This window comes from Gigantopelta aegis, chromosome 13 (assembly GCF_016097555.1).
Source record: "Gigantopelta aegis isolate Gae_Host chromosome 13, Gae_host_genome, whole genome shotgun sequence".
NCBI lineage: Eukaryota > Metazoa > Mollusca > Gastropoda > Neomphalida > Peltospiridae > Gigantopelta > Gigantopelta aegis.
The window spans coordinates 37,766,815-37,873,868 of NC_054711.1; the positions used below are offsets into that span (position 1 = coordinate 37,766,815).

Sequence of the window (107,054 nt, forward strand, 5' to 3'; positions counted from 1 at the left end):
TTTTTTTAATTTCTAACAAAATCTTTTTGTTTTTGTTATTGAAAAAAATGGTCATGGCCTTGTTTTTTTCTATCTCACTTTTGAGATATTCCTCAAAGAGATCATTCTCATGATCATCTAGCCCTTTCTCCACCAAGGACTTTCTTTTTATTTTTCTATTTTGGGCCTTTGATTTCGTTATTAATATTTTGTCAAGTGATGGTGAAGCTGATTGTTTTGCTTCAAATGTTTTACTTTCATTTACAATAGCAACTGCTATATTATCATCGTCCTGACATAGTGTTGTGTCTACGTTTAAAAGCGGTGTTAAAGTGAGAGATGAAGGTGTTGGACCAGAGATAGTTTGGACGGATGTCAAATCATCAGGGTATTCCTTTGAGCAATGTGGCGTGGGTTCCGAGGAAACCAGACACGTATTTTCAGTGTTATTCTTGCACTCGACTTCTTGTGTTTGTGGGTTTTCATAAGTGTCTGTTCCTTGCACTGAAAAGAAATAAATTATACCTAATATTATTTATTTTTGTAATAATCATTATTACGTATTGATTGAATAAAATTCATTGCCATAAAATTTAAAAGAAATTATAAAATGAAATGGTGTTTTGTTAAAAATAAAACATTAATGTGAGTTTGGTTTTACTTTTTAAATGTGTTAGAAAATAGTTGTTTTTGTTTTCTTGCACAATACAAGAAAATAATGTAAATTAAACTAGGGTTACCTTCTATTCCAGTGTAGAGGTTTGAATTTTCTCCAATTATGGTCACGATGATGTCCTCGTATGGCAATGGTTTATCTGGTGGTCCACCTCCCGTTTTCGTCCGTCTTTTCTGCTTGTTTAGGACGGCCCCTTTCAACGATCTCCATTTTTCTTTCGCCTCTTGTGGTGTACGTTATGCCACGCCGCATGCACTGATTTTTGCAGTTATTCTTTTCCAAATATCCCCCTTTAACCTGTTTGTGACAGTTTGGTTGTTGGCCATAAACAATGTTTTATGATCAACACTTATTTCTTCTAATAGCACTCTTATGTCAGTGTCTGTAAAATTCGCTTTCCTATGTCTCTTGGCTTGATTTTCCATTATTGAACAGCATACAAGCACTGAATGGTACTACTAGTAAGGGACGACAGTTACACTTAAGCCCATCCCTCATCCCCTCATTGCACGTGCATGAATACCGCATGAGTGTTCCGAGAGTATTGAGACAATGAAAGAAAAAGCTATGTATCGTAAGGTATTTGTTTGTACATTTGTATAAATAGAAAGCCCTACATTTTGTTACAATATAGGCCTAGTAATGAATTAATTTTAAAACTTATGTAAGCTATTGTGTAATTAAAAAAACAATACACGTTTATACATCATTATTTTTATCCAAACATTTGTAAAAATGGGGGTTAGACTAAACTGTTTAATATGGAGTGAGCGGTATGAGTGGGTACAATGTAACTACTTAATGGTGGAAAAAGGTACGTACTGACTATGAATAGCATGATTATAATATGTAAAATCATATAATACCTAACCTGTTTAGCTGTGTAGAGTACCCCCTTAAAATGGCCAAACCATCGTATCACCCCACCCCCCCCCCGTTCCACCCCACCCCGAGTTACACATGGTTCTGAATAAATATTTGATATAATTTAGAAGGCCACCAATTATTTCACCTTTTTTTTAATCGAGAGGCAACACATAAAACCCTTACAGATGACATCGACATAATCATCGAACTCCGACATTTCCAATTTTCCAATTTTATACGCGGTTAGCTATCGGCGACCATAGTCATGACTTGTGCATACTAAAATGCAGGTAAAGTTACACGCAAATAACTATACGCGTTTAGAGAGTTAAACGCGTTTATATTTATACGGTCGTCATGCATATGGCCTGGTCATCACCTAGCAGCAGCCAGTCGTATGTCTTGAAATTGTTAACACAAGTACATTTGTTAACACCCATGTGTAATACAAATTAACGCATGGTGTTCTCACCAACGGGTGTGTAAGAAATATATATATTAAACATCACTTCAGTACCTTAGGGACTACTGTTTGACGTTTACTAGCCTCTGATTAAGCAATAATAATCCTTTTTGTCCCACATTTTTCCGTGTCGTCACTAATAACCAACTTATTCTACGTTCATTTCATGTCATTTATTTTTATGATAATAATAATGTTCAAGCACGTTGCCCTGGGCAAACACCTTACTTATGTCGACTGTTTATGATATCCAAAACAAAAGATGGTGATTAGTGGTTATTAACCGGTGATTTGAACTACCGTACCTATCGTTCAAAATGTTTGTCTCGGCCACTAAGCCGCTGTAAGTATTTTCCTACATCAAAAGAATATATTTTTCTTGATAAGGGAGACAATTCTACAGTTACTAACATTTCAAAAGTTGTTTCCTATTCAAACGATTAGCCTATAGGTTCCAATGGACCAATATAAATTCCTGTTGCCAATAATATAATGTTAATATTTTCTAATAAAACTGATATAAGCAGCTTATCATAGTGGCGTAGCCAGGAGCGGGGGGGGGGGGGGGGAGTATGACCACGGGGGCCATGCACCCCCCCAATCAAAACTTTATTGTTAAAAAACTATAAAATTTTATAAAATAACATACACACACACACACACACACACACACACACACACACACACACACATATACATACATACACACACACACACACACATACATACATACTTACACATACATATATACATACATACATACATACATACACACAAACACACACACACACACATATATATATATATATATATATATATATACAAAGTGTGGGTTGCCACCCACCCCCCTCCTTCAATATAAAATCCTGGCTAAGCAAGTGGCGTATCAACACACTTAGGCAGTACAGCAATAAAAAGTGTGGCACCTCACATTTAATCTACCTGTAAGAAAATGGGGGGGGGGGGGGGGGGGGGTCGCATATTACTACCAATAACAGCCGCAGTTTCCACTCTGTAAATATTTGACGATGCACCTCGACCTTTGACACGGAACTCTCGTCTTTGGTACAATGCACACAGTAGCTATTTACTGAACAATATTACATCATTATCTGATTCTGCACGCGGATCATAACGTAATCGCAGTTATTACCCATATGGTGATAAATATCTTGGTACGTATCAAAGTGATACGTCCCACTAGAATGCCAAGTGGGACGTAACACTGTTGACGTCACACGATGACGTTATCAATTAGCGTACTACAACCTTACAGAAACGTCAACCAAACGAGATGAGTGATATAAATTAAGATCGATTATGGGTAATAAATAGGATATTAAACTCGCTACCATTTCGTATCATGTTTATGTCACTCGTGAAATAATTTTCATTGTCACTCGCTAAAGCTCGTGACAACTGAAAATTATTTCACTCGGGACATAAACATGATACGAAATGGAAGCCCGTTTAATATCCTATAAATATTGCCAACCAATAACGCCGAATGCGATAGTTACGTTATATATAATTGTGTGTGTGTGTGTGTGTGTGTGTGTGAGAGAGAGAGAGAGAGAGAGAGAGAGAGAGAGAGAGAGAGAGAGAGAGAGAGAGAGAGTATGTGTGTGTGTGTGTGTGTGTACGTGTGTGTGCGTGTGTGTGTGTGTGTGTATGTGTGTTTGTATTTGTACTAGTTGTTTCTGTCTGTAGGGGTACCTGTGCCTAACTCCACATCCCTCGTGACCCTAGCATAGCTACGAGTCCATTGCTGTTCATAATGCAGAGTACCAAGCAACTTGGGCAGTATTATTCAGAAACAAATTTAACTCTATTACATTTTTATATTTTACATATTTTATTCTCAAAATGTTTAGAGTATTGTTTTCGTAAACCAAAGATGCTAAGGAGGATAGCATGTGACAACTGGGGTTCATTCCGGCGACATCTAATTGGTCATAGCCGACAACTCGTTGTACGTCTGCGTGATGTAGTCATACTGCACTTCCCTGTTCCCAGCTGAAAATAGTCCGTAGTCCCTGACCAGGTCAAAGGTTAGAGCGTCCCACGGTTTGTGGATAATCGTGACGTCATGAAGACAGTTGTAGTGTTGACAGCCCGAGTGCGATCCGTTCAGCTCAATTAGATCATCGGATCCACGAGACAGTCTCTTCATGGTGTCTAACAATGACGAACAAACAATAGTGAGATTGACGGAACAACGCACGGGCGGACGGAAGGACGGACGGACGGACGGACGGAAGGAAGGATGCAAGGAAATGTTTTATTTAACGACGCACTCGACGCATTTTATTTACGGTTATATGGCGTCGGGCATATGGTTAAACACCACACAGATATTGAGGGAGGAAACCCGCTATCGCCACTTCATGGGCTACTCTTTTCGATTAGCAGCAAGGGATCTTTTGTATACACATTCCATAGACAGGATAACACATACCACGGCCTTTGGTAAACCGGACGAACGGACAAACATGCAAATACTGACCCAGAGTCAAATTCCATTTGACCGTTATCCGTGTAATACGCAAACATTTTGTTGGGCAGATTCCATTATGCGTCTCCATACGCATGTTCGTGCCGTATGCGGCTTTTCGCGATGCATTATGGATTACGAACACCCAAACGGATGATGGACAAATGGAATTTGCGCCTTACACAGAGTGAGTGATTTGGCGTGGATGGATGGATCGGTAAGTGAGTGAGTAACTGAGAAGGCAAGTTGGTGAGTGAGTGGTTGAGCTATCAGTCAAGCCACAAGACGGTCGGTCGGTCGGTCAGTCAGTCAGTCAGTCAGGTGGGCATGCAGGTCATAGATTTATAGATGAATAATGAATTGACAAAATTAAGAGAGAGAGACAGAGACAGAGACAGAGAGACAGAGAGAGACAGACAGAGAGCGAGACGGAGACAGAGGCACACACACAGAGAGAGAGACAGACAGACAGACAGACTGACAGAGACAGAGATGCAGAAATAGGGAAGAGGAAAGAAGACGAGAACTGCTGTTATATAAATTATAATTACTTGCGTTTCTCGAGTAGATGTTTCCAGAACGAACATAAACAAAATACTCTTTGTTTATCCACGGTGTCGCTGTAGACGGCAAACCTCCTGCAAATTACACAACACCAGCGTTATATGTACTGCCCTGTCAAAGGGTCAAAGGGCATAAAACGATTGGGTTTACAGAATTCGAGTCTTCTTTTACTAGCTCTAGCTCTAATGTTCTCACAAAGGATTACATCTAACCAGTACCTTCTGTCCTGTATAGACAGATGAGGGAATATCGTCCAGGGCCCCTTCCACGAAGCGATCTTAGCACTAAGATCACCTTAGTGCATAAGGTAACTATGATCTTAAGGTGATCTTAGCGATACTATCACCTTAAGTGCATAGAGTAGTTATGCACTTAAGGTGATCTTAGTGCTAAGATTGCTTCGTGGAACGGGGCCCAGGAGAGTGGCAGTCGTCTTTCACACAAAGTAGGGAGTATCGTCCTGGGGAGTGGCAGTCTTCTTTCACACAAAGTAGGGAGTATCGTCCTGGGGAGTGGCCAGTCGTCTTTGCACTAAAATCACCTTAAATGCATAAGGTAGTCATGTACTAAATGTGATCGTAGAGTTAAGACCGCTTCGTTGAACAGGGCCCAGGGAAGTGGCAGTCGTCTTTCACACAAAGTAGGGAGTATCGTCTTCTGGAATGGCAGTCTTTGGAACACAAAGTAGGGAATATCGTGCTAGAAGTGGAGTCTTCCGAAGACAAAAAACCTGTTCGTGATTCGTTGTCATAACTGCTGACTCTGTCTTGTGCGGGGCGGGATTTAGCTCAGTTGGTTGAGTGCTCGCTTGAGGTGCTTGCGTCGCAGGATCGAACCACGTGTGTGGATCCATTCAGCTGGTTTGGGTTTTTTCTCGTTCCAACCAGTGCACCACAACTGGACAAAGGCCGTGGTATGTGCTTTCCTGTCTGTGGGAAAGTGCAAATAAAAATCGCTTGCTGCATTAGAAAAACATTTGCGTGTTTTCTCTAATGACTACGAGTCAGAATTACCAAATGTTTGACATCCAATAGCCGATGATTAATAAATCAGTGTGCTCTAGTGGTGTCGTTATATAAAAAAAAAACTGTCTTGTGCAGAGTTACGAGTTTTAATATGTGAAATTAATATGTCACCCAGATTCTCTGCAATGTGCATGAACTGAGAACGACGAAGACTGTGGACTTACCCGCACCGTCGAGATTGTAATAAACAAATCTTCTCGTTAATTGTCCGTAAACATCGTGCTGGGCTAGTTGACCAAAGAACTCGTCTGCCACGAAAGCTCCGCTAGAGTGCGCTGCAACTACGATGAGGCCATTGCTGTGCGCATGCTTCAAGAGATGTCTGTAATTAAAGAAAGAAAGAAAGATTTTATTTTTTTATTTAACGACGCACTCAACACATTTTATTTACGGTTATATGGCGTCAGACATATGGTTAAGGACCACACAGATATTGAGAGAGGAAACCCGCTGTCGCCACTTCATGGGCTACTCTTTTCGATTAGCAGCAAGGGATCTTTTATATGAACCATCCCATAGACAGGATAGCACATACCACGGCTTTTGATGTACCAGTCGTGGAGCACTGGCTGGAGCGAGAAATAGCTCAATGGGCCCACTGACGGGGATCGATCCCAAACCGACCGCCCATCAAGCGAGCGCTTTACCACTGGGCTACGTCTCGCCCCTGTAAGTAAAGAGACAATTTGCTGAAGTTTGTGCAGGAATTCATTTTGGGGGCATCACAATAACAACGGTAAAGCTATAGTGTCACTGTGATGAATCTGACTTTATTACACCGACCGGACTCGGTGGCGTCGTGGCAGGCCATCGGTCTACAGGCTGGTAGGTATTGGGTTCGGATCCCAGTCGAGGCATGGGATTTTTAATCCAGATACCGACTCCAAACCCTGAGTGAGTGCTCCGCAAGGCTCAGTGGGTAGGCGTAAATCACTTGCACCGACCAGTGATCCATAACTGGTTCAACAAAGGCCATGGTTTGTGCTATCCTGCCTGTGGGAAGCGCAAATAAAAGATCCCTTGCTGCTAATCGGAAGAGTAGCCCATGTAGTGGCGACAGCAAGTTTCCTCTCAAAATCTGTGTGGTTCTTAACCATATGTTCGACGCCATATAACCGTAAATAAAATGTGTTGAGTGCGTCGTTAAATAAAACATTTCTTTCTTTCTTATTACACCGAGGGCGGAGTGAAGCCCAGTGGTAAAGCGTTCACTTGATGCGCGGTCGGTCTAGGATCGATCCCCGTCATCCCCGTCGGTAGGCCCATTGGGTTTTTTTTTCGTTCCAGCCAGTGTACCACGACTGGTATATCAAAGGCTGTGGTATGTCCTATCCTGTCTGAGGGATGGTGCATATAAAAGATCCCTTGTTACTAATGGAAAAATGTACTGGGTTTCCTCTATATGACTGTGTCAAAACGACCATATGTTTGACATCCAATAGCCGACGATTAATAAATCAATGTTCTCTAGTGGTGTCGTTAAAAAAAATTAAAACGTTTTTTAAATATTACACCGCAGTGGAAGAGATACTCATGTTATTGTTCATCTCTTCACATTGTGGAATATATCTTTTGAGAGGTCATGACTTCTGACCAGGTGACTGTGTCACACATGTTCGTGCAAAAAGTAAAAAAAAGTAAAGTTTGTTTTATTTAACGACGCCACTAGAGCACATTGATTTTTTATCTTATCATCGGCTATTGGACGTCAAACATATGGTCATTCTGACACTGTTTTTTTAGAGGAAACCCGCTGTCGCCACATAGGCTACTCTTTTTACGACAGGCAGCAAGGGATCTTTTATTTGCGCTTCCCACAGGCAGGATAGCACAAACCATGGCCTTTGTTGAACCAGTTATGGATCACTGGTCGGTGCAAGTGGTTTACACCTACCCATTGAGCCTTGCGGAGCACTCACTCGGGGTTTGGAGTCGGTATCTCGATTAAAAATCCCATGCCTCGACTGGGATCCGAACCCAGTACCTACCAGCCTGTAGACCGATGGCCTGCCACGACGCCACCGAGGCCGCTCGTGCAAAAAGTGTGCGCATGGTTCTTTCGATTCATATTTTTAAATCTGAAAAATACTTGCTGTCAATTCATATAATTAATGTAAGCAGCATAATTTAACAAAATATATAGTTTAATAATTTTGTTTAGCCTTGAATATTTTGATTATATTGTGTGTGTAAACTTCATCAATAGATGTGGGGCGTGGGAATTCAAAGTTTCATTGATAAATAGCTACATGTAGTGACTTCATTTTGTCCCTGTCTTTAATCTGTGCTTTTTCATGTCTCTAGTTATTTTTGGAAATCATTCTGTACGATTTTTGTTCATTGATTTGCAGTGTAATAAATAAAACACTACAGCATACTGGTTACCGTGAGAGATCGTTACGTTACAACTCGTGTTTTTAACCATACATGACTCGCTTTCACTCGTGACGTACGATTGAAAACTACATTCGTAATGCAAACGGCCTCACACGTGTAAGCCTACTCCTTTAAAATATTCCCTATATAACAAATTTTTTTATTTGTGTCTATGCATATTAATGTACTTTCAACAGTGTTATTTTTTATTATTATTATTTAATGAGTTGAATGGACTACTTACGTAATCAATTTTGAGTTTCCAATTTCTCTTGCTTCATACAAATCGTCATCCGGTCCTTTGACAGCATACACGTTGCCGACTTTGAGTTGTTTGAGGGGCGAATGGGTAACGAGCCTGTCCGCCCAATTGCGACTAAGATGGCTGCTGACACTCCAGCCAGCGTAGGCGATTAGCATGTTGTCTACAATGTACACGCAGTAGTTGTATCACCATTGTAGTCATCGACGTCATCAGTTATTAAAGGGACATTCCTGACTTTGCTGCACTTTTCAAGATGTTATCGACTAACAAAGACTTTTTAACGATTGTAATTATATATCAAATATATATATTTTCAGCATAAAATATTAGTGGCTGTATATTAAACGTGTTTCTGATCGTTCTAATATTTGCACTAGGTTAAATTTCATTTTATTTATTTTTTTAAATAATAATTTTAAAAAAACATTCGTACGTACGAAATTATTTGAAGACAAAATCCAGTTTGGGCTTTTTACAAATATTAAGACGACCAGAAACACATTGACTATACAGCCACTGATATTCTAAACCAGAAAATATATTTAATATGTAAGTTTAATCGTAGAACTATTTTATTAGTCGGAAACATCTTACAGTGCAGCAAACTCAGGAATGTCCCTTTAATACAGCACAAATTTACATGTATGATTATTAAAGGTAGATCACTCTCAAATGTGAGGGTTTCCTTCTCCGAAAACAAATCGATGATAATCTCCGTGTAATTTTCAGTAACATACCAAAACTAAATAACACTTTAAAAGTGTGAAACATAAGCCCAGTGATAAAGTGCTCGCCTGATGCGCGGTCAGACTTCAGGGAACGATCCCCGTCGATGGGCCCATTGGGTTATTTCTCATTCCAGCTTATGCAAAACGACAGGTGTACCAAAAGCTGTGGCATGTGCTATCCTGTCTATGAAATAGTGCCCATAAAACATCCCTTTCTACTATTGGAAATGTGTAGTGGATTTCCTCTCTAAGACGAAAGGGGCGGGATGTAGCTTAGTGATAAAGCGTTCGCCTGATGCACGGTCAGCCATGGTTCGATCCTCGTCGATGGGCTCATATGGCTATTTCTCGTTCCAGCTAGTGCACCACAACTGGTGCATCAAAGGCCGTGGTATGCGATGTCCTGTCTGTGGGATGGTCAATATAAAGGATCCCTTGCTACTAATGAAAAAGTTAGAGAATTCTACCAAATGTTCGACAATCAATAGCCGACGATTAATAAAATCAATGTGCTCTAGCGACCAAGTTGTGTCGTTAAATAAAAAGAAACCTCAACTCCAAGACTATATATCAAACTTACAAAATATTTGACATCCAATAGTTCATGATTAATAAATCAATGTACACTAAAACACCCTTTAACTTTCGCAACCATACCACCTTCCAATTAGCATAATATACTAGTATTCAATACCGTATCGCTGCACTAAACTGATTCCTAAAGACGTTTATTAGTCGTGAGGGTATGCAGTATTCACTGGCTGGTGCTTTGTCTACAGAGAAGAGCTGGTTTTGACCACGGTATGTGGTTTTCAACTCCGTCTGGCGGAGGGGGCGGAGGGGGCGGAGGGGGCGGGACGTAGCCCAGTGGTAAAGCGCTCGCTCGATGCGCGGTCGGTCTGGGATCGATCCCCGTCAGTGGGCACATTGGGCTATTTTTCGTTCCAGCCAGTGCACCGAGACTGGCATATCAAAGGCCGTGGTATGTATTACCCTGACCACGGTATATGGTTTTCAACTCCGTCTGTAGGTGGGTGGGGGACATAGCCCAGTGGTAAAGCGCTCGCTCGATGCGCGGTCGGTCTGGGATCGATCCCCGTCGGTGGGCACATTGGGCTATTTTTCGTTCCAGCCAGTGCACCACGACTGGCATATCAAAGGCCGTGGTATGTACTACCCTGTATGTGGGATGGTGCATATAAAAGATCCCTTGTTGCTAATCAAAAATAGTAGCCCATGAAGTGGCGACAGCGGGTTTCCTCTCTCAATATCTGTGTGGTCCTAACCATGTCTGACGCCATATGACCGTAAATAAAAAATGTGTTGAGTGCGTCGTTAAATAAAACATTTCCTTCAGTCTATAGGAGAACTGCCACTTTATAATAGACGCACGCCAGTACAGACGCCAAAAAACTACTTACCTCCATATCCGTAGTCTCTATAACTGACAGCCGTTGCCAAGAGTGACCCAGTCCTATCAATAGTTTAAAAAGGCTTTAACTGTATTAAAGGGATAGTAAATTCAAATATGTGCCTTAAAGGGACATTCCTGAGTTTCCTGCAGTTGTTAAGATGTTATAGACCAACAGAGATTTTTTTTAACGATTGTAATTACATATCAAATATATTTTTTTGCATAAAATACTAGCGGCTGTATATTAAACGTGTTTCTGGTCGTTCTAATATTTGTACTAGGTTATATTTCATTTTATTTCCTAAAATATGTTTTGTCGTACGTACGAAATTATATGAACACAAAATCCAGTTTTGGCTCAAAATTACTCAAAATTTCAATTTGTGTTGTATTGGCCATTCTCAAAGAGAATGTTACACCCCTGCACCACGGAGAGGTTACAGCATGCGCAGGGAAAACATCTTACAATGCAGCAAACTCAGGAATGTCCCTTTAAGAGTTGGAAAGATGCATACCCGGACCACCAACACATACTGACATGAAAAACGCGTAATTTTAGAGTTATTTAAAAAAAAAAACGTGATTATTCCTGCTAACTGGGGGCAGCCATTTTCTTTTATTTTCGTCGCGTCCGGTACTCTAGCTTGGGGCGAAGTGACGTCAGCTCCAACCAACTCCCGTATGCACAGTAGAAACAAACGCAGTCATTTACGACAAGGCGCTTCGCTTTCATCAACCTGACTTGTAAAACAACGTAAATGACTTGATAATATAATAAACTATTTGACTAAATATACTTCAATAGAGGTATTTCACATTCCTATTGCGCATGCGCGCGAAGAGTAACGTCCCTTGACAAAATAGACTGAAACTAGTCTATTTACAAATTGGGGGGCGTGACAGACAGGTTGTTATGGGCGACTTGAGTAGCTTCGTAGGAGACTTTTAAACTTTGGCAACTAACATGTACATATTTCGAATTAGATGGTATAATGGCCGTAGAAAACGGTCTGCTGAAATTTACAGCGGAATGGTTCAAATTAAAAAGCAGTGCAACAACTTGGACAAAGTCTCTGCGACTTGTATCCGAGGGTTTTGATAACGCCAGATTAAAAGACTATCTCGTAAAAAGTATAAACAAAACATTTGACAGATTCCATAGGTTATGGCATCGACAGGTTATGGCATCGATCGATATATATATTTGAGAAAGAGAGAGAGAGAGAGAGAGAGAGAGAGAGAGAGAGAGAGAGAGAGAGAGAGAGAGAGAGAGAGAGAGAGAGAGAGTATATATATATAAACATACACACACACACACACACACACATATATATATATATATATATATATATATATATATATATATATACTAGTCAAACCTGTCTTAAGCGGCCACACAAGGGAGTAGATAAACGTGGCCGCTTAAGACAGGTTGCCGCTGAGTACAGGTTGCCACATATATAGTCTTTAAAACATTTGTTGTTGTTTCTTGTTTTACCGTCTGTACTGCTAATTAACGGATGTGTGCTTCATAGTTGACTATAAATCAACTTTTGACAGGTTGTCTCCTTCAAAAATAATGCAAATAGAATATATTAAATTAACCGTTTTCCACAAGTTTGTTTTCTTTTTCCATTTAATTATTTAATTCCGACTTCATGCGATGTATTGTTATAGTAAGTGAATCTACAAATGTCAAGCATAGCCTGCCCAGAGGCAATTAGATGCATGTCAGATTCATACTTCCTTAATTGATACACAGTGGAGATGTCGGGACTGAATGGGTACTAGTATTCCTGAAGGTGTGAAGATCGGTTATTTGCTGCACCTATCGCTGTTGTTAAAATATCCCTTTTATATAAGAGTAAAACTTTACTGTGGCCGCTTAATGCAGGTATTTTAGCGATTTGGGATCAGATTTAGGTGGCCGCTGGCCGCGTTAGACAGGTGACCGCTTATTACAAGTGACATTTATAAATCGTTTGGGAGGAAAAAAGTGGCCGCTTAAGGCAAGTGACCGCTAAATACAGGTGGCCGCTAGGACAGGTTTGACTGTATATACATATATATATATATATATATATATATATATATATATATATATATATATATATATATATATATATCAGAAGGTGTTTTGTTGCATTTTTCTTAGTGTCTATCTAATTGGGAAAAGTTAAAAAAAAAGAAGAGATTTTTTATGCTGTTACATGTATATCCATAAAGTGGGAATTTAAAAAAGGGGGATTGGGGGGGGGGGGGGGTTTTTGAAGGTAGGTGCCGTTCTGTTTACCCATACACACGTTTTTATACAGTGTCAACATGAACGCATTGAGTATTATACAAAATATATTTATTTTCTTTACTGTTAATGTGTTTTCCACCATATCTAAGTATATAAAATACTAGACGGACCTGTGTAGGAACGTCCTGTACAGAGCCGTCATCACTCTATATATATTTATATATCATTATTATTATTATTATTTAAGGAGTGTCTGTTATTTCTTTTACGTTCATCGGGGTATGAACAAAATAAATCATCCGTAAATTTTGTGAATCGGCGAAGCCGTTCTCACAAGTTTGCGGATGATTTTTTTGTTCATACCTAGATGAACGTAAAGTAATAACAGACAATACTTATAATTAAATTTGAAACATACTGAGTAATAATAACATTAAAAGTTCATATATATATATATATATATATATATATATATATATATATATATATATATATATTCTGTTGAGTATTGTCCGAAATATACATATATTTTCTGTATATACAAAATAGATATTTATTTTATTTTATTTACTGTTTACTACCATATCTAAGTAGAGAATACTAAATCGCCCTGTATAGGAACGTTCTGTACAGAGCTGTTCTGACTACATATATTTTTTATATATTTACACACGCACACGTTATATATTTTATTGAGTATAATCCGAAATATACATATATTTTCTTTATATACAAAATATATATTTATTTTCTTTACTGTTAATGTGTTTTCCACCCATATCTAAGTATACTAGACCGCCCTGTGTAGGAACGTCCTGTACAGAACCGGTAAGGTTTTGGTCCCTTATGCGTTCACTGGCTTCCCTCCTACAAAATGTGCCGAACAAACCCTCGTACTTAGAGTAACATTAAAATCGTTTTCTACGTGAAACGATTACCCACAATCGTTTCCGATATCCATTGGCTGGATATCGATGGAAGGATAACGAATTTCCCGGACATATGCGGTTGGAACAGTTAATAATTGAACAATGGTCGTGGCCTCCCATTGCTTTTGCCCCCCAATTTGCAGATAGGTCTATTTTGGCGAGATCTCGCGAAATCTCGCGGTTTGCGTCCTCGAGTAACTCCTCAACGGGCACATGCGCAGTGGAATGTGAAATACCTCTATTTGCATTAACAGAACGAAATGGGGTTATAGTATTTTTCTCTCTTAAAACATCCAAAGAAAAAATGTATACTATTATGGCCTATTGGTAGACTACATTGGAACAAAAACGACCACTCACAATACCCAAGTGATAAGTTTCTTTAGGACTACGTAATTGGTCAGTTCTGTGATTTTAGATGGGAAAGTCTACTTAATCTGGAGTTTTACAGAATGATTTACAGTAATAAAGTATGACGGCTGATAATGTCCATTACCATGTTAAGGGTGGCAGGTATACCCCAATATCCTGTGATGTAATTTTGCGTCTAGATGGCGGTAATTAATGGCTTGTCTACCTGACTGGTGATTTTAATAGCCGTATTTCAATTGATGATTGTATATTCAATGATAAAGATGGTAAAGATACTGAACCACTTTCCGACGCATACAAATTAGAAATACTTAACATTCCTCTTAAGAGAAAAAGTATGGACAAGAAAAAGAATAATTATGGAAATTTACTTATAGATTTGTGTAAATTTAATAATCTGTACATTCTTAATGGTCGTGTCGGTGAAGATAAACATTTTGGTAAATTTACTTGTAAAAACTCTAGTGTTGTAGATTACTGTATTGGTACTAGTAGTTTATTAGGTCTAATTGACGACTTTTGTATACTAGAATTTTCAAAATTATTTTCTGATGTTCATTGCCCACTATCCATTAAGCTAAAGTCTCATCAGACTTTACAAACTGATAATGATACTGATAATGATGAGATACATGTCTGATAAACCACAGAAGTGGGATAACAGCAAAATAGACGATTTTTGTGGCAATATTAATATTGATACAGTGCATGAACTTTATGATCAGTTATGTAATACTGAGTTTAATACTATTACTGTTACATTGTAGCTTGTAATCCTATGGATTAATCACGACGCCACCGAGGCCGGTATTAAGGTTCAAGCACAGGTGAAGGCCACTGAAAGAACCGGTATAGACCAATTAATTAAGAAAACACTCAGTTTATCATTTCAGTACATAGGTTATCGCATGGACAAAACATGATACGGTTATTTCGACACTTTGACAATGGTGGTTTATTTTGTATTGTAAAATAGTATATACTTATTGCTGGTTTACTGGAATGGATATTACTACAGACCATTGCGCAAAAATCAGGTACGTTTGTTTCTTCAGTTCTAAGACCAATTCCTGACGTGACGCGTTAAATATTACGTAACCACCGGCTCGCCAGAGGGCGCATTCACTGGGATGGTACAAAATGGCTGCACCCGTTATATATAATAGCCGTCACATTTAACCGTTTTATTAATTATATATAATAATTTACTTGTTGATATTAAGCAATAAGGTGCATTATATATCGTTGCCTTGCGAGAGCATTCCTTTAAGTGTATTAACGATGTACATGTACATCTAAAAATTCAGAAATAATTAAATAATGAAGAAATTGCAGTTTGTTTTTCTCTTATTTAATTATTTTTTTGCACACGTAAAATAACTAAAATGCTGAAACTTGGAGACGAGATCATAATGGCGGGGGCTAGAATTTAATCTCTCTCTCTCTCTCTCTCTCTCTCTCTCTCTCTCTCTCTCTCTCTCTCTCTCTCTCTCTCTCTCTCTCTCTCCCTCTTCCTCTCTCCACTCCCTCCCCCCCCCCCCCCCCCGTCCATCATGAACATATCTGAGCATGAGCAATATACAATGAAAATAGGTAGAATCTAAGTCATTTGTATGTTTTAGTAATGTCATACTACAAAAAGCGATGAATAGGACAGAAATTAAAATACTTACGAGGCCAGAAATGCCACAACAATGATTTATACCCAGCACCAATAGCAATATGACCACCATATTTAATTAGGTTTGTTAGGTACACGTGGTATTGTCTGTTCTATTTTCAATATCTTTATCTTGACTTATCTTTGGCGGATCCAGAATTTTTTTTCTTTTTTTCTTTTCATTCATTTTTCAACAGGGGTGGGACGTGGTAAAGCGCTCGCTTGATGCGCGGTCGGTTTGGGATCGATCCCCATTGGACTATTTCTCGTTCCAGCAAGTGCACCACGACTTGTATATTAAAGGCCGTGGTATGTGCTCTCCTGTATGTGGGAAGTACACATAAAAGACCCCTTGCTACATTATAAAAAATGTAGCGGGTTACCTCTGTTGACTACGAGTCAGAATTACTAAATGTTTGACATCTAATAGCCGATGATCAATGTGCTCCAGTGGTGTCGTTAACCAAAACAAACTTTGTTTTCATTTTCAACGTTTTAATACAGGTAAGGAACGTAATACATGTTTATTAACTCCTCACCACGGTTTAAACTACGACTCTGGCCGCTGACATGTTATTTTTGACATGTGGGCGACATAGGGAAACCAAGAAAACCCACTACCGCCACGACACCACTAAAGCACATTGATTTATTAAATAATCACATTTCGTAACTTTGACATAATAGTCTTAGAGAGAAAACCTCACCTACATTTTTCTAAATAGCACGGGATATTTTATATGCATTTTCCCACGGAAAGGATAGCACATATCACGGCCTTTGATATACCAGTCGTGGTAAACTGGCTGCCTAACGATTAACAGCATGGGATAATTTATACACACTTTCCTATAGACAGTATACTACATACCACACTTTTGGGGAACTGATTAGGACGAGTCCATTGAGTGTGATAGATCCCTAAAATACATAGGCGGATCAAAGTGGGTGCCTACGGGATCCGTTCATGCCCGACGAGTTGGCCCTTTTCCCCCCGACCCAGCAAAATATTTCCTGGATCTGCCCATACGGAGAGCGATTTACCGCTACACTACTCCCTGCCCCCTATACACAGCTAAATGCAGAGGCGGAGGGGGGGGGGGCAGGGGACGGACCCCCCTAAATTTTGCGATAGTTATAATTTTATTATATATTAATTTTCATTTTACGATCCCCCTCCAAACCTCCACCAAAGTTCCCTTCGCAATTCACCTCAGTTCACTGCCCCACCCCACCCCACCCCTCTAAATGGACTTTCTGGATCCGCCACTGAAATGTATTGTATGGAATAAGTTCTAGAACAGCCCTGTCGTCTGGGTCAATTGATATAGATCCTCCCTTCGTCAGTCCTGGATCCGTTAACGCTTATCGCAGTCATCGCGTTCCAGACCAAAGTATTTCACTATTTCAGAGAAAGTGGACCGCATTGTGTATGCAACACAGAAGAGTAACAGAACTGAACATAAACCAGGTTTAGTGTTACAACAGTTTTGTATAAAACTAGAATTGAAAGAAAGAAAGAAACGTTTTATTTAACAACGCACTCAACACATTTTATTGACGGTTATATGGCGTCAGACATATGGTTAAAGACCACACATATATTGAGAGAGGAAACCTGCTGTCGCCACTTTATGGGCTACCCTTTTCGATGTACCAGTTATGGTACACTGGCTGGAACGAGTAATAGCCCAGTGGGCCCACCGATGGGAATCGATCCCAGACCCACCGCCCATCAAGCAAGCGCTTTAACACTAGGCTACGTCCCGCCGCCCCCCCCAAAAAACGAGAATTGAAATTATACATTTTATGTGGACATCAATTTAGATCTACGTGGTGGGTTATTTTTTCTTTTAGACGGGGGGGGGGGGGGGGAAGAGTCCGTGCAACTGGAAAAATACCCATAAATAGAAATAGCGCAATAGGCCCACCGACGGGAATTGATCCCAAAACGACCGCGCATCAAGAGAGCGCTTTACCACTGGGCTACGCCTCGCCCCGAACACCCAATAATAACTTTCCCTAAAATAAGACCTTAATATTGTGGGGTGTCGTTAAACATTCATTAATTCAATACTGTGGAAGAATAGCTACCCGCAGCAAACCAATTTTAAATTAACATGTAGCTCACGTGTTTTCTCTTTTGATGAACCGTTCAAAAATGCGCCACAAATTCCTTCAATAAATTGCGCGCTACTTTCCTTTTTTGACTTTAATGGACATTCCCAAGTTTGCTGCAAATTTAAAAATGTTTAACAAACAGACTTTTTAACGATTCTAATTAAAATATATTTTATGCATAAAATATTAGTGGCTGTGTATTAAACGTGTTTCTGGTTGTTCTAATATTTATAATAGGTTAAATTTCATTTTATTTCCTAATTATTTTTATTTTTTTCGTATGTACAAAATTATTTGAAGACAAAATCCAGTTTGAGCTTCTTACAAATATTAAGACGGCCAGAAACATATTGAATATACAGACACTGATATTCTAAACAAAAAAATATATTTAATATGTAAGTTTAATCGAAGAAATATTTTATTAGTCGGAAACATCTTACAGTACAGCAAACTCAGGAATGTCCATTTAATCCTATGGGATATTCAAAATTCAATAGCATCAAAATTGCCCATACCCACTACTGATTCCGTTCAGACTGCTGGCGATCCCTTGCTGTCCCCTCTTCCATCCACCCCATCCCTTTTCCTGTCCTGGATGGAGGTGCTGGCCAAAGCACCCAAGGCAAGCGTGCATTACAACAGCTTGTTCTGAATGTGTATGTAAAACCGTATGACCTGACCTGACCTGACCTGACCTGACCTGCGGAAGCATGATAGTTCTTACCTGATGGAAACTACTATGTTATTTTGCTTTATAATAGTGTAAAAGTCTGTAAATATAAAACAGATTTGTGGGAAACAACCGTTTTCTTACAAACTCTTTTACAAATGTTTATTATACAAATGAAACATGACAAAAAAAGCCAACATGATGATGTAAGGATGATAAAGTTATTTATCCTCGGGCCCTTCCCCACCAGGTACCAGCTGAAAATAGAAGAAAACACAAAATATTACAATACATCAGGGCTCGCAAAGTGGTCAATAGCAACAAAAATTAAAAATTATTAAATTTTGGAAACACAATTTTTGAAAGATTTTATCGCGATGTTTAGTTACCAAACACATTTCCAACCAGTTTTGTTCAATTTGTCACTCACATGTACTAGAAGTGTTTTGTTTTTAACACACAACAAAACATTAAAGGGACATTCCTGAGTTTGCTGCAATTTTTAAGATGTTACCGACTAACAGAGACTTTTTGACAACTGTAATTACATATCAAATATATATTTCCACATAAAATATTAGTGGCTGTATATTAAACGTGTTTCAGATCGTTCTAATATTTGTACTAGGTTAAATTTCATTTTATTTCCTAAAAAATATTTTTTCGTACGTACGAAATTATTTGAAGAGAAAATCCAGTTTGGGCTTCTTACAAATATTCAGACGACCAGAAACACATTGAATATACAGACACTGATATTCTAAATAAGAAAATATATTTAATATGTAAGTTTAATCGTAGAACTATTTTATTAGTCGGAAACATCTTACAATGCAGCACACTCAGGAATGTCCCTTTAACATAATGACTTGATAGAGAAATCACAATCAACAGTTTCCATAAATACAGGGACGTAAGTGATACATTTCTTAGTTTATTTTATACAAAATGGTTCTCACTAGTAAAGACATATTAACCAAACAAAAGAATAATCACATACAGAGTTTAGTAGTATAAACTAATCAAGAAAATGTCATTTCAAACTCCATTGGCAGACATTCTTTGTACGGGCGAGTATTGCCGTTTTATTTATACACTCATGTCACCTTAGTCTGCGTGGCACAAAAGTCTGAACATGTTAATTACATTACATTACATCTTGAAACAAGTGTTGGGGTATGTTTGTAAACAAACAACGTTAATTTAATTCATAAAACAATGGTTAAAACAACATATTTTGATTGTGAATATATGTATAAAACTGATAGATAACAATTTGACTGAAAAAAACGTCGAATTAATGCACAGAAAGTATACTTTTGTCAGCCTCGATCAACATGTTTTTTTATCACCTGTCAACACGTGTCTGTCAATGCTGTAATGATCAACCTTGTATATCAACTTACACAAGTTTACATAGAAGCTTCAATTACATACAGTATTGTAATTTATGAATCCATAAATAAAATAAATGTTTTATTTTTATCTGTTAACGTAAACATCTAAGCATACAGTATTACTTTGAATTTCCATCAGAGTGACACAATGCAAAATGGCTGCACAGGCTTTGAAGTTTGCACTTACAACATGCCCTATTTTAGCTATAGTCCGTTTCAAAATTATCATTGATTGTCCTATATGTCTAACAAACACGATTTGTGCTCATTTACACAGTTAATAACAGACAACTTTTGTTGAATAATGATCAACATTTTTGACATCACCTTTTTTTATATTATCATTTTGTGTTGTCCAAACTAAGAAGCATGGAACACCATTTATATTTATCTCATTTGCATAATCTAAATTTTCTGAAACAGACACCAGGAAGTGTTTGTTGTTTAGAACTCACAAAAAGTCGGATTCATTATTTGTTGCCATTTCTGTAAACATTAGCGACAGAAGTGGTTGTTTTAATGTTTGCTGCGCAGACTTATGTGCCATCATATAGGTCAGTAAATACAGGGGGTTCCACAAACAATGTGCTCATTATTTGACTTTAAAAAACATTAAAATTAAAATAACTTTCAGTAGTAACACGTTTATTGTTCCATTGTACTGTGACGGTGGAACAAATACTTTTGAAGAAAGATTTTAACTTTAAAAGACAACACAAATGCTTAGGTGCACAGACTTTGGTGCCATCTGTGTATTTTCACCAATGTTTCTACCAACTGGACATAAAAAACAGAACATTCTAGTTCTCCTTGTCTTTTTATGCCAAGCCAAACGAAATATTGACCAAAACCACTTACAATATTTGCTGGAACAAGGTATAGACAAACACTTAACAGGCTGATACTTCAGTAAAAATAAATAGTAAAACCGCGTATCATCTAACCATCGTAATGTTGTTTCCATTCAGCAGCAGTTTATCCAGTTTGGTAACCCGCCTTCCCTCCGGTGTGCTTTCACTGAAAATAGACACTGTGTGAACTCATCAATTACATATATAGACAATTCGGCATGACAGCATTTTAATATGGAAAGGATTAAAACCAGCACTGGCATTGGAAGCCCCCCCCCCCCCCCACCCCCCCACCCCCTTCTTGATCCAGTAGCAGCAGCGATGGTTTATATATAAATATGTATGTACGTATTGATGTATAAATATCTATATATTGTAATTATGTGGAGGTTGACTGTTACATACATACAGGTAGATATTAACGCACTGGCGCAGGGGCCTGACAAACTGTCCCAGGCCGTTTCTGGGACTTGAACTTATGGCACCGAGTCACCCACAAGTTGTAAGACTAACCAAGATGCACTCTGAGCTATTGAAGCATCCATAAAAAGGATGTTCTTTAACTCAACTGTATGCATGGGGCCTATAAACTACGCGGTCGATCCCGCTTACGTGCATGAAACAGTGGGCATGTATGTATGTATGTATGTATGTATGTGTATGTACTTACTATTCCGTGACATCTTCCAACACCATATCTATACAGGGTTAAGGAAATATTCCTACATACACTGGGGACAATATTTCAAAATCTTAGGTAACCGGAAGTCAGTTTAAAAAAAAGTAAGATTTTTTTATGAATTACAAAAATTTGATCATATCCAGCACGTGCCTTAAAAATATGACCTTCGTGTTGAAAATGCCCTTCAATAAATTACAGTGCCCTGCCCTGTCAAAATCCTAGCTAGAACACTGCAAAGGTATATGAAGAAATGAAAATTGATAGAGTTTATAGCCAAAACACAGTGTATGGAGATATGGTGAATTGTGTTAAACAATTAAACTATGATTAAACTACATGTTTACCTAAAGGGTATACTATCAAAACAAATCCCAAAGACAACAATAGTAACATGTATACATATACATGAGTTGTTTATATAGAGAATAATACACGAGTGGTCGTTAGATACCATTTATCTTAGGAGTTCGTTTTAAAATGTATCTAGTTGGATACGTTTTTAAATAACAAGTAAGATAAATAGTATCTAACGGACAAAAATTTATTATTCTATTTCCTCAAAAATCAGGTTTTAAGCAAATTTTAACATCTTTTTCGACTAAAACTTATTTACAGCCTTTGCAGCTGTAGCTAACTTACGTATCATAGACAAATGATTGTCAGATAAACTATAGATACGTCACAGTGTAATCGATTTCAATTGTGCTGTTTTTTCCTTGGATGTATGAAATTGATGACCTGGTCATCACCTTGGAGCGGGCAGTGACTGAGTCGTAGATCTTGAAATTGCTAACAAACGTACATGAGTTAACAAAAATAACGAATGTTTTCACCAACGGATGTGAAAGAAAAGTATACGTTACCAAGATTAGGGGCCCCAATTCACTAAACTCTCGCAACTTTACGATATCGCAGTGCAATGCTAAAAGACTTGCAAAGAGGACGCTCTGTTGTCTAGCAGAGCCTAAGAGAGCTTTGTGAATTAGGCCTCTGATCTGTTCTGCAATGCTTTGTAATGAATGTCATGAGTTATTCCCCTTTACATACATGTGGAGATAACCATCATGTAAAGTAAATAAATATTATATAGTCTCTAAACTGATCATATTGTTAAAACATAAATGATGAAAAATCATAGAGTGCTGGTACAACATTAACCAATCACCCAGATAACTGTGTGTCTTATAATTTAATAAAACTCTGTATCAAAATGGTTTTTCTTCAGTTGGAAAGGAAGGAAGAACTTTTATATACATGTATTAATGCACTCGACACTTTTATTTATAATTACGTGGTATTAAACATATGGAAGGAAATGTTTGTTTTAATTCAACAACACACTCAGCACATTTTATTTACGGTTATATGGCCTCAGACATATGGTTAAAGTGCTGTGCCAGATGTATGATGTATTGAGCTATATCAATCAAGATATTATTTAATATGATTAGAAAATGTAAAAAAAATATGTAAAAAAATATGTAAAAAAAAAAAATACCGGTATATTTTCCATTTAAAAATATTCCCCTGAAAAACAGAACCAGCTGAATTCGTTTCGGCAATTTCCGTAAGATTTGATCCGTGACGTCACGAAGGGAACTCCTTTCGATAGTCAGCGCCATTGTTCATTGCTTCTTTTGTGTTTATTATGGTTAAACGGCGTGTTGTTGGCGGCTGTAACAATACAAAAGCCGATAAATTTAGTCTTCATGCATTTCCTAGTAATGTTGCTATGAGAAAGCTGTGTGTGAATTTGATTAAAACAACGTGGAAATACTGGACAGGAAGAAAATGCCGGAGACCGTTGTGACAGCAGACACTTTAGTTTCGATTCGTCTGAACTGGCTTGTCGGCTTATATTAAGCGAGATATGGGAATACCATGTGTTATGGCTTTTAAAAAAAGATGCCGTACCAACAATTTTTCTGCGACACAAAACAAATGACAACAAGCCGACGCCATCCACACCGAAACGACCTTGTGGTGCATATCGTCAATGTCCCAAATTGCGTTATGCTTTCAACTCCGGTCAGTTTGTTTTCTCATGCACGGTTCGTGCAATCATCGAGATCCGATTTGTTGTCGTTTGCATCTCGTTCATTTGTGAGATTTTTCTTTACAGTTCGAGAACATTAAAACAATAAAGTACAGACAAGTAAGTATCTATAGCCTAGTCCGTCCCATCCTACAAAAATGTAGGGGTTTTATTGTAAAAAGAAAAAGAAAAAAAAAGAAGCTAATTCTGTAGGCCTATGCATCTTAGAAAACAATCGGCTCAGAAATAAATGACTTGTAAATTCCATAGTATGAAAAAAGGCGTTCCCTGTAAAACAGACTATAAATACATTAAATTAATTTTACTATACCTCCCACAGAGAAAACCTTTTTTCATACTATGGAATGTGCTATACGTTATTTATTTCTGAGCAGACTGTTTTCACAACTGCACACAAAAAAATAGTATTGTTTTGTTATTTCCAAAACTCTTTTACTCTGGGTTTTTTTACGTCAAACTAAACTGAAATTATTCACACAAAAAAAACATCTTCATAGATGGATGGGATGGACTAAAAGTCGTTTTTGTTTATTTTTTAAAATTAAAATAAGTTATTTATTTCTGAGCAGACTGTTTTCACAACTGCACACAAAAAATAGTATTGTTTTGTTATTTCCAAAACACTTTTACTTTTTTTTTCTTTCTTTTTTTACGTCAAACTAAACTGAAATTATTCACACAAAAAAACATCTTCATAGAGGGATGGGACGGGCTAAAAGTCGTTTTTGTTTATTTCTTAAAATTACCGATATCGGGTCCACTTGACTCGTAGAATTCAAGAGTTATTTATCGTCTTTTCTACTACATCACAAGTATTAGAACATACAGTGTAGCAAAATAATTCGCACGAAAAGCTAAAGAACAAAACAAGAATAAAAGTTGTAAATTAGTGGTAAGCTGTCTCCACGACCATTTTCATCGTCATCTGTCAGGCCGGTGGTTCGTCGGAAGATGTTCCAGGTTCAAACTGATAAGGCATTATTTGTTGTGTTGCACAAATATTAGTCCAGTCATCATTACTACACTATTCATCATCGAAAGAAGAATCGCATGATCAAGCTTGGCAGTCGCTGTCGGTCCCACTTTCGCTTGCGCTGGAAGTCATCTTGTGGTAGGTTTCTGTGAAGCGTGTTCCCTTCGTGACGTCACGGCTATTTACAGGCAAATGTTTTTACCGAGAATTTTACTCGGTCGTTTCCGGCAGTGTTCTACGGGAGTGATGTTTTAATACTTTTATGGGGCATTTTCGTAATTATTGATTTACATATCGGTGTAAAATATTATTGCAATGAATTAAAAAAGCATTTAATTGTGGAATTTGAAATTTTAGTGTATGGTCTGGCACAGCACTTTAAGGACCACACAAATATTGAGAGAGGAAACCTGCTGTTGCCACTTCATGGGCTACTCTTTTTAATTAGCAGCAAGGGATCTCTTATATGCACCATCCCACAAACAGGATAGTACATACCACGGCCTTTGTTACACCAGTTGTGGAGCACTGGCTGGAACAAGAAATAGCCCAATGGGTCCACTGATGGGGATCGATCCTGGACTGACCGCGCATCGAGCAAGCACTGTACCACTAGGCTACATCCTGCCCCTATATATACATGTATCAATGCACTCAACACATTTTTATTTATAATTAGATAGTATTAAACATATGGTTCAGGATCACACAGATAATGAGAGGACATTTACATACACCACTACACCTCCCAGAGACAGGATAGTACATACCATGGACTTTGTTATACCAGTTCATTCAGTCACACTGTCGAGAACGAAGGACCATTCCCAACTTTATTGTCATATCGTATCCACCTGGTAGACTGAACGACTGGTCATGTAATTTTGAATAATGATTTATTCATGCAAATATTTAGCCAAACTTTCATAACTGATGCCATCAGCAAACATAAATTTATAACTAAATAAATATCACTCCAAAATCGGTTGGTCAACATTCTCGACAAAAGGATACTGACATAGTCGTCAAAACCAAGCAGAATTCCAACAATTTCCTTGTCATTTTTCATAATGATGTGTATCCGAGATCCTATACATTTGTCTACCAATTCTGAAATAAAGATAAAATCAGATTTATAATTTATCACCATAATGACATTAAATAATGGCATTAATGACATGACAGTGTTTCTGCCCAAATTTTTTTTTGGGGTATGGTGCTATGGAATTGAAAGCAACCATAGTCAACAAGGGGTGTGGGGTGTGGGGTGGGTGGGGGGGCCTCTGAAGAACAAAAATGGGTTAAGTTTAGGGTTAGGGTTAAGAAAATCATACTTTAATGATAATAGTAAAGAGACTTTGTAAGGATTTTTTTGCCAAACAATAAAACAAACTGTGACGGACTTGACATTTTGGATTTTTTCTATGTCTTTAGACAAAGAAACCTTCATATCCTTGTAACTTGTGCATAAAATTTTTGGTAAAGAATTATGTAATTAATTTGAAATATCACATCCATGACGTTTTTGATAATATAAGTTTATATTTCTCTAAAAGTTATATAAAGTTAAAAACAAAACCTCATTTATTTTTCTACTTCTTTATCCATTTTAAAAGATTGTGAATTTAATTTTGAATCAGGTCTTCTAGAATTTTATAAAAATCCACTAGCCATGGGATCAGTGATTTTAAAAATGTACGAGCTATGAATAAAAATTCACTAGCCCTACTTTAAATAAATACAATGTTACTAATAGCAATAATCAGATATGTTACCTCAAGGGGAAAATTGAGCTTAAAAATCTTTAGATTGGGGTGGAAAGAGGAGGGTGTAAAGAGGGGGCAGGATATCCATATTTACAAAATATGTAAATGTGGCATTTGACAAGGGTTTTTTTTTTTCCACTAGCCGTTGGGCTTGTTATAGTAATTATTTACTAGCCCAACACTGAATATCACTAGCCATGAGTGTGGGGCTAGCATAATCTAGAAGCCTTGTGAATAATGAAAAATTTGAAATTGAAGAAATTTTAAATTAATTTTTTGTGATGGACATGATCATAAGAACATAAATTTACCATACACATAAAAACCTTCATACCCTTGTAACTTGTGCATAACATGAATTAGATTTATTCTTGTAAGCATTAACAGTACATGCATTATGCTGGTGCTCAGTCAACATTCAATTCAATTATTTCTTCTGCTTTTTTTTTTAGTTGCCTTTTAACTATGATAATGAACACTTTGTTTTTAAACTTTGCATCACATTTCTAAAATTACAATTCGACAGTGGTAGAAACTATCAAAATTCCGGGTTACTATCAATAATCATTAGACATAGTCAGGGCTCACGCTGTCGATAGCCAAACTAACCACTGGATAGTTTTTACAAAATGTGGCCAGTTAAATCTGTATAAGGCTAAACATTTCGTCTTTTGTTTCTTCTTTTTTCACTGCAAATGACAACTTCAGAACAAAATTTTCATAATGGTACACTTTAAATTTTATAATGTGGGCTAATATTGCTACAAAGGAAAATGTCATTGTTCATATATGACCAAATTGTAATATCTTTATTTAATGTCTATCTTAAGTACATACTTAAGTAAATCTACCAAATTGTCATGATTATGTATTACATATATACTTTTGGTTTGCAACTGTAACACTGAAAACATTTGGCCTATAACTGCATTTAGTCAAATATGGGGCAAAATCTAGACTTACAATGATTTATTTATTTTATTTTTGGCATCAATCAGTCTTGTTTATAATAGCAATAGGTATGCAAGTTTGAGATTCTGTGTGCACTATGAAAGAAATAATCTTAGAATTAGTAGCGAGAATTTCCCTTGGTATAAAAATCCCCGTCAATCGTAATTACTTCAATAAATTAATTCTCTTATTTACAGTGGTTTACTTTTAAGTTAGTGACATAAATCTGTTCTTTAAAAATATTGCACATAATAATATATATACATATAAATGGTGTTGATGGCTGATAAAGGGTTACAAATTGATTTGCATCTAAGGCGTTAAGAGTCATGTAAACTAATTCATTAATCATCCTTGTTTACGAACACTACAAATATCTGACGATTAATTCAGTCATTAAAGGGACATACCCTAGTTTTTAAACACTAATGTTAATGTTCGTACAGCCAGAATCTACACATACCATTGACGTCCTAAACTGCGTTAATCTTACGACAAAAAAACAAATACAATATTTACGGAAATACTATTTTACTTTTTTTAGCTACTATACGTGAAACAAAATAGATTGCAATCAGATAACATAAAAAAAAAATCAACAATATAGCCATCCAACAAATCCATTCTAGTAAACCAAAGTGAAGCACCCTCCAGTAAACAGGAAAGAGTGCAACGTTTCTAAATGCATTCACGTGTATGCATTTGCAAAGAGTATCATACCTCACATGTGCGGTTCAACATTTTCCATTTTTACGGCCACTATATCAAAAAATATATGTTTCTTAACTATGCACAGTTGACAAACACTTTTTTTACTAATTTTTTTACGGAAAAATTCAGTTTGTCAAACATTATGGTCCGGTCCACGTTTTGCCAAAACCCATCGCTAACACTTGATGTCGAAACTGATAGGCATCATGTTCATACCAGTGAATAGTTTGTAAAAAAAAAAAATTCTATGAATTGATTCTTAATTAACACAATTTATACACTCAAAATTATTTATAATTGTTATGAATGAATTATGTCTACTATTCTCTACAGTAGTCTGGTAGAGGTACAAAAATTTAGCTTACCTTTTGCAGATCAAACATAATAATTGAAAACAAATTCTAACAAAAGGTGGCTTAAAAATCATAAACATTAAATGAAAAAATTAGGCCTTGTTGATGTGGCACGTGTGAGGTCATGTGACGCACACTGAATGTTAATTCATCTTCCTGCATTTTAAGTCAATTTCTATGAGTCAAGTGGACCCAATATATCAGTAACAAACAAAAACAACTTTGTAGGAAAACCTCACAAATGAACGACAAGCAGATGACAACTAATATGATGTTGATTATGCAAACTGTGCACAAAAACCAAACTGAACAGAGTTGGAAGCATAACACAGTTAGGGACGTTGATGATAGGTATTTGGGGTTGCGTTTTTGAAAAATTATAAAGATTTGTTGTACTATTTCGTTTGAGAAACGGTCGAAACATGGTGCCACAAGTTTTGATTGCCAGATATATATACGGTAATGTAACAAATTTCGAACATAGAAAGAGGAAAAATATCCGCCCGGTCCCCCCTTCACCTAACCCACCCAACCCCAACCCCAACCCCAACCCCAACCCCAACCCTAACCCTAACCCTAACCCTCAACCCTCAACCCTAACTAAAAATAATAATGGAGGGGACCGGGCGGATATTATATCTAGAAAGAAACATACTTTCTATGTTCATTCGCACTAAGTCAAACGTCATTTATATGATTTAGTTTAGAAACGATTAATTTAATGCACGAAAACACCATACACAATGACCGGATTTTAATTCGTACGCATATAGGTTAGACTAAAAGTTAGTTCATAAATTATCGATTTTATTATTTTAAAAAAAAGTTACTTCAATCCAAATATAAAAAAGGTCGTCTGATAAAAGTGCATTTTATGTTTCAAACCTAAAGGCAACAACTGCGACGGATTCGTAAAGGGCGCTGCCATTTCAGTTCTTCTTTTGTGGTAATTCTTCCTATATTTCTAGAGCCCCGCGGCAAGAGCCTGTGTCAGGTCATGTCAGGTCATAGGGGTTTACGTGCACATTCAGAACAATCTGTTGTAGCTCACGGCTGTTCTGGGCGCAGGTGCCGGCCTCGACCGGCTCCTCCGTCCAGGATAGAAAAAGAATTGGGATGGGTGGGAGAGGGGACCGCTCGCTCTGGCAAGTGTAAGGGAGCATCAGCAGCCCGACCGGAATCGGTAGCGGGCAGGGACAATGTTGCCATTGACTTTTGAATATTTCGAAGGATTAAAGTAAAGTTTGTTTTTATTTAACGACGCCACTAGAGCACATTGATTTTTTATCTTATCATTGGCTGTTGGACGTCAAACATATGGTCATTCTGAATTTTGTTTAGAGGAAACCCGCTGTCGCCACATAGGCTACTCTTTTACGACAGGCAGCAAGGGATATTTTATTTGCGCTTCCCACAGACAGGATAGCACAAACCATGGCCTTTGTTGAAGCAGTTATGGATCACTGGTCGGTGCAAGTGGTTTACACCTACCCATTGAGCCTTGCGGAGCACTCACTCAGGGTTTAGAGTTGGTATCTGGATTAAAAATCCCATGCCTCGAATGGGATCCGAACCCAGTACCTACCAGCCTGTAGATCGATGACTTAACCACGACGCCACCGAGGCCGGTCTCGAAGGATTAAGTCAAAAAGGAGGCGGGACGTAGCCCAGTGGTACAGCGTTCTAGCCAGTGCACACGACTGGTATATCAAAGGCCGTGGTATGTACTACCATGTCTGGGATGATGCATATAAAATATCCCTTGCTGCTAATCAAACAGAGTAGCCCATGAAGTGGCGACAGCGAGTTTCCTCTCTCGTTATCTGTGTGGTCCTTAACCATATGTCTGACGCCATATAACCGTAAATAAAATGTGCTGAGTGCGTCGTCAAATAAAAAAAAACATTTCCTTCCATCTTTCCCATCTGGTGTCCGTCTGTTCATCCGACAAGAGCCTTACATTTTATAATATAGTATTCACTCTAATCAAGATGCAGTCTTGATTGGAGTGAACAAAAAGAAGAAGATACCAGGGCCGTAGCTAGCGGGATAGGGGTGGGGGTGGGGGGGGGGGGCAGTTGCTCCCCCCTCGGAAAAATATCCTGGAAAAAATTATAGAAACTTAAAGAAACTACTCAGTTGCCCCCCCCCCCCCCCCCCCCAAACAAAAAATCCTAACTACGGCCCTGGGATACTAGAACCATTATTTGGTGCTTGCATCCATTTACATATGACCGGCCTCGATGGCATCGTGTTTAGGCCATCGGTCTACAGGCTGGTAGGTACTCGGTTCGGATCCCAGTCGAGGCATGGGATTTTTAATCCAGATACCGACGCCAACCCCCGAGTGAGTGCTCCGCAAGGCTCAATGGGTAGGTGTAAACCACTTGCACCGACCAGTGATCCATAACTGGTTCAACAAAGGCCATGGTCTATGCTATCCTGCCTGTGGGAAGCGCAAATAAAAGATCCCTTGTTGCCTGTCGTATAAGAGTAGCCTATGTGGCGACAGTGGGTTTCCTCTAAAAAAAAAAACAGTGTCAGAATGACCACATGTTTGACGTCCAATAGCCGATGATAAGATAAAAAATCAATGTGCTCTAGTGGCGTCGTTAAATAAAACAAACTTTACTTTCTTGGGAAGAGGGTTATATTTGTGAGACGAAATACATGTTTCAAATGCAAACCATGTCTGAGGGTGTACACAAGAAGACGCAGAGACAAAGATTATACTTCAATGTCTGTACATTGCTGCCAGTTCACCATCCCAGATACGAAAACTTTTATACACTCATCTTGGCAACAAGAGGCATCATTAAAAATGCAGGGAAGACACGAACTAGCAATTCCAGCTATGATACTAACAGTGCATTTATGCAGAATGGAAAACTGATGGTTTTGAATATTCTCAAGCAACACCAAGACTTCCTTGAAATGTTGTTAGCTCATGGAAGTTCAGCAAAAATTGATGTTCATATATTTAAGAAGTAGATCGTTTCATATACCTTCTCTATGGGAGTGCAGGTGCGAATAACACAAGAAAAAACATTATGAGAAATATCTGGAAATGTTTGTTGCCAAACCAAGGGTGATAATATTGAACTTCAGTAGAGTATAAATCAGCCTTCTCCCCTATACATGTATGCATTCACTGAGAATGCTCTGAGAATGCACATAAAGAGAACAAATTGCCAAGTTGTCATTTGGTATCAGTCCTACTAGGCACTCTAGGCTATTCCCCAAACAAATGGTCATATGGATGGGAAATTTCAGAAGGGGCACTAGAGATGAAATAGTGAATAGTGATATTATACCACGAGAGCTGATGGACATACTGATGGAGGAACCAGAGCAGAGCCTGAAGAAGGAGAATACCAGAAATTGTGAACATGACAGACATATTTTAATCGCATGAAATACAAAGGAATATGAAAGGAAGTCAAAACTTTCCTATATCTCAAAGGCAAAAGTTATTGTGTCATGGATTGTTTGGAGTAATAAATCTGTGAATGGGTTATGGATGTAAACCAGAGAAAATATGCATGAAACAGCTCAAAGTAATGCAACCAAGCAGTTGTTGCAGCGATTGCATGCTTTGTGCAAGAAATATGGAATGTTCGGGAGAAATGCTGTCCAGTGTTCATCATAAAAGGCCAGACATTCAGTCGCAAATCATTGCCACTCTGTGCAGCCTTCAGAAGTCCAGAAGTCAGATAAACACCATTAGTGAACTGTTTGATGCAATTTCGTCATTCCACGCCTCAGTGAAAATGACAGATGGCGAGTCATAGGGATGCTTGAATCTGGGACTTCGCAGCGTGACGTCGCACATCAATTCAACGTCCACAGAAACACCATATGGCAATTATGGCAACGATATCAACAAAACAACCAGGTCACGGATCGTCCCCGTAGCGGCCGACCAACCGTGACAACCCTTCGCTAAGACACATGGATCCTAACCACGCATCTGCGAAACAGGTTCCAGCCAGCAACCCCCCACAGTCCGTACCATCCCTTTCTCCAGCGTTTAGTGGCCTCAATGAGACGACGGTGCCAGGCCTGTATCAATGCTCAAGGTGGACACATTCGCTACTGACTGTGTGAACTTTGCTCTGGACCCCCTCTAGTGATGTGGCTCATTTGTATATGGCAGGTGCGCCCTTTTCATGGACGATTGCTCGTTTCCGTACCTTCGGACATTTCTCTTTCCATGTTATAACGTTTCATACACGGCAGTCAAAACATCATCAATTACCTTTGTCTTTTGTGTGTCACTGTAAAGGGGGGGGGGGGGGGTAGTTTGTAATCGTATGGTACAGAGAAAGCAGATTCTCTACCTTCACCCTCAAATATGAATATAGTAAATATGTATTAATATAAATAAGAAAGACGAGGTTCAGGATCTGAAGGGCTTTAATAATAGGGTTAATTAATTATAAGTAAATTAGAACACTGGGGTTTCCATATAGGATCATTTATCCCCAGGATCTATAAATCAATATACAAGTAGTGTATACCCCACAGGTATAGCCCTAATATTTAACAAAATAGAAAACAGTTATATAAATACATGTTCAACAAAAGTGTAGGCTAATCAGTTAAATAGCATTAGTAACCAAGCTTCATCTATCAAACCAAATACACATAATCATTAATATCAACACTCTTCCACAATATCATTAAACCATGGCTTCAAGAAGAAGTAACATGAATAAGACATTTGTAATCATCCTCAACCCATATAAATTTGGCCGGCACTAATGCAACAAGTTAACAATACAAAATAGATTATTTCTAAACACTTAATAAGAACTGTCACTCTATTATTAGAAAAGCATTTTTATTTTAATATTATCCTGATAAACATGTTTTCCTATTCTAATTATGTAAAGTTGTATACGTTTCTTCTCTAGTGTACATGTATATCCTTCACATAAAAACAAAGTGAGAAAGCCATTCTCAAACAAATACAAACACATTACCAAAGGTTATTCAGCTTAAGTCAATTAATTTCAAGCTGAGACCAATGTTTATGTTGCAGCTGAGGATTTAATAGATATCGGTGTCAAACTGGTCGTCTGCTAAAGGAATGACCCCCGGTCATTCTGACTATTTCCCAAAATTCCAAGTGCTTTGTTCTCTTAGAGTTAGAGCTGTTGGTGCTAATTAGGACACACACCATAATCCCCTACTGAGAGAGAGAGAGGCTAAATACCAACTGTTCCCTTGCAGTAATCGTTTACATGTGTGATCATTTGGTGATAAAATATATTTTACTCACTAACTCAGCTCTTTCCTTTCAATACTAACAATGTCTTTAATATATTTTATCCCAGCATAAACATTTACAATAATCAAACCATTAACCTCGTTAATGAATACATATGTATGCAATATTCTAATATTAATTATTCAAATAAGTACAGAGATGAGCCTTTTACTAAAAAGGGCACCTCTATTTAAAAGCATACTAAATATGTGTCCACTAAATACAGGTTTTGTACTGTCTACTTGGACATTCGTTTATAAAAATGACTGATCACATATGTACCATTTAAGTACAAATTATGAAAATTATAATATACATATCTGTAAAAGTATAATATGAATGAACAAAACTAATATGTAATGATGCCAGTATCACTTACCCCACACGACCAGAGTCCAAACCTGAACAAAAACAAGCAATTATCAGTCGCGTTTTACAGATAAATAAATGAAAGCAATAAGGCATTAATTGGATCTTTTTAAGATTCCCTCTCACCAAGAGTTAATATAAATTGCTAAAGCAGCGGTTTATCTCTTTTGAGCTAACATATTTAATAAAACGGCGCCAACATATTTAATGTCAAATAAAAGCTCCCAAACTATACAGTGCAAGAAAATGTCGATAATTATGATACATCATGATATGGAACCTTATGACATCTTTGTTCTTTCTTTCTTTCTTAAGCATTATGGCAACAGTACTAACAGGAAATAAAATGATCACTTACTAATCGACTTTCGGGAGAGAAACCAACTTTATAAAATACTATAACTATGCATTCAATCTTATAAAAATTATCAATAGCTTGATTCCTAAATAGCAAATATAACTTCCTTGTAACTAAATGTAATACGATGCTTACCTTAAGATGGCTCGAGTAACTCGGTGTTGATTGCTCGGTGACCAGAGTGGAATGCCTTGTGTGAGATTCACACCAAGAACAAGGAACTTTGGCCCTTTTCCACATATGGTCATGTCACATGACCACGAAAGCTGTCCCCTCTGGCACCAGCCTTCCAAACATAATAATGTAAGCCCTTAGAGAGTGGTTGGTTGTGTTCTTTTTATAGACAGGGAGGAACTATGCATGCAGTAAATGAAACAATGATAGTGCATTTCCACCACCATATGAAGCAGGCAAATCCCGACCTTCAAGATATAAGAAATAATACACCATATATATTTCACTATCCTACACACTTCCCACACTTCCCAACTTAAAATGTTGCCATCCTCGGCAACACAAAAACATATAATGATGGTATTCACAAAAACATTGGTCTCCCACACACCACATGCCAACCTAAACTGTTGCCGTCCTCGGCAACTCAGAGCATCAGTCACTGCGGCCCCTGCAACAGTAACTGTGCCAAGAGCACCTGGGTCTGAGCCAAATCTCTTATGGCTTGAGCATGTGGCGAGCTGGCTGATGTAGATATTGCTGCTCTCTCCTGTACAACTGTAGAGACTGGTAGACGATGACGGTTACTATGCTGTCCAGCACCCGACCTTGTAGAATGTCTCTGTGGCTGGGGCTGAGCCAGTGTAGTCACCAAAGATGGAGGTGTTTCCTCTCTTCTGTCGGCTGGTGGTTGGACTATGATAACTACATCCTCCTCAACCTCATTGTCCGTACCGGAACTAAATGAGACAGGAGCTGAGATCATGTCAACAACCTCATCCAATGGAAGGGGAGAAAGCAGGTTCTCATCATTGGCATTCTCAATTTCCAATTCGTGCATTCTGCTTGGATCTGGAGGATTCAGTGCCTGAGCTACTGCATTCAGGATAGGAATGTCCATATCCTGTGGATGGTCGTCACACTGGATATCAGAAGATACTTCGACAGGTATTACTGTTGGCACTGTCTCAAACCACAATGTCTTTGGAATCTAAAATCTCTGATCGGTGGACATTTTTCTGAAAACCATCCCCATCTATGAGCTCCAGAGTATAGACATGGCCATCAGAATTGGGTTTGGCAACCACTCTGTATGGTTTTGGATTCCAAACATCCTGCATTTTATGTCTACCCTGGTGGTGATTTTTTATATGCACACGACCACCAAGTGGGATGTCGCAAGTTGTTGACTTGGCATTCCGGCCTTTCTGTCTTTGTAATGCCTCATGTTCCAGCCTCACCCCTGCCTTCTCGAATGACTCCCGCATCCTCTGATAGTGGAGTGCTATCCACTCATCAATATCTGGTGTGCCTTCTTCTGCCTCATCAAGATCATCGAAAAGTTGATCAAAAAGTAGTTTTGGCTCTCGACCGAAGAAGAGGAAGTATGGTGAATAACCAGTTGAAGAATGTCGAGTGGCATTATAGGCATAGATCAACTCAGGAAGATATTTTGGCCAGTGTTTCTTCTGAGATGGATTTAATGTACGAAGCAAGTCATGCATCGTACGGTTAAATCTCTCTGCCTGAGCATTGCCCTGTGGGTGGTATGGTGTGGTCCGGCTTTTCTTAATACCATACATAGTGCAGAGCTCTTTGATTAGGTCAGACTCAAAGTTTCGGCCTTGATCTATGAATTCGTCGCGGAATCCCATAACGCACAAACCATTCTTTGACCAGAACTTCTGCAACTGTCCTGGCTTTCTGGTCTCTTGTTGGGACAGCTTGAGTGAACTTAGTGAACACATCTGTCATCACCAAGACATTTTCTCGCCCATCAGTTGCAGGTTCCAGGAACGTGAAGTCAATAGCCAAGACTTCTAAAGGTTTCTTGGCTAGAGAACTTCCCATTGTTGGTCTAATCTGGGGTCTAGACTTTGCAAGCAAACATCTGTTGCAATTGTGACAATATTTCTCAATGTCCACAGTCATTCCTGGCCAGAAACATCTTTTCTGTATCAGTGAAAGGGTTCGTTCATACCCTTGATGGCCAACTTCATCATGAAGTGCCTGCTAGGGGGGTGGGGGGGGGGGGGCAGGGGCCCAGGGGCCCAGCCCCCCTAAATTTTGCGATAGTTATAATTTTATTATATATTAATTTTCATTTTTTTTATGACCCTCTCCAAACCTCCCCCAAAGTTCCCTTGGCATTCCATTTCATGTCACTGCCCCCCCCCCCCAATGGATTTTCTGGATCCGCCACTGTTTCCCCGTCAAATAATTATTGTAAACAAATTATGCGATAACCGTTACGTTACGTGCTCTATTAGTATATGAAATTAATTGGTTTTTATTGTGTATGACCACGTTTTTCAATGTGTAATCTTTACATTTGAAAACAAAAGCTAATAAATAATTTTGGTCACTATACAAGTTTGATACTGTTCTTTTAATGTATTTAGTGGTAACTAAATAAAGTACTGAACATCTAATTGTATGTTTAGCGAGAATACATATGCTTAGACTGGGGTCTCCGCGAGTACTCGAGTACTCGGGCATGGGTCTAGTTTAGCAAGACTCAAGTCCGTTCACAGGACTCTAGTACCCGTACATACAAGGTGGAATACAATGATCAATGTAGGACAATAATTTCAGCAATAGATAATCAACGATATAAGTTACATAATAATTATATGATCATGCGCTAGTTTTTCTTTTTAAACTGACCGTTCGTTCGTCACAACACTGCACGTATCAACCGGTTTTTAAATACAGTGGTATGATTTGGCATCCATGTTCAGCGCTGGAATTAATGAATGAATGAATGAATGTTTAACGACACCCCAGCACGAACAATATATCGGCTATTGGGTGTCAAACTATGGTAATGCAAATAAATAAAGTGATGATCAACATCAATATAAAAATTCAAGACTTAAACAAAAACAGTGTAAAGAACTGTGCAAAAACACAAATATCACAGAATTTTACGGGTACTGAATTTTACTCAAAACTTCAATTTTGTGCTGTATTGGCCATTCTCAAAGAGAATGTTACACCCCTGCACCACGGTGAGGTTACAGCAAACGCAGGGGCGCTGGAATTAAGTTAAGTTTGTTTTATTTAATGACGCCACTAGAGCACGTTGATTTTTTATCTTATCATCGGCTATTGGACGTCAAACATATGGTCATTCTGACACTGGTTTGTTTTAGAGGAAACCCGCTGTCGCCACATAGGCTACTCTTTTACGACAGGCAGCAAGGGATCTTTTATTTGCACTTCCCACAGGCAGGATAGCACAAATCATGGCCTTTGTTGAACCAGTTATGGATCACTAGTCGGTGCAAGTGGTTTACATCTACCCATTGAGCCTTGTGGAGCACTCACTCAGGGTTTGGAGTCGGTATCTGGATACAAAATCCCATGCCTCGACTGGGATCCGAACCCAGTACCTACCAGCCTGTAGACCGGTGACCAAACCACGACGCCACCGAGGCCGGTCGCTGTTATTAAGATTCGTAATGCTATTTTACTTTATTCCTTAATCTTATCATCATCTTGTGTCGGGTACTCGGGTCCGGGTCGAGTTTGACCCTCGAATACTCGAGTCCACTATTTTGGATTCGTGGAGGCCTTAGCTTAGACGTGTGTTTAATCACTCGTGATTCCGTCGTGCTGATTTTGTGATTATGTCACAGATTTCAAGGCAAACTAGTTTGAGAAACTTAGTCATCAGTTATAAAAAATAAAAAAAACCTAAATTTTATTAATAACGTTAATACAACCATATAATAAAACAGAAGTTATTCCAATAAGTATCAGAGAGGAGCAGATTATTTTTCTCAATCGTGCCTTGTCGGGAAATTGCCATTTGTGTGTGATTCCGTCATGAAAGTTTGGCTGTTAATAAAAACAAATATAACTACCGACCCTAGATTCTAAATCAGCCCTTATGTTGTAGGACACAATGCAAGCTTTAAAAATGCCCAACATTTATTAATCAAAATAGTCAAAGAAACTTCGACATTTCAGTGGAAAGGTTCGAAAAAGCGTCCGATGTGTGATTCTGTCACGATGGAATTCATGATTATCTGCCAGAATAATGGGACTTGAAACAGGATAAAAATGATGGTGGCAATTTTCGAACTAAATTTTACACCTACTATGGTATGACATTTCCTAAAAAAAAAATACTTGGAATACCAGGGCCGTAGCTAGCATGGGGGCAAGGGGGGCACTTGCCCCCCCCCCCCCCCCCCCCGAAAAAAAATCAGCATTATACTTATAGAAACTTAAAGGCATATTGTCACAGTCCACTGACCTATTTAATGATCTAACAAAGTATTACCTGAACAAAACTAATGTCTCTGTCCCTAAATGTACTTTATTCAACCATCTTCATAACCACCATACTCCATTTATTAATGACATTTTGTAAAAAATAATTGAATTATGGCAATGGTCCATAATTGAAAAAGTAAAATTGGCAAGAGGAATGACATGGATTTCACTCCATCATGGTTCAGTTAAGGTGATGCGATAGCTATATTTGGTTTCCAACAATTAATGTAATTTTTATTTATTATCCATTTTTAGAGAAATAAGGTCCTTAAATTTGTGACAGTATGCCTTTAAAGAAAAGGAGTTTTAGACTATTAACTACTCAGTTGCCCCCCCCCCCCCCCCCCCCCCCCCAAGCAAACAAAAAATCCTAGCTACGGCCCTGAATACAGAGCCATAATTCAGATTTGTTCATGTAGATGACAGGCATACTTGGTATAACTTTAAAGTGAATCTGAAACCGAAGAGCGTGTGTCGGGGCATTTGTTGATTTGAAATGGATTCACCCTGAATGGTTACGATGAATCAAATAAATGTTATTAACGAAGCTATAAACAGCGTGGTTTTAATAATCCTTTGAAAGCAGCAGAAACACTCCAGGATAGCGCTAAAGGGGGAGGGGGTCAATATTCAAAACATTTCTAGGGAAGAATATCCATACCCCCCTCTCCGTGATAGGCATCGAGCATACACCACCGGCAAAATCAAAGGGACCGACACCAAAGCGTGGTACAACTAATAAAACATCCCTTCAACGTTCCCCAGACTGACCAGGGATTTCGAACGCCCCCCTTCCACTTCCACTCTCCCCCCCCCCCCTCCCCGCGTCCGCTCAGGATAAACCAATTTTATTGGTGTCCAGGAAGAATGTTTACTAAAGGGTCTGCTAGGTTCACCATATTCGCTCGACCTCCTCCCCCACCCCTTGTCCAGATCACGCCACTTCCCTGTGCCCAGTTTCAGAAAACATCTCAAGCCTAGTTTTGCACGTAAATGTAAATCTACGACTAAACCACAATTCTTATTACTATTATCGTATAACAAATATAGTTAAAAGTACACATATTTCATTTTCATTTGTTCTTAAAATTCTCAATCTTCCGTAATGATGTAATTTTCGTGGTGAAATAGATGCCAAACACGTGTAAATGTAGGTCTAGCAGTGGCGTAGAAGGTGCCAAAACGTGTGTGTGTGTGTGTGTGTGGGGGGGGGGGGGGGGGGGAAACACACTTTTATACTATTACGGTATAAAACAAAATATCTGAAAAGTGGGGGGCACATGCCCCTTTGCCCCCCCCCCCTCCCCACCCCGCTTCCTACGCCAGTGCCTGGTATAACTGCCAGTCGCAGACGTATACGTACGATGTTTTCTCAAATAGGCCCCTGGCATGCAGATTATGAGACACACAGTTTGCAAGTTTTTATTTCTTGACAGTGTTGAAGGGAAAACAATCCCAGATAGTTTATATTCACTCGGTCGAGGTGTGTGCTGTCAGCTCATTACACATAGCGTAAATGGAATTCGCCAACTTTAAAAACATCCGGAATAACCGAAAGTTTCCGGCGATTATATATTGTAGACCAAAGTTTGGTTAGCTTGGCACCAGTGGTTCGCTCAAAGAGGAAGCGGCCTCGCTTTCGTGTTTTGTGAAACGGACTATACGTCTGAGGAATAAAAATGGCCGCCCGTGTTTGGTGGGATTGACTGTTGGATGGCTGATGTCGTAGATGATGAGGGAAATCATGGATAGCACGAGTTCGGAACATAGCCCACCACTGAGCGAAAATACGGGAAGTTCTTGGGCCAATTGGGAAACTGAAATTAGTTCTGTGTCGGGTTTAAATTTGGGTAAGTAAGTTTAGGAAGATTTCACAAATTCAGGGAATTGTAAAAAAAAAAAAAAAGGTTAAGATATTTTACCACAATTAAGGTATTACGGATGGGTTTGATGATGTGTTGGCATGTTGGAAGTATAACATTTGTTGTTTGTTATTTGGATGATGGAAAGACTAGTGTTACATGTAGGCCTAGTCTGTTTAACGGTAGAACAAATGCACATATTTGATGTTACAGTGCAAGGGTAAACAGGAAGTTGTTGGATTTGTCTGTCTGAATTTTTTAAAATCATAATTCGCAATCTTACAGAGCCATAGCTAGGGGGCAACTGTCTCTCCCCCCCCCCCCCCCCCCCCCCCACCCCCCCCCCCCCCCCCCCCCCCCCGAAAAATAAATCCGTAAAAATTATAGAAACTCAAAGAAAATTAACCATTTAAGGAGTTTTAGACTACTCAGTTGCCCCCCCCCCCCCCCCCAACAAAAAATCCTAGCTACGCCCTCTCGTAAGATGTTTGGAAATTAAATTGTGTTAATCTGATTGTATTAAACTAAACAACAAAACCACCTGTTTATCAATTATATTGTATTCAATAGGGTCTCTGCAAGTACTCGGCATGGGCGGAGTCTAGCAAGACTCCAGTCCATTCACAGGACTTGGTACCCATTTAAAATCATCATCATGGCATTTAAAAAAAGTGAAAATGTTCAATGCAGTTTCATTTTGAGCAATCAAAAACATTATTCTTGCACTTGAATAAAACAAGGGTGGGACGTAGCCCAGTGGTAAAGCATTCGCTTGATGCACGATAGGTCCAAGATCGATCCTTGTCAGTGGACTCATTGGGCTATTTCTCGTTCCAGCCAGTGCACCACAACTGGTGTAACAAAGGCCGTGGTATGTACTACCCTGTCTGTGGGATGGTGCATATAAAAGATCCCTTGCTGCTAATCAAAAAGAATAGCCCATGAAGTGGCGACAGCGGGTTTCTGCTCTCAATATCTGTGTGGTCCTTAACCTTATGTCTGACACCATATAACCGTAAATAAAATGTGTTGAGTGCATCGTTAAATAAAACATTTCTTTCTTTTTTTTCCTCTCTGAATATCTGTGTGGTCCTTAACCATGTGTCTGATGCCATATAACCATAAATACAATGTGTTGAGTGCGTGGTTAAATAAAACTTTTCTTTCTTTGAATAAAACAAATCATTTATTTGGACAAGTGAAAATATTGGCAGACAAGAGTAGATTTCTACACTTACTTGTCCGGTTGACTAGTGAAAATTTCTGCTTATTGCTGTCGCTGAAATGTCAATGATCAAAATGTCAACAGTCAAAATATCAGTGGAAAAAATGTCGATAGTCAAAATGTCAACTATTAAAGTGGTACACAGGTCAAAATTTCAACTATTAAAGTGGTACACAGGTCAAAATGTCAACTTTCAGATTATACATAATTTGTAAAAAAAAAAAAAAAAAAAAAAACCCCAACAAAATAACCTTTCATTCGACCAATCAAAATACTGCTTGCATACATTTGACAGCATTAAAGGAGACCGGACACCAAAAGACATGTAGTGTGTAATGGATTAAGTTAGCGCCAAAGACCGCATTACTCTAACGCCTGGCTTGCTGCGAGGCACCGGTCAGCTGTGCGTCTTAGGTTTGGGGTAAAAACAGAAGTGGGTGGGATTATGCATAGATCTGAACGAAAGCGAGGCAATACGTCATCGGTGAGAGTTACCAAGCAATACCGGTACACGTGTTGATTCTTTGGTTGTGCCTTTTAGTAGTCTTTTTTTTTTTTTTCTTCTCCAAGTTTATCGGAAATTTAATTTACAAGATAATTAGTGTTATTATATACTGTCGACGTAATTATATGATGGTTAACCGCGCAGTGTTTAACTGAAACAGTAACAGCAATGCATCCCAAGAAACGGCCAACATCATGGTTTCGATTTAAAAAAAAACCCGAAAGTTGTTTCAAAACATGGACGCATTATTGTCGTCGAATGGGCTTTACACCAACTAAATACAGCAGGTTATGGTACATTTACAATGTGAAAATTAAAACAAGTATGTACTTAAGATATACATTAAATAAAGGTATTGCAATTTGTTCACATACGAATATTTAAACTTCACATTTATTTACCTATAATTACCAAATTAATTTTCACCGACAGCCCATAACTACTCCATACTAACGTCTCTTGATCTAGTTGGTTTGTTAACCTCATAATAAAACACCTTCAAAACATGAATTATTACGTTAGTTAACAATGTTTATCGTCAGTTCAGTATATTATCATTAAAATTAAAATGCTAACACTTTGGCAGGAACAACATATGTACTCTGGCCAGAAGGAATGATGGTTAAATAATTTTAAAGCTAGTGTCGATTATTAAAGCATAATAAAATTATACTTTTCAATGTTTTCTGTATGTTATATTAAAAATACTCTACACCAAATAATTATTTTAATACCTACCTTGAGTTTCTGCCAGAGGGTGCAGAGGGTAAACTTATATGTATGTACTAAAAAATCTCAGAAATTAATATATATATTTTTTCGATAGATTATAGTAACATAATTGCTGTTTAAAATTTATAAAAGTGCATGAAATAAAATGTTCAATAAAAAAAACATTTCAAACCTATAACCACCCAATATACTCCTTTGAATATATTTAGTTTTTACAGGCCTGTAGGAACAACTTGAGGGGGGTGGGGGTGGGGGGGAGGGCACTGACGGACTGGGTATAAATTCTACATCAGATTTGGTTATGATGGCAAAAATTAATGTGATAAAGAAAAGCTCCCCCCCCCCCCCCCCAGTTCCTATGGGCCTGTTTTATTACGTACCCTCAAATTATTTTCTGGCAGAAAACCTGGTACCTTTGGTAGAGGTTGAAACAATTGGTCGTCTAATTTTCGACTGTTACCATAAAATAATATAATTAATCACTTTTGGCATCTAGCAATTTAAAGCACAATTAACAATAGTTACCACCTGGAATAAGCATTATATATTATTTTGTTTTACCTGTAATATATACTCTTCAAAAGAAGAAACGCAAAACCACATTGTCGTAACATTTGGAGAATTGATTTAATTATTGAATGGTGAGTCCGATAATTACCAAATGTTGCAGGATTGTTCACAATTCACTCTAGTCCATTGTGAGTAAGTGATAGGACACACCACCAAGGTCAAGGTCATCTGGAGTCAATACCGGGTGTGGCCTCCGCGTGTGTTGACAACTGCCTGGCACCGCCTGCCCATTGAAGCAACCAGAGTACGGATGACGTCCCGGGGGATGGTGGCCCACTCGGCCTGCAAGGCTGCTGCCAGCTCGGGCAGGGTCTGGGGCTGTGGTTGTCGCTGTCGGAGGCGTCGGTCCAACTCATCCCATAGATGCTCAATTGGGTTCAAATCTTACGATATCGATGGCCAAGGAAGGACATTAATGTTGTTGTTCTGTAGGAAAGCCGTTGTGAGACGTGCTGTGTGAGGCCTGGCGTTGTCATGTTGGAACACTGCGTTGGCGTTGGCCATAACTGGAACGATGTGTGGCCGGAGGATCTGGTCAATGTAGCCCTGTGCATTCAGGTTGCCCTGCACGTGGACCAGGTCAGTTCTGCCAGTGTGTGAGATGGCTGCCCACACCATGACACTACCCCCGCCGAATCTGTCCACTTCCTGCACGCAGTTTGCCGCATAACGTTCACCACGACGCCTATACACGCGACATCTTCCATCATGACGTCGGAGCAGAAATCGGGACTCGTCACTGAACCACACCTGTCTCCATCGCAGTTGAGGCCATTGTCGATGAATCTGGCACCACTGCAGTCGGAGTCGACGGTGTTGTGGTGTTAAGATGACACCTCGAACTGGACGACTGGCACGAATTCCTACCTCACGTAGGCGGTTCCGTACGGTCTGGTCGGATATCCTGCGCAAACCTGGTATTGCTGCGGCTGTGGAGGTGGCAGTAGTCAATCGTTCCCGAAGGTGGCGTACCCGGATGTAGCGGTCCTGCCCGGGGGTAGTGACCCGTGGTCGACCGGATCTAGGGAGGTCACGTGTTGATCCATGTTGCTGGTAACGGTCCCACAGTCTGGAGATGGTGCTTGGGGACACATGGAATGCCTTGGCAACAGCCGTTCTGGATTCGCCTGCGTCTAGTCGGCCGATGGCATTGTTTCTCTGCGGTTCACTGAGACGTGGCATGTCCTGGATTGTCAACTGTCGGCCAGATACAGAGGCCAGGCAAGCGAACACCCTGCACTTTTATACTGTCGGTGTTCATGTTGCACGTGCAGACAACGCACGTGCAGTGGTGACATGGTTTGCACGTGGCTGCGTTTTTGCGAATATTCACATTTTGGAACTTTATTGTACAGTAGCTGCGTTTTATCGAATGTAACCGTGGGAATGTGTTTGGGACATGCAATGACCTTATATTCACAAAGCATGAACCGGTAGGAAACATAAAATCGGAGTTATAACCCATTTGTACCCTTTTGCGTTTCTTTTTTTGAAGAGTATATTTTACCTGTAATATATTTTCATCAGGACTCCCTTCTTCCTCCATGAATGATTAAAGAAAATAACACTGGATATATTGTAATTATTTTTATTTTATTCCAATATATAACAAATGTGTTTTATGTCAGTATGTGGAGCAAACTACCTGAAACAGTTGATTTGAAATCATGATCTTTATTTATGCAAAGTAGTAAAAATTTAAAACATACATTTTCTTCCTAGAGTGTGTGATGGAGAACAAGCCCCTAGGCCCGCCCCTCCCCAGTTCCTACGGGCCTGTTGTATTTTATATTAATAGATGCAAAAACTACATAATAAAGTGATTGTCAGTATGTGGCAACAGTATATTTTCCAACATTTCTGTGTTTCTGTACCCGGCTGTGGACAGTTTCGGCAGACTGGTAACACATTTTCTTAATAATTAAAAATTCACGGCTTAACCAAACACATTAAAACTTGGAGGGTAACTAGTTGCTTTGGTGAGGAGGGGACGCTTTTTGCAAATTTGCGAAATCGGCCTCTGGAATATCCACTGACGTGTCATATTTACATCTATGCTGAACAAGATTTATGATGAAATATTATTATTGTGTGCTTTTCTTCTAATTAGGTCCATTTGCTTCAGTTTACATTAAAAATGTCATAAAAAATTATTTAAAAAAAAATGCTTGTATGCTAGTCTATGACTGTGTGGCTTCCTCGTCTTCGTCGGCAGTTGATTCATCCAAATTTTCGTCTAAGACAACAATTCCAGGATTAGGGACAAAGTCTCTGATAAGTGGTTCAAACTGATACGGTTTGATGCCATTAGCACAAGCTGGACACAATTCTTCGTCACTCGAATCGCTAAGTTCGTCCATGCTGCTTGGTAGTTTCTTCAGTTTTCCTCTCATCGATGACGTCACGGGTCTAGCTCATCAATTGTCGACAGTTTCCGGCAAACATCGGAGATCGGCGAAAAAAAACCCCAACCAAGACTGGCACGCTTAACTTAGTTAATAAGGCGAGCGCGGTAGTTGCGTGTTGTGGTTTATGACGGCAAATAATTCATTATGCCGTATATATTATTTGGTGTCCGGTCTCCTTTAAACATGCACATATAATGAGCAAGGAAATTGATTTTCCCAATTCTAATACATACATATCTCTCTTTCTCTCTCTCTCTCTCTCTCTCTCTCTCTCTCTCTCTCGCTCTCTCTCTCTCTCTCTCTCTCTCTCATAATACACTCACACATACACAGGTTGACATTTTGACAGAGATACCACATTAATGGTGACATTTTGTTCACTGACATTTTGTCCATTGACATTGTGTCTGCACACCGGATTGGTCTACCTGGTGGCAATGGGTTTCCTCTCACTATATATACATACATGTATGTATGCGTTTAAACCAAGTGCGTCTTTTCAGCCTATATGTATTGTATGACTCAGTATTACCCAAGTGTCTTTGCTGCAGGTACATATATATATATATATATATATATATATATATATATATATATATATATATATATATATATATATATATATATACATACATACATACACACACACGTATATGGTTATATATGGTACACAGTAAAACCTATCTAAATTTGACAACTTTAGACCTCAACATTTTTCTAGTTTGTAAAGGGATCTGGTAAATGCAGGGTTTGTATTTTGGTCATGCATATAGATTATTACATACATATATTATTAGATTGTAGATTATTAGATGAGTGGGAGTGCCATACAGAATTTATAAAACAAGTTTTGGAATTTTTTATTTCCCAAGCGAAGGCATGACCAAAATTAAAACCCTGCATTTACCAGATCCCTTTACAAACTAGAAAAAAACCATGTTGAGGTCCAAAATAGCCCAGTGGTAAAGGACTTGCTTGATGCACGGTTGGTCTGAGATCGATCCCATTGGTGGCCTATTGGGCTATTTCTTGTTCCAGCCAGTGCACCATGACTGGTTTATCAAAGGTATGTGTTATCCTGTCAGTGGGATGGTGCATATAAAAGATCCCTTGCTACTAATGGAAAAATGTAGTGGGTTTCCACTATCTAGAGACCAAAAAAAAATATGTGCCAGTTTTATTAAGATCACAGGGTATTGTGTGATAACCTGCCACCCCTAAAATGGCCATCCTGCTTTATTACTGTAAATAATTCTGTAAAATCCTTGTCATGATTAAGTAGACTTTCCCATCTAATATCACAAAACTGATCAATTACGTAGTCCCAAAGAAAAGAAAATTATCACTTGGGTATCATGAGTGGTAGTTTTTGCTCCAACGTACCCTACCAATAGGCCAAATAATATCCATTTCATTCTATTAATACAAAATTGAAATATATTCAGTTAAATAGTTTATTATATTATCAAGTTATTTACGTGGTTTTACAGATCAGGTTAATGAAAGCGAAGCGCCTTGTCATAACTTAGAGCATTTGTTTACACTATGCATACAGGAGATGGTAGGAGCTGACGTCACTTCGCCCCAAGCTGTAGTACCGGATACCATGAAAACGAACAAAATGGCTGCCCCCAGTTAGCAGAAATAATCAAGTTTTTTCTATTAACTAAAATTATGCGTTTTTTAATTTTTTAAAGTGTCAGTATGTGTTGATGGTCCATATATACATCTTTCCTCAGTTTGTGTAGGTGGTTTAATTAATATATATAGATATATGCAGTATTGATTAAAATTGATCAATCTGATTAAAATTAGCTCTACTGGTCTACCAGTAGATCTAACAACATTGCGTGGACGCCCATGTCCAGGTGACATTTCATCTATAAATAACAATTTAAATATCGACCAATTACACTTCGCCTTTTATAGCGTTAAATTTGGGAGCATACAAATTCTAGAAATATCGGGCGAGACTATTTATGCAATAGGCAAACTTGTTTGTCTATTTCAACATTGAAAAATAGGGGGAAAAGTGAAGTAATCAACTCTGGATTGTATACTAGTATAAACAGATTTTATGGCTATACCATCACAGGTTTTTTTTCCATCTTGAAATGAATTTTATATAACATTTTATGTTGAAATTAGTTTCCGGCATACTTCATAATTCACCCGAATCATTTCGTATACCCTCGGCATAATCCCGAATGTTTTCAAATTCTTTTCAGAATACTGGCATGATTTTGCAAGTAAGATTTTGATTGGTCGAATGAAAGGTCAGCTGGACATAGTGGAGCTGTAATAGTGGAGCTAATTTTAATTAGATTGTTCTTGACTAGCACTAATGTCTAAAATATAGCAATGTGGATGGTTATTTCAATACATGGTTGAAATTAAAATAGAGAGCAAATGAGCTGCTCTCGCATATATAGTGATAATATTACTTATGATATTAATAGGCTACACCTAATAGTAATACAGTAAGGGATCTGTTTTATGCACTTACCACTAGGCAGGGCAGTACATTCCACCACCTTTGATGAACTAAAACTAAATTAAACTTCCATTAACATGTAGTTTGATATACACCGTAAAATATTTTATGACACATCACCAGTTTTAGCTCAGATTGGTAATAGTTTGTGACATAATGTGGACATTGTTTGTGTAAAAACTGTATAATAATAATAATATCTATTCCCAACAAATTAATGCACACAATTTATATTTGGTGTATATTTGTTATACAATATACACTAGACTTTGAAAGTATTTTTGGATATATAATAAGAACTTTGTGAATATAGATTTGGTCTTTGAACTACTCAGTTTGTGTAGGATTTGTGTTGTATGTTGAGACCAAACAGTCCGTATCATCATTCCATCAAAACGGTTTTTCTTGTAAATAATTTCAGCAAACAAAATATTAAGTCAAACAGGTGCATGTGCAGGAAATTGTATAGAGAAAGTCTAGACTGGTTAGTGGTGTTTTTAGGGGAGGGGTCGGGTCGTGTGTCCCCAGAAAATACATTGAAAAACCCCTATAATATAGCAAGTGGGGAAGGGAACTGTTCTGATTGGAATATTACATTTTTATTCCTCCCATCCTCCTACACTTTTTTTGTGTGTGAATAATTTCAGTTTGGTTTAACGTAAAAATAAAAATAAAAGTGTTTTGGAAAGAACAAAAAAATACAATTTTTGTGTGCAAATTATAAATCAATCAGCTCAGAAATAAATAATTTGCAGTAAATTCCATAGGATGAAAAAAGGTGTTTTCTGTGGGACGAACTATAGTTTGATATACCAATAACCAATTGAACACAGGCTATGCAACTTCAGGTAGGCATTTGGAAAGACAGGGCTTCTAGAATTTTTATAAAATCCACTAGCCATGGGATCAGCGATTTTAAAAGTTTACTAGCCACAATTAAAAATTCATTTGCCGTACTTTACTAAATAATAGTAATAGTCAGATATGTCACCTAAAAAGTGAGAGACAGCTAACACTAACATTGGGTGGTTGAGGTGAGGACAGGATATTCATATTTACATAATAGACTTAACTGCAACATTTGATATATTATTTTCACTAGCCATCAGGCATGGCAATAGTAGTTATTTACTAGCCCAACATTGAATATCACCAGCCATGGGAGTGGGGCTACCATAATCTAGAAGCCCTACCTTTGCATGGCAATAGTAGTTATTTACTAGCCCAACATTGAATATCACTAGCCATGGACGTGGGGCTACCATAATCTAGAAGCCCTAAATGATTTATTTAATTACACATTCAACACATTTTAATTACAGAACTTTGTATGGTATCAAACATATTGTGAAGGACCACACAGACAATGAGAGAGGCAACCCGCTGCAGCCACACACTGGGATACGCTTTCCTATTAACCGGCCTCAGTGGCATTGTGGTTAGGCCATCTGTCTACAGGCTGGTAGGTACTGGGTTTGGATCCCAGTCGAGGCATGGGATTTTTAATCAGATACTGACTCCAAACCCTGAGTGAGTGCTCCACAAGGCTCAATAAGTAGGTGTAAACCACTTGCACCGACCAGTGATCCATAACTGCTTCAACAAAGGCCATGGTTTGTGCAATCCTGCCTGTGGGAAGCGCAAATAAAAGATCCCTTGCTGCCTGTCATAAAAGAGTAGCCTATGTGGCGATTGCGGGTTTCTTCAAAAAAAAAACCACAGTGTCAGAATGACCATGTTTGACATCCAGTAGCCGATGATAAGATAAAAAATCAATGTGCTCTAGTGGCGTCGTTAAATAAAACACACTTTACTTTTTTTTTTACTATGAGCTTTAGAATTATTTAGTATAAAGTTACATGCCAGCTAGGTCTGAGTAAAACTGGTATGGTGCCATGCCTTAATATTTAGCTCTTTGTTTTTAAGTTAACCTTTTGACAAAATTAATGAATCTCTATCATAACTGTGTGATTTTCTTAATCCTAACCCTAAACCTAACCCATTTTCTTTCTGGGGGCAGGATTTAGCTCAGTCGGTTGAATGCTCGCTTGAGGTGCTTGCATCGCAGGATCGAACCACCTCGATGGATCCATTCAGCTGATTTTTTTTTTCTCGTTCCAACCAGTGCACCATAACTCGTCAAAGGTCATGGTATGTGCTTTCCTGTCTGTGGGAAAATGCATATAAAAGATCCCTTGCTGCATTAAGAAAAATGTAGCGGGTTTCTTCTAATAACTACGAGTCAGAAATACCAAATGTTTGACATCCAATAGCCAATGATTAATTAATCAATGTGCTCTAGTGGTGTCGTTAAACAAAACACACTTCTTCTGGGGGACAATGAGTGCATGCAGCACACACATTGTAAATACTGTATTCAATTCCGTAGCACCATACCCAAAAATGTCTTTCTGGCAGAAACCCTGCAGGTCTATCTATATCTGATGGGGAGGATGTAGCCCAGCGGTACAGCGCTCACTCAATGCGTGGTCGGTCTGGGATTGATCCCCGTTGGTGGGTCCATTGGGCTATTTCTCGACTGGCATATCAAAGGCCGTGGTATGTACTACCCTGTCTGTGGGATAGTGCATATATAAAAGATCTCTTGCTTCTTATCGAAAAGAGTAGCCCATGAAGTGGTGACAGCAGGTTTCCTCTCTCAATATCTGTGTGGTCTGACGCCATATAACCGTAAATAAAATGTGTTGAGTGCGTCGTTAAATAAAACATTTCCTTCCTATATCTGATTTTACACTGCATGCAGTGAAATAGCTTTGACTGCCTACGAACTGCTTTGAATTGACTTTGAGCAAGTCTATGTGATATCACAGAGCATGAACATGCAGTGGAATACCTTTGGCTACATGTAAACAGAATATGTAAGAGGAAATCAGCACTGAGGAAAGCATGTCAGGGTTATTGGGAAATTCCTTACCTCGGAGCACCATGACCTTGGAGTGGTAGCCACCAGAGTAGTGTTTACACGTATGTGTGCTTTTACATGAGGGTGTGTTTTTCGTTTAACGACGATGTAGCCCAGTAGTAGAGCACTCGCTTGATGTGCGGTTGGTTTAGGATCGATCCCAATGCACCACGACTGGTACATCAAAGACCGTGGTATGTGCTGTCCTGTCTATGGGATGGTGCATATAAAAGATCCATTGCTACTAATTGAAAAGAGTAGCCCATGAAGTGGCGACAGCAGGTTTCCTCCCTCAATATCTGTGGTCCTTAACCATATGTTCCGAAACCATATCACTGTAAGTAAAATGTGTTGAACACAACGTTAAATAAAACATTTCCATTTCAAACATTTGGTAATTTTTGACATGTAGTCTTAGAGAGGAAACTTGCTACATTTGTGTCCATTAGTGATAAGGGATCTTTTATTTGCACCATCCCACAAACAGGATAGCACATACCATGGCCTTTGATATTATATATGTACCAGCTGTGGTTTCCTGACTGGAACACTGACGGGGATCGATCCTTGACTGAATGTGCATCAAAGTGAGCACTTTACCACTGGCATACATCCCACTCCCACCAACAAATGATCACATATGGAGTGGGTGGCTGGGGGGGGGGGGGGGGGGGGGGAGGGGTTTTCAGTGGTTTCCAATGAATGAATAAATGTTTAACAATATATACGACACCCCAACACAAAAAATACATGAACAATATAGTGTTCAACAACATGCAGTTTCCAGTATGAATTATTGAAAATGTTCAGTTTTACTGTGAAAACAGCTGTGGAACTTGGTATATTTGTGACAGCATTTTATTCTTTATTAGATATTTATTGTAAAAACTTCCCAATTAAAATAGTATGGATTTAAAGGTGCATTCTCAAACTGGCATGCCTAAAATCAAAGGTCGTGGTATGTGCTATCCTGTCTGTGGGATGGTGCATATAAAATATCCCTTGCTACTACTGGAAAAATGTAGGGTTTTTTTTTCTAAGAGTAAGACTATATGTCGAAATTATCATGTTTGCTATCCAATAGGCGATGATTAATAAATCAATGTGCTCTAGTGGTGTCAAAAAACAAACTTATAACAAATATACATGTATAGAAAGAAAGAAATGTTTTATTTAACGACGCACTCAACACATTTTATATACGGTTATATGGCGTCAGACATATGGTTACGGACCACACAGATTTTGAGAGGAAACCCACTGTCACCACTTCATGGGCTACTCTTCCGATTAGCAGCAAGGGATCTTTTATTTGCGCTTCCCACAGGCAGGATAGCACAAACCATGGCCTTTGTTGAACCAGTTATGGATCACTGGTCGGTGCAAGTGGTTTACACCTACCCATTGAGTCTTGCGGAGCACTCACACAGGGTTTGGAGTCGGTATCTGGATTAAAAATCCCATGTCTCGACTGGGATCCGAACCCAGTACCTACCAGCCTGTAGACCAATGGCCTACCACGACACCACCGAGGCCAGTCAGTCATCTAAATGCACACAGCTAACACTAATGCAAATGGTGTCACTTATCAAAATTACGTCATTGGCAATCACGTAATTTAAATAATAGTCAATGAATGTTTGCATTTCTTTTTCAATACATGTATATGTCTCAGTGAAGTTCACACAAACAATACTACAGACATATTTAAAGCTAAACAAAACAAATTCAGATATATGTATTGTTAAATTATGCATATAAATTTAATTATAAGATTAGACTGCAGTTATGTTTTGGTTCATGCTACGCGAAGTCATACAGTGTGGTGCACATCAGTTTTTCAGTTCATACTTGCATGAAACAAAACATAATTGTGGTCAGTTCTTAAATAAGACTGTTAATTTTTGACAGATTATAATTTTTATTTAATGTATATATATTTAAAAAATATATTTGACCCACACAAGTACACACACACACACACGCACGCACGCACACAAACACACATACAAACACACACATTGGGTAGAATGTACATGCACGTAAAGAGACAATGTCTGTGTTCCGTCAGCCCTATATTCCCTCAGCTCTACGTTCCCTCAGCTCTGTGTTCCGTCAGCTCTGTGTTCCGTCAGCTCTGTGTTCCCTCAGCTCTGTGTTCCCTCAGCTCTGCGTTCCCTCAGCTCTATGTTCCCTCAGCTCTGCGTTCCCTCAGCTCTACTTTCCCTCAGCTCTACGTTCCCCCAGCTCTGCGTTCCCTCAGCTTTATTTCGCTCTATGTTCCCATAGCTCTGTGTTCCCTCAGCTCTATATTCCCTCAGCTCTATTTCCCTCAGCTCTGTGTTCCCTCAGCTCTGTATTCCCTCAGCTGTATTTCCCTCAGCTCGATGTTCCCTCAGTTCCGTGTTCCCTCAGCTCTATGTTCCCTCAGTTTCGTGTTCCCTCAGCCCTGTGTTCCCTCAGCTCTATATTCCCTCAACTGTATTTCCCTTAGCCCTGTTTTCCCTCAGCTCTATGTTCCCTCAGTTCTGTGTTCCCTCAGCTCTATTTCCCTCAGTTCCGTGTTCCATCAGCTCTATGTTCCTTCAGCTCTGTGTTCCCTCAGCTCTGTGTTCCCTTAGCTCCATATTCCCTCAGCTCTGTGTTCCATCAGCACTATATTCCCTCAGCTCTGTGTTCCCTCAGCTCCATATTCCCTCAGATCTGTGTTCCCTCAGCTTTGTGTTCCATCAGCTCTATATTCCCTCAGCTCTGTGTTCCCTCAGCTCTATATTCCCTCAGCTCTGTGTTCCCTCAGTTCTGTGTTCCCTCAGCTCTGTGTTCCCTCAGCTCCATGTTCCCTCAGATCTGTGTTCCCTCAGATCTGTGTTCCCTCAGCTTTGTGTTCCAAAAGCTCTATGTTCCCTCAGTTCTGTGTTCCCTCAGCTCTATTTCCCTCAGTTCCGTGTTCCAACAGCTCTATGTTCCCTCAGCTCTGTGTTCCCTCAGCTCTGTGTTCCCTCAGCTCTACGTTCCCTCAGCTCTATTTCCCTCAGCTCTGTGTTCCCTCAGCTCCGTGTCACCTCAGCTCTATGTTCCATGTTCCCTCGGCTCTGTGTTCCCTCAGCTCCGTATTCCCTCAGCTCTGTGTTTCTCTCAGCTCCATGTTCCCGTGTTATCTCAGCTTCGTGTTCCCTCAGCTCCGTGTTCCCTCAGCTCCATGTTCCCGTGTTCCCTCAGCTCCGTGTTCCCTCTCAGCTCTGTATTCTCTCAGCTCTGTGTTCCCTCAGTTAACCCTAACCCTGAGGGAACATAGGGTTGAGTTAACATAGAGCTGACATAACCCTAACCTTGAGGGAACGTAGAGCTGACCCCCATGTAAATGCCAGATAATTCTTGTTGAATATATTTTGATGTAGACATCAAGTAATTAATTTTAAAGGTGAATTAATTGTCTTTACAGGAAGTACCAATGAGCTGAACAGCCTGGTGGAAGACAAGGAAGTCGCAGCACGCGCCGTAGCGTTTGTCGTCAACAGCACGCGCAAAGGAATTGTACCCCTGTGTGCTGATGTGGCAACTCTTCTGCACACCAAGCGACGGTTTGTAAATTGTTGTGAAAATTAATGTAGAATTCTCTCTCTCTCTCTCTCTCTCTCTCTCTCTCTCTCTCTCTCTCTCTCTCTCTCTCTCTCTCTCTCTCTCTGTGTGTCTCTCTCTCTCTCTCTCTCTCTCTCTCTCTCTCTCTCTCTTTTCTTTCTCTCTCTCTCTCTCTCTCCCTCCCTTTAATTTTATTACTTACAAATTACACATGCAAAACAAAAGCATTTTTCTGGTTGAATCTTTTACATTATTCATCAGATCAGTAACAATATAACCTTGCTTTAAAAATTTGTATGAACAGACACAATAACGGACAAGGTAGAGAAATAGAGAATAACGTAGATAATTGGCTTTTATCCTGTGATGGTTTCAGTGAGGAACTCCACGAAGCATTAGATTATTGGCTTTTATCCTGTGATGGTTTCAGTGAGGAACTCCACGAAGCATTAGATTATTGGCTTTTATCCTGTGATGGTTACAGTGAGGAACTCCACGAAGCATTAGATTATTGGCTTTTATCCTGTGATGGTTTCAGTGAGGAACTCCACGAAGCATTATGGTTACAGTGAGGAACTCCACGAAGCATTAGATTATTGGCTTTTATCCTGTGATGGTTACAGGGAACTCCACGAAGCATTAGATTATTTGCTTTTATCCTGTGATGGTTTCAATGAGGAACTCCACGAAGCATTAGATTATTGGCTTTTATCCTGTGATGGTTACAGTGAGGAACTCCACGAAGCATTAGATTATTGGCTTTTATCCTGTGATGGTTACATTGAGGAACTCCACGAAGCATTAGATTATTGGCTTTTATCCTGTGATGGTTACAGTGAGGAACTCCACGAAGCATTAGATTATTGGCTTTTATCCTGTGATGGTTACAGTGAGGAACTCCACGAAGCATTAGATTATTGGCTTTTATCCTGTGATGGTTACAGTGAGGAACTCCACGAAGCATTAGATTATTGGCTTTTATCCTGTGATGGTTACAGTGAGGAACTCCACGAAGCATTAGATTATTGGCTTTTATCCTTTGATGGCTTGGAGAGCAGAATTCCTCATTCATCTTGTAGTAGTACAGAATAAAGTTGATAATCGACAGTATTAATCTGTTATAACTTTATCCTGCAATTCATCAAAATGAGTGAAAAAATTAAATTTATTCTCAATTTGTTCCATCAAGCGTGTTTCAGAATAGTGTCAAACAAGATATATGACATCGTTCTTTTAACATGATAAATTTATCACATCAAAAATAGATTTACTTTGGCCACATCATTCTAAGCATCAGAAACTTTCACAAATGCTTATTTCATTCAGTTATCGATTGCACAAGTCTAGTTTTACTTAAGGGCAATTCCACATTGGAGAGCTCAGATTGGTAAAAAAAAAATTGCTGAAACTGCATCAAAGTTTTTTAATTGATGTAAAAAGAAAAAGAAAAAAGTATTTTTTTTATCCTTGTCACCTTTTTTGTGTAGGGAGTTCACTTTCATAAAAAATAGTGGTTCTACTGAAGTGTATTTTTTACATCATGTTGTTATGGAAACATAGTAATGAATGAAATCCATCTTTTCTTTTTGAGAATTATTAACTTATTGGCTTTATTTTGCCAATTATTTAAGCTCATATGTTTAAAATTAAAACTAGAATGAAATATAGACTGCACATCTTATGCTTATAGGCATGCAGGAGATGGCCCAAATTTTTTATAAATAACATACAGAGCATTTGGATGAAAAATGGCCACAGCTTCTTTATTAAAATATAATAAATGACATGTTTTATGATGAGTGGACATACATATATTTTCCCGAACATCTGGGTACTACCCCCTGGTGTTGAGCCATAGCAGGGCAGTTCTTCTAACATGCACATGCATAAGTAGGGCTCTCATACTGAGTATCTATCGACCACGGCATTCGACACAACAGCACCTTTAATTACTCCCTAGTGTAAAACATAGTGGAGTATACCATATAGATGGGTTTATTGGCCGGTGATGTCAAAGTACTGTGCGTGGCCATGTGTAGAATCACGTGATCAGTCCGCCATTAAGGGACAATAATAACATGTCAAGGCATTGCATCTGGGTGCATTTTCAGTATTTATTACCTTTTTAGTACATTTTTTGAAAGCAATATCATATCAAAGTTCGTGGAAGTGTGTTAATCATTAAAAACGTAACTAATAAAGCATGTATATATACATGCGAATATAAAAGCATAACGAATAATTTAAACTTATGAAAGAAAATGTAATTTCCCTGAACACTTCTATAGCCTAATATATTGATCTTTAAAACAATATTTTTAGCCTCAGCTGACGAGGGTGTCAGATGACACCCCTCCCCCAGCCTAAGCACCTGTTTGTTTGTATTTGTCTTGGGCATCACCAGTAAGTGTCAAAGAGGTTCGTTTTGTAATTAACTAGTATATAGAAAATAACTAGTATATAGAAAATAGAGGTGCATTTTCGGGGTAATTTATTTTTGTATATTGTGGATGATTAATTTTTTTTTTCTTCCAAGAAACAAAAGATAATTTTAAAAATATATATTATAATTATAAAATAATAACATAAATTAATTAATTATATAATTTTTTTATTTTATTATTATTATTTATTAATTAATAATAAAAATAATAAAATAAATAAATAAAATAAAAAATAATTGTAAAAAAAAGTTTGACGAAATGGGTTGGGGTGCGATTTTCAACGTGACATGCATGCGTGTTATGTCAGTAAATTATTTATTTATCATAAAAAAAAAAAAAAAGAGATAAATATTTAGCAGTGTTAACTGCGCCCCACTTCAACCACATGATCACATCTGGAATATCCCAGAGCTAATAATAGTAACAGGTAAACGTTGACATCTACTCTAGATCTAAGTTCAGTCTTTCTGTTTTTTAAAATGGTACACCACTTTTTCTACAAACGTACATAATTGAAATACTTTTCTATATTTTAGGATGCATTCAGTAACGTTTCACTTAATAACCATCAAAATTATTTACACTTATGTGTGTTTAATTTATTCCCTATGCTTTTGTATTGACGTGTATAGGTGCTTTATTATTTATGTTTTTTATCATTCACAGATTTCCACCGATATTGATATGAATATACAATCTTTAAATGAGGTTGAATTATCCGAGAGACTGGTTCCAAAAAAGTTATAAAGACTGAAATTGCACCCAGCTGCAATGCCGTCACATGTTATTGTTGCGTGATTTTCACTCCCTTAATGGTGGCTGTACAGTTGCGCCATCTATCGACGTCATAAACTGCTGGGTGACAGTTGGGAAAAACCCGTCTATAGGCATGCAGGAGATGGCCTAAAAGTGCTCTAAAAATTACATGAAGTGGTAACTATCGTACTACCAGCTAATTTTGGATTATTATGAAAGTATGGGTCCTGGTTAACTCCTGGGTAAAAATTACCCAGAATACCTGTGGAGGAACATGGTCAAATGACGTCATCAGTATGGCCACCTCGATTTTGATAGTTTTGCATCTAGTTCCAATAGTCTTTATTCTCTGTAGTTCCTTGACATTTTAAGCCTGTACAAAGGTTGGAAATGTTATAATACAGTTTGAAAACAACATTTATAATTTTTTTGGTATTAATAAATGTTTAAACAGTAGAGAGCGCTTTCAATATGGCTGTCTCCGGGCCAATAATGCTGTTTCTTAGTGATGATGAAGTAAGATTTACTAAATTTAGTAGCTTGTTTGGTTATAGCCACTACAATGTCTTGATTACTATACAAATTCATTTTAAAAAACATTTCAGCCTAGAAATGCCAAAACGTTGTAACAAAGTATATCAGCAAATCAGAAATTGAATGATAACTAGAGTGAAATAAATCTATTCCAAACAAAGATGGTGCACAGAGTTACTATGTTTGTGCACATCATTTGTGATTGATGTGCAAAACCATTCAAAGTCTCTGCCACATGGCATTTTTATATACCCATCTATCATGGGTTGTATCATGGTATGGCATTGTCTGTCTGTCTGTCTGTTAACATTTTCTTGTCCAGACCATATCTTGCATACAGGACCATCAAACCTCACATGTAGGAACAACTTGGGATGGCAGTGTGTCGCGTACTATTACTAGGTCACTGTGACCTACTTTTCACAGTCTACTGCACATAACAGTAAATCCTTGTCCAGACCATATCTTGCATACAGGACCATCAAACCTCACATGTAGGAACAACTTGGGATGGCAGTGTGTCACGTACTATTACTAGGTCACTGTGACATACTTTTCAGTCTACTGCACATAACAGTAAATCCTTGTCTAGACCATATCTTGCATACAGATGCATACAGGACCATCAAACCTCACATGTAGGAACAACCTGGGATGGCGATGTGTCGCATTCTATTACTAAGTCACTGTGACCTACTTTTCATGGTCTACTGCGCATAACAGTAAATCCTTGTCCAGACCATATCTTGCAAACAGGACCATCAAACCACATATAGGGAACAACTTGGGATGGTGGCTGGTCCAAAACAAACTGTTCATCCATCCCATTGCAAACATTTCACATAATTAGACTTGAATCATACCTATAACATATTCATTAATACAGATATGGTTTTACACCAAACTTCTGATGGGCTTATCATGTACCTCACCGGTACTCTTTTTTTTTTCTCAAGATAACTGATACTATGGTAATATTGGTAAACATTGTACTGTTCGTAATACCAGATATGAACCCAACCATCCAGATGTAAAAGCTAGATGATCTTGTCTTAAAATTGGTGGTCTGTTTGTCTGTTCTGTTTACCCTGGCTATAAAACTAAGGTCGACGACAGTCACTTTTCAGACTCTTGTTTTGGCTTCATACACAATGAATAAAACATATCCAACAGTAATTTTTTTATAATATATATTTGACAAAAGGTACTTTTTATTTATTTCATCTTTTAACACTTAAAATTAATATTTTGTCCAGAATTATGAAAAATAAAAAAACATCGACCTGTAAACAGCGTTGTCTGCTTGTTATAGAAATTTGACAGGGGTCATGGTTAGTAGACCAGTTTTTATTTTAATGTGGCGAAGCATTGCAATAATACAGCTAATTTTGAATTTGAATTATGTCAGTATTCCAATGACAATAACACTAAACTGGGTACATGACATTTCCATATTAAGAATGCTGGGAAAATTCCAATGCAAAATTGCTATTGAATGTTTTTTGTTTGAACATTACTAATGCACCTGAATGTGTTTGAAGAAAATCTTGTGATTAAAAAATTGTACCTTTTACGAAATATGGATTTCAAGTGAAATTATATAGAGGATAATAAACGAGTTACCAGATATTATCAAATTTATGTCCCGAGTGAAATAATTTTCAGTTGTCACGAGCTTTAGCGAGTGACAAATGAAAATTATTTCACAAGGGACATAAATTTGATAATAACTGGTACCGAGTTTGTTATTCTATTTATTACCTCAGCTATTTTTTCTCTAAAAGCCTTTATTTTTGACGCACATGCACGAAGGCCAACCTGTATAGAAACGATGTAAACCACTTTACACACTGTTCTGAGAATTACTATAACGTTGTAATTTAATCATGTTCAAAGATAATTTAAAAAAACACAAGTTCTCTTTATTCTGCTTCCAAATCTATAATGAATTGCATTAAAATAACATTTTGCTATTAATTTAATACCAAAAACAGAGACCCCTAAAGGCAAACTCTTTACACTACATGACGTTTGTCAAATCGTGATGATGTCATATTTAGTACCGACAAAGTTATTGGTTTGTAAGCGTCAAATTGTCCAATAGTATTGTTCGTTAGACCAATGCAGAATATTTCTCACTGAGAAAATATGGAAAATATTTTCCCTGTTATGAGTGACCGCTGGGGTAATAAGGTAAGATATGCTATATTATATATATAATTTATTATGTACAAAGCCAAAACAAGGGTGTAAAAAGTGACTGTTGTTGGCCTTAGCAAGATATTTGTGGGCCAAATTATTGCAAATTAAGAGAATCACTATCTTGTTACAAAACAGAATTTGGAAAATTTGTGAGGCCAAACATTAAGACAAAAATTGTCTCGAATGTTCCAATATGATCGAGATACTGCCTGCATTAACCTCAAATGGATAGGCATTCAATGATAATCTTTGTTGTGAAACATCAGTAAGTTTAGTTAACCACTTGAAATTATACTAAACTACATATAGATGTATTCCATCATATACAGTGAAACCTATCAAAACCGGACCCTCTGTAAACTGGAATCCTTTCAAAATCAGACATTTTTTGCAGTCCCCTTTTAAATGTCTGTACAGAAATGAACCTCTCTAAACCGGATACCTCTTAAAACCGGATGTTTTGCTTGGTCCCAAGGGTATCCGGTTTAGGGGAGTTTCACTGTAATATCATAATAAGCTACTATCAACATAAAAAGTCAAAATTCTGCAGTAAACAGTTTGGCATAATGCATAAAGGAGCGTTCTCATTACGCGATTAGTTGTACCGAAAACATACATTAGTTGTCAGTGTTCGAGATTAAAAGTTTTGAGCAGTATCCCAGATGGATACTAACAATTCAAAATCTGGTATCCCACCTGAGAATTTAGTATCCCACTTTAATGAAATTCATAAATAACATCATAACAAATTTGGACGACACCGTTCTCGTTCCCAATCTATTGCTACACCGCAATCAAAATCGCAGAATTCGTGAAATTCGCAATCAAACGGAATTGGCAAAAAGATTTGCTGCATTTATTTTTGCGTAATATTGGCATAAATTAATATTTAACAGTAATCAATAAGTGTTTTTGACATTATTAACGATAAACCTACCTGTATCAATTTTCTGCAGATGTGGAATCGATCAATATCTCAAATAAAATTTGAAGGGAGGAAACATCCAACAAGAACAATAGCGATTTAGCGGTTCCCAGCATTAGACCGAGTACGAGTTGGGGGAGATATTGTTACGGCATAGCATTAGACTGAGTAAGAGCTCAAAAATACTGTTACTTAACTTCACCAGTAAATGACGACTCACTGTTTCAACAAAAAATAAAAATGCATGATTAAAAAAACCAAGAACCTTATATGGTATCCCGGTAGGATACTGGGTTCTTGAAGTCTGGTATCCAAAATTAAATTCTGGTATCCCCGGGATACTGGGATACCGTTAATCTCGAACACTGGTTGTACTGTGAGAACATACAAATCGGAGCGTATTTAGTCTTACACGACAAGTTGTGTCGGAATCGTACCGATTAGAACATGTTTTATTTCACATGGCAAATCATAAGCTCTCCACCAATCAAATCACATGAAAGTTCAATCATTCAGTTTTGTCAACTCTGGGGTTTTTTGTTTTGTTTCTAATCATGTCAAAATGTCTGGATTTCATGGGTCCATATAAAACCTATTATTATCCAGATGTGGTCAATAGTTGTTTTGTTAAATAATACCATCAGTAAATTGTTTACATTCATGTTTTCTTTATTTCAGAGAAATTTCTTATGCACTTACATTTCCGGCAAAATATTTTTAAATTGACAAGTTGTTTTTGATGTCATGGAATCTTATGACATAACGTCTTCCCACACACATGATACGACAAATCAAGAGTTCAAGAATTTACACAAATTATCAATGCTTACAGGCCTGCTTCAGGGCTCAAATGTACAAATTTGTCTCCCACAGCAATTGTTTTATAAATTGCCATGGGTGAAGTGACCCACCAAAGGTACAAATGTTATATACTGGCAGATAATATATACCAGATGTATCCTGGACTTGTCGAATTCCATCCCATTAACAGAAAAACGCTACTGTGCATGTTCAATCCAACATCCGGATAAATTTAACGACATCATTGTTTACCTTGTCTAATACAAAGTAAAATAATAATTTAAAAAATTGTAATTACTTACATTTGTTGTCAACGAATGTAAAATTTACACTAGTAAGTATATCTGTCCCATGTGAACGTCACAAACGCGGAAAGATTAGAAAGTTCCCTTTGTTTTTCTTGTTTTTTACAGTTTGTTTTAGATTTGCTTTTTTTTTTTTTTTTAGATGATTTGTAAACGGCCATGCCACTATTAACAGCTTTTCAAGTAGTCAATAATTTTTCATGAATATAGGAAAATGGTTTACAATGTTTATAGGTAGCTGAAAAAAGAAGAATCATCTTTTCTTCTACAAACAGTAAAAAATCGACTAATGTTGTTTCTCAATAACAATTGTGGATCTGACACAAACAGCCTTCCATACATCCACACATACACACACACACACACACACACACATGATTTTAATAGTGTCAGTCATGTGACTTTTAACTAAATATAGACAAAACTAATGCAGATGACAGTCATTAATGATCTGTCAAGTCTAGGCCAGCCTCAGTGGCATCATGGTTAAGCCATCAGATTACAGGCTGGTAGGTACAGGGTTCGCAGCCCGGTACCGGCTCCAACACAGAGCGAGTTCTTAAGGGATCAGTGGGTAGGTGTAAGGCCACTACACCCTCTTCCTTCTCACTAACCACTAACAAACTAACAACTAACTCACTGTCCAGGACAGACAGCCCAGATAGCTGAGGTTTGTGCCCAGGACAGCGTGCTTGAACCTTAATTGGATATAAGCACAAAAATAAGTTGAAATGAAATGAAATGTCAAATCTTGTCTCTTCATTTCTAAAGGTTTTAGTATATTTATAACCTTTGGATATGGTTTCTGTATGCAATAATAGAATTACTGCTACTGTACAAGGGACAAACACACTTTAAAAACTTTTTCCACCCTCATTTTCTATTTTGATCAATCAAGGCTTGGTTAGTTGATACATATGCAGTGGTATTAAAATGCATACTTACGCAGTGTGATTAGAAAGTGCGGAATTCGATGTGGAACGGAATTCGATAGTTTAGGATATACGTTTTTCCATTGTGATGCTCCCGACCTATGGCAATTTATATCGCAGTGACGGCAATTACCATCAGTGACGTTATTAAGTTCGAAGGAAGGAAGGAAATGTTTTATTTAACAAGGCACTCAAAACCTTCTATTTATGGTTATATGGTGTCAGACATATGGTTAAGAACCACACAGATATTGAGAGAGGAAACACCTTGTTGCCACTTCATGGGCTACTCTTTTCGATTAGCAGCAAGGGATCTTTTATATGCACCATCCCACAGACAGGATATGGACACGTTAATACAGTTCCCATTCCCATACCACAGCCTTTGATATACCAGTCGTGGTGCACTGGCTGGAGCTAGAAATAGCCCAATGGGCCCACAGACGAGGATCGATCTCAGACCGACCGCACATCAAACGAGCAATGGGATGTGTCCCACCCCCTATTAAGTTTGAACCCTGCTGCTTTCACAAAGGCAAACACTGGAACAGGCCAAAAACCCTACATACATGTACTTTACAGGGCTCGAACTTAAGAATTTGTTTCCCACGGCAATTTTTAAAAGCATTGCAATGGGTGAGACAGTCCACCGACGGCAATTTTGAGCCTTCCTATGGCAATTGTTTTAAAAGTGACATTTGCAACAAATAAACCTGACTGAAATGCTATCTTGTTATATGTAGACATCTTTTAAATGTGCAAATGTTAAATATTAGCAGATAATGTACACTAGGTGTATATATTTCGCCATTGTTGAGGAGCTTTTCCGACAGCACTAAAGTGCCATCGGTGATGCTCTCTACCTACGGCAATTTATATCTCAACGACGGCAATTGCCGGCGTTGCCTTCGTTAAGTTTGAGCCCTGCTTTACATATATTGTTGGTCAGTGCACGATAACCACTTAATTGTCTACATATGTCAGATTTAGTTTTTTTCGGACCATACACACATTGTAGCAAGTGGTGGTGGTGGTGGGTTGCAATTGCACCCATCCCCCCGAGAAAAGTGAAGAAATGTATTACTGTGCCTTGATTTTATTCTTGTATTGACACACACTTATTTTAGTTTGGTTGCGGCTGTAGCTGTACATTCATATTCATATATTGTGTGAACGAAACAAAATAATAATGTTTTTCTGGGTGGATGCAATATTTGTGTTATCTTTTGTTAGCCTTGAGAAGAAAGTCTATCAGTTTAAGCGTGAGAACGAAGCACTGAGGTCTTCTGCGTCGATCAGCTTCCGCACCAGTCATTCCACAAGTCCGACCCCTCCGTCCATCAGTTCGTACACTGACAAGTCACTGCTGCATGACCAGTCATCACAGATACAGGTACGTTCTATCTTGTCCAGTCTTCACAGATACAGGTACATTCTGTCTCGTCCAGTCTTCACAGATACAGGTACATTCTATCTCGTCCAGTCTTCACAGATACAGGTACATTCTATCTCGTCCAGTCTTCACAGAAAGAAAGAAATGTTTTATTTAACGACGCACTCAACACATTTTATTTACGGTTATATGGCGTCAGACATATGGTTAAGGACCACACAGATTTTGAGAGGAAACCCGCTGTCGCCACTACATGGGCTACTCTTCCGATTGGCAGCAAGGGATCTTTTATTTGCGCTTCCCACAGGCAGGATAGCACAAACCATGGCCTTTGTTGAACCAGTTATGGATCACTGGTCGGTGCAAGTGGTTTACACCTACCCATTGAGCCTTGCGGAGCACTCACTCAGGGTTTGGAGTCGGTATCTGAATTAAAAATCTCATGCCTCGACTGGGATCCGAACCCAGTACCTGCCAGCCTGTAGACCGATGGCCTGCCACGACGCCACCGAGGCCGGTAGTCTTCACAGATACAGGTACATTCTGTCTCGTCCAGTCTTCACAGATACAGGTACATTCTGTCTCGTCCAGTCTTCACAGATACAGGTACGTTCTGTCTCGTCCAGTCTTCACAGATACAGGTACGTTCTGTCTCGTCCAGTCTTCACAGATACAGGTACGTTCTGTCTCGTTCAATCACCACAGATACAGGTACGTTCTGTCTCGTTCAATCACCACAGATACAGGTACGTTTTGTCTCGTTCAATCATCACAGATACAGGTACATTTTGTCTCGTTCAATCATCACAGATACAGGTACGTTCTGTCTCGTTCAATCATTACAGATACAGGTACGTTCTGTCTCGTCCGGTCTTCACAGATACAGGTACATTCTGTCTCATCCAGTCACCACAGATACAGGTACGTTCTGTCCCGTCCAGTCATCACTGATACAGGTACGTTCTGTCTCGTTCAATTATCACAGATACAGGTACGTTCTGTCTCGTCCAGTCATCACAGATACGGGTACGTTCTGTCTCATCCAGTGATCACAGATACAGGTACGTTCTTTTTCGTTCAATGATCACAGATATAGGTACGTTCTGTCTTATCCAGTCATTACAGATACAGGTACGTTCTGTCTCATCCAGTCATCACAGATACAGGTACGTTCTGTCTCATCCAGTCATCACTGATACAGGTACCTTCTGTCTCGTCCAGTCATCACTGATACAGGTACGGTTTGTCTTGTCTAGTCATCACAGATACAGGTACGTTCTGTCTCATCCAGTCATCACAGATACAGGTACGTTCTGTCTCGTCCAGTCATCACAGATACAGGTATGTTCTGTCTCGTCCAATCATCATAGATACCAGGTACGTTTGGGCTCATCTTTAACAAAGAAAACTCAGGACATAAATTTGATGAAAACTGATTACTTGTTATTATGCGTTATATTATTAGTAAGTGTTTATGACAATTACATGTACCTGCAGAATGTGAGTTCAAAATGAAGAGAGTTCACCTGATTTTTGCAGGTAACTTGTTTGAACTTTGTTGTAGATTAATTACACCACTTTGTAATTGTACCCTTAGTGATGCCATATGTTTGCTTGATGTTTTTCAATATTTTACTAACATACATGTATCATGTTGTGAATGAATTATTTATTATTCCATGTGGTTAAAAATATCTGGGTTCATATCAAAGTGTTACATTCCACTAGAATGTAAAGTGGAGTGTAGCACCTCCATGTCATGTGATGATGTGAAACAATTAGCACACTAAACATTTACCAGTACATCGGTCAAACGAGTTCAGTGATATAAAATAAAATTGATTATGGCAGGCATCGAAATAAGTCGAGAACGGTCATTCAGGTTACCGGGAGGTTACCACATGTAAGAAAAGTCGAGAACGGTGATTCTTTCTTGACAAAAATTTCAACGAACAGTAGTTTTGTTTCCGAACGTACATCAGGCAGTGCATTGTGGTAACCTATAGGTTAGCAGGCTATATTTTGTGGTAACCTGTAAATGGGTTACCAGACACCATGCTTATTTTGATGCCTGTTATGGGTGATAAATAGAGTATTAAAATCACTTTCACATCATGTTTATATGTCTCTCGTGAAATAATTTCCATTAATATTGATTATATAAAGTCTTTGACAATTGAAAATTAGTCCACTCGGGACATAAACATGATAGAAATGGAAGGTTGATTTAGAAAGTTTGTTTTATTTAATGACACCACTGAACCATATTGATTTATTAATCATCAGTTATTGGATGTTAAACATTTAATAATTTTGATATAGTCTTAGAGAGGAAACCCGCACATATCATGGTCTTTGATTTACCATTTGTGGTGCACTGGCTGGAACGAGAAATAGCCCAATGGCTCCACTGATGGTGATCGATCCCAAACCGACCACGCTTGGAAGCTTGATTCATATCCTATTATTACATGTACTAATATCTTTTTAAAAAAAAATTTCTTTTTTTTTTTTTCTTTTTCTCAGGACCGGTCTCGTCCGTGCTCCCGCTGCAGTCAGTGTTCCAGTCTGGTTAGCAACTCTCCCAAGTTTGAGAAGACCTTCACCTTCAAAGGTCATCTCAACTCAGGCTCCAGTCACAATGAAGGTCAAGGTCAGAGGTCACCTCACAGGTCACCGAACATGGTACATGGGCAGATGAATGGAATCCTGACTAAAGCTTTGATCCATCACACACATGGGGCTGATGCGCTGGACAACGGTCAGACGAGCGTAAAACAACGCAAAAATTCTCTACCAGAAATTATATCTGAACCTGACGGACGCCTGAAGAAAATCAGGTTTGTTTTAGATAATTATCATGTTAGTACCGGCCTCAAAACATTTCCAGAATGATAGTTTTGTTCACACAGCTCTTCCTATCTGAGGGTGGGCGGGGTGTAGCCCAGTGGCAAAGCGCTCGTTCTCGATGTGCAGTCGGTCTGGGATCGATCCTTGTCGGTGGGCCCATTGGGCTATTTGTCGTTCCAACCAATGCACCACGACTGGTATATCAAAGGCTGTGGGATGGTGCATATAAAAGATCCCTTGCTGCTAATCGAACAGAGTAGCCCATGAAGTGGTGACAGCGAGTTTCATCTCTCAATATCTGTGTGGTCCTTAACCATATGTCTGACATCATATAACCATGTAAATAAAATGTGTTGAGTGTCGTTAAATAAAAGATTTCTCCTATCTGAGGTCCCCTGAGCACACCTTAATTTGATCTCAAAAGCATTTTTGGTCATCCATCACTGGCCTCGGTGGCGCAGTGGTTAAGCCATCGGACTACAGGCTGATAGGTACAGGGTTCACAGCCCGGTACCGGCTCCACCCCAGAGCGAGTTCTTAAGGACTCAATGGGTAGGTGTAAGACCACTACACCCTCTTCTCTCTCACTAACCACTGACCAACTAACAGCTAACCCATTGTCCTGGACAGACAGCCCAGATAGCTGAGGTGTGTGCCCAGGACAGCGTGATTGAACCGTAATTGGATATAAGCATGAAAATAAGATGAAATGATCATCCATCTAATATGATAACAGCGTGCCTCTCGCTGGTTATTGAATAGAAGCTGCTTTAACATTTAGACTACTGGTGTACTGTCCTGCCAATGGAAAGTACATTTAAAAGATCCCTGGCTGCTTTAGGAGTAGACTACACAGCAGCATCTTTGTGTGTCTCTCTTTGTGTGTGTCTCTCTCTCTCTCTCTCTCTCTCTCTCTCTCTCTCTCTCTCTCTCTCTCTCTCTCTCTCTCTCTCTCTCTCTCTGTGTGTGTCTATTTTTGAAAAAAAATCCATATTTAGTGGGTACAAGTTTATAATTTTACTCACATATATTCACATAAATGTTTTATAAATACATAAAATAAAGTTCATATTTGAATCGGTAAGTATTATTTTGGTGGGTTTTTATAATTTTATTGATACTTTAGATTGATTAAAAAACATTGCATCTACTTACGGGCATTTGTGGCCGGGTGTCCTGGATTCACAAATCGGGGGTAAAAAACATATAGAGAGTTAGGAAAAAAACTAACAAATGTTGCTCCAAAACAAATAAATAAAAGTTGAAAGTGTTGCTATTGGTGTTTTAACATCGTTTGAGCTCTTCAGAATGCGAAATTGGTGTATCAACCAATATTTGAAAGAAGACTGTAAATGTTTGAAAATGTGCTCAGGGATTTCTGAACTTGGCCTCGTTTTCGCAATGCTAGCAAAGTTAAAATGGCAAAGACTTTGGTTTACATACATTATGTAGTACACTGTGCAGAAAACTAAACATTTTATGATTTCGGAAGTTAATATCACCAGTTACATTTTTTTATTTTTCGAGGACACGACAAGCCTTCAGTTTAATACAAAGATTAGGGCACCAGCACAGATTGGAGGGGCACGAAGGCAAACTTTTCCTTCAAAAGAAGGAAATGAAGCCAACTTACTTTCTATCAAGTTTCTGAGACAAAAATTATTTCACCTTATGGTCTTGTTTTATTTTTGATACAGATATATGCCATAATAATGTATTTTACAAGGTTAATAACATGTAGCATATATGCTTAGTCACTCTTTATCGACTAAAAGATATTTACAACCCTTTGCACTTGTAGCTGACTTACACGTCACAGATACATGAGTGCAGGTTAACTATATACGTCACAGTATAATCGATTTCCACTGTGCTGTTTTTTTGTTGGACGTATGGCATTGGTGACCTGGACATCACCTAGGAGCAGCCAGTATGTGTGTAAACAACTGTGTGTTATCAAAAATGACGTATGGTGTTCTCACCAAGGGGTGTGTAAGAAAGACATGTTTCTGATGTTTCTCCGTTTGCCTTTCAGGTCAACTATTTCTAAGGAAGTTCAGTGTTCGCTGTACCCGCCCAGTGGTGCCTCATTGGAGGAACAGCTTATTGAGAGTAAGAATACAAACGCCAGGCATTCTATTTCATTTTCACTTGATTTTTTGTGCTTACCCAATTCAGGTTCAAGCATGCTGTCCTGGGCACATACTTCATCTGTCTGGAACAGGAGTTAATTGTTAATTATTAGGCAATTGCATTGTGATGGACTTACACATTGGATGACTAAAATACTGAAAAACATAAATACAGGGCTTGTAGAATTTTTATAAAATCCACTAGCCATGGGATCAGTGATTTAAAAAATTTACTAGCCACAATTCAAAATTCACTAGCCCTACATCACTAAATAATAGTAATGATCAGATATGTCACCTAAAGAGGGAGATACAGCTTAAAAAGACACATTGGGGTTGGGGTGGGGACAGGATATTCATATTTCCAAAATAAACAGTAGCCATTGGGCATGGCAATAGTAGTTATTTACTAGCCCAACATTAAATATCACTAGCCATAGGAGTGGGACTACCATAATCTAGAAGCCTTGGTAAATAGAAATTGATAAAGTTAATAATGACTTCAGTTAACCATTAGTTGGAGTGTTATATTAGGCTCCATAAACATGTATTTGACTTGACAGAAATTGTAGAATGGTAGTCCAAAAGTGTGTGATGGACCTACAGTGTACAATGGACATGCAGAATTAGTGAAATGCAAGTGTCATCAGTGTCATATTGTCAAAGTTCTGTGAATCGTTAGTACTCACATATTTCATTCCTATTTCTGCATACAGTCTGAACATCAGAGAAAAGCATCACTGCATACTCAAAATTTAATAAAGTAACTGGACCAACCTGATACATGGTAAATATTGTAACTTATTACCCATATGGGCTTATTACCCATACGGGGTAATATTTTTTCGATCTCTGCACAGTGTGCAGATTGCTTCTACAGTCACTGATTGGATGGCTTTAAAAAGACAAGATTTGATTGGCAATTACATACTGCAGGGACTACTTTTTGTTCATTCATGATTCCATTCATCGGTCAAACTATTACTACGGACTTCAAATATTTTTTCACGATACGAACATTTACGGAATTAAAAACCAAAATATATGTACAAATGTTTAAAAAAAAAAATTATTTTTATTATTTTGACTGGGTTTTTTTTTAACTATTCTTTGGTGGATACTGTTGGGTGTGCACCGGTAACGGCGCGTATGAATATATTGTTATGGCTGGTAGAGCTTGTAGAGCGAGAATGTAAATATACTTTTAAAATCGTTAATGATTGACAATGGGTAATAAAGAAAATAACCAACTCACTACGAGGAATTACGGATTATCTGTCCCTCGTGAATTAATGCTGTAAAACCCTCGCCAGAGGCTCGGGTTTACAACATTAATTCACTCGGGACAGATAATCCGTAATTCCTCATAGCTCGTTAGTTATTCTCTAAAGACGTACATAAAAATGTGTGACGGACGTACATGTCAGGTTTGAATGAATTAGTTTTAAGATAAGATCAATACTGGTCTGCCAAAAACACCATAATTACAAACTGAATAGAATAATAATTGAAGATAAAAAGAATAAGGTTATGTATAAAAAAAAAAATTAACACCATTACAGATTAGTAATTAATCATGTGCAATAGGATGTCAAACATTTGATAATTCTGACCCAGTTTTCAGAGGAAAGTTTTTCCAATGCACTTTCCCACAAACATGACAGCACATACCATGCCCTTTGATGTACATCATGAGGGACTGGTTGGAATGGGAAAATTAGGTCCATAGAGGGGAGTGTCCAGTCCTATGACTTCAGAACATCAGGCTAGATCCCTGTTTTCATGTTATACGGGGCTTCTAAAATTTGTATAAAATCCACTAGCCATGGGATCAGTGATTTAAAAAAAACTGACTAGCCACAATTAAAAACTCACTAGACCTACTTTACTTTTAAGTTGATACAAGTTTACTAAATAATAGTAATAATCAGATATGTCACCTAAAGAGGGAGATACAGCTTTAAAACACTAACATTGATGGGTTGGGGTGGGGACATGATATTCATATTTACAAAATAGATTTAACTGCAACATTTGACCTTTTTTTTTTTGCACTAGCCATTGGGCATGGCAATAGTAGTTATTTACTAGTCCAACATTGAATATCACTAGCCATGGGAATGGGCCTACTATAATCTAGAAGCCCTGTCTGGCATGGCAATAGTAGTTATTTACTAGCCCAACACTGAATATCACTAGCCATGGGAGTGGGCCTACCATAATCTAGAAGCCCTGTCTGGCATGGCAATAGTAGTTATTTACTAGCCCAACATTGAATATCACTAGCCATGGGAGTGGGCCTACCATAATCTAGAAGCTCTGCACACCTGTTCACATATATTTGTTTTAGCCTGTTTTTGTCTTACTTGCATGTAACTACATACATTTACAATGCGTACACGTCTGCGTTTAAGAAAAACAGACTTTCTATGGCTATCAGAACTAGCAGTGCAAGAGATCTATGGCCCGGCTAGGACCAGTAACCCCTACAGTTACCCGCGGCAATCGGCAATGCCATGGAGATTGGTGTGAAATTTTTCGTTCTCTGCAGCATTTTGGATTTTTTTTTTTTCAAGATGTATTTTTTCCTTATTGTTAAAAATAAAATATACTTTACGAACTGAAAACAGATTAAAAGTAAATACTAAAACAGTAACTGTACCGTTATTACTAAGTATCTGAATCTCTTGGGTCCCAGGATCAAACGTCTTTGGTTTGGGCTTTTTTCCCATTTTAACCAGTGTTCCGCAACTGGTATACCAAAGGTCATGGTATGTACTGTGTTATTCATAGGAAAGTGTACATTTATATTAAAATTTCCTTGCTGCTTTGTTGGTGGGAGCAGTTCAAGGTTTGTAAGGATCAGGGGCATAATTCACAAAGCTCTCTTAGGCTCTGCTAGACAACAAAGCATCCTCTTTGCAAGTCTTTTAGCACTGCACTGCGATATCGCAAAGTTGCGAGAGTTTAGTGAATTAGGCCCCAGGTACCGATTGTCAGATGCACCCTACAAATGGCAAATTTTGCCATAAATAACTATTTTAAAAAGTTTTTCTTTATGTAAGAATAAAAACAAACTCAAAACCCACATATTTACATCAGTTCCATCATCTAAATTGGAGAACAATCACGGCTGAAATTTTCACATATTTACATCAGTTCCATCATCTACATTGGAGGAACAATCACGGCTGACATTTTCACATATTTACATCAGTTCCATCATCTAAATTGGAGAACAATCACGGCTGACATTTTCACATATTTACATCAGTTCCATCATCTAAATTGGAGAACAATCACGGCTGACATTTTCACATATTTACATCAGTTCCATCATCTACATTGGAGGAACAATCACGGCTGACATTTTCACATATTTACATCAGTTCCATCATCTAAATTGGAGAACAATCACGGCTGACATTTTCACATATTTACATCAGTTCCATCATCTAAATTGGAGAACAATCACGGCTGACATTTTCACATATTTACATCAGTTCCATCATCTAAATTGGAGAACAATCACGGCTGACATTTTCACATATTTACATCAGTTCCATCATCTACATTGGAGGAACAATCACGGCTGACATTTTCACATATTTACATCAGTTCCATCATCTAAATTGGAGAACAATCACGGCTGACATTTTCACATATTTACATCAGTTCCATCATCTAAATTGGAGAACAATCACGGCTGACATTTTCACATATTTACATCAGTTCCATCATCTACATTGGAGGAACAATCACGGCTGACATTTTCACATATTTACATCAGTTCCATCATCTAAATTGGAGAACAATCACGGCTGACATTTTCACATATTTACATCAGTTCCATCATCTAAATTGGAGAACAATCACGGCTGACATTTTCACATATTTACATCAGTTCCATCATCTAAATTGGAGAACAATCAAGGCTGACATTTTCACATATTTACATCAGTTCCATCATCTAAATTGGAGAACAATCACGGCTGACATTTTCACATATTTACATCAGTTCCATCATCTAAATTGGAGAACAATCACGGCTGACATTTTCACATATTTACATCAGTTCCATCATCTAAATTGGAGAACAATCACGGCTGACATTTTCACATATTTACATCAGTTCCATCATCTAAATTGGAGAACAATCACGGCTGACATTTTCACATATTTACATCAGTTCCATCATCTAAATTGGAGGAACAGCCAAATGGATCAATTTTCGATTATAATCAATCTTTGGAACATCAAAACTAAAAACAATTGTTTTAAATCTTTGGATCCCTCAACATTTCAACAACATCACTAGAGCACAATGATTAATTAATCATCAGATATTGGATGTCAAACATTTGGTACTTCTGACTCGTAGCATCAGAGGAAACCCGCTACATTTTTCCTAATGCAGCAAGGGATCTTTTATATATGCACTTTCCCACAGACAGGAAAGCACATACCACAGCCTTTGACCAGTTGTGGTGCACTGGTTGGAATGAGAAAAAAAAGAAGAAAAAATCAGTTGAATGGATCCACTGAGGTGGTTCGATCCTGCGACGCAAGCACATCTCAGGCAAAAACTCAACCAACTGAGCTAAATCTCACCCATGCACATTTCAAAGGAAACAAATGGCCAGTGATAATATCGTCGTATGAGACATACCATGCATGTGTGTGACATATGAATATGGTGTGACATATGAATATAGACAAACAAATGGCCAGTGATAATATTGTCGTATGAAACATACCATGCATGTGTGTGACAAATGAATATAGACAAACAAATGGCCAGTGATAATATTGTCGTATGAGACATACCATGCATGTGTGTGACATATGAATATGGTGTGACATATGAATATAGACAAACAAATGGCCAGTGATAATATTGTCGTATGAAACATACCATGCATGTATGTGACATATGAATATAGACAAACAAATGGCCAGTGATAATATTGTCGTATGAAAGATACCATGCATGTATGTGACATATGAATATAGACAAACAAATGGCCAGTGACAATATCATCGTATGAGACATACCATGCATGTGTGTGACATATGAATATAGACAAACAAATGGCCAGTGGTAATATTGTCATATGAAACATACCATGCATGTATGTGACATATGAATATAAATAAATAAATGGCCAGTGATAATATTGTCGTACAAAACATACCATGCATGTGTGTGACATATGAATATAGACAAACAAATTGCCAGTGATAATATTGTCATATGAAACATACCATGCATGTATGTGACATATGAATGTAAACAAACAAATGTTTACTTTTTTTCTCTGCAGCGGTTAAATTAAACTCCAAACTAGCAGAAGATCTTGCAGCTTCCGAGAGAGAAATTGAGATTCTGAGAAAACGCTTAAAGGATCTGGAGGTATGTGTGATTAGGAAGGAAATGTTTTATTTAACGACACACTCAACACATTTTATTTACGGTTATATGGCGTCAGACATATGGTTAAGGACCACGCAGATATAGAGAGAGGAAACCCACTGTCGCCACTTCATGGGCTACTCTTTTCGATTAATAGCACCATCCCACAGACAGGATAGCACATACCATGGCCTTTACTATACCAGTCGTGGTGCACTGGCTGGAGCGCGAAATAGCCTAATAGGCCCACCGACAGGGAACGATCCTAGACCGATGGCGCATCGAGCTAGCGTTTTCCCACTAGCTAGGCTATATCCTGCCCCATAAGTGTAATAAATACAGGCCCATGTGGAGGATTTTTAAGTTGGGGGAGAGGGGTGGGGGAGGTTGTGAATTCCTCATGATGGGACCAACAATGCCAAAATACCCAAATCCCTAAACAACATGTTTATGTAATGTTATCTAAATTTGATAGAAAACAAATGTGGACCTTTGGTAATTTGTGGGTGGGGGTGGTGTGTACTGTGTACGCACCAGTAACACGCGCGCACACACACACACACACACACACACACACACAGTGGTGTAGTGTGGGTTGCCAGCGCCCGGGGCAAGGCTCCATGGGCAAGGGAAGTATTGCGCCCCCTAACCAGTGGACCATTAGCGCTCCCCCGAGTCCCTTCCAGCAGTCCAGAATTTTGCACCCAGGGCAATGCTACGTCACTGCACACACAAACACACACACACACACATATGCGCACGCGTATTGGCCTGAAATACTAATTGATTGAAATGAGGTTAACAACAAGTCAAGAGAAGATGCAGTGTGAACAGAACAGAAACCAAGGGTATAGATGTAGGACACTTGGGACATTGTGTTCAATCTTGTGATGTGATTCACTTGAGGATTGTCTGTTATCAGGGTATGAACAAACAAAAAATCAATTACCGTATACGCAAATATGTTCGCAAATAAAATATACCGCGAAAATCGCGAACACGTTGATAGCACTGCGAATTTAATTACACGCGAACTTATTTCCAATTTGGTAAAATATTATTTCCCTTATAATATATAGTCTTATCTCTACATACCCAACCCATATCAGAATCAAGCAGTCAGAGGTCTGCAAGGTCACATGATTCTGTAAACCTGCATGGTCACATGGATTTGATCGAAATGACACACAGTTGGGTGCATGTCTGTTGTTACGTAATCTCAGTTTTGTTTGTTTTCTTTGTAACCTTGAATGGAAGTTTGTGGGTACCACCAATAATTAAAAGTTATTTCTTCTGATGTTTGCATTTTTCAATTTTCTGTATCGCATGTGCGTGTTCCATCGATAACATGACAATGGTCTTATCAGACATACATACAACATTGACGTCTCGCTGACAGCATGGTGAACATGACCAAGTGTGCGTGAAATCGTCATTGATTTTGATTTCATTATCCGGGGACACAGTCGCAAATATTATGAAATATGGGTAATTTTGATTTTATTATCGGGGGACACAGTCGCAGAAATAATTCCTCGCAAAAATGTAAAATGAAACCCCGATCGCGAATTATTTTAGCTGCGAAAATATTTGTGTATACGGTACAAACAATGGGAATCTGTAAAGCCGTTATCACATAAGTTTGCGGATGGTTTTTTTTATATGCCCGTCTATGATTGGTCATATTTTGGTATTAGTCCAGGAGCCAGGTCGATTTATCTATGTCGGAGAGTCAGGAAGGTTTGAACATTGATTCTTATGTAAAAATATGTGTAGATTTCAGATCTGCAACTTTTACTTGTCTAAACCTGTACATTAATTGGGAATTTACATACTTTTAATGGTACGTCAAAATAAATTTTTGTTTGATCTGATGCTACCCAAAAACAACAGTCCACGTAACAGACACTTTCTAAAATGAATTAATCAGTCCTTTCATGGATTTATGTAATGTTAAGAATCTTACTCTGGCAATCTTGTGTAATGTTTCTAATTCGATGTGACATAATTTGTAAATCAGACATGATGTGTGTAATAAAAAGGTGCTAAATCCAGTGAAAATAAAAAGTTAATTCCCCATTTAAAAGTTCCGGTCCAGATCACAGATATGTGTTGAAAATGTCTTTATCTCTATAGTATGATTGAATACATGGAGGTATGTAATACAATCAATTGATCGATTGATTGGTTGGTTAATTAATTGATTTATGTATTCATCTGCTTAGTCATTTACTTATTTATTTACTTATTCCACATTGATATCTTTGTCCTGTGTTTCAGACTAATTTCACATTGAGCGATATTTTTGTGCTGTGTTTCAGACTAATTCCATGTTGAGTGATATCTTTGTTCTGTGTTTCAGACTAATTCCAGATTGAGCGATATCTTTGTCCTGTGTTTCAGTCTAATTCCACATTGAGTGATATCTTTGTTCTGTGTTTCAGACTTAATTCCACGTTGAGTGATATTTTTGTGCTGTGTTTCAGACTAATTCCATGTTGAGTGATATCTTTGTTCTGTGTTTCAGACTAATTCCAGATTGAGCGATATCTTTGTCCTGTGTTTCAGACTAATTCCACATTGAGTGATATCTTTGTTCTGTGTTTCAGACTTAATTCCACGTTGAGTGATATCTTTGTGCCGTGTTTCAGACTAATTCCACGTTGAGCGATATCTTTGTGCTGTGTTTCAGACTAATTCCACGTGCGATATCTTTGTGCTGTGTTTCAGACTAATTCCATGTTGAGCGATATCTTTGTCCTGTGTTTCAGACTAATTCCACGTTGAGCAATATCTTTGTCCTGTGTTTCAGACTAATTTCACATTGAGCATTTGTGCTGTGTTTCAGACTAATTCCATGTTGAGTGATATCTTTGTGCTGTGTTTCAGACTAATTCCACATTGAGTGATATCTTTGTCCTGTGTTTCAGACTGACAGTATGGGTAAGGAGTGTACAGATACGTTTCACATTGAGAGTGAGTTTGAGGACACGATATCGGTGAACTCGCTAGAAGACAGATCACTGGCCTGACTGTGTGCTGCGCAGTGGTCGCTATCGGAAACAGAACGGGTAAGCTAGGGCAGTTCCACAGTTTATCTTTGTTCTGTGTTTCAGACTAATTCAGACTTAAGGGGAAGGTGGGAGACACAAAAATTATTATGTTTTCCTGTGCATATTGTTTTCCATTAAGTTTTATTTTGTGGGTGGTTGGTATATTCATTAATTATTGACCATCACTGAGGGCAGTATCAGGTTTTATGGACCCAAGAAATTGAGTTGGCCATGGTCAGTATCAATTTCTTCGGTTCATACAACCTGATATTGCCCGAAATATGGTCAATAATTGATTTATTACATAATGACATCCCTAAGACTTGTACATGCCTGTTTTGTTTATCAAATCGAAATATGCCAATTATAATTTTCCGCAAAATGCTTTCTAACTGACAAGATTTAGTAATGTCGTGAAATCCCTATGATGTATGACAAGCAGAGGAATGTGGAAATAAACAGTTGAAACATTACCAAGACAACATTTAAATTACAGACACTTTGATCAGCAAGAGTGTCGAAATCATATTATTAACAAAATCTTTTTCTTTACTTTTTTGTGTTATACTGAACAGTTGGTTCATTCTACAGAAATCATCACTTTTCAAAATACAAATTCAAAATAAAACAATTAAAATATATAAGGTTTTATTGTTAATGTTTGGAAACTAGATGAACAAAGAAAAATAAAATATCTGGCCATGCAGAACTGTAATCGGCCTGCACAGACAGGCACATCTTACTCTGTAAACAAGCTCATTATGTCACTGGTGTTACCAGACAAGTGGGATAGTTCAGGAGTGTGATCCAATTGGTTTGTTGTGATCAATAGCACATGGATATGTTATTTCAGTGTCTTTGATAACATATTTGGAATAACTTTAGCATTAAAAACTATCCAAGGGTGTAATTTTGCATTTTCACACAGATATTCAATATGTGACTTAAATTATACTCTGTGGCAGTTTTGATTATTTAAAAATATGGAGTCTGTCAAAATAAATTTCATCACAGTTACAAAGGTGGAAGCTATTCTTTCCTTAATAAACAATTTAAATTTAAAATATAAAATTTCTAGAGAAATGACAGTTAAAATATTCTTGAGTAACACCAATAACAAAAAAGTAACACCATTGACAATATGTAACACCAATGACATTCAAGACTGGATCTTTGAAACACTATTATTCTTGAGACTACCACTACTTGTTACAAATCTTATGTAATCAATATTTCCTTAATTAAAAAACCCCAACATTTCAACCTTCAATTATTAAAGGCCTATTAGAATAATTGTGTGTTTCTGGGAACATTGATAAAAGTTAGATACAGCCGGTTAGACAGTTTTAAACATATACTAAATTCAGAAACTGAATTATTATTTTTAAATATTAAGTTAAAGATTCATTCATTCATTAATTCATTTATGTAGTTATTTTCATGCTTATATTAAGTTAAAGATTCATTCATTCATTTATGTAGTTATTTTCGTGCTTATATTAAGAGACACACACACATCAGCTGTCTGAATCAGGTATCCAGTAACAACTTAGTTCAGGTCTACGTTCGAATATGCACCAGCAGTAAACCATACAAGAAAGGACTGTCATTTGCAGACCTCCATATCTTTCCTTTAAAGATTAACATTATAATGAAAGTATAAAGTACATGTATGAGCTGTATGGTATAAATATATTTTATTGTATATTTTGTATTCCCCATAACAAGTAAAGTGTTAATCCTACTTTTGCTTTCACGTAATCGCTGCAACAATCCACGCTAAAAAAAAATCAGAAAATGAGGACGCCTTATAATTAAGTGACTTTATTCTAATGTTTTCAGTACATACAAGAGACAGCAAATCAAACAAATTATGTCACCATTTAAACATTTTAAAGAAAAAATTCAGTTTGTCCAGCATTCTGATCTGGTCTGCGTTTTACCAACACCCATCGCTAAAACTTAATGTCAATACAGATGGGCATTATGTAATTAATACATCCAAATTTTTTGATATAGTATCTATAAAGGTTTACAATGAATGATTTTTTATAAATTTAGAAATATGGTGATCTGTTAGTACATTATAATGCTTACATACAAGCGAAATATGGAGTTCATCCTCAATATAGCATAATCCACGATCCAGGCAATATGGACAGAATCTTTCAGTGTAGGCTATGTTGTTATATCTTCCTTGGTCAACAGCAAGTCTAAAGTTACTACATCTAAATATTGTATATATTACTTTAAGATACACAGGGATTTCATAAGTGAGATAACGTTCTACATTTAACAGTGACTTGTAATGCTTATAATAAAAAGTATCAGATAAATTAGTAACAGAACTACACCAATTTTGCTGAAGATTATCAAACAATCATTGTCTAAATTTAACTATAAACAATTTTGCATCTCCAGCATCCTGAGCTATCCAACCATAGCCAAATCGTGATCTAAAAAGAATATTTTTAATGTGAGTCACCCATGTGATGCGTCCTGCTTCATCCAGTGTGTGTAGCATTGTATAACACTGACGGGAAAGCCTGTTTACATTCAGTTGTAATAGCCTACACCAATACTTAATAGCTCTAGTAGTGTAAATAAGCTGTAAAGGAGCTCTACCACATTCACCTAAAGCCATAATATTACTGGTGTTTTTCCCTAATTCTGAAAACTATTTACACACTTTAATCTGAACATCTTCAATAATTTTACAATAACAAGTACCCCATACTTCTGAACCATAACATAAAATTGGTGTTACCATAGAATCAAATATCTTAAATAGATCTTTACAAGGAATATCACCAAATTGCTTTTGATACCTATATATTGTCATCATGGCTTTGTTACCTTGTGCTGCAAAACAAGTTTGGGTTTTAGTCCATATTAGTTTTGGTGTAAACAAAATACCTAAATATCTATAATATGAGACAACCTCAATACCATTTCCATTAAAAAAAACAACATTTTTCATAATTCTTTAGAGGACCTCCATTTCTAAAAACAATACCTTGGTCTTTCTTAAATTCACAGCCATACCTGTAGTATTACAAAACACTTCTAATGCACTAATTTTCTTTTGTAGTTGTAAAGGAGTGTCAGAAACAGTTGATACATCATCAGCAAACATAAGAGCACATACTGATTTACAATCATTTGATATAAAAACACCTTGTCCACCACACTCTTCCATAGTTTTTACAAACCTGTTTATAAAAATAATGAACATTTGTGGACTCAATATACATCCCTGTCAGGTGCTGATATTACAGTGAAAATAATCTGATAAGCCATTTGATGTTCTTACACAAGCACTTAGTTTAATATACATTGATGAAATTACAGATAAATATTTACCACATATTCCAACTTCAGCAAGACTTTTTAAAAGAAATGTATGATTAACGTTATCAAAAGCCTCAGAAAAATCTACAAAAAGACAATAAAAGTGACCTCTTTTTTTTTTCCGGCATATTTTTGCACAAGAGCTTGCAGTGAAAAAATATGATCAGCAGTAGAATAATCTGGTCTGAAGCCTGCTTGAGATTCGTCAATAATATTATTGTTATCACACCATTCCTGAAGCCGTGTATTAAGAATAGAAGTAAACACCTTACATGTGGTATCAATTAGTGATATACCTCTACAATTGTTGACATCCTCTTTATTACCCGATTTGAATAAAGGTCATATAATACTTTTACCCCATATATCTGGAAAAATACCACTGTCAAGTATAGTATTAAATAAAGTGAGCAATACAGGAAGAATACGGTTTTGTGAAGCCTTTAAAAATTCTGAAGCAATACCATCTGGCCCAGGTGATTTGTCGTTTGCTAAACCTTGTATATGACTGACAATTTCTTCTTCTGTAATTGGGAGATTTATTGACAAATCATCACTATTTACAGTACAACCATTATGATTATTATTATTCATAGACAGTTCATTTCTAAAAAGAAGGGAAGAGAAGAGCTCAATCCATTGTACCGAACTAATTTCTTGTGATATATTAGAATACTGTTTCCCTCGTTTAATCAATTTCCAAAAGAGTTTGAGATTGTTTCTTACATTTATCAAATTTTCTCTGTGTTTACTAAAACAAGCACTTCTTTTTCTATTACAAGTATTTTGAAATTCTGTTCTCAAAATTTAAAAACAGAGAAATCTAAACCATGATCTCTATGAGCTTTTAATGCATCAAATTTTCTTTGTTTTATATTTTGTAACTTATCATCCCTCCAAGGTGGTTGCTGGTTTATATTTTTAATATAAGAAAAAACATATAACATCTTAGTATGGCTTGCTGCCTCTTGAAACAGTTTAATAATGTATGTCACAGCTTCATTAATATTATAGGTCACTATATACATTCCAAGATATAATCTTGTGAATCTATAAGTAAAGACTCTAAGCGAGCTAAGAAAACTTTTGTCTCTTCACTTCAGACAAATTTTTACCCATTTTCTACCTTTCTCTTTTTCCTCATCATTATCAATGTAAATATTTCTCCCTTATTTGCAAAAATTATTAGCATTAACAAGGAAAAATATCTGCCCGGTGCCCCCCTTCCCCTAACCCCTAATCCCTAACCCCTAACCCTAACCCTAACCCTAACTAAAAATAATAAAGGTGTGTGGGGGGGGGGGGGGGGGGGGACCGGGCAGATATTATAGCCATTAACAGCAGGTGTAGGTTGCAGATTAAATGAACAATATAGTGGAAAAAGATTAGAGTAATCTTGTGTACCGTCTCCAAAATGAGAAAATAGTGGGAAAAGAGAAGATGAAGCAATCAAGTAATCTACCACACTGGCACCGTTATAAGTATAACAGGTAAAATCGCCATTTTTGTCATCAAGTAACCTACCAATTAATACATGACTACCAAAAGATCTACACAAATCAACAAGCTTTCTTCCAAAGTGATTGTGTGTTGATGCATAGTTAGTGTTTCTACACATGTCACAATTATCAAGGCCCTGTTCCACGAAGCGATCTTAGCACTACTATCGCCGTAAATACCTACTATCGCCTCCTTAATTTTGTTCTACAATCGCCAGCCCGTTCAACGACGCAGCGTAGCTTACTATCGTTGTAAATTACTGTGAAAATTTACAATAGGTACGAGGCAGTTGTAAGCCACTAACGTAGCTGTCAAATGGCAGTTAAATGATGATTTGGTCATCTTCTAAGAAGGATACTAACTTTTTGTATAAAAATGGATCTAATATATACGAAATACCTTTTATAAAACTCATCGTTCGATGAAAAAACATTCTAGGCCATACGACTTTCACACGAAAATATGGGAGATAACTCTCATGTCTTATGCATTTGGCAATTATCGCTTAGCATACATACTGATAAAGTTACTTCATGGATGTCTGATACCAATGAATACATCTAAGATGTTCCGAAAAGTCGGTAACCAATTCATTATTTAACTAATTCGTATTTCTTCGTAAAGAATATTTTAATCATTAAAGGGGCACTTACGACTACTGTAAGGTTGCTTTGTGGAACGGCTGTAAAGTTTACGGTGTCAGTTGTAAAATTCACTGTAAGTCACCACAATTAACCTTAGCTACAATTCTTTCGTGGAACAGGGCCAAGATGGATATAATCATTGACATCTCGTTTAAACGTTAACTTGTTATATGTGACCTACTTTATTTCAGACTGAATCCGACAAGGATTACTACAAAGATCGCCATGACAAGCCTGTTCTACCCGGAGCCGCTGCACGGGTGTAAGTGTACGGCGTGCGTGGAAGCGGTCGGTGGGGATGCCACCACATGTCTACCAAGGAGTGTCAATGAGCAGGACGAAACACAGAGCTTCCAAGTCAGGTAATTCACCATTTTACAGTGGTACAGCGCTCGCTCGATGTGTGGTCGGTGTGGGATCGATCCCCGTTGATGGGCCCATTGGGCTGTTTCTCGTTCCAACCAGTGCATCACGACTGGTATATCAAAGGCCGTGGTATGTACTACCCTGTGGGATAGTGCATATAAAAGATCCCTTGCTGCTAATCGAAAAGAGTAGCCCATGAAGTGGCGACAGCGAGTTTCCTCTCTCAATATCTGTGGTCCTTAACCATATGTCTGACACCATATAACCGTAAATAAAATGTGTTGAGTGCGTCGTTAAATAAAACATTTCCTTCCTGTGTCCTGGACTTACTTCAGATCAGATCACTGCATCGTTTTTTAATTGCTGTGTTTGAAAGGGTCCGCTGATGGCAATTTTTTTAGTCTGCCATTTGTAATGTTTTAAAACATGAAGTCATATTTCTTCAATTACTTCAGTAAACAAGAATTTTTATAAATGGAATCATGGACTATAGTAGCATATGCTCACGTTTAACGGAACCTGGTATTTCTGAGACAAAATTGCCCAAGTTTTCAGTGAATATGACATGAAAATTGTTCCATAGAACTCAAACTTAAGTATTTATCATTCACGGCAATTTTTTGTTGTGTAAATGTTTGGTTTTTTGGTTTTACAGAACTTTGTTGTTTTTAGCGAGCCGGGTTACGTATTTGATCACTTTGTGTTGCCGACCCTTCCTCGTAATATACCGGCTGGTGCTGACCTGGCAGTATTCTTGATTGTGGAAAATTAAAGGTGGCTGGCCCCCCCACACACACACACACCCATTCAAAAAACAAAAGAAAGCTTGGTTATTGTGTTACTATGACTAATCGTCAACAAATGATGGAAGCAATTGAGGGCAGTCTATCACAAAACCCTACATCGTTGTGGGTTTGGTCGACTTTGTGGAAAGACTCGCTCCTTATTTTGCCCCTCAGTATTTGGAACCAAAAAGTTGGTATCTTGTAAAGGTTGTATCTTTTACATAAGGTAGTTGAGCTGGGGATATATATTGTCGGTCTGACATTCACGGGCATTCGTTTTGGATGAACCGAACAAAGTTTTAATATTATTTTAATAAAGATTCCAAGATATCTGGAAAATAATAAAGATTTTTGAAAGTGATCCCCTAATGAGGGATAACTCTTTTTTGGGGGGGTGGGGGGGGTTGGGTGGGGGGTTCTATCTTTTTTGAATGAATCGATCCCATTGATAAGATATCCGTAGCTGATAAAAGTATTTGGCACCCAAGATAAATGATTTTAATGATGAACACTGCGACTTCCAAAGTTCCATTGTTTTTATCAGTGGCGAATAAACAAATGGCAGAAAGTAAAAATCACCAGTTATGACCAATTAATGCTACAATTGAGGACAGAAGATCATACGAAAGACAGTGGACACAAAAAGACGGAATAACCGTTCTGATCACATGACAAATAAGTGTTTGGCACCAGATAATAATATTTTTCATATGTCACGTCACCACGCTGACCACTCGGTGTGTGCACAATAAAGTTGTGCCTACACATGAATGAATCCAGCCACCCATCTGATGCTTCGAAATGTTAATTATCGAATATCATAGACAGGTGGCCGCGATATAGAGTTCACCGCAAATGCAAGTTCGACTGTGTGTATATATATATATATATATATATATATATACGGTATATGTAGTGCAATTTATATGGTGTTGCCATGACGTTACTGTCTCAGGCTCTGTTAGACGTGGCGACAGCAGGTTTCCTCTATCAATATCTGTGTGGTCCTTAACCATATGTTTGATGCCATATAACCATAAATAAAATGTGTTGAGTGTGTCGTTAAATAAAATGTTTCCTTCCTTCATTAATAAGAGAATATTTTCTATTTTAGTGACAAGCTTATTGTTCAGCTCGGAGAAAGAGTGATTATCAAGGGAGACCGACTTGGCTGTATTCGTTATGTCGGCCATCTCGACAAAATAGGACAACCCAATATGATATTTGTCGGGATTGAGCTAGATGCTCCAGGTATAATATTTTCTTACACACTCATTGGTGAGAACACCATGTATTATGTTTGATAACACATGGGTTGTTAACACATGTACGTATGTTAACAATTTTAACACATATGACTGGCTGCTCCTAGGTGATGACCAGGTCACCAGTGTCATGCAGCCAATGAAAAACAACACAGTGGAAACAGATTACACTACACTGTGACGTATAGTTAACCTGACAATCATGTGTCTGTGATGCGTAAGTTGGCTACGAGTGCAATGGCTATAAATAACATTTAGTTGAAAAAGATGTTAAAATTTGCTTAAAACCTGGTTTTTGAGGATACGTAAGAAATAAAGTAATACATTTGTCTCCGTTAGATACCATTTATCTCACAACTCGTTGTTTAAAATTTATCAAACTCACATTGGCTCATTAGATACATTTTAAAACAACTCGTTGTTAAATGAATGGTATCTAATGGCCACTCATGTATTATTCTCTATCTTATAGTTTTAAGAGTCGAAATATGTCAAGCCATAATGTCTTACTTTCATAAGAAACTGAATCACTGTATTTTGTTCCATCTATTCATATAAACTACCTTTTCGAGATATATATTTTTATCATTTATTGACCATCATTGAGGGCAATATCATTATCAGGTTTTGTAGACCAAAACAATTGATATTGATATTGATATTGAGGCAAATGGTCCATAAAACCTAATATTGCTCTCAGTGACGGTCAATAATTGTTTTATTACATAATAACATTCATAAGACTTGTACATTTCTGCTTTATTTATCAGAATCGAAATATGCCAATTCTTATAATTTTGCATAAAATGTGTTGTAACTGATGAGATTTAATGATGTCACGTAATCCTATTATGTTGTATGACAAGCAGAGGAATGCGGAAATAAACAGTTGAAACATTATCAAGACAAAAAATAAATTAGAGACTTGCAAGGGTGTCAAAATCATATTAATAACAAAATAAAAAAACTAAATATAATAAATCTGAACATACATTTAAGCTGAACAGTTGCTGGTTACCTTCAAATGCATTCTTTATTTGTAACATAAAATCCAGGGTGTACCAAATCCAAATGCTTTTTGTTGTTTCATGTATGTTTTTAAATCTAAGAGATATTCCTTGAAAACTTTGACGAATGCCAGGGCTTCTAGATTATGGTAGCCCCACTCCCATGGCTAGTGATATTCAATGTTGGATTAGTAAATAACTACTGTCGCCATGCCAGACAGGGTTTCTGGATTATAATAGCCCCACTCCCATGGCTAGTGATATTCAATGTTGGATTAGTAAATAACTACTATCGCCATGCCAGACAGGGTTTCTGGATTATAATAGCCCCACTCCCATGGCTAGTGATATTCAATGTTGGATTAGTAAATAACTACTGTCGCCATGCCAGACAGGGTTTCAGGATTATAATAGCCCCACTCCCATGGCTAGTGATATTCAATGTTGGATTAGTAAATAACTACTGTCGCCATGCCAGACAGGGTTTCTGGATTATAATAGCCCCACTCCCATGGCTAGTGATATTCAATGTTGGATTAGTAAATAACTACTGTCGCCATGCCAGACAGGGTTTCTGGATTATAATAGCCCCACTCCCATGGCTAGTGATATTCAATGTTGGATTAGTAAATAACTACTGTCGCCATGCCAGACAGGGTTTCAGGATTATAATAGCCCCACTCCCATGGCTAGTGATATTCAATGTTGGATTAGTAAATAACTACTGTCGCCATGCCAGACAGGGTTTCTGGATTATAATAGCCCCACTCCCATGGCTAGTGATATTCAATGTTGGATTAGTAAATAACTACTGTCGCCATGCCAGACAGGGTTTCTGGATTATAATAGCCCCACTCCCATGGCTAGTGATATTCAATGTTGGATTAGTAAATAACTACTATCGCCATGCCAGACAGGGTTTCTGGATTATAATAGCCCCACTCCCATGGCTAGTGATATTCAATGTTGGATTAGTAAATAACTACTATCACCATGCCAGACAGGGTTTCTAGATTATGGTAGCCCCACTCCCATGGCTAGTGATATTCAATGTTGGATTAGTAAATAACTACTATCGCCATGCCAGACAGGGTTTCAGGATTATAATAGCCCCACTCCCATGGCTAATGATATTCAATGTTGGGCTAGTATATAACTACTATTGCCATGCCCAACGGCTAGTGAATTTTTTTTGGGTCAAATGTTGCAGTTAAGTCTATTTTGTAAATATGAATATCTTGCCCCCCACCACCACCCATCAATGTTAGTGTTTTTAAGCTCTATCTCCCTCATTAGGTGACATATCTGATTATTACTATTATTTAGTAACATTGTATTAACTTAAAGTAAAATAGGGCTAGTGAATTTTTAATCGTGGCTAGTGAAAAAAATTAATCACTGATCCCATAAGAATTCTAGAAACCCTGCGATAACTGACCTTGTCTTTGTAGTATTTGCGGAATTAAACTCAGTATGAATAAAGATGTTATCATTTTGTCGAAGGACAGTATAATAACCATTAATACAATGAATAGAGTAAGTCTTAAGCAAGAGGGCTGTGAGCAAAGGGTGGGTAGATCGCTTGTGTGTTAGTACATGTACAGGCGCGGATCTAGGATTTTTAAATAGGGGGTCCCAAGGACGTGAAGCACCCGAGATTCCTAGGGGGGTCCGGGGGCATGCTCCCCCGCGAAATTTTGAAATTTAAGTGGCCTGAAACACGATTTCCTCGCATCTGAGTAACAAAATAGCTATATTAACGTATGTTTTTGGTATTGTCATACTGTTTTTGTTATCTTCAAAATTTCATAAACTCTGGTCTCTTCTTTTTTTTTAAAGTTAAAGTGGTCATCTCTCCTTCCCATACTAAGCTGGTTTTCCGTTGACTGCGGCTGCCAGTAAATGGGAAGAAATATCGAAACAGTTGTTTCAGTAATATATTAAAGCAGTCAGAAACATGTTTAATATACAGTCAGTAACATTTTATGGAGAAACATATATTTGTTATGTAATTACAATCATTAAAAAGTCTCTGTTGGTCGATACCATCTTAAAAATTGCAGCAAACTCAGGAATGTCCCTTTAAGACGATTTTCATGAACAAAATATAATTTAAAGACTCTTGGGAAATAAGTGCATTTTTGTGTAATTCCACTCTAGTGTATGCTGTAGTTAAAAAAAAAAAAATAACTTGACCCCAAAAATAGGGGGGGGGCCCGGGCCCCTTGGGCCTACCACTAAATCTGCGCCTGATGTACATGTATATCATTGTATTACCGATTCCTACCTGTATATTCACTAATAAGTGTACACTGGCTGTTGTCTGCATTTCTCTCCGATATAAATGTCTAGTTGAGGCACCATCTATAATCATCTAATTCTAACATGCACATTAACTCACTGTCCACATGAATTAAAACCGGCGTCAGTTGCACAGTGGTTAAGCCATTGGACTGCAGGCTGGTAGGTACAGGATTCGCATCCCGGTACCGGCTCCAACCCAGAGCGAGTTCTTAAGGGCTCAGTGGGTAGGTGCAAGGCCACTACACCCTCTTCTCTCTCACTAACCACTAACCAACTAACAACTAACCCATTGTCCTGGACAGATAGCTGAGGAGTGTGCTCAGGACAGTGTGCTTGAACCGTAATTGGATATAAGCTCGAAAATAATTTGAAATGAAATGAATTAAAACACCTTGTGGGGGTCAGATGTAGCCTGTGCTAATTTAGTGCTCACCTGATACACAGTCGGTCTGGGATCAATCCCAGTTGGTGGGCTATTTCTTGTTGCAGCCAGTACACCATGCCTGGCTTATCAAAGGCTGTGGTATGTGCTAACCTGTCTGTAGGATTATGCATATAAAAGATCCCTTGCAGCTGATGAAAGAAATGTGTTGGGTTTCCTCTCTAAGACTATGTCAAAATTACCAAATGTTTGACATCCAATAGCCGATAATTAATAAATCATTATGCTCTAGTGGTGTTGTTAAACTATGTCAAAATTACCAAATGTTTGACATCCAATAGCCGATAATTAATAAATCATTATGCTCTAGTGGTGTTGTTAAACAAAACATTATTCTTTTTGGTTCTTGAGTGCTTCATATTTTATTGGATAAACATCATAAAAGAAGTGTTTCCTTCTTTGTGAACAGACATGTAAGTTGTAGTATGCAAATTGTCTACTGATGTTGGTACAGAACATTTGTTTGAAAAACAGATATCAATCTAATTAAAATTAGCTCCACAATTACATGTGGATCTAACACCAGCCAGTTGGAGCTCATGTCCACCAGTCAAAACCTTACTTGCAGAATCCTGCCAGTGATTTAAAAATAATTTGAAAACATTCCGAATTATCCTGAGGGTATACGACATGTTTCGTGTGAATTACGAATGCCTTAAAACATGTTTTATTTTATAAAATAAATAATTTGTAATGTAAAACTGAAGACTGATTTAGTTGGGGGGTTTTTATAAATAAATAAATAATTTTTAATGTAAAATTTGTAACCCACCCCGTAATTGGTATGGTTCGCTGTACTGCGGCCACATACGATATTTTTAGAATTTGTATGCTCCCAAATAACATTATAAAAGGCGAAGTGTATTGCAATATTTAAATTATTATTTACAGAAGAAATGTTACCTGGACATTGGGGACTACGCAGTGTTAGTTTTAAATCACTGGCAGGATTCTGCAAGTAAGGTTTTGATTGGTGGACATGAGCTCCAACTGGCTGGTGTTAGATCCACATGTAATTGTGGAGCTAATTTTAATTAGATTGAACAGATATTTAAATGAAAGCTAGTGAACATAAACTGAATGCAGTGATAGAAATAAGCAGAATTTTTTTCTAGTCCAACCGGACAAATATATCTAGACATCTACTTGTCCTCCAATATTTTAACTTGTCCAAATAAATGGGTTGTTTTATTTAAGTATAAGGATGATGTTTGTGATTGCTCAAAATGAAACAGCATTGCACATTTTTACTTGTCAAACACTGAGGTGCATTTTGTTTGTCCGAGCAGATATTTACTTGTCAGGACAATCGGACAAGTGCTTATTTCGAATGCTGTGAATGTTGTAGTAAAACCCAATATGTTGTTTTGATAGGTTTTATTAGTCCACCATCAGTCCAACCAGAGAGCATTATATACATGTATTCTTTCCCACAGGGAACACCTTTTTTATACTATGGAATTTGATACAAGTCAGTCATTTCAGATCCGATTGTTTTCAAAATTGCGCTCAAAAATTATTTTGAAAACACTTTTACTGTTTTTCTTACATCAAACCAAATCGAAATTATTTACAAAAACCACCTTTATTGGAGGATGGGACAGACTATAGTTTTCATCTCCTTCCGTCTGTCTGTCTGTCTGTCTTGTCTGTCTGTCCATTTGTCCATTTGTCTCATGTACCTGTATTATATATTTTTCTGGGTTTTACAGACTGCCTTGAGATATTGAGCTGGAATTTTCTGTGTATCTTTAGCATGTACTGTTACAGATCAGGTTTGACTTTAATGTCAATTTACCTATTTGTGATAGAGTTATAGCCCTTGAATTTAGGAGATATGAACATTTGTTTTTGTGCTTTTTTTATTAATGCCTGAAGATGTTGAGATGAAATTTTGTATATATACTGATGGAAATAAATAAATGATCACACAGATAGCAACGACAAATAATGATTGCTTCAAAAATCAATTCATATTGTCAGAAGTTGACTGGGAACATATAGGCAGCACATTCAACACTAGAGACATTCAATCCCACATTACCACTTGATATGAAATACAGACATTATTACGCTAGTTGTGAATTAAATTTGGTCTACAATTCCATGTGTTCCCTTATTTCTTTTCATCAGTATACATGTATATCTTTAACATGTACTGTTAGAGATCTAGTTTAACTTTTGTTGCGATTTAACCATTTTTCACAGAGTTACGGCTCTTGCATTTAGGAGATAAAATTGTTGGAACCGGTAGTACTCTCAGAATGCTTGTTTTTGATGTGATCTTAAATTTCATGCTACATGAATTTGCGCAAAAAAAAAGTGAAAAAATTAAGTTTCCACAAAAATAAGTATTATTGTAAGCAGGAGGTGGGATGTAGCTCAGTGGTAAAGCACATGCTTGATGCACGGTCGGTTTTGGGATCAATCCCTGTCAGTGAGCCCATTGGGCTATTTCTCGTTACTACCAGTGCACCACGACTGGTATATCAATGGCCGTGGAATGTGCTATCCTGTCTGTGGGATGGTGCATATAAAAGATCCCTTGCTGCATTAGGAAAAATGTAGCGGGTTTCCTCTGATGATTACGTGTCAGAATTACCAAATGTTTTACAACCAATAGCCGATGATTAATTTATCAATGTGCTCCAGTGGTGTCATTAAACAAAACAAACTCTATTGTAAGCAAAACATTTAATTCTGTAGAATTCTTGCCATGTGTTTATTTGGCACCCCAGCTAATAAGGTTTGTTTTTCCATAGTTGGCCGGAATGATGGATTCTACCATGGAAAGCGATACTTCTTCTGTCATCGAGACCATGGCATGTTTATACCCCTCCACGACATCATCTGTAAGGTTCCTAGTAAGGTTAGTAACACTTTTCTTTGTTTATGTTTACACATGTCCGTAGGAATGTGAATGAGGCGGGAGCACAGGCCCACCAACTTGAGGAATAAAATGTATGTCATACTCTATATAAATAAACATAAAAGAGTCATTCTGCAGTAACGGGGAAAATTGGCGTCCCCTAACTTTAGTACTGAATAACTAGTCGTAATTTAAATCAATACAATTTTACTAATAGTAATAATCAGATATGTCAACTAAAGATGGAGACAGAGCTTAAAATATCTTAGATTGGGAGTGGGCAGAGAGGGCAGGATATTCCTATTTACAAAATAAGACTTAAATGCAGCATTTGACAAGGTTTTTTCACTAGCCGTCAGGCTAGTTATAGTAGTAATTTACTAGCCCAACACTGAATATCACTAGCCATGGGAGTGGGGCTACCATAATCTAGAAGCCCTGTCTTAGCAATCAATTCCTTTTAATATCTACACTATTTTGCGATTGTAAATTATATTTCTGGCATTTTCTTATAATATTTCCTTAAAAAGATAATCGAAAAGTGGCTGTCCTCATTGTCTGGTTTCTAATTTACAAGGTAGTCATTAAGTGTAACCAGTACATTTTAAATTACATTATTTTGTTAGAAAGTCCTGTTTCCAATGAACACAGAACATGACAAAATTAAATATACTTGTAACAGAAAAATCAACCATTGAAGGGATTCGAACCACAGACTCATCAGTGCGAGTCCAGAGCTCTACCATCTGAGCTAATAGGGAAATTCCCACCAGCTACTTCCAGTAGGAGCACTTTATACCAACACTACTACATACTCCCCCCTCAAATGAAGCTACGCCCCAGATCTGTGAGCCTTGAGCTGTTGAATAGTTACGGGTCCTAATTTTATAATTGTATTCTTGTCACTATGTTAGCTCCAAATGTAACAGAAAAATAAACCTACACTAAGGGGATTCGAACCACAGACTCTCAGTATGAGAGTCCAGCGCTCTACCAACTGAGCTAATAGGGAAATTGCCACTAGCTACTGCCAATAGGACCACTTTATACCAACACATCTACATACTGATAAATGTTCCCTGTCACCTGAGAAGGGAGAAGTCACTTAGAGCCTGATATAGTGATTGTGGGATAAGTAATACAAGTGACATGGTGTACTGACTATTGTAACCAGCCTTGGTGGTGTCGTGGTTAAGCCATCGGATATAAGGCTGGTAGGTACAGGGTTCGCAGCCCGGTACCGGCTACCACCCAGAGTGACTTTTAACGACTCAGTGGGTAGGTGTAAGACCACTACACCCTCTTCTCTCTCACCAACCATTAATCATTAACCCACTGTCCTGGACAGATAGCTGAGGTGTGTGCCCAGGACATTGTGCTTGAACCTTAATTGGATATAAGGACGAAAATAAGTTGAAATGAAATAAATACATGCCTCTGAGAATTGAAAATCTGTGTGACCCATTTATCGGTTACGCAGAAATAAATCCAGGTAACCCAGTTCCTTTTTGCTTAACTCGTTATATCCAAGTAAATGGGAACTCTGGTCTCTCTTCACAGAGTGTCAGAATTAAATTTGCGCGAACGAAACGATTGTTCTCATAAATTTCCAGGGCCCCGTTCCATGAAGCGATCTAAGCCCTAAGATTACCTTAAGCGCATAGCTACCCTATGCACTTAAGTTGATCTTAGGGCTAAGATCACTTTGTGGAATGGGGGCCTGAGGCCTAAAATGAAATGACCATTGTACCAATGTTACAGATGAGTGGTGAAGTGGACGATGTGCCCACCCTGCGAGACAAGCCAACATGGAAAGACTTCAGTAACATCTACTCATCGCCCGCCCCGCGAGTGAGAACCACGGCTAAGAGAAAAGTGGACAAGATCGAATCGAGATGTCCGTCAGACATAGAAAACAGGTAGAAGAAATGTAGTCATAATAGCTGTTGATGCATGGTATTGTGGTCTATTATAGTGCGCCATGCGGCCCAATACCTCTGACTTCAACACTCGAGGTTTCTGGGGGCGAAGCGTAGTCCAGTGGTACAGCGCTCGCTTGATCCACGGTCAGTTTGGAATTGATCCCTGTCAGTGGGTCCATTGCGCTATTTCTTGCTCCAGCCAGTGCACCATGACTGGTACATCGAAGGCTGTGGTATGTGCTATTCTGTCTATGGGATGGTTCAAATAAAAGATCCCTTGCTGCTAATTGAAAAGAGTAGCCCATGAAGTGGCGACAGCAGGTTTTCTCTCTCAATATCTGTGTGGTCCTTAACGATATATTTGATGCCATATAACCATAAATAAAATGTGTTGAGTGCATCGTTAAATAAAACATTTCCTTCCTTCCTTCCTTACTTCGAGGTTTCTGTTAGGGTTACCTCACCCTTAGTCCATATCAGTCTAGCCTCTACCCATTGACCAGTCCAGCTTGGGTGTCCCTAACAGAAGCCAAAGTTCCTGCTGGCATAGCTCTCTGGGTCAGTGTGACATACAAGCCCCCTCACCACGTCAAGGAATGGACTATGAAGGGGATAGATAGAAAACAGGTCATGCTCATAGTGTGTCATCAACTCATCTGGATGAGCTCAGTCGGTTGATAAAAAAAGAAGAAGTTTGGTTTGTTTAACAATGCCACACTGATTTATTAATCATCGGCTATTGGGTGTCAGACATTTGGTAATTCTGACATATAGTCTTAGTGAGGAAACCCAGTATATTTTTCCATTAGTAGCAAGGGATCTTTTATATACATCATCCCACAGACAGGAAAGCACATACCATGGCCTTTGCACTGGTTGGATTGAGAAATAACTCAATCAGTTGAATGGATCCACCAAGGTGGTTTGATCCTGTGATGCAAGCACCTCAAGCGAGCACTCAACCGTCCCACATATAGTTTTGCAGACTTTTATTTGTAATGCCTGCAGATATTGAGGTGAAATTTTGTATATAGCTTTATCATCTTCTGTTACAAATAAAGTTTGACTTTCATGGTGATTTAAAAAACATTTCCAGACTTTCATGCCCGAAACCTTAGTGATATAGGGGCATGTTAAAAAGTTTTACTGTCTCTGTCCAGACTTTTGTTTTCAATGCCTCAAGATATTGAGCTGGAATTTTGTGTATAGCTTTATCATGTATTGTTACAGACCAAGTTCGACTTTAATGGCAATTTGGGCAGGATGTAGCCCAGTGGTAAAGCGCTCACTTGATGCGCGGTCGGTTTAGGATTGATTCCCATTAGTGGCCCCATTGGGCTATTTCTTGTTCCAGCCATTGGACCACGACTGATGTAACAAAGGCTGTGGGATGTACTATCCTGTCTGTGTGATGGTGCATATAAAAGATCCCTTGCTGCTATTCAAAAAGAGTAGCCCATGAAGTGGCGACAGCAGGTTTCCTCTCTATATATATCTGTGTGGTCCTTAACCATACGTCTCATGCCATATAACCTAAAGTTCAGACGTTAACGTCATGGCAACGCCATTCAAATAACATTACGTTAAAGTCTGGACTTTAAGTTTTATAAGCATGGGCCGTGCTGTTATCCTCATGGAACATTGCATTTCCTCACATTTTAATCTTCCTTTACTTCAGAATGTGTCAGATGGTACAAATTTTAAACTAGGATTTCGAGAATTTCCAGGACAATCAAGAAGCTTAACTGTCATAATTCAATTTTTAAGAGTTTAAAGTAATGCAATCTTTGTTTCTTACAGATTATGAAACTGTTACTCCATGTTCAGCTAGAGAAGATATTCACCAGAATTGCTTCACAGTGAAGAGTAGTTCCTGAAACAGTGAAGAAATTACATTTGGAGTAGATATTCTGACGAAACCGCTTTTCAATCTGATGCTGATATATATAAGGGACAATATTATTTCAAAATAGGGGATAATCGAAAGTTAGTTCACATGATTATTCAGTTACATACCTGTGTATACGAGTTAGATTTGCTAACTGGTGGGTTATGTGTAAACTCAAACTTGTAATGAACCTGAATTTTAAAGACAATATAATTATTTAATATGATAAGATAAAACAAAATAAAATAGAAGCATTTTCATTATTTCAACAAGCTGATGATGATTCCAGGGTTGAAAATTAGCAGTCGCTCGTGGCAACCTTTATTGACTCTGGGCAACTAAGAATTTTACAAAGATAGTCCGTTGGGCTGCCATCGATTTGATGGCCTGGCGAATATGGTACCCCTTGAAAAAGAAATGCACTGAAACTGAATCGGATGTGACAAAACACACCGCTTCTGTGCTGGCGCAACTACAGATCTGGTAGCAGACGATATTATAGAACATGTTCTATGTATTGACAGCGCCAGACTGACCAGATCAGCCTCAGCTTTTGCGATTTTGGTCCGGGGCTTTAAAAAAGTAGAGCTCAAAACATATTGCAGGCACTTCAGGTGGGTTTTTATTTTAAATCTTGGAAGTCATGGGCTTATTGCAATGGACTGGACATGCCATTATTATCTGGTACACCTATTTTTTGACATTAGCTTATATTATTCTGGGACAAAATGAAACTTTTTCTTGTAGTTTTAACACACACTAACAAAGACATTTTTCATTACTACAGGGATTATTCCAAAAGTCAGTTAATTGGATAAAATTCATATAAAAACATATTAATTTATTAAATTATAAACCCATACCATCTGACATAACTTATTTGGGGTGAAAGGTTCAGTGTAAATAAAACAAAGATATTTATAAAACGTACTGCATAGGTTAAATCTTTTCTGATACAGGTTTTAAGGCAATTGATGGAACATGCAAGGTAATCTGAAAGACAAAACCGTAATAAGAGATCACAATGCAGAGTTGAATGGGTATTTGGCATCTAGTGCCTTGTCTATAGGAGGACAACCACTCCCGAGGAAATCCTTTACTGGAGAGTTCATCCCTCTTGCCTTTTATATACCAGTTGTGGTGCAATGGACCCACCGACAGGGATCGATCCCAGACTGACCACGCATCAAGTGAGCGCTTTACCACTGGGCTGTGGACAATCACCAAAGCGACAGAGAGTGGTACACACAAACACACACACACAAACACACACACAGAAAGCATTCTGGCATATCAAAGGCCGTGGTATATGCTATCCTGTCTGTGGGATGGTGCATATAAGAAATCACTTGCTACTAATGATAAAATGTAGCGGGTTTCCTATCTAACACAATGATAAAATTACCAAATATTTGACATCTAGTAGCCGATGATTAATGAATCAATGTGATCTAGTGGTGTCGTTACACAAAACAAACTCTTTTTGGTGATTGTCGGACACTTGTCGTATTATTGTATGAGACGGCCCCTGGAAGACGGAATGGCTGCGTGGGCGATCATGTGACGCAACGTCATGATATAGGTCAGCGAACTTAGAATTCTGCTGTCCATAGTTTGCCGAAGCTTAGCTGAATGTAGGTACTGTCGGGTATCTTTCTGTAGTGTGTGTATTAGTGATTAATATCTGAATTGTTTTTTAATCAAGGAACTCAAAAATGGTCGATGTAAATGTATTTGACGTCAAACATAGAATTGTTGTGGTATTAGAGCGGAAATCTTTGACTACTTTTTGGTGGTTGGCGATTGCCCAAAAATTACATAGCTTGGTTTCTGACTGTAATGAGAGCGTATTTATGTCCAAATGTCCATCTCGCTCTCTTACAGTCGGAGTACTAGGGCTAGTTAACAACAAGTAAGTTCAGTGTCATCACTGGACTCAAGAATAATCAGACTAAAACTCTATGGCATCAGATTTAGGAAAAATGTGTATTCTAAGACACAGTAGCTTGCGACCATTTGGTTGTTGACAACTGCCAAAGCATTACATAGAGTTTTCTCTAGCCTTCCCCTCTATATATCAATATCAATAAGGGGAGGACAGAAGGTGACTTAGCTAACCTACACCGTGCCACAAACCACATGTATAGAAAGTGACCCTAACCACATACAGACACAAACGGTTTTAAATTTTTAGAATTTTTTGTCAAGTGTCATTTTCATTCTGGATTACTGATGACATACTGTGGCTTTATGGCCTTGTTTAAAGAAGACATAGTCTATGACTTTCAATCTGTATATGTATTAGTGGCTTAAAGGTGTACGAAATATTTATATAAATTTCATATGGAGGTGATTATATGTTTCATCTCCATCTGGGCTTGTGCTTATAAAACTTAGTCTAGACTTTAATAAAGTCCAGACTTTAAGGTAATATTATTTGAATGGCATTGCCATGACGTTAAAGTCTGGACTTTATTAAAGTCTAGACGTTAAGGTTTATAAGCACGGGGCCTTTTCATCTTTCTGTCTATCTGTCCCACATATATGTATAGTTTTACAGATTTTCACAGTGCCTCAAATCATTGAGCTGAAATTTTGTGTATAGCTTTATCATGTACTTCTACAGATCAAGTTTGACTTTCATGGCTATTTACCCATTTTTCACAGAGTTATGGCCCTTGAATTTAGGAGATATGAATTGGGGGGGGGGGGGGGGGGCCTGGTAGGGGATGTATTGCTTTAGCAGTAATCTATCAAAATTGCACTTGATAGTTACAGATTTATATATTATGCCTAGTGAGTCGTTATCCATTCTTAGCTGGATGAGAAGTGTTTTGGTTGAAGTTGTACTAGTCGTGAGTGCTCGGCGGTGTCAGTAGATATTTTGACTATAAAGGTAACTTTGATAAAAGTTATATACGCAGGGTTTTATTTCTAAAATTTGATTTGATGCCCATGACTTTGATTCAGGGCAATTTGGTATTAATTTTTACCAAAAATTGGGAATTTTCGGTTTCATTTCTAAAACATCTTTTCGAGCTAAGTTAGAATTTAAAAGAGTAATACAATGTATACTTGTAATTTATTCAGATTAATATATTTTGAAACAATTTGGGTGAGGGAAGGGGTGTTTGTCAAGTGTTACATATCATTTTCAAAATATTTATTTATATGATAATAAAAAAAGGAATTATTTACATTCAGTTTGGGAATGATGTCGATTATCGGAGTCTAGAAACATAGGTGATAAAACCAATTAATATAAATTTTATGTTCTCAGTTGGATATATTTTATATTTCATGAAGTCATGTCAAATATTTCTGATATGCTAGCAGATTTCACTCAGTATTAACTATACATGTACATGTATTTCACTGAAAACATCAAATATCCTTTCTAGTATATATTACCCTTTTTATGGTTCTTAACACAACAGAAATAATCACTGTGAAATGCAGTTTGACTGCCTTTTCTTCAGTGGAATTATTTCCAGGTCTTCCATGATATGGTTTATTAGATTGCTAAATTTTATGCCCTTTACTCCTGGCTTAATTTATCATGTTTTTAAAATGTTTTTGTTTATGACACTATTTTAAATATCAAGTTGTGTTTATATACATATATATACATATACAAATACATATACATATATATATATATATATTAATAGTGCTTGTGTGGTTTGTGTATGACGAAAGTCACTGTTATGTGACCTGAGATGTTTTAATTCATACTGTTTTGGATCATGTGATCTGATGTTTTAACTGGATACTGCTTCAGATTCTGTTATCTGTTGTTTTAATAATAAATAGGACACTGCTTATGGTCATGTCATCAGCTACGTTTTAATTGGATACTACTTCATATGTTACCTATGTTATGTAATTAAGTTTCCACCAGAAGATTTGACTACAGTGCTCAGTCTCTGTCATATTTTTCGTTTGTTTGTTTCCATTTTAGTTTTAATTTGGTTTTCTCCAGCTTTGCGACAATGTATGAACATTGGATACTACGAATACTAAAGCAGTGCGAGACAAATTAAAGAATTATTGTGACATAAGAAGATAAGTTAAGTTACATTTTGTACATGCTATTACTTATTTTCATTTTGCATTATGTAACCTCATTTATACATGTATACATGTTGCCACGGAACAACTGTTTCGGTATCCCAAATTTATAAACAATAATTTACTAGTGCATTATGGTATATTGAAAATTTATTAATGCATTGCTTAAAAATGGTTATCAAAATGTTAACAAAACTTTACCATTTTGGAATTTTGTTACTTCCTGGCTGAAAAATAAAGACAGATATAACTATCATAAATAAAAACAAGAAACCAAATAAATAGTATTATAAGTCTTCTCCAGCCATAAAAGTGCTTCTAAACTGGTTGTTTATTTTTTTTGATTATTATTATTATTTCTTTAGTTAATTGGTGGGTTTTTTAGTAGTATTTAAAAAAAATTATTACAATTGGTTTCTTCGATGTTTGGCCTTTCTAGTATGGTGTATTCTATCTGCCTTTTATAATATCGTGATTTGTTTTGTTTTTTATCACATTAAGCCAACACATCAATTTTTTTTTTTTAAAGTGTAGCGTTTAAAGATTTGATGTGATATTCACAAACAAGGCATTAAATGCACATTGTCTCCTCTGGATGTGATTTGGTTTCTGGAGATAAGTCTCCCTATGTTCACCCCCTCCAGTCGCTGGTAGCATCCGACACTTGTGTCCCCATCTTCACCCCTCCAGTCGCTGGTAGCATCCGACACTCGTGTCTTTATCTTCACCCCCTCCAGTTGCTGGTAGCGTCCGACACTCGTGTCTTTATCTTCACCCCCTCCAGTCGCTGGTAGCGTCTGACACTTGTGTCCCTATCTTCACCCCCTCCAGTCGCTGGTAGCGTCCGACACTCGTGTCTTTATCTTCACTCCCTCCAGTCGCTGGTAACGTCCGACACTCGTGTCTTTATCTTCACCCACTTCAGTCACTGGTAGCATCCGACACTTGTGTCTTTATCTTCACCCCCTCCAGTCGCTGGTAGCGTCCAACACTTGTGTCTTTATCTTCACCCACTTCAGTCACTGGTAGCATCCGACACTTGTGTCCCTATCTTCACCCCCTCCAGTCGCTGGTAGCGTCTGACACTTGTTTCTTTATCTTCACTCCCTCCAGTCGCTGGTAGCGTCTAACACTTGTGTCTTTATCTTCACCCCCTCCAGTCGCTGGTAGCGTCTGACACTTGTGTCTTTATCTTCACCCCCTCCAGTCGCTGGTAGCGTCTAACACTTGTTTCTTTATCTTCACTCCCTCCAGTCGCTGGTAGCGTCTGACACTTGTGTCTTTATCTTCACCCACTTCAGTCACTGGTAGCATCCGACACTTGTGTCCCTATCTTCACCCCCTCCAGTCGCTGGTAGCGTCTAACACTTGTTTCTTTATCTTCACTCCCTCCAGTCGCTGGTAGCGTCTAACACTTGTGTCTTTATCTTCACCCCCTCCAGTCGCTGGTAGCGTCTGACACTTGTGTCTTTATCTTCACCCTCTCCAGTCGTTCGTAGCATCTGACACTTGTGTCTTTATCTTCACCCCCTCCAGTCGCTGGTAGCGTCTGACACTTGTGTCTTTATCTTCACCCGCTCCAGTCGTTGGTAGCGTCTGACACTTGTGTCTTTATCTTCACCCCTTCCAGTCGCTGGAAGCGTCTGACACTTGTGTCCCTATCTTCACCCCCTCTGGTAGCGTCTGGCACTTGTGTCTTTATCTTCACACTCCCCCTCCCCCCCCCCCCCCCCCCCCCAGTCACCCCGTCCAGTCGCTGGTGGGCTTCTTTCTTTCTTTTCTTTTTTTTTTGAAAACTTGTATAGTATTTTATAGAATTCCCCCTTTTCCTTACATCCATCAAGAAAACCGAGTGAATTAATAATGCTAGTGATTGTGAAAGACATTGATAATCTGACGTGAATCTACACAGCCAATTGGTTTGTATGAAAGTTATGAGGAAATTGATAAACCTTCAAAGGCACTGACCATAATTATTGGGCAGTGTGAAATATTTTAGGCTCTTTACAGGTTTATTATAAATTGTTATGTCACACATTACTTACATATCCGTGCTTAAATGATATCACTTTTTATAGATCTAGTGTGCTTCTTGTGATCGTGGTGGTGTATTAGCTCATCATGTACTGAACTCCAGGACACATGCACCAGTCAGATTTGTGGTTGTAAAAAAAGCTTATATTGTAAGAAAAAAAATAAGATATGTAGTATCTTAACTCATTTTCAATAAATGGATGTATTCTAGAAAGGATTAAATAACCCCAAAATTGTATATACGGGTTAGGGTCATTGTGTGTTTTATAGCAACCTCACACGTGCGATAACAATAACAACAAAACAAATGGGCGGTGCGTTGTCAATGGAGTTCAGTTTAGAGACAGAAAGAGAAAGCTATGTACCTTAAAAACTAAGGTCAGTGACTTACGAGAATACTGACTGTTGGAATAAATGTGGTTAATCAGTACAAACTCCATACTGACCCCCAATAGTCCAAGAGCTGGGGGGGGGGGGGGGGGGGGGGGTGTATAATTTAGCCAAAATGTCTGATTGCAGTTTTTAACACCCTGATTGCAGTTTTTAACACCCTGATATATGTACTTTATGGAATGGGGTTTCTTAGTTTTCAAATCTGTTCCGATTTCTTAAAATTTTGATGCTTTTAATGGCAGTGTTGAAATCTGCGTCATGCAGGAATTGGGGGTAGGGATAAATAAAATGGCTGTAATTCAGTCAATATACAACATAGAGTAACAAACGACCTCTTATATTAATGCTACTGGTCTCTACTATCTACTCATTTTAATTAGTTCAGCAGAGGTCAAAAGGTCACCATTTTTACCAGGTGTCTAAAATCTGGGCCATTTTTGGGTCAAAAATCTCTCTCTTCTGTAAATTGTGGTTTATCAAATCTTCTAAACTATTTTTATATACTTCTGTGAACATGGAAGAGGAAAACAACAGATTTAGTTAACTGATTCCAACATAAAATATACAATGGCATGATTTTCGTGATATTACAGTCTGTCGGAATTCCAATATTTAAGGGTAAAGGAAACCTAATGCCATATAACTGAACGACTGGCCTCGGTGGCGTCGTGGTTAGGCCATCGGTCTACAGGCTGGTAGGTACTGGGTTCGGATCCCAGTCGAGGCATGGGATTTTTAATCCAAATACCGACTCCAAACCCTGAGTGAGTGCTCCGCAAGGCTCAATGGGTAGGTGTAAACCACTTGCACTGACCAGTGATCCATAACTGGTTCAACAAAGGCCATGGTTTGTGCTATCCCGCCTGTGGGAAGTGCAAATAAAAGATCCCTTGCTGCTAATCGGAAAGAGTAGCCCATGTAGTGGCGACAGCGGGTTTCCTTTCAAACTCTGTGTGGTCCTTAACCATATGTCTGACGCCATATAACCGTAAATAAAATGTGTTGAGTGCGTTGTTAAATAAAACATTTCTTTCTTTCTTTCTTTCTAACTGAACGTTTTAACGGTAAAATTATATATTGCCACTCAAATCGAAGGTGTTAACATAAAGTAATGTTATTAAAAACATCAAAAAAACATTTAAATCGGAATTGGCAACTAAGATATCAGTGTATTCAAAAATACTCTCAGAACTTTTGAAACTTTTTGGTTCAATATCACCACACACACACAGAGAGAGACACACACAGAGAGAGAGAGAGAGAGAGAGAGAGAGAGAGAGAGAGAGACAGACAGACAGACAGACAGACAGACAGAGAGAGAGACAGAGACAGGGCGGGAGGAGAGATACACACAGCCACAGGCAGACACACACACCGTCTCACACACACAGCTCTTGGACTACGGTGAAATGTTAACTTCGACGACGCCGATCTATGATTGGTCTGATTTGTTATTTTGTTGCTGTTAATGATGTATTGTATCATCTGGTATTGTTAAAGGATTTTAAATGTGTTTCTGTTTCCTTGCCCTATGATTGGTCAGGTGTGTTAATTATGGTGGTGATGTTTGTGTAATTTTGTCCTGTTCAAAATTTCCTGATCATTTTTATCATATGTTTTACTACATAGTCGTTGGCTATGTGTCATGTTGTCTTTTGTATTGTTTTATAATGATGGTTCCAGATGTTCAGTATTTTCACACTGTGTTCTATGGGTGTGTTTTCATATGACCCCTTATATACTATATTATTGTTTTAAGCAGTATAAATTCCTACCATATACACGGGTGTCTCTTTAAAATAGTCATTATTGGCAAACATGGTATTACAAAACCCAATTCATTTCAAATTAATTATCTGCGGCGAGTCACACGTTTCATAATATTTACATATATTTGTTGTAAACGGCTACAAATTAATCGATCCCATGTAATTTCATAATTAAGTGGAGGATATGAAAATATTAATGTGCTGCCATTCGTCTCAAAGAGTGCTTTCCCAAACTATCTGATTAAAAATAGATAGAAACTCTATAGCAAGTGTCCAGTATTTGTTAGTATGAACACATGATTCAAACTGAAACTAACGCCAACAAAAATGGCCTCAGTGATGCAGTGGTTAAGCCATCGATGTCCACTGACAGTGAATTTCTATTTAACAACTCCCCAGCACATGAAATAATCAATGGCCATTGCGTGTTTTTCATACAGTAACAGTTTGTAAGGCTCGCTATTGAAGATACTTGAACCATTTTGAACCATTCTTGTACACTATTTCCCTGTGTATTTATTACTGACAGTTTGCTTTCTCAACATAAAGGTGTTCACAGATGATAATTTCATTGTGTAAAAGTGACATAAACCATGACCTCATGCACAACGTTCTTGGTTTTCTATTTCCTTCTAGTTCGTGCTATTTCTCGTTCCAGCTAGTGCACCACGACTGGTATATCAAAGACCGTGGTATGTGCTATCTTGTCTTTGGAATGGTGCATGTAAAAGATCCCTTACTACTAATGGACAAATGTAATCGATTTCCTGTCTAAGACTGTATGTCAAATTACCAAGGGATCTTTTATATGCACCATCCCAAAGACATAAACATTCTGACCAAAATTTGAAAAGGGTATAAAAAGGTTTTTTTCATTGGGTGGGTTTTTATTTTATTTTTATTTTTGTACAATCAAACCACCTTGGTGGATCCATTCAACTGATCGGGGTTTTTCTCGTTCCAACCAGTGCACTACAACTGGTCAAAGGTCGTGGTATGCGCTTTCCTGTCTCCTCTATATTTAGCAACTGAACCGGAAAGTTGAAAAGGCGGGTAAACCTTACACTGATCGCACATGTACATAATCGGGGCATAGACGGGGGTGTGGGTGTCATATGGAAGGGGAATTTATACCAAAAGTTATATTTGTCTAGCTGAACATCCTTAGACAAAGGGTGCGCTTGTTCATCGCTCGAACTAGATGCCATTTCCTGCATTCTGCTGCATTTAAGAGATAACTTTGGTAGGTATCTCATACATACTTTTGTAGCAAAAGTACTGGTGAAAAGGGATATTTTATGACAATGAAAAAAATGAAAACGTTTGTCTGATTTATATGAGTCTCACTATCTGTACCA

At 38.0% G+C, this 107,054-nt stretch overlaps 3 protein-coding genes and 1 long non-coding RNA gene across 4 annotated transcripts; 1 reads left to right on the top strand and 3 right to left on the bottom strand.

Moving 5' to 3' along the window:
• Positions 1 to 3,876: 3,876 nt before the first annotated feature.
• Positions 3,877 to 10,877, bottom strand: LOC121387332. Its single transcript, XM_041518375.1, has 5 exons — positions 10,859 to 10,877; positions 8,689 to 8,869; positions 6,233 to 6,390; positions 5,031 to 5,117; positions 3,877 to 4,163 (listed from the first exon to the last, which is right to left on the bottom strand). The coding sequence occupies exons 2-5, from the start codon at positions 8,862 to 8,864 to the stop codon at positions 3,931 to 3,933; spliced, it is 654 nt and encodes a 217-aa protein (XP_041374309.1). The 5' UTR covers positions 8,865 to 8,869; positions 10,859 to 10,877; the 3' UTR covers positions 3,877 to 3,930.
• Positions 10,878 to 18,998: 8,121 nt separating this feature from the next.
• Positions 18,999 to 29,598, bottom strand: LOC121387481 (U6 snRNA-associated Sm-like protein LSm5). Its single transcript, XM_041518614.1, has 5 exons — positions 29,477 to 29,598; positions 25,825 to 25,920; positions 21,770 to 21,797; positions 21,193 to 21,265; positions 18,999 to 19,108 (listed from the first exon to the last, which is right to left on the bottom strand). Exons 1-5 carry the CDS (start codon positions 29,517 to 29,519, stop codon positions 19,073 to 19,075), a joined length of 276 nt encoding a protein of 91 aa, XP_041374548.1. The 5' UTR covers positions 29,520 to 29,598; the 3' UTR covers positions 18,999 to 19,072.
• Positions 29,599 to 32,989: 3,391 nt separating this feature from the next.
• LOC121387778 lies at positions 32,990 to 34,532 on the bottom strand. The gene is made up of 2 exons (XR_005959877.1): positions 34,243 to 34,532; positions 32,990 to 33,126 (listed from the first exon to the last, which is right to left on the bottom strand). It is a non-coding gene; the product is annotated as an uncharacterized LOC121387778 (long non-coding RNA).
• A 6,217-nt stretch (positions 34,533 to 40,749) lies between these two features.
• LOC121387303 lies at positions 40,750 to 98,523 on the top strand. Its single transcript, XM_041518325.1, has 13 exons — positions 40,750 to 40,898; positions 55,210 to 55,348; positions 65,479 to 65,638; positions 68,165 to 68,478; positions 70,524 to 70,600; positions 75,945 to 76,033; positions 78,964 to 79,032; positions 79,150 to 79,172; positions 84,773 to 84,943; positions 86,847 to 86,983; positions 93,513 to 93,619; positions 95,381 to 95,538; positions 97,342 to 98,523. The coding sequence occupies exons 1-13, from the start codon at positions 40,778 to 40,780 to the stop codon at positions 97,346 to 97,348; spliced, it is 1,572 nt and encodes a 523-aa protein (XP_041374259.1). The 5' UTR covers positions 40,750 to 40,777; the 3' UTR covers positions 97,349 to 98,523.
• The last annotated feature ends 8,531 nt before the right edge of the window (positions 98,524 to 107,054 follow it).

Excerpts from the sequence above, each read along its gene's own strand:
- LOC121387303 (XM_041518325.1), top strand. The coding sequence starts at position 40,778 with ATGATGAGGGAAATCATGGATAGCACGAGTTCGGAACATAGCCCACCA. Across the intron at positions 70,601-75,944 it reads GGAGGAACAGCTTATTGAGA|CGGTTAAATTAAACTCCAAA; the intron begins GTAAGAATACAA and ends TTTTCTCTGCAG. Across the intron at positions 84,944-86,846 it reads ACACAGAGCTTCCAAGTCAG|TGACAAGCTTATTGTTCAGC; the intron begins GTAATTCACCAT and ends TTTCTATTTTAG.
- LOC121387332 (XM_041518375.1), bottom strand. The coding sequence starts at position 8,864 with ATGCTAATCGCCTACGCTGGCTGGAGTGTCAGCAGCCATCTTAGTCGC. Across the intron at positions 6,391-8,688 it reads GGAAACTCAAAATTGATTAC|ACATCTCTTGAAGCATGCGC; the intron begins GTAAGTAGTCCA and ends CTTTAATTACAG. Across the intron at positions 5,118-6,232 it reads TTACAATCTCGACGGTGCGG|GAGGTTTGCCGTCTACAGCG; the intron begins GTAAGTCCACAG and ends TGTAATTTGCAG.
- LOC121387481 (XM_041518614.1), bottom strand. The coding sequence starts at position 29,519 with ATGGCAGCGCCCTTTACGAATCCGTCGCAGTTGTTGCCTTTAG. Across the intron at positions 21,798-25,824 it reads TGGTTTTGACGACTATGTCA|ATATGGTGTTGGAAGATGTC; the intron begins GTATCCTTTTGT and ends AACCCTGTATAG. Across the intron at positions 19,109-21,192 it reads ATGGAAACAACATTACGATG|CTGGTACCTGGTGGGGAAGG; the intron begins GTTAGATGATAC and ends TTCTATTTTCAG.